Source organism: Doryrhamphus excisus, linkage group LG10, assembly GCF_037039965.1.
Source record: "Doryrhamphus excisus strain RoL-2023G ecotype Guam linkage group LG10, RoL_Dexc_Guam_v1.1, whole genome shotgun sequence".
Lineage (NCBI taxonomy): Eukaryota > Metazoa > Chordata > Actinopteri > Syngnathiformes > Syngnathidae > Doryrhamphus > Doryrhamphus excisus.
In genome coordinates this window covers 13847585-13984182 of record NC_136366.1, presented here as the reverse complement: position 1 = coordinate 13984182, position 136598 = coordinate 13847585, and the positions used below count along the sequence as shown (strand labels likewise).

General features: G+C 39.8%; 7 protein-coding genes across 25 annotated transcripts; 2 read left to right on the top strand and 5 right to left on the bottom strand.

Moving 5' to 3' along the window:
• Positions 1–2013: 2013 nt before the first annotated feature.
• LOC131116343 (phospholipase A2, minor isoenzyme-like) lies at positions 2014–4545 on the bottom strand. Its single transcript, XM_058064468.2, has 4 exons — positions 3610–4545; positions 3394–3541; positions 3180–3313; positions 2014–3108 (listed from the first exon to the last, which is right to left on the bottom strand). Exons 1-4 carry the CDS (start codon positions 3656–3658, stop codon positions 2990–2992), a joined length of 450 nt encoding a protein of 149 aa, XP_057920451.2. The 5' UTR covers positions 3659–4545; the 3' UTR covers positions 2014–2989.
• A 406-nt stretch (positions 4546–4951) lies between these two features.
• On the bottom strand, positions 4952–12454 carry prkab1a (protein kinase, AMP-activated, beta 1 non-catalytic subunit, a). The gene is made up of 8 exons (XM_058064467.2): positions 12333–12454; positions 11520–11708; positions 11078–11244; positions 10909–11002; positions 10708–10822; positions 10360–10493; positions 9581–9649; positions 4952–7771 (listed from the first exon to the last, which is right to left on the bottom strand). The coding sequence occupies exons 2-8, from the start codon at positions 11667–11669 to the stop codon at positions 7694–7696; spliced, it is 807 nt and encodes a 268-aa protein (XP_057920450.2). The 5' UTR covers positions 11670–11708; positions 12333–12454; the 3' UTR covers positions 4952–7693.
• Positions 12455–15846: 3392 nt separating this feature from the next.
• Positions 15847–44499, bottom strand: phf24 (PHD finger protein 24). Of its 2 annotated transcripts, XM_078794173.1 has the most exons (9): positions 44125–44499; positions 32109–32518; positions 29881–30066; positions 24005–24083; positions 23592–23794; positions 22078–22244; positions 19544–19576; positions 18596–18673; positions 15847–17058 (listed from the first exon to the last, which is right to left on the bottom strand). In XM_078794173.1, the coding sequence occupies exons 2-9, from the start codon at positions 32514–32516 to the stop codon at positions 16962–16964; spliced, it is 1251 nt and encodes a 416-aa protein (XP_078650299.1). In that variant the 5' UTR covers positions 32517–32518; positions 44125–44499; the 3' UTR covers positions 15847–16961. The 2 variants fall into 2 exon arrangements, with proteins under 2 accessions (XP_078650299.1, XP_057920582.2); XM_058064599.2 differs by lacking the exon at positions 19544–19576.
• Positions 44500–66922: 22423 nt separating this feature from the next.
• Positions 66923–74401, bottom strand: pigo (phosphatidylinositol glycan anchor biosynthesis, class O). 2 transcript variants are annotated; one of them, XM_058057940.2, is made up of 12 exons: positions 74232–74401; positions 73557–74035; positions 73307–73450; positions 73066–73189; positions 72684–72843; positions 71935–72117; positions 71602–71826; positions 70230–71112; positions 69920–70123; positions 69220–69404; positions 68944–69014; positions 66923–68667 (listed from the first exon to the last, which is right to left on the bottom strand). In XM_058057940.2, the coding sequence occupies exons 2-12, from the start codon at positions 74032–74034 to the stop codon at positions 68538–68540; spliced, it is 2787 nt and encodes a 928-aa protein (XP_057913923.2). In that variant the 5' UTR covers position 74035; positions 74232–74401; the 3' UTR covers positions 66923–68537. The 2 variants fall into 2 exon arrangements, with proteins under 2 accessions (XP_057913923.2, XP_057913920.2); XM_058057937.2 differs by having other exon boundaries at positions 70230–71826.
• Positions 74402–75038: 637 nt separating this feature from the next.
• stoml2 (stomatin (EPB72)-like 2) lies at positions 75039–78276 on the bottom strand. 2 transcript variants are annotated; one of them, XM_058063792.2, is made up of 10 exons: positions 78113–78276; positions 77711–77863; positions 77106–77205; positions 76978–77036; positions 76783–76884; positions 76573–76707; positions 76154–76298; positions 75939–76018; positions 75728–75856; positions 75039–75657 (listed from the first exon to the last, which is right to left on the bottom strand). In XM_058063792.2, the coding sequence occupies exons 1-10, from the start codon at positions 78155–78157 to the stop codon at positions 75553–75555; spliced, it is 1053 nt and encodes a 350-aa protein (XP_057919775.2). In that variant the 5' UTR covers positions 78158–78276; the 3' UTR covers positions 75039–75552. The 2 variants fall into 2 exon arrangements, with proteins under 2 accessions (XP_057919775.2, XP_078650510.1); XM_078794384.1 differs by having other exon boundaries at positions 77711–77877; positions 78113–78263.
• Positions 78277–78947: 671 nt separating this feature from the next.
• LOC131106493 (protein unc-13 homolog B-like) lies at positions 78948–135908 on the top strand. 16 transcript variants are annotated; one of them, XM_058055631.2, is made up of 46 exons: positions 78948–79204; positions 85117–85146; positions 89845–89944; positions 91352–91469; positions 92510–92633; positions 94546–94619; positions 94735–94792; positions 95166–95195; positions 95727–95937; positions 97388–107089; positions 110135–110410; positions 110505–110595; positions 117023–117069; positions 117223–117301; positions 118577–118651; positions 118751–118970; positions 119104–119331; positions 119419–119560; positions 119658–119827; positions 121763–121878; positions 122687–122850; positions 123204–123354; positions 123492–123560; positions 123642–123731; positions 124158–124295; positions 124370–124500; positions 124677–124762; positions 125541–125667; positions 125756–125852; positions 125952–126095; positions 126555–126632; positions 126726–126803; positions 127127–127174; positions 127975–128007; positions 130144–130158; positions 130259–130279; positions 130645–130733; positions 130830–130976; positions 131370–131493; positions 131569–131622; positions 131703–131780; positions 131964–132111; positions 132253–132309; positions 132462–132554; positions 133461–133620; positions 134177–135908. In XM_058055631.2, exons 1-46 carry the CDS (start codon positions 79183–79185, stop codon positions 134460–134462), a joined length of 14619 nt encoding a protein of 4872 aa, XP_057911614.2. In that variant the 5' UTR covers positions 78948–79182; the 3' UTR covers positions 134463–135908. The 16 variants fall into 16 exon arrangements, 14 of the variants coding, with proteins under 14 accessions (XP_057911614.2, XP_057911605.2, XP_057911685.2 ...); XM_058055622.2 differs by having other exon boundaries at positions 127972–128007; XM_058055702.2 differs by lacking the exon at positions 127975–128007.
• Positions 113366–116857, top strand: LOC144901152 (uncharacterized). The gene is made up of 2 exons (XM_078794315.1): positions 113366–115481; positions 116620–116857. The coding sequence occupies exons 1-2, from the start codon at positions 113366–113368 to the stop codon at positions 116736–116738; spliced, it is 2235 nt and encodes a 744-aa protein (XP_078650441.1). The 3' UTR covers positions 116739–116857.
• Positions 135909–136598: the final 690 nt, after the last annotated feature.

The window sequence follows — 136598 nt, the reverse complement described above, 5'->3', positions numbered from 1 at the left end:
TGATAGATGTTGCCACCAAATTATGTGATGATTATTGCAACTGTTGGGGGCTAATTAAAAGGAGCGCTACTGAGTGAGTTTTGGGGGTTTGTGTTCAGAATCCCAAAAATATGAATTTTTCAGTGGGCCTTAAGGCCCAAAAATGAGAGAAAAGTCATTGCATAATCATAATAATAAGCAGTTTCAAGAGGGCCTTTGCACTATTACGTGTCTAGTTGTTTACCTGGTTGGGGTTACTCCACGGGGATCTATTTTAGTCCACATTATTGACCTTTAAATGTAGTTAGAATGTTTGATTCTCATGTTAAACTATGCCAAAGTTTCAGATAATGAGGTTTACGCATTTGGAAATGAGTCCTGAAAGAAGTTTGGGATGGCTCAAAACTCTGTTTCAGAAGGTGTGGTAAAACCGCCCCTTTGTGATGTCACAGAGGAGCGAATTTCCTTTATGGGCGTGGCTGTCTGCCAGACACACTCTGTCCTCCCCCAAGCTCTGCTTCTTTGTTTACGAAACAAGCTCAGGCAGAATTTATTGTAGTTAGTTATTGCAGCAATAGATAAATATCTGTCAACAGCATTTCACACCGGACTGTCATGAACGCAAATGTGAAATATCCGCAAAACTGTTGCTGAAGTCAGAAAGAGCGTGCACTCACCGGGAAAGGTAAATTAATGTCTGACACGCTGTGGGTCCACAGAGGTGGAGAGAACAGCTCTATACCCACTACATTAAAAAGTATTATTTGCAGTAGTAGTTTGGGAGTGTGACTAATCACAGCGGAGTGGGTGTTCCCCGCAATTGTTTTGTTGGGAAATACAGCTGGAATAGGTCCTGATTCTGGAAAATCGATAATTTTTTTTGAGCAGGTTATTGTGTGTAGCTGCTCTATAGGAGTCCACAAGCATAATGGGTCCCCTTTAAGGTGGATATTTGAGTGAACACACACACACACAGGCCCTGCAGGGGTCTTCTTGGGAAAATGACATCAACATGAGTAATAAAGCCGATGTACAATATCAGTAAACAGAGTATATTTTAAAAGAAACACACACTGGCTTCTTTTCTCCTTGCACATGCTCCTCTTCACAAACATACTTTGTTTGGCTTGAAGGCTCGGTGTCCCGGTGTCTGTTTCATCTGTTGCATCATGCATTCCTGACAGGAAAAGTCATGGAACTGGAGCAAGCCCTGGGCGATGTGGCACACACACTTTACACTCTCCCTGATGGCAGTGTATGCTTAGGAAGGTTTATCTGAGAGATTGCCAGTACGGGGCAGTTTATTAATGTCCTTCACTGTAAAGTGTATATAAGTATCCAACAGAAGTAATGATGGGACACTAAGGTACTCATTTATAACTTGTCTATAATGATTTATGCTTTGGCTGAGTGCGTTTGTCGTTTTGCGGGAATTGGGGTCGCTGTGTTCTCAGTAAAAATGTGCAGGCCTGTTCACGCATGTAAAGGTGGAGTTATCACGAGGCAGCGTCAGTCCCTACACGAGTGTATAGAAAGCTCCTTTTTATCCTATGAGCTTAGCTGAGCTGTTACAGTGGTAAGTATTTTTCCAAACCAAAATCCCAAAGAAAGTCAGCTCATTAGGAGTGGGCGGATCTATTTAAAAAAATCAAGTATCAAAATCAAGGGTAGTTTCAGTAGAACAAGCACCTGACTTGATTGCCAGAACAACAGGTTTTTATTGCAGCTTTGAATTATATCAATTAACAGGCACAATAATCCATCTCACAAGCAGCAAGCTCAAACACAACTCTGAACCCCCGACGCCATTTCCAAAATTCGCAGTACAACCCAAACTCAATGATCATTGCTAGTGTAAGGAATTTGTAGTAACCTGGTGTCTTATCCACACTCTGAGCCTGCAATCCAACTTCCTTAGGCAGCATTTGGCCTCAATGTGGAACATTCCCGCACACGTCAGGGCCCAGTGCAGGTATTTCTGACAAATGTCTCAGGGTACTGAAAGTTCAAAATATGAGTCTCAGCAGCAGCAAAATAAAACTAGCAGAAGAAGCATTGTTACAACAAAGAAACCACATATTTTCACACATTTGTGGAACATTTGTTTCATGTTGAGTTTGTTTGATGCCAACTGGCCACACATCAGGTACAAGACCTCAGTTTTTAGAAACGTACAGGTGTGACAAACCTTTTTATGTAGTACATTTTTTAAACCATGTTTCCTTGTTTGTGCTTTGAGTTTGTTCTCTCTGTTTGAGGGCGTAATGCTGCTCCCCAACTGCGGTTGACGGAACTGCGGGGCACAGCAGTTTAATTTTTAATCATACCAATCAAAAATTTGCCAGAAAATAAGGGAAATCCTTCCAGTCTTTTGTTGATTTGTACTTCCCTTGTTTCTGTGTTATTTTGTATTTTAATGAGGTCACCAAATCATAACTAAACATGACACAATTACTGTATGGCTTTTTTTATGGCTGTGTTGTTATGGTGTTTTAATAAATATATACCGCCTTCCCATCTCCACTTCAAGAAGGACCAGACACAAAAATAGATCATGTGCAAGTGTATCTAATGAGATGCAATATTGTTTTTGCCAATGTTATTTAAGGGTTGACTTTACAGTGAGTGTTCTATTCAATAGAAAGACAGATGGGGAAAAAAAACACCTTTTTTAGTTTTGCAACTGCAACTTTATTATCTGGCTAATGATACACACCGTCAAATGTTGTCTTAAATAAATAGTCTTCATGTTGAGCTTCAACGAAGATGGCCAGATTTGTGCACAGTGAAAATAATATAGGTTAGTGCTTTAAATACATTATTAAATAAGTTAGTCCATTATGAGCATGTGTGACATTAGTTTTAATAAAACCAGATTCGGTGAGGGGCAAAAGCTTGTGTGTAAACTACACAGAACAACAAAATGCACCATAAAGAAGTGACAGTAATCTACTACTACCTCCAATCATTTGTGTTTCTAGATGGTTGAGGAATCAGTTTGCAGAGGTCCTCAATTGCACAGGTGACCTGGCAGATGCTCATGTTCGGGGTTCCATGGCGACCGGGCAAAGCACTCTGCAGCCTTCCTGTCACACTCGCAGATGAACATCTCGCATTCGTCGTTTTTATCTGCAAATTCCAACATTATAAATGTAAAGAACCCATTCAACAGACAGATCTCTTTGTTTTGCTCCACTTACTGCCACAGGTGACTTTCTTGTTGTCCTTATCACAGCTGTAGTGATAGTACTCAGTGTATGGGTTGTCAAAAATGGGCCAGCAGTCTGGGTGCTGCATGGCTTCACTGTAACACCGGTCGTGCACGTAGCAGCACCTGTAAAGGTAAAAGATAATGTAATACAGGCGTCTAAGTTTCTTGTTATCTGACAATGTTTTGCAACATTGGAGCCCGACCTATCCAGCTCATCCACAGGTGTGCCCGAGCCACCCTTTCCACAGTAGCAGCCGTAGTCGGCGTAGTCAAGGACGGGCCAGCTATCAGGCATCACACACAGGATCATCTTCCTGAACTGGCTGAGAGCCTTGTAATTCAGAGACTGAGCTGAAAGGCACAACATGAACGTGGTCATGTTTACACAAACAGTCACATGTAGTGAAGCAGCTACTTACCAACAGAGAGGCTTAAAGCCAAGAGAAGCAGAGCATGGAGGGCGTTCATCCTGACGGCCTAAAGGTTAGTCACAGAGTTGCACCGACTCTCACATCAGACCACCTTTATATAGTCAAGGACTTTGGTATCTGCAATGTCAGCTGTTCATACGGCACAGGGTCGCACGCCTCACAATGCACAATGAGTTCAACCTATAGACCTGATCAAAATCTTAGGACCAGTTGAAAATAGCTAGAATTCACCTTTTACATATTTGGATCTTAATGAACTTTTAAGTAGAGCAACATTAAGCAAAACAAGAAGGGATAGTGTGACAAAAGTATGTATGTATTGAAATAGGCTGATCAAAGGTTTAAGACCATCGCTCAAAAAATTACAAAAAACTCTCCATACCAGAAGAAAAAAATTCTCAGAAGGACAGTAATGAGTAACTCCACCATTCTTGTTAACCACTTAAAAAATTGCTTTGGCAGTGCTTGATGCGAGTGTTTCCAGATGGCTACACTGCTCCAAGTGGTGAAGATGGCTTCATGAAGGGCATCAACTATCTGGAACTAATGGCCATTTTTATAAAGTTCCCTTGCCATCCGTCCCAAATGTTCACTATATGTGATTTAAATCAAGGGAACATGCGGGATGGTCCAAAAGAATGATGTTGTTCTCCCTGAGGAAGTCCTTGGTCAAGCGAGCATTGTGAACTGCAGCATTGAAAAACCCACACAGAGAGCCCTCAGTCATGAGGGCATGCCTGCTGCAACATCTGCATGAACCCAGATGCCGTTTGATGACCCTGCACCACCTGAAACTCCAGTGTCAGCACCCCAGTTCATTGCAGTCGGCACCAGTAATAAAGGTCTTTATTGGGGTCGAGGACCACCCTGTGTCCTGACGAACAGCTAATCGGAGCTAATCCCAGTTACGAATCACTGTTATTTTTTTTTATGAATATCTGTGCTTAACTTTTTTTATATATATAAAATTGACTAACATGATATAATAACTGGCTCCATGTGCTGTTTGTGTGTTTAAACGTTTTGATGGATGAAGTCAATACTGTCCTGACGTGTGAAGTAAAGTGAGACTTTCCATTTTGACCGTCACCAAAGCCTCACAAGAAAACCTATTAAACACCTGCAGGATGAAGAGGACACTGGAGGTCAGGTCCCATCAGTGAGCAAGACTGGCCTTTTATTTTGGCCACCCTCATTTGACATATCACCCCCACAGAGATTTAGACAGACTTGTGCACAATATTGGAGAGAAATGGACTTTATGTGCTGAGTTGAGCTCACGAAAGACAAGAGCAAATACAAGTGTTTTGTTTCATTTTTTGAGTGTAAATACTTTATTGAACCTGAGGGAAATTCAAGCATCCAGTAGCTGATGTAGATTTACAGGTAAGCAGAGGAAATATGAGATAAAAAAAACGAAGATAAGGTAAAAATAAGTAGTGTAGAAACGGTACATCAGTCATCGGCCCCTGAGTGTAGAGTCATTAAATCCTGGGTTCAGGCTGTTAAAACACACGGAGGTTAGACTGTTTTTATTTGTGGTGTGTCTGTCTCTGGCTTTATATCAAAAGAGATTCACACTGGAAGAAGGAGTGTATGTTGATTTTAATAAAATGCCTTTGTAAGAAAGAATGTTTTGCACTGAATAGACAGTATATGAAAACAATCAGGGGAAAAATCTTTTAGATGAGTGTATGTTTGTTTAACACCAAACAAAGCGCATTTTAGAATGTGATCTTTAATAAAATTAGTGAACATGGCAGCATAATGTATGCAAGATTTTGAGTGTCATTTGCTTAGTGGCCAGGTTACAATATAACAGGTTACTAATAAATAACAGCAATATTAATATCTAACAGTAGCATATAACCCCGACTAACATTGATTAAAACTCACAAAATAAGGAACTGATCATACTGACCGGGTATCGGGTGCTCCTTCATACATGGAAATATTCTGTGCGTGTATTCATGAATAATGAATTGGCCAAGAAAGGTCGTTTTTATTTATTTCTCCAGAAACATTCATCAAGCATACTGGATATAGTATAGCAGCTTATTTATTACTTCATGGCGTTCCTTTCAAAATCCTGGAATGTATTTGTACCTTCATTCATTCATTCATTTTCTACCGCTTATCCTCATGAGGGTTGCGGGGGTACTGGAGCCTATGCCAGCTGTACATCCTAGACTGGTCACCAGCCAATCACAGGTATTTGTACCTGTATATTATTATTACTTTTATTATGCAATGATATATCAGTGTCATGACGATGAATTCCATGAAGCTTTGTCTCTCCACGTGCCGCAGGGTAAAAATGTTTTTGCAAGACTATAAAGATTTTGGAAGGAAAGTTCTGCTGCAGCATACAACCTCCAAAAAATATCTATGTTTCTACTCTACATTTTGTCCAAAATCCTAACGAGTTCCAGTGAATTTACTGTGCAGACACTCTACATTAATGATGATTGTCGTGCAAAATACAAGTCCTAAAATGTGGCTCTAAAAATAAGAATGTGCAGCTTATCACATCACCAACCTAAGTAAATAAAATATATATGCTTAAATATGCTTCACAATGAGTGTTGTGCCATTCTTACAAACAATATGTGAAAAAGGCAATGGAATAATAACAGTGTCAAGCTACTGCAGTCCAACATTTCCCTTGTTTAACATGACTTTCTTTGTCTGACATTATCATGCTAATGGAGACGAAAGAGGTTACATCTGAGGTGCCTTGAGTTTTGAATGCCTTATATGGTTACAGAGCAGATAAGGTTGCAAAGAAAGGTAAATTATGGAGTTACTAGACCCTTTACACTTCCTTTTCAGGTATTACTATGTGTAAATGGTAATGCAGGGGTGTGAAGTTTCATACTCCACACCAAGTACCACATTTTCCGGACTATAAGTCGCATAAGTAAAAAAAAAAAAAAAAAAAAGAAACTGGTCTGTAAGTCACATTTACAAGTATCTATGATCATCTATGATGATTTTTTTAGGGGCTGCTCATATTTTCTCTTTCAGCGAATGATCCTGTAGGAATTTCCTGCTTCAAATGTGTGATGAGTTTGGTTGTATTAAACTTCCCCGGTTCCCCAACACAGGAAATTCGTGCATGACAAGATTTGCACTCAACTGCAACATCTTTTTTGGCCATTAACAAAAAAAATTGTTACCTCACGTGTTAAACAGAGTTAGCACACGCTGTTGTGATCACGTGGGCTGTATCTAGATCAATATGTGTGTAGACACATATTGAACAGCTGAATTTTAACAGCAAAACATAATTTTTGAATTAAAATACAATATACAACTTTCAGTGGCTGACCTAGTAGCTACAATTTCCAAGCGGGACATACTGCAATTAGTGTTCCAATGAATTAGACAACACTGCTGTCTAAAAATACCACATTTGTCAATCCACACAGCTATCCTATAAATATAATTCAACATTCATGACAAAAAGCGTCTGATGTGCGCCATATCATTCAATATACATACTGTATATATTTCTATACATACAAGTCGCACCTAACTTTATGTACCAGAATCAGCCACACTATGAAAAAAGTGTGACTTATAGTCAGAAAAAATACATATCTGTACTTTACACATCTCATGTGCATACATCAAATTACTGAGTTAATTGTAACGTGTTAAAGTACCAATGTTAAGGCTCTGATGGGCTATTTAGTGGGATCTCTTTATGAGATAAGCCGATGAGTGATCAGCCTAAACAAATAGAAGAATTTCATAAGTGCTTTCAACAATAATCATTTTTGAACAAGTATAATATAATACGATTAGTGACTTTGCCATTTTTATCCCATGGAGGTCTTTTCTGAATCATGTTTTAACAAGCGCTCCTACACATCCCATTCACAACATTTTACTATAGTACTTGCCGAATTGTAAATACTTTTTGTGAGCTGATGTCCAACTCTCTCTCCTGAGGAAGGCCATTCAAATGAGTTGACTAACAGTCAATTAAAGGTGGTGAGGTGAATCTGTCTTTAGGTAGACTGGTATTGCTTGAGCTAATTTGTCAATACAGCGGCATGGTCTGCGGTCAGATGGGTTTATATAGCAAGGTGGTGACATACTTCTTCTTGTAGCGATGTGTGGCGCTGAGTACCATTACTCCATCCTACAATAGAAAGAAAAACAAAAGCTATTACTCATTCTGTAGCTGGGATAATATCTGAGATATTAGTAAAGAATAGTGTTAGTCTTGCACTGTATATAAAATATTATTCATTACAGATCAGTGGATTGTGAGAATTAAGAGTAAAAAATGCTTGGAATTATTTTGCCAAAACAAATGATAGAATCATGCTTTTGCTAATGAAAACTTTATAACTCCTACTAATGTACAATTAGAACAATTTATTTTGGCCTCTCTCATGCTAGTTCATAAGATGGCTTTTTACTGGGTTTCATGTGAACAGCAGTCGCACAAAATGAGAGGACAACCTCATAAAAGATATGTCGTCATAGATCATTGTCATTTCAAGGACACATGTATAATAATATTTTGTTGCATCTGGCTAAGAGATAGCAGTTAAAAAAATACTATTTGTCGTCATAACAGTGTGATAAAAATGCTATAATTAAAGTGGATCTATTTTTGGGTGTTTGTATTGAGTTCTGGACTCCTACAGAGCAGCTACACACTATAATCTGCGCAGAAAGCTTTCAAGATCTTCCAGACTCCTTTTCCTGCCTCCACTCCTGTGTCTCTTCCAGGCACGCCTCCGGCTGAGCCCCCTCCGCTGTAATTGGTCACACTCCAAAGTGCTCCCGAGGAATTATGGATGGCTGCCGAACCCCTTTTGTCCAATTACTTGTGAAGTGCCGTTGACAGATGAGCATATTTTTCTCTTGGCTGGCTGGGAATTAGAAACTCCAAACAATTCCGCCCAATGCTTGCCTATGCTAAATAAAATTAGCTTTGCCTCACACCGGAAAAAAAATATTTCCTGGCAGCCATTACTCAACTTAAATGCCATGCCCATATAAGAAAGTCCAGGTTGCAGTGACGTTAGTAGAACTTGGTGTTACAAAAGCGTACAGAGCCATCCAAACCTGCTTTTAGGGCTCAGTAGCTGACACGTTGGCATCGTTTCACATGAGAATACAACATTAATGGGTCAGAAAAAGGGAAAAGCATAATCGTGTAATCCTTTAAACCAGTGCTTCTCATATTGTAGGACGAGATGTCCGAGGCATGAGAGGCGAGGTATTCTATTCTATACCCTACTGAATATATGGTATTATACTTAAATTTCTTCAAGGTTAGCAAGTCTGTTAATGTATTTAATCATGCTTGAATAATGCTAGTGCCAGCAACTCATTCAGTTGTTTGTATAAGTAAAAGAAAAGTGTACAGTGTCGATTGTGTGTCTATTTCCACAGAATGTGTAGGTCAACATGTAGCTGTTGAGATGCAATTCAGACCTAAAGTTACACCAGAAACCATAAAAAAAATGTTAAAAAGACATCATAGAGCTTGAGGATAAACAGCATGTTGAGGTTGTTTGATTTAGCTCACATTTTATCTTCTTTTTATTTTATAATTCATCGTTTTACCAAGCTCACGCTCAACTGTTTGATCATAGTTACATACTGTATGTGCGATCAAACACCTGTTTCGCTTTGAAGAAAAAACACACGTTACTGGCACTGACGAAGCCAAGTGGAAAAGTGTCTGTCTGAGCAGCTGGCTACTGATAGGGAAGAATGACTCAGCTGGGAATGTGGGAACATGGAACAAGTGTGTCTGTGTTTATTTAGTTTTGCTTTCCTTCCTTATTTCCTGTAATCAACTGTGTTCTATTTTTATCTTGGCGTGTATGTCTACTTTATTTTTCTGGTGACTATATAAAAAAGGACCATTGTCTCTCCGTCTGCTTCAAAACAACAACAAAAACAATTCCCCGCAGGAATTAGACCGTACCTTAATGGAAAGTGCGTAGAGATGGTTGAGCATGACATGGTTTGGTTCTGGCAGGAGTGCAGGATCACACTGGGCACAAAACAATGTAAACAGTAAATCACTGAGCATTTTCTACTTGTAACAAATCTTTAATTACATGTGCACATTTAGTAAGACATTATTGTGGTTGTAGTTTGCAAAGGTGACCAGTAAAGCTGGTCACTTTAATATTAGTAGTTGGTTCATATGATTTAATTGAATTATATTTGAATTAAATGTATTAATGCTCTCTGAGCATTATTAAAGAACCTCTTTTGCTATAGCTATATCTCATTAGATTGTGCAGGTGTACGTACATAATGAGGTGGCTGATGAGTCAGTATTGCTTGTGCATTGCTAACTGATCAATGTGCCTCAAAGCTGCTTGTCACGTGACACTCGCAAGAAGAAGAAAACGTAACACTGCCATGCAGACATGTCTGCGGTGTACCGTGGTGAAAATACTTTCACAGTGGACGCTGGATATTCAGCTCTGCAGCCACAGTGAAAGTTCCCCCTCACTGTGCCTGGACTGCTGTGTCATGGTGAAGTGAGCTTGCTTTATACTAGGGACTGTCAATAAATTACCATTATGTTGAAGAAAGGTTGTGGGGAAAAATCCTTTCTAAATCATACCTCCAATTGATCTACAACCCATACATCTATCCATTAACTCCCATCCACATTAGGGTCGCGGGGGTATGCTGGAGCCTATCCCAGCTTCAACAACACATTGATGTGCTGCTGCTTTTGCAACTTACTGATATTCCGGTGTCTTTATTGAGGATGACCTGGAGCAGGTGTGGTGGAAGTATCGGTGGAGACTTAAACTTTTCCTCTTGTTTTGGAATATAAGCATCCTGGTGATACGGCCCGGGAGGAGAGCTGGACAGGTCTAATGACGGAGGAGAGGCAGCATGTGTCGAGTAGTTAAACACTCCATGGCATCCCAGATACTACTAAGGTATAGTTGTATCTGATCAGAATACTGAAATGTTTTAAGTGCAGAACATTTTGACTCATAAAACAACAAGGGTTATCAGCTTCCTCATACTCTTAGTTGTGATTTTTGTCTACATGCATATTGGAATGGAGGGGAATAAACACACCTGACATGTCGGAGCACTTCTGCGAGTCCACCATAAGAGCATCAAATACCTCAAAGTCAGTTTTCTTCACCTGGATGATATTATTGACTGTGCCCAGCTGACTGGTGATAACGGGCTGTCAGGGAAAATTAGAACAAACAAAAACAAAACAATAAAAAAGGAATGGGAAGAAATTGCTTTTTACTGCTTTTCATCACAGACCTCTGCTGGGTCGTGAGTCCACTGGCCGTCCACGTAAAACTTGTATTGGTGTTCCCCTTCAGGTAGTCCCACAATGGTCACAAAGGTGTTCTGACTTTAACAGATAACGAGGGAAAGAGAGAAGGTAAGCACTTGAAATTCTCACTGTGAGCTCGGGACATCTGGTTACCTTCTAATCAGAGGAATCTTATTAGCCCAGTTGTTGAAGGATCCAGACAGGTAGACCTCCTTGCCATCACCAGTCCAGCGAAAAACAGTTGGACGGTTTAAAGTTGGCCCTTTGTCTTCCGCTTCTAAGTCTTGCCATGCAAGGAACTCTTCTTTCTCTAAGGGAGCCTGCAGTGACCATATAGTCAGTTAGCTATATAGTTTCATACCTTCTTGAGCAAATACAAAATTTTAATTGCTACAAATAACAGAAAATACACTGCAGGTGGTCCTTTGTTTATGACACTTCAGTTCAATTTTGTTCATAAATATGATACTTGCTCCAGAACTAGTCACGTGGACATAGCGGAAGCGTACATAGTCGGGCATAGCTACACTGGTCCTCACTAAGGGTCCGTATTTGTCCACATAGTGTGTGCCCCCGATGTAAAGACTTGTCCTACTTTTATGTCCTCCCCATGGAAAATATCCGCATCCTCTGGGCTGTCCATCAGGATTTTGGGCCTCTCGCCATCCTTTGTGCCCCTGCTGTCCCGTCGCAGGGCCTTCTCCCCGTGGCCCATCGCGGCCCTCTCGCTGCTTGTGTTCCCCATGCCGTCACCTCTGTGCTGATTGCTTCAAGGTCACTGACGCTGCAGAGTTTAAAGGAAAATAATCATCTCAAGAATGGGGCGTGCAACACCTGCGGCTTAAACAGAACAATCATGGGAATAATGCTGCAATTCAGTCAATTGCCCAAATGGAAAAAAAAAAACATTTGGTAAAAATCTATAATACACATGAACTAATACTTTAGTAATGACAATATTATTGATGTGATTCTAGAGTGTACTAGTGCTTTTGGTTATATTCCCTGCAGCTAACACAACACCCACCCTGCTGTGATGACCTCAAAAATGATCCTGACATAACAATCGGGTTTGCAGATTCGGGTTTAACATTATTGCAATACTTGCACGAACCATGTTCATTCTCCACTACTGCATTGTCAAACAATACGGTAATGACCGCATCCGCAGTCGATGAATTAAGTACATTAATTTTCATAATATAATAGTCTTAACTTAAACACGTGTTGCAAAACAAATGACATTACTGTAGTTACATGAACAATGCAATGTACCGTTAGAAGTGTAGCAGCAAGCTAGCGTCTTAACGCTGAGCATCAGCGTATGGTACCAGTTTGTGTCATTACCTAGAAGCTGTTCTACAAAAAATAGCACATGTACAATCAGACGGTAAATATATTAATTTACCTGTGTATGTTTAGTAATGATAGAATCCCGCGTCTTAGCTGTTTAGACGCATTTCAGCCGAAAGCAAACATAAACATTTGACGTCCACTTCCGACCTACATCTTGCGCATGCGCACTTTTATGTCCAAGCAATAACTATCGCAGTATTCAACAAGCTTTATTATTATTATTGCTGCTATTATTCTAATAATTATTATTATGTTAACTCTTTGAATTTTTGTGTTGTGTTAGTGCGTTTTCGTGAACTTAAAACAAATACTACGGTTGAAATGTAAATGACTTGTAATGTGTTTGTTTGACACTAGATGGCAGCATAGGTAAACTTGCACCCCATGAGCTCCGCAGTACTTATTCTGTATTTCAAAATAGACAGATATCTAAGTTTAACAAAAATATGAACACAAAGCAACAAAAGTCGAAGGTGTCAATAACGGCCATCATATCAGTAGCCGAATTACATCGATGTTTTTCAGTTATCGTCTTTTTCTGGTTTTGTTGGGTAGAGAACCAAATGATTTCAATTATTTATTTATTGTGTAGTATTCACTTCATTTCTGCTCATACGACTGCACTGTATTTAATAAAAAGAAATTAAATAATAATTGTATTTGTTGATGTTTGTTTGTCTTATATATCAGAAATAAAATTAATTAAATAAATAAAATTAAATAAATCACTAATAATAATAATAACTATTAAGTGATCTGAAGAAATGTCAAATTAAAAATATTGGTATCAGCAATACTTCTATTCACTCTGTATTTACTTGGTATCTGATGGATACCAACATTTGCAGGACTATCCAACACTAGATGTGACACAAAACCAACCCCCATTAATTAAAAAAAGCCCCATCGCTGTAAGGATATGCAACACATCTAATTAGACACATAATGTTACACTGGAACTACTCTGTATTTAATATAAAACCCATCTTCTGCAACTAAACTTGTGAAAATGCCTTGCAGAACATGTTCTATAGCAGCTATTATGGATATAATCCAGGTGGAACAATTAAATGTGTGCCTGTTGTTTGTTCTCAGTCGGGGTGCAGGCCATTACAGTCGGTTCCATTCCCTCACAGTCGGCAGAAGAAAGTTGCACCAGCTCTGAAAGAAATCATTCTGTCATCTTTGTTTTGCTCCGTGCCCACGTACCATTACCTAACGATACCAGTTTTTCCTCAACACTATCATGTAATGACGACTCCCTGGACGGCCCTCTAACATCTTCGGGACGCAAAGGGAGCGTGTAAGCTGCGAGCTTTGGCACATAATGAGGAGCTCAATTAAAAGAAGTGTCCAGCAGGGAAGGGTGGACATGAAGGTTAGCTTACACTGGACCATTTAAAAAGCAAACCCCCTGTTATCCAGAATGTCAAAACAGACCCAATTTACAGGCAGAGATGCTGCTGTTAATAAAGGTTTATTTTTCTCTTCCCTTCACAGTTTTATTCTCTTTTTAAAGTCATGTTATATTGCTTGTTTTCACCAAGACATAATGACGCCCAAATGAGAATGGTAATTCCAAGTTTATTGTGCATGATTTTTTCCAAGTATGAGAGATACAAAGCTTTTCGTCACCCAAAGAATATGTGTCAGCTTGTTCGAAAGCTGCCTGCTCCAAGCAAGTAGATGCTGGAGGTGGGTGTGATGTTGTTTTTTTGTTTGTGGAGGCGGTTCTAAAAATATAGTGCTGCTTTGGTTGGTGTCAATTATGATATGTCGGGGGCTAGTATAGTAGCTCTGTGCCCTTAAATCATGTTAAAAGATGTTGATATCTTACAATAATCAAATTTCTATTGGATAAAAGCCTACATATGAATGTTGTTTTGAAGGTCTCAATCAACCAGAAGATCATACAAAAGTCATTTGTGTTTATGGGTTCAGACTAAGAGGCCAATTAAAAGGCATTAGTGTAATCATTTAGAAATGCTGTACATTTGTTGAAATATATATCTACAGCAAGGGTGTCAAACTCATTTTAACCGTGGGCTGCATCGCAGTTCCACCTGTAACTGTGAAACCATACAGGATCGTGTATAATCACCTCATGATATTATTCCACATTTGATTATGTACTTACATTATTTACATTAAAAGCAGACATGTAAGGATACAACTGTTGTATAATCCATTTTACAAATACATTTAGCAAGAACAATTGACCATAATTTGGTCAATTATATACATTATATACATCAATATGTAACAATCTATATATATATATAAATGGAATATTTTCATAGTCAGAGCATTGAAAAGCTGTTTATGACTTTCTCAATACAATTGTTAGCATTATTAGAGCCCTCCAGACATGAAATTACACCCCTATAGGCACCTTTAGACTGCTATTATTCTTTCTTTACAACACGCACTTGTTTTGATCTGCTGCCCCCTGTTGTCTCTGTTCTGTCCTGCAGCAGACTCCTGCCTTGCTCTCCTGGTCTGCACACCTGTTGTCCATCAGCCATTAGGCCTTCTTATACCACTCCACTCCCGTTGCTCCCCTGTCAGATCGCTTCATTTTTGCTCCTGACCTTTTGTGTCTCTGCCTTGTACTCTTATTTTTGCTGCCTACTGTCTTTAAGTAGTTGAGCAACTTTGTAAATCCTTATTTGCTACTTTGTACTCTTTTGTTTGTACTTTTAGCTTCCCGGTGACCTCCGTCACTGGCGTCCTTTGTTGTACTTTGTTTTTCCTCCTCTGTGAGCGCCCTTTGTTTATTATTAAATACTTTTTTTATACATTTGTTTTGGTCTCTGCTCTGTGGTCCTCAACACCTGGCATATGCGCCACCAAGCGTAGCAACAGGATCACTACAGGGGCACAAGAGATAAGCCAGCAGCATAGCACCCTACCAAGCTAACTAGTTAGCCTCTCCAACTTCTAAATGTAAGAAAGTGTATCAAATAAAATGGGGAAGAATGACAAAAAAAAGCCAAAACGTAACCACTTCCACACGGAATGGTAGGAGAACGTATTTCACTGCCATGTCAGGGCCAACTACACATGCAGTGTTACGTTACTCTCACGTCATGTCTCATCAATGTAACATTACTGACACCTAGTGGCCATAATACTACATGTTATACACTACAAAGTTGAAATATTTTTATTTCAAATTTTATTATTTTGGACAACGTTGTAAAAAGGGAAACAAACGGAAAAAATATAGCCGTTTTTGCAAAATTAAGTTGGGGAATAAGTTATAATATTATGGTAATAAAGTCCTAATATTACATGAAGACAATTTATGAAAATATCAAATATCAAAGTGGCCTTTGCATCCTTTCACTGGTGGGAAAAAGTATGGACACCCCTGATCTGGACAATCCCAATTCTTTGCCATTCATGTAGAAATGTCACTTATTGACATATGATGCATTCAGTTAATCTGATTCGTTATGAGATTTTTTTTTTAATTTATTTGTTGTAAACACTGCTGATAATTCCCCAAGTTGCCTGTGTTTTGTGAAAATGGTGGAAAAAATAGAAATACAAACAGCCTCCGGGAGAGTTAATGCCATGCATTTATTTTAGCACTGTGACACACCCCTCGCATGATCAGGTTTCATGTATTTCATAATTTATTCACAAAAAGACATAATTACATGGCATACACACATACATGAAGCTCTAGTTATGCTATTATTTCAGTGATTGTAGTAGCAGTCTGGTGTGTGTGTGTCTAAACCTGTGTAGAAACACTGTAGAATCGTTCATTGTCCATTTCCAACAGTGCCTGTGTCACAGTAGTCCAACACGGCATTGCATTCTAGCAGCAAATTATTATGGCTAATGTTTTCATCGTGTCAAACAGAAACAAATGTAATATAGGGAAAAATCTACATGTCACAAACTGGGTCACATTCTTATTCATACTACATCTGGAAAAAAAAAAACAAGATTTATGGATTAGAGTGGGGAAACAAACACAGGATATATCACAAGATACAGGAATAAATACAGATTTGTAATGGTTTATAATAAATTAGACTAGTTTGTATAGCAGCTCTATTATATATATTTCTGTTTGATATATGCTGTCTTGCCTGCAAGGTTCTTATCCTCCCAGGCAACTTTTCCATATGAAAGTGTGCCCAAACTGAATTTGCATGTGCCTCTGTGTGCTGTCATTAGCAACTGGATAGCAAATAAAGACAACGCCATTGCAGTAGCGAGGAGCTCTCATATAGACGTAATGAAGCTCAAAGGGATGAATGTTTGAAAGAATAACAGCCTGTCAAAGTAACACACCCGCACGGAGAGGTTAGTTCTAGCCGGGGGCCCCGTCGAGTCTAGCGTCATTTAAAAAGTGCCAGCAGCCAAACAACTTGTGTACGCTTATTCCTCCATCTCTAGATTTCTGAAATATCTTTGCCTTCCCTCCTCGTTCTTACGCGCCACCTTTTGTGGCAGCTGCTGTCACTTGTTCCACGTCAGTCAGCGAGTGTCTGTGTTAGCTTCAAGGTCACGCACAGGAGGCTAGATTTTTGAGCTGTGTGGTCTCTGCTTGATTCATTCGGTCCAGCCTCGCTCACGGTGTCATCACGTTTTGCTCGTCATCTCCTAGACTCGAAGGTGCATTCTCCTCCCCCCACTTTTCTTGGCAGCGCAGGGTCCTGAATTATAGGGGAAGGCGGATGTGCATGGCAGAACTGTTGGGACGGGCGGCCAGGATGTAGATGGAACTTTCCCTGAGAAAGTCCGCCCATGTGGTAGGCCTATTGAAAATAGAGTATATTAATTTCCTGGTGCTACCTAATAATACCAAGAATACAACAGTTTCTTACTGATATTCAATATACTGATATTTCCAGTATTACCTAAATCAATATCAACCGATACCGATACTGGCATGATACTGGCACCTATTCATGCTGTAAAGATGTTTTTGTCTTGAATTCTGCAATCGGCCACTTTAGCTGTCATCCGTTAAAAGCAACTCAGGAAAAGCAAAAACAATGTCATATTTTTCATATTCACGGACTACTAACATGATTAAAGTAGCCATTGATAGTCACACTGAAAGCCTCAGACACATAAATCACGTTTATTTCAAATCCGTTAATAATGGAAAAAATACTTCTAGATTATACAATATACTTTTGGTGTATGGTTACATTTAAGTCCAACAGCTTCAATAAACCAGATTCCTTTTTTTATTCTAAGATGACATTGATGCTGAGGAAGAATAAACCCGTTCATAAAACATTTTGAGGTAGTTATTTTTGGAGGTAGTCTTTTTATAGAAAATGTTTTTTTTTTTGTTTTTTTTCATCATCATGACATATCTGCCCTCTTTCTCATTTTGATTTGTCACACGCTGGTACTATAAAGTCAGATTTTGTCAGAGTGTGTAAACATTTTCCGATTAATATACGACTTGACGTGTCTGCATATTTCCGTTAGGCTTGTTTATCTCCCAGCATTCCTACAACCATAAAAATACATAATCTTTCTTCCATCAATTTGTCCTAACCAGTGTCAATCAAATGGGAATGTCGCTTTCTTGGAATGGATGATTCAAGTGTACCCAAAACAGTGGAAGCCACTTATATCGATAGCTGGCTAGGTTCTTCTGTTTTCATATGATATTGTAGTGATGGGAGTATTATGTGTAATTCGGTGGTTGGGCTACAGGGGACAGTGGAGTTTCCATAATAGTTAAACTGAGCCCAAGAGAGAAAAAGAGTTGCCGAGCATTGTTGGCTGCATTGAAGTGTGGAGTGCATCATGCTGTAAGATTTGCAGTGCTGTTTTGTGGACGCCAATAAGTCTGATTTGTGCACAGTCCTCCCGCATCGTTGTTATTCTGCCAACATTACAATATTTTATACTCTTTTTCTGGCGGTAAACAATCTAAAACAAGCAGGTGTAAAATCCAGGTTAACGCCGCCACAGTTTCATTTTGATATTTATTACACTCCAGTGGCCACCCCGATGGCGGGGAGGACAATTTTTACAAACGAGGCTCTGTGGTGAAGAACATTAGTTCACCCTAACTGCCGTTTCCGCTGAGATGCATTTCACTGCAGCACACAACTTTCCGTGGGAGGGCAGAAGAGAGCTGCCTATTTTGCGGAGGAGCTGTCAATAAAATATGAATAGCAAGCGATGTTTTTTTATGATTTGTTTGGTCGGTTCTGGTCAAGTTTGAGTGGGTATGGAAACCAAGGAATACTACTCCTGCAAGCGGTGTTTATTTATTACAGCTGTATATGAGTTCTTTTTAAAAGATCCACACAAAAGAAAACAAACCTGTTGTCATCAGTCTTGCTTCTTTCACTGCCGGAGCTGGCTGGACTGCTCTCACAAATGGGGCCAACATGACTTATACTTGTACCAAGGGATAAAAAAAAACCAACACACAGAGAAAAGTAATTATTCACTGGCACAATCAATCAATAAGCAGAACATCACTTTGCACTGAAACATTGTCTCAACATTAAAATTGGAATCCATTTTTAATGTGGCTGCCAGTTTTCATTTGTGAGAGAAAACGATTGAATGTTGATGAGCTCACAAATGAAATAAGGATTAGTGTTACTGTACTTCAGAATAAATGACGATTTCATAAGATTGTTGAATTATCAAAGTGAAGCCACCTTTTGCAGTTTGACATCCTTTGTTTGCTCCTTCACTGTTATGTTTCCATGGAGGGATCTTTTTTTTCCACTATGTCAAAGCAGGTTACATAAACTCAACAAGACCTCACTTTGTTTGGGTACTCGGTGAAAAGTAGTCTCCCACATCTCTGAGTCATCACTGTTTTGGTATTTTGCAGGCTGAACCGTCTGACCTTTAAAAAGAACTCAATTTCATTATCAAACGGTGTCTCTGCATTGCAGCCATCAAAGCCATATAAAGTCATATTTTCAGTTTTTGTTAATTTTATTAGCTTTGATTAGATTGCACTTGTCACATGGTGTTATGTGCAGATCTGTTATGTGTGCTCACCCTGGCTATGAGTGTCTACTTAAATGAATGGATATTGAGAATCCAGCCGCAGATTTAATAGCATATAAGAAGAGCTGATAATGTGAAGGGTTCACACTTGTCACGTTCAATTGCATTTCACGGCTGCTTGTGTCTCTGATTGCAGCATGCTGGTCAAGAGTATCAACGAGGATGTCGTCTGAGCATACTTGAGCATTGCAAAGTGGAGGGAAAGGAGACGAACCATGCTTAGTGCTGAGTCACACTCACCCACAGTTTATTGGAGCGCAGAATCCCATGAGTCTGGTGGAATACGGTGGCATGGCAAACGAGTGAGAGGGGTGGAATGGGATATGCATGTTATGAGGATGAATGAAGCACAGGAAGTTGAAAGGACTCATGCACAGCTACATGAGCAAAGAGTGAAATGGACCTCCACAAGTGACACACTGCAAACCGTGCTCATGGCATCAACACAAAGGGCTCTACTACTTCTACGCCTAAAATTGGGCCAGCGCACTTTGCAGAGACGCTGCAGGATTCTGGAGCGGAATGTAATCTAATAATTGCAACAGTCACTCTAATTGCATATGTTAATCCCAAATTAGAGAACGTCACCATGGAGGGTTTGGAGGAGTTAGGGAGCATTGCATCAAAAATAGACATTTTTATGGGCACCTCAATTCATCACGTATTTTCACCATTCGCTGGGGGTTCCATAAACACCACAAATAAATCATTAAGGGCTAAAAATTGCTAAGGCATTCATTCCTGTGATGACCGTGTGTCAACGTCTGACCAGAACTGTTTGAGGAACACGCCTATATCCCTGTGATCATAATTTCTTATTGCATTATAGTGTTTCCTGAAACCATTCAAACCCAAATGAATAATTAATAAACTTGTAATATCTGCTCAAAAGTGCTTTTTGGATAATGTGTTTGTAGAGATTTGCTCAAATACATGCTTATTAATGTTTTTCCCCCCAGCAACTGTCTGTGTGACTGTGTGGCTTACGTTGTAGCGTGCTATGTATTGAATGATGCTTCTTCTTAAAAAGGTTTTACAGTACTGTATTATCTGCAGGTTGTTGAATTATTTATTTGTGTTCAGTCTTAGTAGTCTTAGTACTTCTCATCGGCATCTCATTTCAATTTCTGAAGTTATTCTGCATGTTAATGTGCATGCTTTTGTGTGAAGTGACACACAACTAATTAGAGATGCTTGATATTGACTTCCTTACAGATTCCTCAATACTGCCCAATACTTTTTTACTAATGCGAATATCAATCAATGTTGTGTAATGAACACATTATGCTTTTTCTATGACATGCATTTCGCAAATAAGTACTGTGAAAAATAGATAAATAGCATCGTAAGATGAATTAATCAATATTAGTCATAATAACTTATTAAAATACAAGTAATACAAAGTATTCTGGTCACTTGCAAAGAGTAATTACATCACCTTAAAACTGCATGAAGTCATGAAGTCAGCCTGACATGTCTGAAAAAGTTATTCTCCCATTCTGTGTGGAAGTGGTACGTTTTTGGCTTCTTGAGTTTAGAAGAAGGCCGAGTGGTTAATGCGCACGTCACACAGCTAGGAGACCCGAGTTCGATTCCACCCTCGGCCATCTCTGTGTGGAGTTTGCATGTTCTCCCCGTGCATGCGTGGGTTTTCTCCGGGTACTCCGGTTTCCTCCCACATTCCAAAATCATGCTAGGTTAATTGGCGACTCCAAATTGTCCATAGGTATGAATGTGAGTGTGAATGGTTGTTTGTCTATATGTGCCCTGTGATTGGCTGCCGACCAGTCCAGGGTGTACCCCACCTCTCACCCGAAGACAGCTGGGATAGGCTCCAGCACGCCCGCAACCCTTGTGAGGATAAGCGGTAGAAAATGAATGAATGAAACGTTGTCACTCCCCATTTGTTGATTTTTTTTTTCACTTTTAGATTGTATTTGCCTAGAAATTTGGAATTTGTGATATGTTCAACTACTAAAACCAAGGTCCACTTTCTCAAAATAGACAGATTTCAGTTGCAGTTTTATCACTGCAGCAAGATAATATGCAGACCTCCATATAAAGAGAGAAAATGACATAGGCTGTGGATTTAAGGCTAGCATGCAACTGTGACTCTTTGGCAGGAACCCACAAGCCTAATAGTCGAGGTAAATTCTGTAGTAAATGAATGTCCACCTGAAAGTTAAACAGTGTCAGCTGATGTATGCAAAAAGATGAAACGCTATTTCTGTTCAATCACATGGGATCTCAGTTTAAGTACAAAGACCTTTTAAATAGTTTCAGGTAAAAATGATTAATGACTATTTATAGCAGGAAGTGTCACACTCTACATCAGACTGACAATCACCATGTTTCAATAACATCAGTGCATATCTTTTTAAAGTGGAAATGTTTTATTTAACCTGCTTTTAGAAGTGATACACAGTCTGGTTTATTTTAAAAAGAACTATAAAGCTTTTCCAAGCCTGTTTATTGTTGTCAAAAAGCAAGGCTAGAATGTCTTCTTGTCACCATGACATTTTCTCTTCACTTCTCATTTCAAAGCAAGTTATCCATCAATTTGGTTGCAAATATAATAATCAAAATGCATGGACAATTGTCTGATAATACCATGCGGTTATATTCATATTTCTAGTTTCCAGTTGCCTTTGTGGATTACCATGATCTGAATGACTGATAATCCACACATACGCCAACAAGTATTCAACATTTGCATCTATTATGAATGAGAACATGCTGATTTGTTTGTGCTGCCTATAAAATGATACACTCACCTCACATTGCAGGACTGCGAGTCTTTGTTGAGCTTGTTAAACCATGACTGCTGGGCCTGGCGACATTCTGCCTTTGTGATTAATCCATCCTCATCCAAGTCCAGGCCCAGGAACACTGACCGAGCTGTGTCTCTTTCCTTGGCAGTCAACAAGCGCACCAGCGAGTTCTAAAGACATCAAAACATTTCTGTAAATAGTTGGCTATAGACTGAAAAGCTGAATAAAACATTAATTTTGAATTCAGAATGCCTCCAAATACAATAATAATAACCTGCTTGTGTTACCAAAGATGCTCTAATACAGGGGTCTCAAACACACGGCCCGTGGGCCAAATGTGGCCCGCAGGACACTAGTTTGAGGCCCCCGCCTTGATATGAAAGTTTAATGTTAGTGCGGCCCGCGCAACTTTGATATGGATGCTGTACGTTATCATGTACCCAGGAAAAATTATTACATTTGATTAATGTTCATGTTAAAGGTTAAATAACTGTTAATAGTTATCCTCCCTATCCGTGTGGAAGTGGTAAGTCTTTGGCTATTTAAGTTTAAAGGAAATAACTTGAAGGCTACCGTTTAGGTCGCTAGCTCTCTAGTTTGCGAGTTAGCATGTGTCTCAAGACCCTGCAGTTGTGCAATATGTTGTAAATAAAAAGAGTATAAATGTGACTATAGTCGTGTTTTGTCATGTCAACAGGGCTCTAATAATGCTTTGTTCATTTTAATCTGAAAAAAGATATTTGTCTACCCACCAACTATATGTGGTTTCTTAAGTTTTTATTATTTGCCGTTTTATTATTATTATTATATTTATTTATTACTGATTGATTGATTTTCTTTATTCTTGATTTGTTTATTTATTTTTCATCTTATATTGTGCAGAAAAATAAGATATTTGAGAACAGTGGAATGTTTTATCAGAGCTTTTATTGTAGAAAATCCGAACCAAAGCACTGAAAAAGTGTGTATATTTTTCTGTTTTTAATAAATGCGTTTTTGTTTTTTTTTTGGAAAACCTGATGCGGCCCAGCCTTGCCCAGACCCTAGCTCCAGTGGACCCCAGGTAAATTGAGTTTGAGACCCCTGCTCTAATAGTAGACTTACTTTCACCCACAAATAAGACTAATACAGTTAAGACATTTGGCATAAATGTAACAACAAATTTAGGACTGTCCGATGTTCTGTTGTGCTGATGATGTGGGATCTTCTGTATCCTTCGATTCCCGTTTACGAGCTTCCTCTTTTCAACCAAACATGAAAGCTGTCGCCGGCAATAGGATTTGCAATGCTATTTTTAAATAAGTCTTCAACTATCAAAATAATTCCAATGATTTGTGAAGCGTGAGACATTCTAATGATAAACACGTCATTCAGTAATCATAAAGGCGCCAACTGAAGTTCTGCTTAGCTTTTCTGCAAAATATTTGAATTCAATGTGGCTTATTGAGTCAGAAAACTTTGTCTGTTGAAGATAAACTCTTACTGGGGGGAAGATTGCCCTACATTTGATCCTTTACCTCGGTGCGAAACTTTCTCAGAACTGCCAGGGACTCAAAGTAGAGAAAGTCCGGCCACTCGATGTGACCCTTCTTGTCAGGATCCAGGGCTGCAAACTGGGAGAGGACCTCCTCCTCTTGCTCGTCCGTCAGATCCTTATCAAACTGCTGCTTGGATACAAAGTGGTGGTACTGCAGCAACTCGTCTGACACCAGGCATGACTCTACAGCGACAAGGAACAATTCATCACATCCAACCTCATTAGTCACACAAAGCATTTCTCCCGTTATAAATAACTTCCGGGGACATGTTTCAAATAAGGAAAGACCACCTTCCACTGGTCAGTGGAATAATACCACAGGTCGTTAAAGATAATGACCTTGGGGCCAATTAATCTTGCTTTTACCTGCAGTGAAAGTTGTTTCTCTCTTACCTGGGATGATTTTACACTGCTTAAAGGTCTCCATAAGGCTATACATTTCTTCTTCTGTCAGAAGGAGGTTCAAATTATCCTGCAAGAAAAACAGAGTTGGGATTATATTGCAGTTAATTGTGTCACCTCCTTTAGAACTCAGAGCAATTTAAAGCGCTTTACACATCACTGACAAAAGGATTATTATAATAAGACAGGCTTTATTCAAAGAAAAAAGAGGTGTAAGTTATATTTAGAGATATCAGAGCCTTCACTGTTTTATACATAGTAAGCATGTCAGGGTCGAAGAGCTTGGGGAGAAAAAAAAAGTCTCCAAATCAATTTGGAAACTGACGGAGCCAGTGTAAGGACACGGAAAGAGGGTGTAACATATTCTCGCCTTCTGATTTAAGTCTGAACTTGAGCTCTAAATCAACCGTACGTATCGTTTCTGGAAGCCCGGACAAGAAAATCTCAAGCAGCAGAGTATAAAAATGTCAAAGAGAGTAATGCACTTCTTCAGCGATATCTTCAAGCTGACGAAAAGGAGATTCAGAGACGTAACCCCCATTAACCATGAATTGTAGTTTGGCCTCAACGGCATTTCTAACCATCTCCACACACCAGCTCAGAATAAAACATGGATACATTACAGTCGTTGAGTTCTTTAGGTCGGGCGTACGGAATTAGTCTTTCACCACAAAGATAAGAAGAAAGACAATATTGATTAGACGGCAGAAGCCCTGGAACTTACCCTTGTAGAACCTTGGAATTTATTGGTGTGTTCAAAGAAACCCCCACTGATTTGTAACAATGACATTTCAACAAGAAACTTCTGGATAAATATGTTCAGTTCATAATGCCTTTTTCAGCAGACTGCTTAACAGTGCCAGATGTTTACATTTTTTACAGGTAATCACAGGAAAAAAAGACTACTGGATGATGCTCATGTTTAAATTTATTTGATTCCCTTTAGACAAATGACGTTAATTCTAATAACAAACATTAAATTGCAAAGCTATGTTACCCTATTATGGTTTTCATGCTCCTACAGTTAAAGCTACGGCATATGCATCGTGCTAACAGTGGTTCTCCATGGGTTTGTCTGCAAGACCCACCATCACCCCTTTATGACAAGCAGTGACCCATTTTTTTTTCAAATATTTTATACTTAATGACACGGTAAAGTTACCCAACATGCCTTGCGAGTATTGTTTTGCATGCATATTATTGTGTACATATTTTGATATCAGCATAGTCCATGTGGTGCAATTGCATTCTCTGTGTGTAGGCGCTTGTTTTTGACCATTTCTGCGCATATGCGTACGTGCCTGTTGCATGTGTGCATAGCTATTCTGCATACATTCTATGATAGCTAATACTAGGCAGGATACAAGAGAGTCTAAGAGTCCATTCATAATAAATTATTAAATGGTGCATTATGCTTTCCAAAACGTGGTCCATGTATGATCAAAACTATGATTTTTTTTTTTTTACCAGAAGTGAAATGGTGTTTGCAAAACACTATTATAGTAAACATCAGTTTTCCATAATAATTTTTATATGTCAAATACTTCTCTCCATCCATTCATTTTTTAATCTGACTTTGAAAAGTATGAAGACAATTTGGAGTTGACAAATGTGGGGGGAAACCGGAAAACCCACACATGCATGGGGAAAACATGCAAACTCCACACGGAGATTTGAACATCACAATTATGTTGAAAATATATTTATAAGATTGCATTTACATGATCCTGTTGACATTTTGCAACCTTCCACATTAAATTGACTGATTTAATGCGTTCTCATGAGACATTAGAAAAAAATCATATGAAAGTAAAAAGCCTCATACTGAATACCAAATTGAAACACTGGCCTCATACTGTATACCAAATAGAAGCGGAGCATGAACCCTCAAAATTGGGGCGCATCACAGCTTTCACATAAAATAACAACCCCCCTAACACGCCTCCACAGCTGCCTTGCTGAGGAAACCGAACGTGATGGAGTGGAAATGTTTCTCCAAGCTAATTAACAATGGTCATCATACAAATATTGACATTTTGGCCACAATTTGGACGTGTTCATCATGAATAGTACTGCTTTAAGCTATACGCTAATTAGTCTATGTGGAATAGAATTTTCATTTTTTTATTTTTTTCATTTTTATATCATAAAATAGTGTCAGAAATGTGACGGGTGTACTCACTTTTGTGAGGTACTCTATAATACATCAGTAATAGTAAAGTGTAGCCATCTATTCATCTATTTTCTATGCTGCTTATCCTCACTAGGGTTGCGGTGGTATGCTGGAGCCTATCCCAGCTGACTTTGGGTAAGAGGCGGGGTATGCTCTGGACTGGTCACCAGCCAAATTCATGCTCACTCACAAACGTATTTATGGACAAATTGGAGACACCAATTAACCTAACGTGCATGTTTTGGGAATGTGGGAGGAAATGTGGGAGTATCTGGGGAAAACTCACGCATGCACAGGGAGAATAAAACCCAGGCTGTGTAGCCAACATGCTAACCACTCTTTCCACCGAGCGAGGTGGGAACATGTGATGCCAAATTGACACCATCACAGATAATAAGGGTTGACATAGCTTTGGAAGGTGTCTTTGAATGTGTCACCTCTGTAGATCAGTCCCTTAATTAGGACCGAGCCTATGACAGCGCTTTACCCGCATCCTCAGGAGCAACACATACAGACGCAGAGACATATGCCATATGATGGGATACACAAATAGCCCTCCACTTGTCTGGCTGGCTTCCATTTGAGCCAAACATGCTGTCATCTACTTTGTAAATCCACGTTTAACAAAATCCAGGACTTGCATGCTACACAAGCAATGTGTTTGTATAACAGCTGACAATCATGAGCGTTCTCATTCCGTCTGGTCCACATTCCTCTCCCAGTGGAGGATCCAACCAAAGGCAGAGGTCATTTCTCAGAGTGATTGAAAGCCACCCAAACCCCACCTCCCCTGCCGCCCCCCAACCCGCCTCTCTGAGTGTGTTTGGCATTTGGTTTAATTTCCCAGTGCTGATGAAGCACAGTGAAGCCATTACTTCACAGTGAAGGGTTCTCCAGCAAAAGCACTCTTGATGCAGGAATTAAAACAGACTGTTACACTCCTAGCGGGGGGGGGGGGGGGGGGGGGGGCATAGTCAGAAACGGCATCAGGGTGACTATTTGTTTTACAGTTTAAAAATACACTGGGAAGTCCTATAAACTTTTACTTCAGACGTTTTGGGTCTTTTATGTTGTAGGTTTTTGATGTAAACATTCCAAGGTGTGACTAACTAAGTGATAGTTTAAATTTTTTCAATAGACACAATACATCCGTTTAGTCCGTCACAAAAGCTGAGGTGCAACTATAAGCCATAAAACTGATGGGCTTATGGCAATGAGATCAGCAAGTCTTTGTTGCCGTCCTAAGCTGTGTTACTAAGCCCCTTCGCTGATCAGCTCTGCAAGCATGTCTGCTATTGTGTGGGACTTCCTGTCTTTGTGAGAGTGATGTATGTGCCTCAAAAAATGTCTCACCGGGGTGGCGCTTTGAAAAGCTTTAGTTAGGGGGTGAGCACTTGGCAGGGTGTGGTGAGTTAGTGCAGGAGGAACTTTTGTTGTGTGCAGGGCTGTGTTGGGTTCGGTGTGTTGTGGTGTGACGCTCATGCCCTCTGCAATGTCTTCTGACTCCGTGGTGGGTGCACGTCAGTCTCGCACTTCCCCAGTTCAGCTATGAACAATATTTGAGAGGACTAGGCCTTTTGTGAATAAAAAATGTTTAAGTTTCATTTTAACTTGGGAGCACAACGGCAGCAAAAACAAGAGTGCTTCATTATATTTTCTGAAGCATTACATCACAAACTCCAACCTCGGCCATCTCTGTGTGGAGTTTGCATGTTCTCCCCGTGCATGTGTGGGTTTTCTCCGGGTTCTCCGGTTTCCTCCCACATTCCAAAAACATGCTAGGTTAATTGGCAACTCCAAATTGTCCATAGGTATGAATGTGAGTGTGAATGGTTGTTTGTCTATATGTGCCCTGTGATTGGCTGGCGACCAGTCCAGTTGTGTACCCCGCGTCTCGCCCGAAGGCAGCTGGGATAGGCTCCAGCATTCCTGCGACCCTCGTGAGGATAAGTGGTAGAAAATGAATGAATGAAGACATTACAAACTCAGTTCCGGGACTTGGCTGATTAATCGAGATGGCTTTGACAATAGAGTCTTAATTGCTGTCATTGTGGTGTTTTTAATCAACCATTCAGCCACTGTTGTATTATAATGAGCACTCCTATTATCAGGGACTGTTAAGAATACATTTCCATTACATAGCATTTTTGTAGAGGTATATTTTTTTAGAACATTCATCCTTGGGGTTTGTGCATGTAAACAGATTTTTGAAGTACCCATTCATGAGAGCACTTTGGCTGATGTTGGTTGGCATTATCAATCACATTTTTTTCATTAAACCACAAGGTCATTTCACAGCACAAAGTCCTCATGTTTGTATCGTAGCAAAGGTCAACAGGACTACACCATCAGGTACAGTTAACTCCATCAATATTTACACAGGGAGAAAAATGTTCCAATTTTGCTTCTGCACATATAGCACAAGGAAATCTTAATTAAACACTTCAGATGGGATTGAAGTGCAGAGTTTCAGTTTTAATTCAGTTGGTTGAATAAGAAGATTGCATAAAAATGTGAGGAACTTAAGTATTTTCTAATATAATTCCTTCATTTCAGGGGCTCAGAAGGAATTGGACGCATTAAATAACTGAAAGTGAAATGGTCATTTCTAATAGTTAGTTAAAAAGCCTTTTGCTGAGAATGGACTGTCTGAAGTCTTGGACTCATAGCCATCACCAAACGCTGGATTTCCTCTTTTTTCAGTCTTTTATGCTCAATTGGGTTGAGATCAGGTGACTGACTTGGTTGCTTTCGCTGTTGGTTTAGGGTCATTGTCCATCTGTAATCTCAGTTTGGCCGCATTCGTCTGGATTTGAGACACCTCGGAATTAATCTGTATGGTTCTGTCTTGCGTCACATCATCAATAAAGACCACTGACCCCGTGTCACTGGCAGCCATGCATGCCCAAGTCATCACACTGCCTCAGCCATGTTTAGATGACACTCTGTACTTTTTTTGGTCTTGATTCTGGTAGAGGTCCGCACCCAAAAAATGTTCAATCAGAACCGTGCTGGCTTTTTTGACGTTTTTTTTCTTTTAGCAAGGTTCAATCTCGCCTTTCTGTCCTTGAGGCTGATGAGTGTTGGACACCATGTGGTGAACCTTTTGTATTTACTCTCATGCAGTATTCTCTTTATGGGAGACTTGGACGAGGACACACCTACTTCCTGGAAATTATCCTGTGATCATCCACCACCAATCGTTACTTATATTTGGATTTTGCCATTTCGTAGATGGGTTTTTCAAACTGACCTCCAGGCCCTTCTCTTATGGTGATGAAGGAATTGTCCACATCTGCCAAGAAATGGCCTCTCAGTCAATTGTCCCAATTGTCCCACTGATTTTCCCACTTGGTCCCTTTTAAAATGGGGTTAATCCACTTTGAATGTGAAAGCACATTATGATAGTACAACTATAAATCTAATTGGAATATGTTTCATTAAAACTTGTCAGTGTCCAAATGCAATTGGCATGTATTGGCATGGTGTATTTGTCAGATAAATAACAGCAACACATCAGTTGTGTGCAACGGTTCAGGAGTAGGTGTGTTATTTAACACTAACGAATGCAGTCATGGTCAAAAACAAAGGCATGATCGGCATGTCATTATGTATACATGGACCTAACTGTACATGGTGTACCGGTATCTTGCAGTAACAATTGATTTTTAGACCAACAAGTGACGGTGCTTACACAGTAGTAGCAGCTCCAGCCAGTAACGGTGTGAGCTGTGTCTCTCATCTCCTGCAAAGCCTCAGCACGCAAGTATCCCAACTCACTCAGACAGCCATCATGGAACACTCGAGTGCAGATCCTGCATGGGTACAAGTCGTCGGCCGTCCACACCTCACATACGTCACACATTTCATCACTTGGAGGCTGAGGTGAAGAAAACAATAATACAATTTTCAGTGATGTTGTGATACTATTGGTTCATATTTTCATATTTTATTTATTATGGGAGATGTCAGCTGAGTCAAACAATAATAGCTGGTGCCGACTCTGGGTGACCTTACTCTAGAGAATACCAATGCTGACCTCATTAAAATGACAACTTGGTCCTATAATTGTGCAGAATGCAAATATCATTTGGTAACCATGGGAACGCACATGCCTATCAATATGTGAGCACTGGGATTTCCGAGAAGTGATGAGATCGTCAGGCTGTATTTTTTGAACCCTGTTGGGTGGATATTGGCTGTTGGATGACTTTCTCAGTAGGTCAGCTGCAAATAAGCCTCATTTACAACCTTTGCATGAGGTTGATTTGCAGCCCAATAGTACAAATATGTGAACTGGACTGGCAATAGCTCATACTGTCACGACTTGGCTGGAAATACTTGATCTGAGTAATGGAAGGAGGCCAATTCAAGACCCACTACGGGCCAGACACTTTTTGGATATTGGAATTCAATTGCAGTAGAGATCCATTCCAAGTGACACATTTGATGCAGCTGCATCATTTTGTAAGACTGACTTGATGATAGAGGCGTGTAAACTAGAGATGCTGCTTGATATTGGAGGGAAAGCCAATATTTGATACACCAGCACTTCATTACCGATGCTGATATCAACCAATACCAATATAGCAGCAGCTCTTTACTCAAAGTAATGTCAGGCCACACACTGGATGCATTTCACAATCAAATGCAAAAGAAGACAGATATTGCAGTATGTAATGTAAGTTATAGTAAAGTGATGTGTTTTAACAATTTTGTCCAAACAAAATTTTAAAAAATATGACCAATAGTCAACTAAAATAATGTTCCATTATCAATAAGTAAGACAGGTTAGTCTTATAAATTCACAAATAATAATCCTTATAAAATAATGATGGCAATGATACAACTTGGAAAGTTGCACATTTGTATGTGGCACAAACATCCATTTAAAAACAATAAAAAATTATTTTACTCTGGACTAATACAGGTATTCACACCGTCACAATCTTTTGATGGCAAAGGCAAAAACGCTTTCTCTCAGATTTTTGAGCCACATAAGATGCAGTAAGACATCATTTGAAATTGAGCGAGAACAAAAAGACACAAAAAATGTCCCCGGCCCTGAGCAGGAGGATCCAATTGGCTGTCCAGCATGATTTTCAGCCCAAATGAAGGTCCAATTGATGGTTAGTTCAGGGCATACAGAACAGAAAAAAAATGTCTTCAAATGCCTCAGCTCCTTCAATGCCACAGAATTACCAGTTTGGAATTTGCAAACATGGCACATAGAAAGGTGGAAGAAATTTTTGTTCTCTGATGAGAAAAAAATGTAACCTTGGCGGTCTGTTTGGCTTCCAACGTTACCAGCATGACAAGGAGATCCCACCTGGGATGTTTTCCACATTATTTATTAATTCCAAGTAACAAATGTTTTTCACTTGTGTTTTTAGCATAAAGCATTGTTTTTTATCGTCCGGAAAATACAGTAGTTATTAGTAAGTGGATGCATCTTCTGTTAACGTGTCATGTTGAAGCAAGTGTCAACACAGCGCTAAGTCTTCAAACATAATACACAATGACGTTAGTCCTCTTGTGAACGCCACCCCCCGTCTGTGCCATCCTGCATTCAAGTCACCTTCCAGAGAGGAACAAAGGATCCCACCCCCACTACGTGGTAATCTCGAAGGTCTCACAGCTCGTTTCAATTTAATGATCTTTGGGAACTTTGAAACTTTCACCAAGAATGTTAAGAGAAAGGATGAGAATTTCCTTGCTGAATGGCTTGGAACTTAGAAGAGGAAAGCAGATCATTTGCTGCTGTTGCCATGGAGACTGACATCTTGCAAATACCTCTTTAATCCTACGCCCTGGGGATTTATTATGTGTGTAAACGGAGTGATTTTATATGTGCCTTCACTCACGCTTTGCCAATGATTGTCAATGGCATATTGATTTTCATGTGTTACAATCAAGTCTGACCTGTTCTTTCTTTGCCAGCTCCACCTCCGACGGCTGATCGTCATCTGCTTCTCTTTTGGGTCGCACAAAAGCAGGCGGTGTGAGCTGATGGCTCTTCTCGAGGTCTTCAGGCTCCACACCTTTTCCATCCCGTAACCTGGACCATGCCTCCTGATTGACCTTGCACTCGTCCCGAGGAGCCTGCTGGGAAGTGGACGGGCTTTCTGTTTGCCCTCCCTCCTCCTCCTCTGCATTCTTCTCCTCAGGACCAGTTGAGGTTTTTGCTGGCAGTTCACCATCCTCTGCTTCTCCGTCTGCCGGCTTCACAACGGCGGCGCGATCTTTGAGGCCTGCCTGGAAGGCTGAGACAACGGCAGTGCACCTTTGCACCTTGTCCACTGGCTGCTTCTTTGACATGAGCACACCCATGGCTGCACACAGAGAGAGAGATAACCATTACAATTGCATGAGTAAATCTATGCCGCTTATCCTCACTAGGGTCATGGGTATGCTGGAGCCTATCCCAGCTGTCTTTGGGCGAGAGGCAACGTACACCCTGGACTGGTCGCCAGCCAATCACAGGGCACATATAGACAAACAACCATTCACACTCACATTCATACCTAAGGAAATTTGGGAGGAAACCGGATTACCCGGAGAAAACCCACGCATGCACCAGGAGAACATGCAAACATCACACAGAGATGGCCAAGGGTGGAATTGAACCCTGGGCTCCTAGCTGTGAGGTCTGTACGCTAACCACTCAACCGCCGTGCCAACCCATATGACACTTTGTCCGGCAAAAAAAAAATTGCCCCTAATATTTATCTGCCTTTCCATAGACTGTGTGATGTGTCATTCATCTTCCCTACATTTTCAATCAGGTCAAGCCCCTCTCGGGCCATGCCGCCTTCACAGGAATCAGACCAGTGGAATATGTGTCCCTCAGTGTAAACAAATCCTGAAACAAAACATGAGTTAGTAGTAGTTAATAGTGGTAGTGGTGTCAGGGTACACATCACAGGCAATTCATACTGTCTGTCAAACATTTGCAGCATTTCCAGAAATGCTGTACAACAGCACACTCACATTCATACCTATGGACAAGTTTTGGGATAAGTTCCAACTTCAGCAACTGACATTTCAGTCTGGAACTCGTTTCTTAAGAGCACACATCTATCCCTTCCTCTCTGAGAACAAATGTTGGTATTCTATTTGATAATGTTTCCTAGATATAGTCTTTGAAATTACTGCCTATGGCAAAATAAAATGCGGAAGAAATGAAGTGTAAGTATCATTTGCAGTGCTTGCTGTTTCACAAATGATCCCTTCAACAACTGCAACAGTGAGCTTTGATGATTATGCCTCCTTATTTTCCAACTAACTTCAATGATGTATAAAACCAACTCTGTTTTTAATTCGCACATGCTTTCAAAGGTGCAACAAAGCGATGCCTGCAAATCGTCAAGGGGACCTTAATTTAATTGCAATTGATGTGTTCCCTCCCTGAGCTCATTTTCAATTGGCAAGGGAGGGACTTTCTTCCCAGATGCTTCCATCTTTAACCTGTAGGTCAGAACTAGTAAATTACCAACCCTGATGAAGTCGGCTATTTAATCAGTGCAGAGTACAGCAAATACAAGGATGGAGGAGAGAAACATTTTGGACCTTGCAGAATGCTCCAGTTAATGGTTACATTTACATCTCACAAAGATATTCACACCAAATCATAGTCAAAGTAGTTTGGCTCAATTAAAGTTTTGCATTTTTACAAAATGTGTCAATTATGTATCCATAAATATTCACCCCTTTTCAAATGACTGACCTAATTCAGCATCCAGCTGGCTGATGTCTGCAGTGTCACAGTTAGTGGAATGGAGTAAAGTGCCAAGTGATTGTATAATGTAATGTCATTGGCGACTCCAAATTGTCTATAGGTATGAATATGAGTGTGAATGGTTGTTTGACTATACATATGTGCCCTGTGATTGGCTGGCGACCAGTCCAGGGTGTACCCCACCTCTCACCCCAAGACAGCTGGGATAGGCTCCAGCATGCCGTGACCCTCGTGAGGATAAGCGGTCCAGAAAATGAATGGATTACCAAAATAGTTGTTGATTAATTAGTTAATCGATTAATTGATTGTTGCAGCTGTAATAATGACAACAAGAAAAAGCTGTTCAGTTAATGTGTACCCCCATGAACACCTGTGGTTTCACCGTGTGACAAAAATGAGCTCCAAACTAACAACACAGCTTGTTTTGTTTGCTTGCCCGAAGACAGCTGGGATAGGCTCCAGCATACCGCGACCCTTGTGAGAGGATCAGCGGTCCAGAAAATGGATGGATTACCAAAATAGTTGTTGATTATTTAGTTAATCGATTAATTGATTGTTGCAGCTGTAATAATGACAACAAGAAAAAGCTGTTCAGTTAATGCGTACCCCCATGAACACCTGTGGCTTCACCGTGTGACAAAAATGAGCTCCAAACTAACAACACAGCTTGTTTTGTTTGCTTGCCCAAAGACAGCTGGGATAGGCTCCAGCACGGCCGCAACCCTAGTGAGGATAAGCGGTATAGAAAATGAATGAATGAATGTTATATTCACACCAGTGTCGAACCTGAGCGTTATTGTCCGTGGCACCATCTTGATTGGCTCTCATTAGATTGAACATGCTGTGAGGGTCAAGGGCCATCTGATTATATTGCATTTATTCTTTCCGGGGTTGCTGGATGTCTGTAATTTGCATATTAATTTAGAGTGTGCGGCATCATATTGGAGCCAAATGCAGCCTGCCCTTGCAAGTGGGAGCTTACGAATTGTAACTGCGTGATTAAAACCATGGTGTCTGGATCTTGTTGACCCTGACCCGGTCACATGGAAATGGATGTCTTTTCAGGTAGATGTAATTATATAATTGTATTATATAAGTGTTTCTAGTTCTACTTCTGCGAGACTAAATTCCCTGATCGAACAAAAAGGCACCATCATGGATTCAAGTTGATTACATGTACTTACGGGACATGTTGAAATTCAATCTCATCCATCCTCACTCCACATAAGTGCTTGTATGAAACTCTAGCTCATCTATCAGGAGTGAAATGGGAGTCATTCTCGCTCCCTTCTTCCCAGGCTGCTCTAATAGCCTGCAAGCCCCCTTGCTTCGTAGACAAGAGAGACAACACTCATTTGTTTCAAAAACATACTGTAACTGTAAGGGTGTCCGTCCCTCGGGTTTCATCCAAAGATGGCCACACGAAACTACTTCATATATGTCAAAGAAAAATATTTGTGTTCTATGTGGTGTTTCCTGCATGATATCACAACTAACGACCACTGGACGGCTTATGTATTTAGTTTCATTAGAGCCAACGTTGTAACAGGACAATGACAGCCTAACCAAAGAGTTTATTATTTGTAACTATTTTAATTGTAACTATATTATTTGTAATAGTGACGATAACATTTTCCATATTCATCTGGATTGGCACAAAAATGGTACATGTTCTTCATTGGGCCACGCGTTTCCACAGTGTGATTGTGATGTTTTGTTTTTTCAGATCGGCCAACCAATGCATAATCCTGCTGACAAATGAACAAGAGGAACAAACAACTCACCCCTAATCCTGCTGCAGAATGAACTAATGAACAAAACAATGGTCCTACCCATAATCCTGCAAACCACAAACCAAACAGACCCTTCTAACCAGTGGATGGATGGAAAGGTCAATGATCTGATTCAGATTTTGAAGTCTAGTGACATTGCTGTCTTTGATAAGATTACATGTAGTAGCCATAAACATGGCAATATTTGCTATGAAAATAGCAGTTAAAAGACAATTAGAAATGAAAACGATCAAAGGTATCAGAGCTTAATATACCAGTGAATTCTTAAACAGAGGCTATTTAGTTGTAAACAAATGTGGCTTTCCCTTGCGAGCCATTGCTATCAATATAAAACCACGCCCATAAGGAGCCCGCTCCTCTGTGACATCACAAAGGAACAGCTTTACGACGCCCTCTGGAACCGAACTGTTTGAGCCATCCCAAAACTCCTTCCAAAATGCGCAAACCTCATTATCTGAAACTTTGTCATCATTTAACACGAGAATACAACATTAGAACTATATTTATAGGTGAGGAAAAAGCATAATAGGATCCCCTTTTAACCAACCAACATCTCGGTTTAATCATTTTCAAAATGACGAAAACTTAATCGACTATTCTCTCCAACCTAAGGTCATGGTGCCTTCCTTTGCTTGAGCCTGCACTTCCTGCCAAGTCACACATAATTATGTGCAACACTCAAGGACAGTCAGTCCTTAAAGAGGTGAGTCTTTACAGTTACGATGCACTCCTGTAAACTAATAAATGACAACACATATCAAAACACAGATTGGAACAGGAACAGTCAGTCATGAGATGTGACACGTTCAGGAATTCTAGAGCTTAACATCAAACACAAATACATAATGTTTTTGTCAAGTAATATGCTGTAATATTCAAATGCTGTACATCTTTCTGCATATTCTGCCATAACAATGGGGAAAAATGAAATTACTCAAAAGTAGGGATGTCTTGATTGATTGGCATTTGGATGATAAATGCCTTTCAATGCCAATTACACAAAAGGGATCAGACAATTGAGAACCCTGTAGAGAACCCAGTGTGCAGTGTAGTATCCTGCTGTAATGTCTTAGGTAGTGTCCCTCCCACACGCGTGTGGCGGCAAGCCCAAACAAACATGTCTGCCGTGTGGAACTTGATGCCATTTGCGAGTGATGTAAAGCTTGCATCCTGACACGTGAAATTAAAACTATTTTGAGGGGATTGCACATTAAATAGCTTTAATTTTCGACTGCATTTGAAGAACAGAGTATGAGAGTTTTCTGCAGCCAACACTGGGCAACACACGGCCATATGTTCCGATAATTACCTGTTCTTTGGGGGGCCCTGTCAGTCAGGGATGTTTCGTACCATATTGGCACTCATTACGAATACATTGAAAAATGTACAGTTAATCAATTTGATTGGTTTTGGAATCAGCAGCATAAAACCCTGATCGGAGCACAGCTACTTAAAACAGATCTAATGTAATGTTGATTAGCACCACACATGGACTAATGTCTAGTTGCTTTCAATCGGTTCCTGAAAGGTGATTGAACTAAACTGACTTGTGTATCTTGGATCGGATGTCATCCAATCAATAGGGTTCTTGTTCTGACAAAGCCAAACAATCCCTTCAAGTCAATAAGTTGCTGTGACAGCAATATTTTAATTTGACTTTCAACCTCAAACACCTTGACTACAATTCCCAAATGTTTGATAGAGATGCTCGATATTGACTTTCTTACCGATATACGATATTATCGAGCACTTGAGGTGTGAGATTAGATTCAAAGCATTGAAGAGAGATGACAAATATTCAATCATTCATGTCAATTTCAGCAAGATTCTGTGTTTAAGAGTAGATTCTGTTTTTATTAGCCAATTACGCAATTCTAGTGCCCTAATCAATGGATCCAGTATCACACATCCTTTATAATCAGTATAGTTCCCGCTTTGAATCCCAATCTCTGAAAGGTCTGAAAGACTGATTGCTGTTGACTGCTTCAAAAGAACATGTACCGATTTAAATGTTGCCCTCGGCTATAGTGGCCATCTTGTTTTTTTATCATTAAAAACCATTATGGTTCCTGCTCAGTCACTGGGAACTGAACATTTTCTATTAAGAATTGATAGTGACTCTATGGAAGGACTACACATATACTGCACATACAGTTGTAGGAAGAGGTTGTTAGTCAAAGCATATCAGACCCCTGAAAGGATATCAGGTTTTATGACTTCTTGTGTGTAAGGCAATGTACTATGCAACCTGAGCCGAGCAAAGGATCACTGTGCTCCAAAAGGCCTAAGGCCAAAATTTGGTCAGCGGTTATATAACGTAATCCATTGAGAATAAGTCAAGTTACACTCAATTCCGACGTAGAAAAAATACATTCACAATAAACACACAATATTTATTGCCACAGTTATAATTATAAGAACTTCCATTCAAGGCATCTTGACAATAGCGATGCTTGCAAGGAGCAGCTTGTCCACAACCTCCTCTTCCTCCAGAGAAAAAGAAAAATACACATTTAAACACATCATGTAACACTTAAGAAAGTGTTTTGGTTGCAATATTGGTTTTATACCTCAGACTGCCAAAACTTTGCAAATAAACAAGTTTGAGGTATTATAAAACAAAATTAACTGCATTATAAAAGCAAGCTAGGGAAACACGTTTGCTATATTTAGTGGGTGTAAATGGCACAATAACAATAAACTGAAATGAAAAATAAGAAAAGCAAGCAAGACAATTTCTTGTTAGGGAAAGAAACACTAAAGCCAAATGAATGGTTCCCTTCATAACTCCATCTTTCCTTAAAAGAAAAAACATGGTCATTTTGATTTTGTGTCGTTTTTGTCCAAGGAATGATGTGATGCCAAAAAGAAGATAAAGACATGAGCGAGATAGATTTGTATTCTCCACACCACAGGAAGGAGAGCTGATGATGGAAATATCTGCTGAACAAACAAAGGACCTTGTCATTTCCAGGTTAAATTCGGAATATTAAACAGGACTTTATTTTTGGTTCTGTTTTTGTTTTATATTCTACCTCCATGCAATAAGTCAAAGCATGCTCAATCTCATATTTACTGCACATATATTTTCATTTGCATGTAAATGTGTTCAGTATAACTATCAGTATCAAGATTAAAACCACTTTAATACTTCATCAAAGTACAGTTATCCCTTGTTTATCACTGTTAATTGGTTACAAATCTCACCGTGATAAGCAAATTTACACAATAAATAGGATATATTTACATTTAGAGCATAGAAAACCTCTTTACTAACTTCTAAATATTTTTTATAGTATTACAGCTACTCTCTTCTAAAGACTTTATACTGTATTTGAGTTCATTTAGTAATAATGATTTCCAACAGATTCCTCCAGTTCCGTTCCCACAGTGAACGCTACTGGACATTCATTCCTTCCACACGCCACCCAGCTCCACAATATCTCACCTGTCTGTAAAGGATCATTCACAACACTACTGCGCTGTACTTTCTGCCCTCCCTTGTATAAAGTGTACATTTATTTCTATTTATTTATGTTTTTACACAGCATTCAGGAAATATGTAAATTTTGTATTCTTTTGATTTGATAATATTTTATTCATATTGCGCTGCATTGTTTTTTAGTCCCAATGAAATAAGTATTTTTGCTTAATGTATGTATCTAGATTTTTTTGACTACCACAAAACCGCATGGTTTTTAATGAAACTATTTTTGAAAAAGCGTGATAAAGTGAAGCTGTGAAATTCTAAGTGCAAAGTGGCGAGGGATTACTGCACAGCCTCAGCTGGTCTCCACTCTGTTGAGTGCTAGTATTCTTGTTTATTGTTGCTCAAAATGAACACTAATTATCAACACCTCATTAAGACTGAGTAGCTCATAGACTGGATTTACGCATTTGTGCAGCTTGGAAGTGAGATTATTTCTAAGACCCGTGGACACCAAAATGTAACCCCAGCGTGGTGCCATAATTAATTAGAATACTTTTCTCTAGTGACATGGGTAGTAAGGTTAAGAGCCTTCTAAACTATCTTTAAAAGGTATCTCAGGAAGAAGGCATATGTCTGTTAAACTTGACATTGACTGCACTCCTCCAGTGTTCTCCTCTACATCCCAAATGCCTCTGAATGATTTACATGCCCCAGGTTAAAAAAAGGTCTAGACTGAGGGAAGTAAAGACGCTCCTTAAAGCAGATAGGTCCTGACATTCACAGCCTGAGGGGTATTATTTTCAAAACTCCATTCGGAATATTGATTTACTGTGACAGTGGATCAACACTCCTTGAAAATAAGAAAAGAGTGAAATTGTGTTCTCTGTTTTCTCTGAGAAATCTCTAAAAAGTCAGACTGAAAAGTACAAGAGTGAAGGTGGTGGTTCAATACCTTCATGCACTTGAGTTATGTCAGGGGCGTCTTGGTTGAATTAAATATTAACAATTCAGAAAGGAGGTGAGACCAAAGTAGTCTCCAAATCCTTTTCATTTATTTTTCTTCCCCTATGAGAAATCTTTTTGTGGTCTCGCCACTCTCTAATTTATTAGAGTATTACAGCTTGTTGAAGGGTTTGCATATTAGGATTCAACAGGAAATGAAATTTGAAGCTAAGTTAGATTTTTTTCATTAAGTAGCTGTGTGGTGCACACCCGCAAGGCACATTAAGGTCCATGTCACTGCCAACCTCCTGTCAATCATACACGGGGAGGTTACTGGAATCAGCTCCTCTAATAGACAACTATATGACTAGGGAAACAATCATACAGAGGAAATGTTCATTGAAATGAATTAGAAAGAAGACACACGCCAATCATAATAAACCAATCAAAGTAGTTGCCACTTTTCCAGTCAGAGCATGTCTGGCCACACTATTTGGGTTAAGTTTTGTATTTTATCTGAAAAACAAACATAATTTGAAAAGCAATGCAACATATAGATGAGGCTTGCTTACCGATGTCCAACAAACCGATATATACCAGCTCTTCAGTATTCGTACTGACAGCAGCTCTATCCTCACAATAATGGGGTGTAATGAGCTTCTTTTACTGTGTGCAAAATAAGACGCTGCAATGTGCAATACAACTTGCAACAAAAGTGCCATTTTTATAGCCAACATTTTGTCTCATTAAAAAATAATGACCAATTGTCCGCTACATGTCATCCTACTATATACTTGTTATAAACTAGTATTCTTTACAGATGTGCATTTTTGCTGGATACAAGTATGAAACTATTAAATTTTGTCATTTGTGTTTTAAAGAAATGGTCATTATGTATTCACTGTTCACGTTCTGTGATTGGCAGTCACAGAGCAGCTGAGCGGTGCCTCATTTACATACACGGTGCAATTGGCAAGCCGCATTGGTCACACCGCCTCCATGTTATTAGGTTTTCTTCAGCTCGTCTCTATTTCGGTGTGTATCTAAAGTTACTTGGTAAAGTTGTTTTGTGACGTACGCGGTGCATTTGACAAGACAGCGCTGTGGATGCTTGTTTTACGTCAGCTTGACCACTTTTTTCCTTGAAATGTGTTTTTGTCTTAAAAACAGCGTGCTACCTCCAACATAAGAATTTTCAGTTGGCAGTACACAGACAGTGGTAACTGTAACCAATTGACTGGCCACAAAATTAGGTACACCTGCACAGTCGCTGCATCAAACACTGCCTGTTGAAGTATGCATGTTGCAATCTTAAACTTGTTTTGTACGCGGTGAATTTCACATGACAGCTGTATAATTTATAAATAATAAAGTCTTTCATAATAATATACCAATAAAATAATATACCAATGTAAGCCCCACCCATCCTATCTACTTTCTGTTGTAGTGCACTGCTGCTTGTCCTGCCGGGTGCGGAGTCACCTGAGCCGCACACCTGAAGGAAATCGTCATCAGGCTTTCATTAGCCATGCTGGGAGACTCAGCTGTTGCCAGATTGTTACTTTGGCCTAACTCATTCTCTGCTTCATGTTGTGTAGCTACTTTTTGGACACTTCATTTTCTCGCATTTTGACTACTAGTTCTGCTTGACTTACTCCAGCAGAACCTTTTGTTGTCTTGTATTTTCACTTAGCCTTTATATTTTTATATTTATTTTATATTATATTTTTCCTTTGTTACCATCTTTTTGTCGTTTCTGTTCCTACTCAGCATTTTTTGTTAACTTGGTTTACTTTCAGTTTTGTATTTATTCTTCCACTCTGGTGGAGCACGCCTTGTGTGTTAAAACTTTTTATGTGCAAGCACTGGGGTCCAATTCTAACAAAAGTAAGACACAAACAACAAAATAAGTTAGGTTGCCTTTTTTATACCATAATAGATTACCACCCATTAGAGTCTACAAAAGCCGATCAGCTCAGTTCAATCTACTGAATAGTCCAAAACCCAGACTGTTTTGCATGAAAGCATTTTTGCTATAAAGGCATGAAAAACCTACAACAACCAACTTTATTCATTGTATGTACTGGTGCCCTGACTTCCTGGTACTTCCTGGACCCCTTTCCCAAAGTTGTTGGATGTCACTGGTATGTCCTGATTAGAATCCTAACCAGCGCTCCCTTTCATTGCTTGCCTCAAGAGAGGGGGGTGATTTTTTTCAATAGAATCCCCACAAAGCGTAGTTCTTCATGGGAAAGAATCCGCCCCCTTTAGCCACAGGACTGACCGACGGACCAGGGAAGCAGAGCCCTGGAACTAATTACTCTAATGAGTTTAGCCACAGTGTGAGTGAGTGAGCGGCATCACTCGCAAACATTTAAAACATGCAGATGTACGTGCATTCGGACATGCAGCACCTAATGAATCAAATTAAAGATGCTAACAGATGGTTTTGGTGAACATGAAATGCATTCCATATCACCAACAGGTTGGTGAAAACATTAAAAAAAAGCTGTGGCTTACAGATAAACATGCATGAATGATGGAGGAATTTCATTCTTAATGCATGCGTAGACTAAGAGACATCGCATTGGCATGCAGGCGCTGCCAGAGCAAAGAAATGTGTGTGCCAGCTCGCAGTGAGTCGAACAATACGCAACGGAGAGGCGGCTTAGACTGCAGGGATCTGTCACACACTGAGGAGCCGGATTCAGTCCAATATTTGTGGCAAAATTGGCTGTTTTTCTGCACCAATGTGGGCAAAAAGATAACAAACGAACAAAGACTGCTGAAAAAGTAAACAAGGCAGTTTGAGTCACAACCCAACTGTTTCAACAACTCAACTACACAGCAGTGATATAAGTTAAAACTTCCATTTGTAGAACTTATACAACACCAAAAAACATGAAAATCAGAAATGCAGATACTAAAATCATGCATCTTTGACGCATCCTTTTAATTTCCAGTATAATTTTGACACCCTTGACTTAGAAGGTCAAGCCACCTAAAAATAAATCCGCACTGACTCTATAACTCCCAGGTGTGCCATGTGATTTCTACTTACGTGAGTGCAAAGCCAAACAATCCACACCCAAGTGCATGCTGACCTAAATATGCTTCACAGCATCTCAAAAGAGGCTTTATGCACTCGAAGAAATAATAATGCTTTTGCACCCTTGACTTTGAACAGCTTGCTATAACACGCCTGCACTATATTTGCGCACACAAATCCACCTTGCAGCGCAATTATGATAATATCTCACAAAACTGCCATGTGGCCCAGTTTCACATGGGAGGGGATCAGGCTCTGCTTCACAACGTCACCATTCATTCATTCATTGATTTTCTACCGCTTTTTCCTCACAAGGGTCGTGGGGGTGCTGGAGCCTATCCCAGCTGTCTTCGGGCGAGAGTCGGGGTACACCCTGCACTGGTCGCCAGCCAATCACAGGGCACATATAGACAAACAACCATTCACACTCACATTCATACCTATGGACAATTTGGAGTCGCCAATTAACCTAGCATGTTTTTGGAATGTGGGAGGAAACCGGAGTTCCCGGAGAAAACCCACGCATGCACAGGGAGAACATGCAAACTGCACACAGAGATGGCCGAGGGTGGAATTGAACCCTGGTCTCCTAGCTGTGAGGTCTGCGCGCTAACCACTCGACCGCCGTCACCATCTATGTTGTAATTCATGTTTCCCTGAATGAACCGCAGCTTCCCAGCACTCATGCAGACACTTGACAAGACTATTTAAACAATAATGACAATAATGTGGAGTCATTAATAAAAAATATTGTACTTCTGTACAAGCTATACATTGACTCCTCTAAAGTATATTGAAGTTTCATTTTGATAGTATTGTTCCTTGAGAAGAAAACTGTGTTTGTTAGTGTAGATTCGACCTTCATGGACTAGCTTGTTTTATGTATAACATCTCCAGACTGCAACTATCACCCTGTATTGGAGTGTGTTATGTAACGTGTGTAAAAATGTGTGTGGGAGAGCTTGAGGAATCCCGTCTGGACTCACCGTTAAAGGGGAAAAGGTTGACGTTCAATTTGGACTTAATCTCCTCGGTGTCCTCAAACTGGGCTGTCCAGCATGGCAGGACTTTGGCTTGGATGAAGTCAGCTCGCCTCAACGGCAGACTTTGCTACTCCTTTCTTTCTTTCTTTCTTTCCCTCCCTCCCCGAGAGAATAATTTACCGTCACAAGCGGCGTGGACAGCTCCGGTGCTGAAATATAGTTGGCTTCCTTTCGTGGGCTGCTTCGTCCTGTGTGCCTGTGAGCGGCCACGCAGCGCGGCGCCACACGCGTCAAGAGGAGAGACCTTGGCGCTGCTGACTCACACGCAGCCAATCAACTTCCACCGCCGATTTATGAGCGTCAGCATCCTCACCCTCCCTTTCCTCTTCCCAGTCGAATGACCACTGAGGTTCATAAACTTGGGGGAGCCCCGCCCCTCCAGAGCTGTGACACCGACAAAGTAATGACTAGGGGTGGGCAGATCAATCCAATATTGATACCAAAATCGTATCAGAATCATACTTGAGTGATGAGATTCACATTTCTTAGTTGTTTCTACTGTATGTTGATGATCACAAATATCTACATTGCTTATGTTGTATGTACATAATGTTAATGGTAATGGTAATGGTTGTATTTCATTTGAACATGCATCAGATTACAATTGAGTGCATCCCATAATCAGTTCCCAGTTCCACATGTCCAAAAGGAGTAGGAAGAAGCAAAACATATTAAATCGTACCCCTCCATCTGGTACTTTTACAGTCAGTAACTGTTACATTTGTTCACTTCCTGCTTTCAATAATACAGTTTAATTTTTTTTTAATAATGCACCTCGTACCGAAGTATGAGGTGATATGACCATCCAATGACATTATGTGTACCATAGTAAGTGTCAATATAGTGATATATATAGCACATCATGACTGGTTCAAGACTCTTCATCCTTGTATTTAGCAAACATCAACTGCTTGTATTGTTTCTTGAATTGGCTCATCGTTGTGCATTGTTTGAGGGTCTTACTCAATCCATTCCATAGTTTGATTCCACATACTGAAATGCTATGGCTTTTTAACGTAGTCCTAGCATATAAGTGTTTCAAATTTAGTTCTTCCCTCAGATCATATTTCTCCTCCATAAAGGCTACATAAGAGGTGTATAAAATATCCCACAGAATGCATTATATATTATATATATATATACGTATGGTGTGGGTGTGACAAGTAGTCACACATTTAGGCTATAATGTATAAAAACTGCTATCAACATAGTGTTCAACTGGCTATCATATATGACCAGTTATGTTAGTTATCAATACATTACTTTCCTGAGGATTTAGGTCAGCAATACCCTCTCAAAAATTATTATAATATTCAGTAATTGTTATTATTATGATGTAACAAGTACAGCACTTTCAGTATAACATGTAAATATGTCACTTAGCGTTGCATGACATCTTTCCCCGAGCTGGATTCTCCAATATGGCTGAAATGAAACCATTGCCAACCAATTATTTCCTGAAGGACCAGGAAATGTCGAGTCTATTGAATTATCTGAGTAAGATATACCAATGAAGTGCCTTTTGGCTGAGTATTTATAATCAATATTAATGCTAATGGTGGCTACTTTATATTTAGCTTAACCATCATTTCATGCAGCCGCTGTAACATTAGACGGGATGTTGGAATTCAGAATTTGACTGGAATATTGTTTGTTAAAGTTACTATAGATTGTAATTCATTTTTGCTATGTTTGTCACACATTGGTACAGACGTCAGCTTCTCCATTGCCTCATCGCCGACCCACCCACTGCTATTTCCATGGATTATGTATGAACAGCTGCATGAATGCGCCCTACCGTGTCATTCCTAAGCCCGCTGGTTCAAATGGAGGGGCCATGCATTATTAATAGCGTCGTAAGTGCACGCTGACCCACCGGTCTTGAGGTTCTTGTCCCCCTTTGACTGTGGGATAGGGAAAAAGGAAATAACTGCATGTTATGTTATGTTACATAGAAAATGTGACAAGTGAACTATAGTCGTATCCAAAACAGACTCAGAATAATCTTTATTGGCCAAGTATGTTAAAAATACTCTCTGAAAATCCTCTGGGGACGACTTATGGTAGAGAAATGAACGTGCAATTCAACAACAGCTCTGGCAGAAAATCCTACAGTCAGCATGCCAATTGCACGCTCCCTCAACACTTGTGATATCTGTTGCATTGTGGCGTGCGATATGAACTGCACATTTCAGAGTGTCCTTTTATTGTAACCAGCCTCGGGCATAAAAATGATGCTGTCTAATAAGAATTTCCGTCACACTTGTGAGGTGGCTGAATTATGTTGGGAAAGTAAAAGTGTTCACTCAGATTTATAAACACTATGTGATAGAAGTATGCATTTTGTGTATATTGAAAATGTTTAAATATTGAGGTACAGTAGTGATAAAAGTAATATTAGATTGGTGATTTAATATTTTGAACCAGCTGGCTCTGTATCTGCGATCTCAAACCTTACTTAGCTGGGGGCTGTTTGAGGTAAAATCTGGATGAGGCTGGGAGCGCTTCCAGCTTTCCAGACTGTTTCAAGGTCCCCTTGTTTACTAAACTCATATATTTCCCATTGAAGTAGTGGTCGCCCTACATGCGCTTGAAATGCCTTGAAATGCCTTGAAATGTCAAGTAAGGCACCACAAAATAGGATTCTGATTGTGACGGATGAGAAATGCACAGCTGGGCTTGGAACATTTCGAAAACAATGAAGGTCTTCTTTCAGAGATTTTAACAACCTCAGTTGAGCAGTCCGTCACCATTAACAGGCTGTCCACAGTCCAGCTGCACGCTGAAAAGCATTCCCATCGGGTCGGAGTTAGATTTTGGAGCACTGCAATCATTACCCTTTTAGCTGAGAATGGGGCTAATGGCGCCTAGTTGTTATGTCCAATTAGACTGCAATTGTACTTTTCACTTTGTATTCTCTCTTGCTTGGTTTTTTTATTTTGGGGCGGGGGGTCTTAACGAACTCTCACTCATTTCCCCATCAATCACACTACGCTTCAATGTACTGAAACAAGAGTGTTTAAACGAGATTGAGCAAGATGTCGATGGGTGTGCGTCACCGGGACTGCACATTAGTTATAATTGTTGACTTTCAAGGACTAAGAATCGCAATAAATATAAAAAAAAACCTGTTTGTGCTCATGAAAACACACATTCAGACAAAGCATGTAGTTACGAAAGGCGACATAATATGCGGTAATAGGCTGGAAATTGAAAGGAGGAAAAAAACTAACCTATAATCAGCTGCGCCAGTGCTCAGTGATTAAAGTATGACAGCGTCCCATTAAATTTGAACACTACAGATGGCCATTTCACAATATTCAAAATACCATGTTTTATTCGATTTTGCTTCATTACCCTCATATGCCCACCTCACCAAGCAGAACAGGTGACACGCAGCCAAGGACAAGGAGCTCTGCAGTGTTTTTTTTTTTTCTTATTTTGATAAATACATATTAGCTCCATAATGTGTGCATGTCGAATGCAACCTTGAGTGAGAAGCGTTCACATGGCACCAGGTTTGTACACGTGTACGCTATGTATTGTGAGAGTATTCCTTTACAGCCTTGGGAACTCACACGTCATCACACAAGCTTACTGCTGTCGTAACCATGACCACTAACGCTACATCACCAAAGAAATGTGCTCTTTAATACAGTTCAAAAGCCAGCATTTCTGGAAATGCTGCAAATGTTTGAGAGACAGTATGAATTGCCTGTGATGTGTACCCTGACACCACTACCACTGTTGACTACAACTAACTCATCTTTTGTTTCAGGATTTGTTTACACTGAGGGACACATATTCCACTGGTCGTCTAGTAGTTGATTCTCCTGATTCCTGTGAAGGCAGCATGGCCCGAGAGGGGCTTGACCTGATTGAAAATGTAGGGAAGATGAATGACACATCACACAGTCTATGGAAAGGCAGATAAATATTAGGGGCAATTTATTTTTATTTTTTTCCGGACAAAATGTCATATAAGTGGTGGTTAGCGCGCAGACCTCACAGCTAGGAGACCAGGGTTCAATTCCACCCTCGGCCATCTCTGTGTGGAGTTTGCATGTTCTCCCCGTGCATGCGTGGGTTTCCTCCCACATTCCAAAAACATATTCAATTAGCCACTCCAAATTGTCCATAGGTATGAATGTGAGTGTGAATGGTTGTTTGTCTATATGTGCCTTGTGATTGGCTGGTGACCATTCCAGGGTGTACCCCGCCTCTCACCCCAAGACAGCTGGGATAGGCTCCAGCACCCCCGCGACCCTAGTGAGGAAAAAGCGGTAGAAAATGAATGAATGAATGAATGAATGAATGAAAATGCCATATTCATGCATATTTGCTTGAATATTGCATCATATGTCATTCAACATACCTGCTCTTTACCTCCATCTATGTTCACATTGTGGTTCACTGTAGGTTTAAGGACGCAATGATCATACTTCATCCCAAAACTACCTTTTCATTTCATTGTTTCCTCATAAATGATTCATTTCATGTTGTAGGCTAACATGCAGAGATGCATGCTGTAATATAAACCCATTTCTTTGCAGCACTTTCAGCAGACTACAATACTACAACATCCAGAATATGTCTGTCTCATTTCAAATCACTGCATTACAATAACGCTTAGCCCTGACCCAAGGACCTCAGCCATTGCAGCAAATGAGATGGATCAAACATTGAGTTTCCCACTGCTCAAATGTACCTCCGGAGCCTGTACTCTTACATGAAAGGTAGCTGAATGAGCTACTGGGAAAGGACCAAAGGGAACAAGATTATTTTTATGCCTTTGAGTTGGCCACTTAAAGAGAATAATGCACCTTTTCATGTGCTACCCAGACACATTGTACCTACTGAAAAGAAAATAGATTGCATTGATCTTGGCCAAACGCTGAAGAAGTTTGCATTAATCAGTGCATATTAAAATGTACGGTTAAAAGTCTTACCGATAACAGGAAAGGGATTAAAAACACAACGTAAATGAGGCAAGGTTTCACAATCAGATTGTTCAGATATCGTATATAAGTATACTGTATCTTGAAGGATGGGCCAATATACTGCCAAATGTGGGTGTGGGGGACTATCAGTGCAAGATGTGTGCTGCAATAGTAACTAGGGATTAACTAGCGATTGTGACAGGGGTGAGCCCCTCACATGCTTTTTTTTTGGCCGATACTGATTGAAAAACATGCATGTTAGGTTAAATGGCGACTCCAAATTGTCCAAAGGTATGAATGTGAGTGGGAATCGTTGTTTTTGTATATGTGCCCTGTGATTGGCTGGCAACCAGTCCAGAATTTACCTCGCCACTCCCTGTGGACAGCAGGGATAGGCTCCAGCATGCCCTTGTGATACCCTTTTGAGGATAAGCGGTATAGAAAATGTATGGATGATTGGTGGTCGGAGAAGAATCCCAATTTGGGAATAATGCAAACAGTCTTAATCTCTTTTAATTAGTGTTCCTTTTGCTGGACTAATTCATCCACTTGGAAGTGAAATTACACATCAACGTGATGATTAGAAAGCATGATTATTACACAGGTGTGCCTTGCATGGGCCAAGAAATAATACTAAATACCAGTCTGAAAAATGCTACATCCACACCTGCAGTGCTTTGTTATGAACATTTTATATTAGGAGTACATATTTGCACATGATACAGGGGGGGTGGGGGGAGGGAAGGCTTGTAGGCATAGCAACTGTGAGAAGCAATTATTTATCCAAGGCTGAATTCTTTCTCCTCCTCTTCATTTTGTTTTAATCATCATTTATTTGTGCCAAGATTGCATTTCAAAATGCAATCACAACGTTCTTTTTTTGGGTTACTGTGGCCTTCACACTTTGTCATGAAGTGTTCACTGACTGAACATATTTTTTGTAAAAATCTATGAAGTCATTATTTAAATATGCCAATATTTTTAACCAATTCGGTGCCATATCAGCATTGAACCGTTAAAAAAAATGTTTCACTTGACAAGAATTGCTCATATTATCTGAACGAGGGATTAAAAAGATAGCTCATGATATTAATTTCTAATCATCTTGACCACCCTGTTATGACACATTAAATTTCAACGTCTTTATCAAAATGCCGGAACTTGAAACTGGCTGCATTTTGGGTTATCAAGGTGAGAATCACTATCGAATTCAAGAAATGCCAAAACAGGAAAGGGGAGTCCTAGTGGTGTCTCACTACTACACTGTGTCTTTGGGAACATTCACATCAAGAATTGCATCTTCAATGAAGGTAAAAGTAACTTTATTTTTGCCCATCATCCACAATCCTTACTGAAACATGAATATTTTCTTCCCTTTTCTGTGCAATATAACAACAGAAAACAAGTTAATATGAGCTAGCTAACAAAACACGTCATTGGGATCTATTATTTTTTGGCCTGATTAATGAAATATCATGAGTGTTGGCTTGGTTTTGATATTTGCTCATTTAAGCGTTTGTAGTTTGAATTTACCTAAACCTGATTTTGCTGAGCTCTTAGCTGGCATTCATTTTGTGGCACCATTGCTCCTCAAGGGTTCAGAGAGTCAATCCCTTCAAACAATGTTTATATACAATGATTGCTTGTTTTAGCTTCACTGTGTTTGAGACCATGTTTTCGACACCATTTTTATTTTGACGCCCCTTCATATGAATCATTTGTTTAGGATATTGGCATACAGAAACGTTTCAAAACAAAACACTTGGCACCTGCCAAACACAAAGTCACAACAGTCAATACCGGGTCAATGCACAGTGGGGCTGTTGATCCGGGTGTTGTTGCTTCCGGGTGATTCTCGACTGGCACGATGAAACCGGTTCCAAAAGTGTTGTAGTCAAATTTATTTTCAAATGTTATTTTCTCTCATCCTGGATGCGGTTTATCGTCAACAGAGCCTGTCATGTTGTGGCGTTCCTGCAGGTTTCTGATTGTGGGTTGGGAACAGCCCAGATGCCTGGATGTATCACCGTAGCTCAAACCGGCCACCGCCATGCCCAGTGCACAAAAATGTTGATCGACCTGGCATGATGTCGTTCGCCGGACTAACAATACCGACCTTTTTTGGGCCTCCAAAACCAATCCTCAAATTATGCAGAGACCCACTATTGGTATTGGTCCACTTTTGCACACAGACCAACCCATGACAAAATGACAACTCATCATTATCTCAACAATAAATCCACAAGGAAAAAATGACGACCCCCCCCACAAGTAGAAATACATACAAAATACATTTCTACCTCAAAGTTTCTATGACCTGTCAGTATAGATTTGTCCCCTTTATGACACCTCTGAATGCCAGTGAACGTTGTGGAAAAGCTAAGCCGACACTTCCTCGAGTCCCAGTGCAATATGAGGTGGAAATTGGATTTCTCTTCTCGAAATCCGGTAGACTGCCGCCAAAGGCTAATCTCCTATCTACCTGTCCATCGCTGCTGAGCAAAGTGACACAGCAAAGAAGCAGTGTACTCGGTAATCATTCTTGCATTCTAAACACAGATGCGCTTTGTCACGGTGTGGCGCTCTGTCAGCGACATGTGACATGACAAAGCACAGATGGATCCATGTTTTCCAGATGCCGAAGTCTTGGTGATGCTGATATTTATTTATTATTACCCTTATAAAGCACAACAATGTGAGTGGTATTGTTTTATGGTTAGTTAACGGGAATATGCACAGCTAATTTTTTCAAAAACCTTGTGGCGGCATGGCAGATGTACAGATTATATTTTTGTGATGATCTGCATGGAGAATAACATTTATTCTGGGGGTTGATGTCATCAATACAATGAGTACTATTGTTGGAGATGAAATCTACTGCAACCTAACAAAGACCTCCCCTTACATGTTTGTTAATCCCCAAATATGCATCAGAATAGGATTTACACACCAATGAAAGGTTTACAAAATGTACTGAAAATAAGTCAGACAGAATAGAATCGCAAACGTCTGCACCAGAAGAAGAGAGACATCTTGCAACACATAGTTCCTTCTGCCTTTTGTAAATTTCTTCTCAGACCATTGGCACCAAGACATTCCAAAATATCTCATCCATCAAATTCCTCAGTGATGTGTGTGATGACAAGAGCTGAGAAGTGCGTCTTTTGCTGACGTGGCAGACATAGATCAGCACCATTCTCTGTACAAAATAGAACATTCATATCCAGCACAGCACATCCTATGCACAGCCTTGTTTCTTCATTCTGTAACCATATTCGACTTCTGATTAGGTGGACGTTTTTAACTTAAACAAATGTCCATCTATTCATCTCAGAAATTAATAAAACAGGTATTCTATAACCTATTTTGAATGACTCACTCAGATAACAGAATTTATCGTACAATACTCAGTAGAGTGTGGACTTCATACCGAAGACAATTTAATTAATTAATGTTCTACCCGCAGAGGGGGGGCTGCATGTATAGAAGATTAGTAATTAATGTTAGCAAATGGAAATGTCACAGGAGTCCTTGCGTGAGTACTCAGTACTCTTCTTACATTATGACATTTGCAGGTGGAATAAACATTCTCAGGCATCAATCAACTGCATTAAAACACTTAGTATAAAAACATAACGTGGGTCAATCACATGGCATTAAAAAAAAAGATCACCATCAGCTTATCATCCATCCATGATATGACATTTGTCACATGATTGATACACAGTATTCATGGCAGTCTGACATGCATATGCCATACAAAGACGTAGTATAGTAGTAGTATACCGTATAGTGAACTAACTAGTTAGCCTCCAGTTTCATTTATTCATTTTCTGCCACTTATCCTCACAAAGGTCGCTGGGGGTGCTGGAGCCTATTCCAGCTGTCTTCGGGCGAGAGGCGGGGTACACACTGGACTGGTGGCCAGCCAATCACAGAGCACACATAGACAAACAACCATTCACACTCACATTCGTACCTATGGACAATTTGGAATTAACCATGTTTTTGGAATGTGGGAGGAAACCGGAGTACCCGGAGAAAACCCAGCATGCACGGGGAGAACATGCAAACTCCACACAGAGATGGCCGAGGGTGGGCTTGAACTCGGGTCTCCTAGCTGAGAGATCTGCGCGCTAGCCACTCGACCGCCGTGCAGCCCCGAAGACAATTTTTTTTTAATTGTATGTTTGTTTGTCCACATTGCTAAGCAACACATAATCAATACATCACTCTCAGCTTACATCGAGGTAAAAATCATGTAGCAGTATGCGACCTTTGTCCCCAGCTTCTTCAATTATCTTAGGTTATAAGATATGAAATGGGTGTTGAACAAGCTCTGTTTTGATATTTGACCATATTAACCTTTTGCGCCATATTGATTTTTAGAGCAAAACAAATAAAGATGCCACGTTCCAACCGGCTACACATTATATATTTAACAATCTTCCAGATACACTCATAATTGGATGCCATTACATTGATCTGATTGTTGTGTCGCTACATTCAGTACATGTGTGGTCCAATTGATTTGTGAGTTGGCAACCATTCCAACAGAGATTCGAACCCCGTACCACCTGACTGTAAGGCAGACATGCTAACCATAATGCAACCGTGCTGACTTTATTCAATACATGGTAAATTTGGTCTGTGTAAATTTTCCTCCTAATTCCTAAGGGTGTTTATGATCCACTTTGAACCTGTTCACGACCCCATACTAACCCACTACCTGGGGTTTGGGAACCATTACACACAATATCTTAATCTCCCAAGAAAGAAGTTGATGTTCAGTGATATCAAAAGTATAGCATATCGAACATTCCCCACTTTATTCTTCTATTTTTTACCCCCGAAGGCTGCAAAGATTGAGATTTATGCCTAATCACTATCCTTTTACGCTCTAATTCTGTCCCGACTTAATTCATACAGATAGCAGTATATTGAAATGGGTTGAAATATGTCTCAATTTGCCAAAAAAATCAAAGCCTTGCCAACACATTTATGATAACAATCAGATATATGAGCAGAGGCGGTTGCTGTAAGTGGAAAGTTAAAATGTGAAAATAAATTGATGCTACTTTGTGCAGTACAGTGCCTAAATATCTTTGTTGTTGTAATGACCAATATGCCTTTTAGGTCATTTGACGAATTAAAACCATACAGTTGATTTACAAATGATAGAGATATAAAAAGAACAATAAAAAAATAATAAATAAGAATAAAAAAGAACCTATTAAAATGTAGTGAGCGTGCATTAATTCATATATATATATAAATAAGTATATAATTAATTGGGTGGAGGTCTGCTGTCTGCTGAGGTAGTTATAAAAGAATGTTAAGAATATTATTATCATTATATAATTCCAAAAACATGCTAGGTTAATTGGCGACTCCAAATTGTCAATAGGTATGAATGTGAGTGTGAATGGTTGTTTGTCTATATGTGCCCTGTGATTGGCTGGCGACCAGTCCAGGGTGTACCCCGCCCAAAGACAGCTGGGATAGGCTCCAGCACCCCCCGCAACCCCCGTGAGGGAAAAGCGGTAGGAAATGAATGAATGAAACATTTTGCACTTTGTTCGGCGGCCCTTGAACGCACCATACTTGTGTACTTTGGCTACATCGTGCCTCCGGTTCCATCTGTTGACAACGGCAATTGAAAGGAGAAGTGAAGGGTTCTGGAGCTGAATCAAATAGACATTTCTATTGCAAATGTTCAAAATCGGAGGAGAACATCAATATTAAGCTAGCAGGATGGATTGAAAAGGGAAACCATGTGTCAAAAATCGACATTTTTATTACCATTCTGTTAACATTTTGACTAGAGAAGAGAATTGCCACTGAGGACTGGCGAGGTTAATTAATAAGACACAAGGTGACAGAAACAGAAGAGATTAGGCTAATCCTCTTAATTAAAACCACAAAAAAAAATCCTCAAACTTTCTGTTCTGTTTCTCTCGTTCATTTTTAAAAAGCGACTTACCTCCGCACCTGACATGCACTTCCTGTATATAAAGTCGAAGTTAATTTCAGTGCACTCAGGAAGACGCTAATGAAAGGAAAAGCTATTAGCTGTGAATATCATAACCACCTCCCGGCTTCATTACCAGCAGTCATCCAAAGATTACAAGTAATTTGTCGTAATGTTTAGAGTACAAACGGTGGTCCATATTTCCATGGCAGTAGCCCAACCTGGCATATTAGAGCAATTAAATATTTGATAGGACCCTATCCTGTAATGGAAACCCTCCATTTGACATAATCATGATGGGAGAGCATCTCAGGATGTGGTCAGCAGCCTGCAGATTTTGCTGGAAGTGCTCATTTTTGCTCAATGAATTCTGCACGATGCAGCAGCTCTTCACAAAAGGGAACCCCGGCGATAAATTGTCGCATGACGTTTATTGTCTGACTCAAATATTAACAGAATAAAAACATTTCCTAATTAGTATCACATATGCAAACACAACAATGCAGATACATGAGAACTAACAAAATGGCTTTTATCAACAACTCAAATGCTGATGATGTGGGAAAGCATAATGGAAATATCTGATGACCTTATCGAGTTCTAACCCGCATATTTGTGCACCTTTCTGAACAGAAAACTCCAGGCTGGTACTGGTGGATGGTGGTCCTGTATTCATTTTGTGTTTTTAATTGGGTTTCTGTCGTAGTTTTACACAATGCATAATAAGATCAATATCAATTAGATTGCTATAATGTACTTGGTAATGGTTTTATTTCATTTGAACATGCATCAGATGAATTGAGTGCATCCCATAATCAGTTCACAGTTCCACTCCCTAAAGGAGTAGGAAGAAGAAAAGCTTATTAAATCCTACCCCTCCATGTGGTACTCTTACAATCAGTAACTGTTACATTTGTTCACTTCCTGCTTTCCATAATACAGTTTAACGTTTTTTTGTTTTTTAATAATGCACCTCATACCAAAGTACGAGGTGATATGACCATACAATGACATAATGGGTACCATAGTAAGTGTCAATATAGTGATATATATAGCACATCATGACTGGTTCAAGACTCTTCATCCTTGTATTTAGCAAACATCAACTGCTTGTATTGTTTCTTGAATTGGCTCATCGTTGTGCATTGTTTGAGGTCCTTACTCAATCCATTCCATAGTTTGATTCCACATACTGAAATGCTATGGCTTTTTAACGTAGTCCTAGCATATAAGTGTTTCAAATGTACTTCTTCCCTGAGATCATATTTCTCCTCTCTTGTAGAGAAATATTGGATGACATTTTTAGCTAATTGGTTGTTTTTAGCTTTACGCAATATTTTTGCTGTTTGAAGATTAACTATATCAGCAAGTTTAGAGTACTTACACTGTCTATTATGATGGTTGCAACATTCACAGTATTATTCTGCAACATTTTGTGAGGATTGTGAAGAGGTTTGATTCATTTTGCTGCATGCATTAGCTATGTCATGGGTGAAATTTTGACCCCCAATTTGAATTTTAATTGAGAGCAGAACTTAATAATTTATATTTGTTTATCTGTACAAACCACTGTATGAGTTGCTGGTACAAAAAAAAAGGAGCTGTCAGCCTTGAAGAAATGTTATGAAAAACAAACAGAGGAGCACTTATGATGGCATTTTCAATGGTGGTGCCGAGCAGCTAGGAAAATTCTAATTCGCTAATATGAAAAAATGTGAAAACCAAGTAATGAAAAAGACTCATATTCTGTGACAACACATTGAAACACTGTAATGAAGCAGATGAACAAGAACAGACAATCATGATCCTTTTTTAATCGTACTGTGGGAAATTAACCTTGATAACCATATTCAGATAGCATATTGCATATATAGCATACATATATAGCATATTCAATAGCAAACAGGTAGTGATGGTGTACCGGTAATATTTCCTTTGCCCCATCCCAGGAAGTGTCTGTGGGCATCCATTCCTCTAAAGAATGGGTCAGCTCTGTGAATGATCACGTACAATTACAAATTAGATTGGACTCTGGTTTGGACAAACATAGAGCGCTCTGACAATTTTTAAAAACTGATTAAAAACAGACAGCTGGCAGCTGAATGCAGCTTGGCAATGATCAAATTAATTTCTTCTGCACATCCTCCACTCACTGTAATTGTAGAGGATGTGACTCTCCACATGATAGGATATGTTAATAAGTCAAATATTGCATGTGGCAACCCTGCGGGGATTCATAACCAGAACTGTATTTTACGTCATTCGGTTCAGGACGTTTTGAGATAAAATGAACACAGTTAGACTCATGCTGTGTGTAGAAATTGATTTAAGGTTAGCCACTGATGAGGAAAATGGGCTTTGGAGGCCATGGCATCATCAATAAGCATTTAGTATGCCATGATGTTCAGCAATCAAGTTACTCTTTCGTGTCACATTCTGCATTTTCAACCAGTAGAACTGTCAGGGTGCGCTGCTCGATATCAAAACATGATGTGAGCAGGAAAGGCACGCTTCGCCTGCATGCATAATTCATTAAGTCACTGGTGTAAATGAAAGATGGATACACTGTTGGGCACAACGAGTAGCAGAAAAAAAACATTTCCCTACGGCCAGGCCTTAATGTGAAAGGAAATGGACCGCCACTTATCGCCAATGCATCGTTATGGATGTCTTGTTTTGTTGGCCAAAAGCCTCTCTGACATGTGATGGTGAAACCGATCAGAGGGAGCATTTATAAATATGAATTCACACGAGGTGGGTAATTTAATTATATCCATACTGTCTGTACATGCAGAATATCTTGAATGAAATCACCCCATCATTGAGAAGACAAGACAATATACATACGTATACGTATATAAGTAATTCTAATGTAATTCTAACAGTGAGGAATGGAGGTAGTTATGCGCTTATTGTCTGTGTAACAGAAATGCAGACTATTTTCATGACAACCAGTAAAGTCACCCAACATCATTGTGGTGCCTATCACTTAAAAAGCCCATCATTTGTCATTTAAAGGCAATTAATTACTTTTATTCTCTGCTATTGCAAAGTTTTTTTTGCCATGGAAGACAGCAGATGATAATCTCTTTGTCCTTCCATTGTTTCCAGAGACGTTTGTCACTTATACATCCCTTGACTATTACATTAGACCCAGTGATGAATGAATATGGATTGGTAATGCTTTTGCTTTAAAATGGTTGCAGGCATGAAGCGGATGGGGCTTTCCTCCGACTGGGGTCCATACAGCAGTGCAGATGAATGCATCTTTCTTGTGCAATCTGTCACTCTGTATGTGGAGCTGCTCTGAGAAATATGTGTGTGTAGTAAGCCAAATAACATGCTCCCTCTAATGTGGATAACAGAAAGCATTATCCAATTATAACAACTCAAAGATGAAATATTTGGCGTGTTTCTTTTCAGTTGTTGTTGGGTTATATTAAAAGCATGAAGCAAATACTAATAACTAATAACTTCCCTACAGCCATACTGGGTTTGCTGAAAGGTGTTTGTGTGTGTTTTCCGTGTCGGTCTTGTAGTGCTCATTTTCTATTCTTCCACCGCACAATCTAAATAGTGTCCCCAATTTACACTGCATGTAGACTAGCCAAACCTCCCCAAATAATGTAAATTGTAAATTAAATGCAAATCTAGACATAGACATAGACATAGACATTTCTTTATTGTCATTGCACAATAACACAGCAGTGAAATTGCCAATGAAATGTCTTTGCTTGGCTCCTGTGTAATAATAAATAATAAATAATAAATAATAAATAATAAATAATAAATAATAAATAATAAATAATAAATAATAAATAATAAATAATAAATAATAAATAATACAAATGTGAAGAATAAATAGATCACATCAAATATGAACAACAATGTACAGCGTAAACAGTAATTTGTACAAATAATTTAAATAATCTAGAATAAATAATAATAATTTAAAGTTTTGGTTGTGCGTGTGGGCTTATTTGGCATTCAGCAGTCTGATGGTCAGGGGGAAATCTACATTAAAACAGACCGTTTTCATGGTAAACATGAAATCCAAAGAAATACATCTGGAATAGGTGCATATTCTGGAAGGTCTAGAAAGCTTTCAGTGCTGGTTATTGTGTGTAGCTGCTCTATAGAAGTCCACAACTCAATACAAAATGTGAGCATAATAGGTCCCCTTTAACAATAATATGTTTCATGTAAAAACTGCATTTTGTGTTCAGTTGTGTTGTATATCCTTGTGTTGTATATGACCCCCTCGGTGTCTGCCTAATAACAATAAAGTAACTCTAGTGCCTTCACTGTTTGGAAATGTCACAAGTCTTGTTCACCTTTGCGAGATGAAGATTGTCTCAGCTAATCCACTCTCTCCCTGGTCTTAAATATTTCCATCCAGCTGTGAATGATCTTGTAACTGGTTTGATGCAGTGTGAGGCATGTCACAGTCTTGCTTATGGTCCATTTAGTTTGTGTGCCTGTTCTGTTTTGGTAATGTATTTTGGGTTATGCTCGTACCCCTGGCTGCCTTCCTGCATTAGGTGCACCTGCTGACATCCTGCAATCCCATTAGTCAGAGTCACTGCACGCTTATCATGCTTTCATCCACTTTGACCACATTTTTGAAACTTCCAGACAGAAAAACACAGTATGTATGGTGCTGGTTTAGGTCCAAGTGTGCCATTTTTTCCATATATGATCAGTTGAAAGATACAAATCCAGTGCGTTGAGGCAAAAGTCATATCTCTTTTGCAAATACAAAAGTAAACCACTCCACTATTCCTCTTTTGGTTCTTTTAAAACTCACTAACCGTATTGATCATGCTTCCATCTGGAGTGAGTGGCTGAGGTGAGAGAGCCCGCCAGCGTGTTGTTTTGCTCTCTCATCCTCCCGTGTTGTCTCTCAGCAGCAAACAGCTGCAGCAACAACAACATAAATGTGATGGACTGCTCTTGGCCGTGTCGGTTCCTTCCCCGCACTACGCATGGTTGCGTGTCTCTCGAGTGCATTTGAGACAATCACACCAATTCCACAATGCTGTGACTTCTAAAGGAAATTTCACATGGGCTTCTCAAGATAATCCTGATAAAGCAGCAGGTTAAGGAATATACTGTCACGATCGGGCTTCACCTCCTCGTGACAGCTCTCTTAGTTTTCCTCTTTTCCTCAGTTCTTAGTCCACGCCCTTATTTTGTATTAACTTCCTGTTGTACTACCTTTCTCTGTTCTGTTTTATGTTGCTTTCAATTATCTTCTGCACCTGTTTTCCATTATTTGTGTTTGCGATTGAGTTCAGGTGCAACCTCCTTTCTTTGTTGGGTCATTGTTGTTTTTTCTGTTGTATAGAATATAGTATATACTATCAATAATAAATACCTTTTTACCTGCTATTGGGCCCTCATCGCTGCATCCTGGGGTCATATGCAAAGCATATATACAACCCTGTCACCAGCCTGACTACTAATAAGATGCAGCTGGAAGAAAAAGGTGCTTCTGCAGCCTTCATTCTAATCCATATGACGTACAAAGTCCTACAGCAGTGGCCACACAGCAAGGGGTTGGATTCCCCGCTCGGGCATCTCTGTGTAGAGTTTGTTCTCCCCGTACATGTGTGGGTTTTCTCCGGGTACTCCGGTTTCCTCCCACATTCCAAAACATGCTAGGTTAATTGGAGACTCCAAATTGTCCATCGGTATGAATGTGAGTGTGAATGGTTGTTTGTCTATATGTGCCCTATGATTGGCTGGCGACCAGTCCCGGGTGTATCTTTCCCGAAGTTAGCTGGGATAGACTCCAGCATGCCGGTGACCCTCATGAGGATAAGCGGTACAGAAAAGGGATGGATGTTCTGCAATTTGCCATGGCAATACATGTCTTTGATTTATTTATAGTACACCTGGAAAGCATAAGACTGGTTTGCGTACTGTTTGCACACCGTTTATGCAGAAATTACACACTTTTTACATTATTACATTACATTACCACTTCCTGCATCTTTGAAGCAGTCTTGGTATTATTTGGTCCTGTGATGACCCACAGAGAGCAGGTGTGACAGACACAAAATAAAGGAGAAAGAAGGCCTCGACTGCTTTGCCCCCATTGCACTCATGCCTGCCACACAAGACTCAGACTGTACAACCATCAGCAGGCCCAAAGCAGGTTTAGTTTCTCTTTAGATGTTTTTATTTTTGTAATCACTTCCTGCTTTGCCATTATCACCCGCACCTGTTCCTAATTTCAGTGAGGTCTATTTAAGTCAGGTGTGTGCTCCCTCCTTGTTTGGATCATTGTCCTTTGTTTGTCGTTTGGTTTGCTCAGTTGCCATTTTCCTGCTGCTGTACAGTGAAATCATTATTAAAAAATATTTTTTTTACCTGCACTTGGTTGCATCGCAACGCCACCATGGCGTACAATGACAGTTATGACACAAGCAGGTTGTTACACTAACTTAATATTGCAACTTTTGCATGGAGGATTAACTAGCAAACACCATTGTCACAGTAGTTGACAATGTGTATTAATGTGTCAAGGCACCCAACCCTAGTCCATTTTTTAGTGTCATCAGTTGGTTAATTAGAAAGCACTATCAAAGCGCTTTGAGTACCTTGAAGGTAAACAAAGTACTACAGCAGTGAAAGCCCATTAATATCAGATGGCGACAGCACCGATGTATGATGTTGTATGATGTATGATGCTATACTGTGAGGGAAAATGATGCTAATGATAATGGTAACCCTTAGTGCATTCTGTATCAAACAATAGGAGTATGTCTCATGAGGTACATATTATTTTCATAAATTAAAAATACTATATATAATGCAATACAATGCAATGACTGCAAAATCCTATGAATGTATTTTGAGATTCTGGGGCTTTCAAAGATTGAAGAAGTCAGTTGTACCTTCTGCATGCGCTGTCTTTCCATGTTGATTTTCCAGGTTTGCATTTACTGCTCCTGCTTTTATTAAATCAGATGTCTCATACAGCTGTCTTATAAAGAATTTATTGACATTATGTCTGACTGCCTGAGTCCTTTACCGCATAAATCCTGTGCCTTGGCTTTGGAAAAACAGGTAAAATAAAATTAGTGTATTGTCAGGAATCAACTGTAAGTTGGAGGAATGGACCATTCAGGGGGGTCACGGGCATGCCAGCTCTGTTCGGGCTAGAGGCGGGGTACACCCTGGACTGTCCACCAGTCATATTAACCATTCAGAACACATTGAGTGAGTGAAGTGAAGTACAATCACTGCTATTAAATGAAATGTCCAAAGTTTCTCGCTGATGTTCAAAGCTAATGTGAACAACTCTCAAATACGAGCTCCTTGGGGAGAGTGAATCCAAATATCAGCTATAAAAAACAATATAATTGTACAGGAAGCCTTGGATGATACATTAGCGAGTAGAGGTTGACGATAGGAAGACCTGGAAGGGTGTGTGTGTTATTGTTGAGCAGCCAGCCAGATTGCACATTGATCCATTAGTTTAATGTGTTCTTCTCCAACGCTGAGGCCAATCCACCCAATGCCCCGATGCCTGCCTTGCTTCATGCATGTCTCAGTTTTTCTCTCGGTTGCGTTTCAAAACAGACAAGATCACAGAGTATTCAGCAGCTGAGCCTCGCTTATATATAGTGGTTCGTGTATTTCATTATCACATTCTCTCTGCCTCACGATACTCACAGTTCATAAAAGATTCAATATCAGCCTGAGATGCTATAACTGTCTGGCTGTAATGACAAAGTAGACATGAGGTTGAAGTGTATCCTCATACGCTCTTATTCTCACCAACAGTTGTTGACAGCGAGGAGAAGCACATCTGCTGCAACATCAAGCAGCATATGCCTCACAGCTGTCAATGGTGCCGAGAGGTCCGGAGCTCACTGCTTTTCACTGTAAATATGTAAACATAGAACATGAGAGAGAGAAATCACACTTTTCTAGACATGACTGATGATATCCTGTTTGCAGTTCTGCTGGAAAATAGCCATTAAATATGTACATGTGTATGTATTTCACACGGTATCCCATTTTATCTTCTGAAGCCCTGATTAGACGTACTATAAATACTATAAATGCTATAAATGCTTCCATTAATATATCTGTTAAATGAACTGAAGTATTATGAGCTGTGGCTGTAGGAAACCTCCTGATCTATCAGTATTAGTATTGGTGTCAGCCGATTTAACTTTTGACGCCCAACTCTGAAGGTTCAGGGAATAACGTTTACCAATGTGCTCAACCACAATTCTAAATCAAACTGCACTTTTATTTGATTAGATTCCATTGTAGTGTCTGCTGTGTTTGTATGCACCCATTCCAAGCAATATGTTTAGGCATGGAATATAATACAATACAAATGCCATGAAAATCACTTGTATGTTTCTGCCTTTTCCTTATTTAAAACACATCTGGACTGTGTGTGTGCATGTGTACTCCTTGGCATCACTGAAGATTCCAAGCAGAAAAGTGTTCCCTGAGAGAAGATGCAGGAACAGCTGAGGCTGATTTGGAGGATTAACTGCCAAACAAGCCAAAATATTTTTATTTATTTATTTATTTTTATTTCAGGTTTGCCAGCATGTCTTTCATGGAAGAATTATGTACCACTTGTAGTTGAACAAGAAAATGTCAACACTATCCTAGTATGAAATTAGTACATTTCATCATTATCTGTATTGGCGTTTAAAGAAAATGCTCTTTATGTATTCACTCTTTATGCTCTTTGATTGGCCAGTCACACACAACGACTCCTCTCTCGAGACTTGACTTTGCAAGTGGCAGACACAGAGGACCTCAGACGTGCCTCACTCATGTACAGGTTATTGTGTGTAGCTGCTCTACAGGAGTCCACAAAGGGTCAAATAATGAGAAAAAAGTAGTGGCTTATACACCGGAATTTACTGTAAAAACAAATCCTAAAAGCCTGAAATTTTTTAAAATGTAAGGACAGTGTGTGGACAGACTGGGAGCAAAATTGTCTCATGGGATTAAATCAATACAGTCAGACAAGCTGAGGTCTCCCACACGTTTGCAAAGCTCAAACAACTATGAAAAGTAACACTGAAATCCTCTTTGATTCACACCAACATGTCAGCGTTAATAATTCTACTTCACGCTCTAAAAGCTCACAAACAATCTTCACTTGGAAGACTTCAACTTATCGCCTGTTGTGTGTCTGTTTCTGTTCGGCGCAAGATAATACAGTAGGTCTGTTTTATAACAAGGTGATGTTTACCTCATACTTGCTATCATCACAATAATAAAAACAGAAAAACATGAGACAAAAATACCCAATTCTTGCCAGTGAAGTCTCAGGAGAGAACTTGCAGTGACCATAAGAGTGTGAGTTGGGTGGTGGATGAGCATGCAAAGACCGGGTGCTACAGTCCATCTGTGTTTACCCTCTGCATCATCATCATCATCATCATCATCATCATCATCACACAGCCAAAGCATCCAGCTTTGGTCTTGGCATTGGTTTAATGTCTTTTGAGATCAGGTATCAGCTTTGTTTCACATGTTTACTTCCAAAGGCCTCACACATTCAGTTTTGGAAAATAGGTCACAAATGAAGGTCACAAAAAAATCCAAAGCCAAAATTGCTGTCATGCTTCAGTTTTGATCATTAAGATTAATATGACATTCTGTATGTGATTTATAAGCACCAGTGTACTGATGCGTCATGATTTGCTGAGCACAAGTTCAAACTCTTTGAACAGAAGCATCCTTCACAACTTGAATGCCCATCGATAAGAATAAAGGCGGAGGTCTGTACTCTATTGATGGCCAAATGTCTGAGAGCTGCACCCTTGCCCTAAGCTCTACAAGAACAGACAGAAATAATTTATGGGCCCATCGATGATTCAGAGCCACTTCAAAATGGGGTGTTTTTCATCCTCAAGGTTTCAGCACTAAGCCCCTTCCTAAAAGCTCTCTTTTTCCTGTGTTGCTGTTCTGTGGGAATGGAGGTAGCATTAGTGTATCACTATTGTCATTATTCAACACACATTATTCATCGTACTGTACACTCCAGGGGAGGTGGGCTTCCCTGGGATATACCAGAAGACGTCAGCAATTTGAAAAACAATAAATACCACCATCTTTTTCAAACCTGCCAAGCTAGGGTCGATTTTAATGATTGATTTTGACAAATAAACATTATCACACTAACTTGCTAGAAGAATAAACTATGCCTTACTATGATTATGTGCTCAAGGTTAGACACTCCCGTGATACTCCCGTGTCTAAAAAAAAAACGGGTTTTGATGAACCAAAAAGATGTTCTTGCACCTGACGATTCTTTTGTTCTGTCCTTTAGGGGGATACATGTGGCAGACTGCTTTGGGTTTGTATCAACTGTCTTTTTCTGTACACAATAAATATGAAAAGTTGTTTTTTTTTCTTTCTACTGGTGCTAAAAAACATTTTCCACAACAATTTGGTATCAGAAGTGGGATTTCTCATGTTTGTTTTAATTCGTTATTTGGGTTTTATTGGATTGTGGGCTTCTGACACCGATTTTAATGGTTCAACACAGATTCTAAAAGTATGTTTTTAATGTGAAAATTAATTGGGAAACGGGTCACAGTTCCACATAATGCTATTAAAGATGGAGATCTGGAAGACTGGATGAAAGCGCACACAATTTAAACTACTAGGGAGCATAATATCCTGATTAAGTGGGTGGTTCTGTTTGAAAGCAGTAGAAACAAAAACAACCAGAATAACTTTTTGGTCCCAGAACTACTAAGAATCCTGATTTGGATCAGCACCAAATTGTACATCTTCATAGATAGATGCCTGCCTCCTTGAGACAATTGAGACAACAGCTGCAACTAGTCTCAAGAAAAATCATGTATCATTTTTTATGTATGAACATATGCATATGTTAACTGTGGTGTGTTTTATTTGATTTTTAAAAAAGGTCTTGCAAAATTGCAACTATACGAGTAAAGCTGTCTGTGACCATTTGTGCTATAATAACTTCAGACCAGAATAGTGACATCAATCAAGTGTGCTCCTCTAATGCAATTGTGGAAAGTAGATTGAGATAAATATTTATGCGCCACATCCACAGATCAATTGTGTGATTTGTTTAGGACGCAAATGTGTCTGCACAGCCTCAGTAGAATGGTGATGCGTGCGAGTCGGAAACAATTTAACATTATTTCCCTAGAATAACATGGCAGTTAACCTTGCATTATCATTTTTTTGGGGTTGCGTTCCCGTCTAGAAATGGCCACTTTGGCTTTTAACTCGCTTTATGTGCTTGCTGTTAACAATGGCCAGACAGAATAGTGAAGCCCTTTGAGTTTGGCTGCTGATTTATTGACATTAGTGGCATGGCAGGCAGGGATGTATGAATTTGTTGTACTCTTGTATGCTTCACTGCTTTCCATTTATTGTATTTTGTTGCATTTCACTGGTTTCAGTTTCAAGTTTAGTCTGTATAGTACAGGTAAATAAATATTAGTTTATAGTTTTCCAGGAATATTTACTTAGATTCCATTATTAGGGTATTTATTGCCTTACTCGATGGTACAGACAGACATGGGTAATTTCACACTAGTAGTCACTGAAGATTTCCAGCAGATTTTCACTGTTGCTAATGTGTATAAGTGCAACGTTACGAAGCTTAGTGTTATGGGAATTGGAAATGTGGAAATCACTTGTGAATAATGAATGAAGCACATTGACTGATGGGCTGTAAAACACCCATCTCCTCCATCATCTACTTTGATCAATAAACATGATGTACTTTTTTTTAAGCACCTTAAATATAAATAGTGAAAGTAAATAAAGCTGAATTTGAAACACGGAACACCGTAAAGTCCTTAAAGTACTTTATTTGCATGAAGAAGACGTGTTAAAAAAACATTTTAGTTATTTATATATTCATTATTTCCCCCCAAAACAAACAAAATTAGTTGAATCATCAGTTGGGCTGAAGCCACCACGGCACACATTCATCAGGTTGCAGTGTCGTTCCAACCTGAGCTCCACATCCCTTCAATATTGTGCATTAGCTTAATGAACTTCAGCAGCAAACTAACACATGGTGCCCTGGACACCGATTCACATCCTGTAGAAAATACATTAAGTGGACTCAATGACCCATAATGACATAATTACAAAAAAAACGACTTTCATTAAGACATATGTTTAACCATTTGTGTTTAATTAAATACTAAATCATAAATAGACAGATAAAGATCAATCAAATACCCCTATTAAAAACAGTAGATTAATTGTCCACACACAATCAAAAACACCATAATACCTGTTAAGTATCAACTGGCAGTGATCAGATCATCATCTTGAAAATACAAAAAAAATACAAATATGTGCACTTTCTCCAAGATGACCACAAATAAGGATGGCCTATAGAAGCTTCAGACACTTGTGGCTCATAAATGACACACTCCATGTACTGTCTATATGCTGTATAACGGCTCAATAATTGCAAATCACTTCATTTACAGTCAAACCTCATTTATGGATGCTATAGTTTTCGAATGATTCAGCTTTGGAAAATCTGTTGTCTCGGTTTCCGTACAGTATTGTAGGTAAGAAACTGATCTGTCTACCCTGTACTGTGTTGTTCCATGAAATCAGGTGCCCACTGCTTGCTTACTGCATTTATTTTTTAGCTGTCTTTGTGCAAGAGGCAGGGTACACCCTGGACTGGTCGCCAGCCAACCACAGGGCACATATAGACAAACAACCATTCACACTCACATTCATACCTACGGACAATTTGGAGTCGGCAATTCATTGGAATGTGGGAGGAAATCGGAGTACCTGGAGAATCCCCCCCAACACACACAAGGAGAACATGCAAACTCCACACAGAGATGCCCATATCCCGATATATATATATATATATATATATATATATATATATATATATATATATATATATATATATATTCCCGATATCCTGACTGTGACCTAAAGGCTGACCTAAAGGCTAACCACTCGTCCACCGTGCAGCCCATTCAAATGCTCCAAACACTAAAATGATCCCAAATCAAAAACACACAAATAGCACAAAACATATGCAACTGTAAAATACTGCACTCATATATTTTTTTTTATTTTTGCAGAAATGGTTTTGTGTTTTTGAGTTTTGAGTATTTCTGTGTTGTGAGCGTTTGGACATTTGTCCCTGTCAGCCATCATGAAAGAAACATTCAGAATGTGATAACTGTGGTTTGCAAGATAATTGCCCCAACCCTCCCAAAAATGACCAAAAAGCTCAAGATGTGACATGTCTGGTAGAAAACGAAGCAGGCTTAGCCCACTATTGAGGCTTTAGTGTCAATGCTCGATATGAAAAAAAGTGAGGTGTCCTTGAAGGATGCCTAACCAGAATGGGTCCTTTCCCCTTGGGGCAGTGTGCTCTAGTGGGTTGCACTGGTAGAGCAACTACGTGGTTGTCGCTACCTGGATGTGTCAGAGATGAGTCTTTTGAACCAACGTCCAACTGCCAGGTCGACTCTCAGCACTAATAAGACTCCGAGCAACAAAAACATGCAGCTCATCAGGAACCCTGAAGCCTCAAACATCAACCTGGAAGAAGAGAAAACCAACATAAGATCAGCACATCAGTAATGTCACTCTCTAGAAAGTGTATTAAGTGGTAATTTTCTCATTTCAGATACATGTAAGTACCAACATATCTATTGCAGGAGGCCATTAGTGCAAAGCACAGGTCCACACGCTAATGTGTGCACAGTGGAAACCTGTGTACTGTAAGTGCCGGGCATTTTCCACCAATTCCATATCCTGAAAAGCCTTTACAACTAGTGAGTCTGTGTGAGCGGGAAATTGTAGTCGGCCACTTACTTGGGTGCAAAAACCTTCCACACCATTAGGTGTCTCCTGAGGATAGCAGCTCCACACACTGAAGCAAAGACCTGCAAAGAAAACACATTTACTGACAGTAATGCAAATGACAAAAACAGATACATTTGAACACCACCAAACAATCCTACTGAAAAATCAGCCCATTTTCCAACGTGTTCCTTAACTGTCACTGAGTGTGGGGAAATCTAGTCATGAAGATTCATGTTTGATTATTTCTAAATCTTTCTATGTCCATTGATGATAATATAGTGGTACCTGTGCTCCTTGAATAAGGATGTAGCGCACTGAGAGTTGCAGAAGAGCTGAGGTGAAAAGCTGAGGACTCTCCCTAAGTCTCATCTCCATCACAGCATCTTCTCCTCCGTCCTGACTTGCTTTTCCTCCCCTATTTCCACGGACCTCGCACACCAACGGCCAGAACAGCAGCAACGGACACCCCACTATGGCACAAAGTGAGGTGTCAACAGTTTGCACATTTTTTACAATGTGGAAATTTGTCTTATGTTAATGTTTTTTATGCTTGTGTTTGGAATTTTGTTATACGTATACGTTCACAACCTAATCAGATGCATTGATAATCATTTTCTACACCATTGAAAGCTATAATAAAGCAGATACTCTAAGTCTGTGAGGCATATTTCAGGCTTAAGCATGCATTGTGTCACGAGTAACAATGGCAATTGAAGAGAGAAGGGGAGGGTTCTGGACATCAAACATTGATCCAAAATGGGAGAAGAATGTCAAAATCATGCAAGCAAGAAGGTTTTATGGTGAGGTGAAAAAGACATTTTTATCGGCGTATCAATTACTTTATTGTTTTATTATCGTCCCTGCATAAAAGTGGGGACCTTGGGTATATAGAAAAACAATGTCATGTATCTTAAAGCGAGTAAATCTATTTGTTCTCTCTATGATAAACCTAAACTAGTCTACAAAAGTCCGCACTAGAGTGTACCTGCAAAGAGAATGTGAGAGGCAAACGTGTTGAGTGTAACCAGTGAGGCAGGCAGTATGGTGCCTGTGTGACCATCAGGGAATCCCACAAAGGCTGCCCCCCACTGGATGGAGGAGAATGTGGGCAGGTGACCTGTTGCATGGAAAAACTGGTTGGCTGCCAAAGACCACAGCACAATGGGAGTCCAGGCCACATTGAACCCACCTGAGGGAAACATTGAAAGGAAGTGTCATATTTACTTTATCTCCGCCAGTGATACACAAAGAGGTGGCTGGCAAGCCAGCAAACTAAATTATTTTGAGGATCTCACCAGAATATACTCCCTGCAGGCCACACAGCGTTGTGGAGGAGGCGTGAATGTTCAGCAGAGCCCCCATTTCCAACAGCAGCAGGAGAAAAGACAGAGCCATGCCCTCTGGGTGTAGCTGCAGCAGACCCAATCCCAGCAGCCCACAGAACAGAATCAGTGGAGCAGAGTAGACCGTTCCTAGGCCATAAGCCTCCACAGCAGGTCTGTTGTCCTCCTCACCGCTTCCACTTGCCTCACCGTCATCCAGGGAGCGCCGCATACGCTGATATATTTGTGGGATGAGGTGGTGCAGCTCAGCTTGGGGGCTGATACCGGTGCTAGCACGGTAGCGTGGAGGTGGTAAAGACAAACTCTTAGCCAAACTTGCAGCCCTGGTTTTTACAAACACAGTGAGTGGATCCAGCCAAATTAGTGCCAGTCCCAGTCCAAGGAGACAGAAGGCAGCTCTGGGGAGAGCTAGCTGGGCTAGTCTGATGAGCTCTGCCAGATTCCTGAAGCTGTCCTCCGAGGAGGCACTGACTGCCCAATGGAGCCCCAGACACACAGACAGCAGGGGTAAGATCCAGTGAGCTGTGAATACCGTTCCACCTGAAGAGTTAAGGTTTCCGTAGTGGCGAAGGCACCGTCTCAGTAGATGCGTCCACACAACCAGGGAGAGGACTGACAGGACGTAGTAAATGTTCTTCAGTTGATTGTCCTGCACCCGGGAGAGAGAAGAAAGGAAGGGTGATGGCTGACAAGCACCCTGCTCCTCCCGACAGCCATGGAAGAAGAGGGAGAGGTAGAGGCTCCCAACTAGGAGCGCTAAGGAGGCGAACAGTGTGATGGTTTCTTTTCTCACAGTGGATGTGGAAGAAGCAGGTGATGGCAGCAGCCCTACAGGCTTCAAAGGTTCATGGTTGGGGGGCAGGAGGAGGCCATCCCAGTTGAGACGGAGGGGAACATATAGAGCCAGAGAGAAGACCAAGAAAGTTACTACCCGGCCTTCGGCAATAACGTAGCTGTCAGAAAGCAGGGAGGCACAGCGAAGGAATGTGATCAATAGAGGGGGAGTTAGGAGGTAACGTGCGGTACACCAGATTGCACTTTTTGCGTATTTTGTTCCATTCTTAACTACGACAGCTGTCTTGGACTGATGAGCCTTCCACAGGAAGAGGAGCTCAGAGGTGAAGGCGGTAGCAGCCAGGCACCACGTTAACTCCATGTAGCCCGATGACAGCAGCTGACCAGCAGCCACGCAAACCCCAACAGCCAACGCCGTGACAACCGTGGCCTTTAGTCTAAAATTATTCTCCCTGATCAGGACAAGCGATTGCTCAGACACCGTGAAACACATCAGACAGGCAAGTGCCAAGATGATTAAACCGGCCACCATTTTAAGCGGGTTGAAGCGGGCCCAGGTGGCTCGGCACGTGTCTCTGACGGAGGTGAGGTAGGCCTGCAGGGCGACTGCCAGCTCAGACGAGGATGCGTGACCCTCTCTGACCAGTGTGAGGTACTTTGAAGAGAGGCTTGCAAACTGATTCTTAAGGCGAGTTAGACTCTCTGGTGCGATGTCTTTGGCCATAACAGAGTAGGTCTCCAAGAAGCGGTTCACCTTTAGATGAAAAATATCACATCACTAAAACATACAATATTAAGTACACACACACACACACAAAAACATGAATGAATACACTTTATTAATCCTTGCAGTGCAACAAACCTGTTTTGTATTGATCCACAGTGCCTCCAGCTGGTTGAGACCTCCAACTGCATCTTGTACATGACCATGCAAGGGAAACAAAGGTAGGAGAACCTGTCCCACACTACTGTATGGGATAGGCACTCCCAGCAACAAGGCCAGGGTAGGAACCAAGTCCGTCTGGGGAACAACATCTGGTTCTCTCTGCAGATAGAGACATAACACAGGTGAAACTTTATGAGCAAATGTGCTGTTTTTTGCAATTCTGCTCATAATTTAAATACCTTGATGTAAATATTTCTACAAAAATGAAAAATGTCAGTTTGTTTTTGTGTTTAACACAGCAGATGCCTGATATTTTCCCCCCTTACTTGTCTTTGGGGCAAACAATGTGCACTAATGAAGCAAGCAGCTTTGCATTGTGTATCCTGTGATGCTCTGTTGAAAAAGCAATTCATTACGGAAATTAGTGACGGATTTGAGGGAGGTTTTTTTTAATTTCTGAAAATGGAAGGACAACCTACCAATATCCTTCTATTGTGCATAACAGAAATGTGCACACTGTGTTGTTACTTCATAAAAGAGATTTTTTTGGATCTGAACAAACAAAATAGCTACTCTGACACACGTTTCAAGTTCAAGACGTTTTTGAGGGCTGCATAATCCTTGATACAGGTCTTGTACTGTAATCAATTATCTAAGAGTACCTAATTTTTTAGCCAGCAAATGAATATATATACTGTATGACTACACCAAACATTTCTACAGACCTGTGATGGGGGTCCAGGAAAGATGGGAAAAGGACTATATAGGAAGATAGCGGCATCAGTCTCCTTCTGACTTTCTCCTCCATGATCACCAGTGTCTGTCATCCCATGATCTCCCATCACCACCAAGAGTGTGTCATTCTGTAGACGGTCGATCACAGACCTCAAAGACAAAGATGACCATGTTGATTGTTACGGGTTTTAATAGGGGGGTTGAAAAACATTACAAAAACCCTGATGACTTTATGATGTGCACCCATGGAACACCCGCCACCCCTCCAGTACTTGTAGGATATACTTAATTCTGCCGAATGAAAGTATACATGTAGCATTTTCTTTAAAATACAAACGTGCATACTAACAATACTAGTGCACTGTAGCATACCTGATTACTCCATCCATTTGGGTGAGTTTTTCAGCCATCGCAGGGTGGTCAGGGCCAAACCTGTGACCACAGTGGTCCACCCCAAGAAAATGAGCAATTAGGACATCCCAGTCATCACCCACCACTGTTAAAGTCCACAAAGTGACAAATGGAAGCAACACATATACACAAAACAACAGATTACTATTTTTTGTTAGGACTCTCTTCGGCTGTGAATGTTTCCAGTCAAAAATATACATACTGGTTGTGTAGAGGTGCTGGAGAATCCCATTGTCCACAGTGTGTAGGTCTTTGACGTTAAAAGAAGGGAAGGGCAAAGAACGGTGGAATTTTCGGGGGAAAAGACTATCCCAAGTGTCATCACCCATGAACACCACTCGTTTGCCTGTGGAAGAAGATGCACAAAACTTTTTACCGTTTACAAAACTAAATGTATACCATTTAATGCAGGATGTACATTTTAACTTGTTCCGCATTATGTGAGGACTTACCGACTTGACCAAGTTGGTGAATGAGGTTGTCCTCCAAGATGGCACTGGAAGCAAAGTTATTACCAATATCCACAAAAGTGGGTAATGATCCAGTGGTAAAGCCCTTGATCCTCTGCATGGTGGTGGTAGGTGGGTCAGCACGAAAGGGGTAAAGGCGGCACTGGGACGGCCTGGATGAGGCTGTCTCCTCAAACACAGGCAGTTTGTTCTCAAACGGCCGGGGCTGAGTATTGTTATGGTCAAATCGGGCAAAGTCTATCTTCAGAGCATCCACGATGAGGAGGACAACCCTGCGGAACCTTGGTTGTACCCCACAAAAGTCTCTCGACTCTCCCTGAGGTTCCAGTACATCTCCACAAGTGCTGGTCCGGTTCACCTCCAGGCGAACCAACAGGAAGCCACTGACGAACACGTAAAGTCCCACAAAATACACTGCACACACCCAGAGGAGCAGGGACAGTAGTGGGAGCCCATTCATCCTAAAAAATGACAACTGGGAATTAAGTGAGCAGTAAATAAACTAGTAGAAAGTAAATGATTCTTATAAGACTCCAAAGTTTTTAATAGCCAAAGTTGCGGGCTATTACTAGTTATTATTATTTCATTACATCATGTCTATTTTCTCATATGCATCAGTTAGCCACGGCTAGCTAGCCTCGGTCTTCCCACACTGACCTTGTAGGAGTCCTTCTCCCCTCCTCGCTCGGCCGGGGGCGGACTTAATTGTGGTTATGTTAACACAGGGGGCTCCAGTTGTCTCAGGTAAACGCACTACGACGAAACGGCACCCTTTGCTTCATTGGGACACCAGTCAGGACGGACTGGACTACAGTTGACAGTATGTAGGAACCTTAATGCGCATAGAACCAATAGCGGAAGTTCTCTCCGGACATTTTTACATGTGGCACTAGAAATGCTGTAAATTCGCCCTTTCTTTTTTCTCGCAGGTCACTATTTTTTTCTCGTAAATGTTGTTTTAATTATAAAAATCCAGAAAGCAACTAAAACTGTTTTTCTTTTCAATATTAATGGCATTATATGTCTTTGAATGGCTGAAGCGAACAGCGCTTATTTTGTGCCTGTGGGGTAAAATAAAGGGATCATCTACAAATCTTCACTGACAAGTTCATTCATTTTCTCTATGGAGCGTTTTGTTGATTTTCGCGTCACCAGGTTTGCTCCACCCTTCTCGTTTAAATGTAAAAAATATGGCTCAGTTAAACCGTTTAACAATTTTTTACACTACACGTTTGCATAATTTCCCCATTATAAAATAGTAATGTCAACATTATAAAAAAAACACAGGAAATTAACAAAAGATCAATAGACATGCAGAAGCGGTAGGAGTGTCCGGTCATGATGAATTGTGCAAATTCAAATAATATAAAAGCTAGGCCACCTAGGCTTATTGGTATTCAGGATTTACAGTCTAGCATAACACCATTTCAATTATTTACTCTGCACGTGTTCAGAGGAAACATAATTTGACCACAAAGCACAGATTTCTTTCAAATTTAATAAATACAACTCATGATACTAAGTAAGCACTGAATACAAATTTGAGGGAGAGGTACAGAGATCTCATGTTTCAACTACAAAGGAAGAAAAATATTTCTGACTGAAAGTGTTCAACTCTTCCACACTTTTAAAGACAGTATTCTTTTTAATACAATTACTACACTTTGAATTCTCCCAAATTCATCGAGAAATGTGGCAACTCAAAGCTGCTACAGTTGAATTGCCTCTTGCTGTACTTTTATTTCTACAATTACGTGAATAGAAAGGCAAAGATCCTGTTTGAGTAAACTAAATTACATTTTTACACTGATAAACGCAATAGTATATCAATCAACCTGCAATAAGTGATAGTTATGACCTGCCAAACAAGAGTCAGAGAAATCTCACTCCAGAAGCACGGAACAAGACAAAGAGTTTCTGATTTACTCCTCTTGTGCTGCATCATGTTGTGGTTTGACTTTATTCATTGTGCCCTCTTCTACTGAGATGATTCTGGTTGATTGACATCTTCGCTTTCCTCTTCTACCTCTCTTGGTTGGACCTTCGGGCTTGTCTTAGACAATCTACTGTAAATGGTCATGGCCTGTAGGCAGGAACACATGGAATTTATATGAAGTTGCATACAAGAGTCTCTTCCATGTACATGCACGTACCTGTGTGACCATGCTGCTAATGTCCCCAGTATTCGACGGGAGAAGAACAGTGTTGGATTCTTTGGCAAGGTTGGAAAATGCAGACACGTACTGTTCAGCCACGCTTAGTGATGCAGCAGCATTTCCATTCTGCACAGTAAAGTTTCAAATTGAATTGCTCCCATTCAAAATATGCTGTGGTGTTGTGATAGCAAATACATATATTCTTAACCTGCTCAGTCAGAGCGTCAGACAGCAGGCGGATGGCCTTGGATTTGGCTTCAGCTTTGGCTAAGACTGCTTGGGCTTCACCTGGAGATATAACAGTGGTCAGTAACTGACTGGCTTGTGTCCACCCTTGGGTAGATGTGGGTGATGTTGCAATGTGTCACTTTTGCTGTAACAGTACAAACACTACCACAATTAAATTGGATGTAATGTACCTACCAGCCGCTTTATTGATCTGTTCTGCCTTTTCACCCTCAGAAGCAAGAATTTGAGCTTGTTTACGGCCCTCTGCGACATTAATGGCTGCTTCCCTCGTCCCTTCAGACTCCAGCACAGTGGCCCTTTTCTTACGTTCAGCCTCCACCTATGTGTGTGTATGTGGATGTGAAAGAAAGAAACATTTATAGATAGAGTCACTAAGACACAAGGGAAACTAGAAATGCTTTTAATAGCTAATCAACTAGTTGTGGTTGCTCACGTTCAGAAAAACACTGTCCCTTGCGTTTTGGTAGAGAACTGCAAGTCATGAGATCAGCCTAACTCTTACCTCAAGAAACTCACATCACCACAAAGCTAAAACCAAATTCTTTTGCAAGTAAAACAGAAATTATTTTCCTTCGTAATTCGCGACACCTCACCTGCATTTGCATAGATTCCTTCACCCGAGGTGGAACGTGTATATCTTTAATTTCATATCGCAAGCACCGGATGCCCCATTCATCTGAAGCTTGGTTAATGGAGTGCACAATGTTGGAATTCAGGGACTCTCTTTCCTTTGAAGGAAACAAGAAAATATTGTTTATATTGTACTGTTTATTGAAGGAAAATGGAAAAAAGTATGTCATTACCCTGAAAACTTTGTCTAGTGTGAGTTTTCCCAATTCAGAACGCATGGTCGTCTGTGCCAGCTGTGTAACAGCATATTCAGGATCCTCCACACCATAACTGGCCTGGCAACAATCATAGCGGAGAGTGGGAAATACATATAAAACATACATACAATGCATCATAATGTAACAGGAAAATTAAATATGACATCTTACCTTGAAAGGGTCCAAGATTCGTAAATACAACACTCCATCAATCTGTAGAGTTACATTATCTGCAAAAACACATTCATTTTAATGAAGTGCAATAAAATGATATAGAAGATCAAAGTTATTTACCCTACCTAAAGATACTGCAGACTGCTCAGGGACATCGATGACAATCTCTTTGAGACTTTGCACATAGCGGATCCGGTCAAGTAATGGTATGAGGAAATTTAACCCCTAGAAAAAGAAAATCAAAAGAAAATACATACAATTTGTAGTATGTTTTGATTTCATGTACCAGTAATCCTGGATATGGCTGAGCTGAGGATGTTCCACAAGTGGCAGTAGCATAAGAGGTTTGGCAATTTAAAAAGCAATTCTACTGTATTGTCAGTATTATTATAATAGAAATATTACAGTCATAATGATGACAATATGTCAACATAAAGTCAGATTTTCATAGATGTCAACAGGCACTTCTTAATAATAAGAAGAGATGGAGGACAACATAAGCGGGACCGACTTAAACTAGTATTGCTTCATTAAAATTCTACTATGCACACTTACAATATCCATCCATCTTTAATGTTGCTTATCCTCACTGGGGTCGTGAGGGTATGCTGGAGCCTATCCCAGCTTACATTATTGCCATTGATGTCAGTCAAACCACACCAAACAACATCTTGGTTCTGTCCCAAGTTTCTTCCCCCAAGTAAATGAACACAAATGATGTGAATAGTACCGGTTCTAAGATGCGATGAAAGCGACCCATCCTCTCCACCACCCATGCTTCCTGCTGGGGTACGAACAGGACCACAGTGTTCATGGGCAGACTGGACGCCCATCGCTGCTGGACTGGGGTCACCCACAACCTCGGCGCTGTTCGTTGTGTTTGCTAGAGAACATACACTGTACATTATTTATATTTAATCAATATCACACACAATACAGCGACACGATCCAACTAACTACACAAGTGCCCATTAAATAAGTACATTTTTAAACATAAATACTCAAACTGTACTTCACAATTTGGAAGTGAGTAAGCGAAGGAAGGAAGATAAGTCTCCTAGATATCAATCAATGAGCCCACATGATTGAGCACGTTTTCACTGAGTAAGGAATTATTATGATTCAAATGTACCTGAAGAAGCGCCCCACCGGTGCGAAAGAGTGTTCGAAACATCATAAAAACTAAGGAGGAATGATTGTAATGAAAAAATCCGTTCCTTAAATTAAACTACACTGCCATCAATGGAAACTCCGAACTGCACTGTGACCCTTACCTACCAGGAAATGAAAGTTACATCAGTGGTGCACCGGCGAGAAAAATCCGCCACTACAGGCAACAAGGTGATGACAGTTTTTGTTCCGTTACGCCACTAACAAAAATAGTAAAACTACATTTGCGAAAACGTATGATTCGAAACGAATCATAATTGAATATGGTAATGGATTAGTTTATATGGGGCATAATAAAGTTACATTAATAAACTGTGGTTGTACAAATTAAATATTAACTTGTATGTTATGTATTTGTATATGTATTTGTTTGTAAAATGTAAAACCGGAGATTAACATTAATCAGAAATGTATTTATATGCAATGACAGTAAAAAGTCAGTTATTTGATGGTATGGTAGATTATTTAGGTTCAAAGTAGTATCCTATAAAATACACCGAGTGGCGCCATTGGGTTTGTTTTTACTCCTCTGACTTGCCATACTTACTTAATTTTTTTTATCGTTCTGGGTAATATTGAAAGTGATATCAAAAGTGAGGGTTGAATAGGGCATGTCAACATAAATACAGATTTATTTTTACTTCACCTGTTTCTTTCCCCAAGCCATCCCTTCCAATGATTGGTCAGATTTATTTGTTCGACCACGCCTTTTTTTGTAAATCCTATGTTGTTATTGACTAAATCAGATGTCAATCACAGAGGTTTATTCCTTAGTCCCCTCCCTCCGTGCACTCAGGTTGACAGCAGGCTGAAAAGCTTTTATGGGAGTTCAATCATGGCGTGTCCGTGTCCGGAGGTTCTTTACCCCAGTCCAGCATCAGGAAACTAGCTTTAATTTTCCAATAGGAAATGCGTCATCGATTATTATAGTGGTTATTTAGAGCAAACCATGTTACCACACTTGTTCAAGTCAGGTCAATACGCTTTCCAAAGTGATTGAAACTACTGGGTTGTTGCTGGAAGCGCCTTGCCATGTCTTTACTGTGTGTCAGAGGTACGTTTGTGTTCATTTTATTTCTTTAACTGGTTTAAGTGTAGCATTATGTTATAGTTTGGCAATCAATGTACATACGCTTGTTGGTTGAAATTAGTCTTACTGCAAAACATGTTTTGTAGAAATATTTACTCAACATTGTTGTGTTTTGTTTGCTCAAAGTTACCGTCGTTATTATTATTACGTGTTTGTTGATTTAAAAAAAAAAAAAGCCCGTATTGACAAAGAGAAATTGGATGTGTACATAACATTCTGAGCTCATCAAATCAGATTTTATAGGGCAGCGTCTCAAATATTTTCTCAAAAAGTTCTTGTCAGCCTTGCCAGAAGGAGATGCATTAATTTTGAGTGTGGTTGTAGTTTGTCATTAAATATGTTCATTCATTCATTCATTTTCGACCGCTTATCCTCACGAGGGTTGCGGGGATGCTGGAGCCTATCCCAGCTGTCTTCGGGCGATTGTGATTGACTGGTTGCCAGCCAATCACAGGTCACATATAGACAAACAACCATTCATACCTATGGACAATTTGGAGTCGCCAATTAACCTAGCATGTTTTTGGAATGTGGGAGGAAACCGGAGTCCCCGGAGAAAACCCATGCATGCACAGGGAAAACATACTAACTCCACACAGAGGGTGGAATTGAACTCGGGTCTCCTAGCTGTGTGACCTGCGCACTAACCACATTAAATATGTATCACATACAATCCCAATATTCTACTTATTTTTATAGATGGGTTGTTATTTGTAAAAGTCAATGTGGTTCAGACTATAATGTAAATTAAAAGCAACAATTATTCACAGGTTTTAAATTGGCTGTTCTACCTGTAACAAAGGTGTGGATTTGGGTCAGGCAACTTGGGTTCAAGTCAGACTCGCTTCACAATTTTGATGACTTTCGACTTGACTTGACAGCATCATCTGAGACTTGCAACTTGACTTGAACTTTGATGTCAATGATTAGGAAGTTGACACGGACTTGATGACTTGAAAATACTTGACATTTTCAGTGAACATGTTGAGTAAAAGGTGTCCGCTTTCAAAGCATTCAACTAACATGATTGTTATCATGTGATGACAACATAGTTTCCCTTTCTATTTGGGTCATGGAATGCGTCTATTACATTCCTGTGCACTGACTAAATCCTAATTGCTGTGTCATCACTCTTTTTTTGTGACAACGTCATATCAAAAAAGTAAAGTAAAGACTTTTACGTCTTTACTTTACTTTTACTTGATTAAAGACTTGAGTTAACTTAACTTGCAAAACACTGACTTTAGTAATGCATGTGATGGCAGAGGACGATCGTAGGGATTACGATTGGATTTCCACAGTTCCTCTACTTATCTGTGTAGCAGGACCCGTGTGCATATTTTGTAAACAGGACATCAATAATGACCCACTTAACTTTCCAGTTAATATCACAGCCACTCCATTAACCCATCCTATTCATGTCAGGCTCATGTGTCTTATTTCCCCCCCCCCAATATACAACATTATATCATCAATCAAGTAAACACCAAAGATTTTTCATATTCATTTATTATTCATTTTCTCATCACTATACCTCAATAATGTACCACAATATACCTTTCACTTTCAACTGACAATATCAAAACATACATAGAATAGAAGATCCTTGGAAAGATTTTAGCAGACTCGTGTCCCACACACACACGCACAAAATCCGAATGTAGCCTTTGCAAAGCACATTATGCAATACTCCATTTTATGACAGCAAGCCCACTGCTCTGAGATTTGATCCACTTCGGCCAGAAAGGCGAACAAAATAACTTTTTTTTTGTCAAAACGTAGATAATTTCAGGAGTTTGGAATTAATTTAACTTTTATATTAGTTGTTTTTCCAACTTTTATTACATGTACATGTAACAACATGTAGGGATGAAAATCCATTCCTGATAGGAGTCGGCTTAACTGTTTTTTTCCTTGCAAAATTAATAGGATCGGAGGCTTTCATTTGTTTGGGGGATTTTGTTTCTAAAATATAAGCAAGGTTTGATTTTTGTATTCCACCATCATCCAGAAATGTATTTATTGTCTCAGCAGAAGGTGTTATGCAGCCCGAGATTACAGGAAAAGGGTTGCTTGAGCCGGGGCAGTGTGATTAGCTGATGTTGTGACTCATCCCCTGATAACACAGCTTGACAATGTTGCTTATTTATTGCTAGTTGAGATCCTCCATCTCCATGGCAATGGTGTCTTTACTTAACAGACAAGTGGTTTCCCCCAACAAGTGGACATGTGGGTGAGACCATGTATCGTCTATTAGGGCAGAGCTGAGGGGACACACATTGCTGTTGGTTGGATCCGGATGCTGGTTCAGTCATACAGTATGTCAACAGTACCTTAATAAATAGAAGTGATAGAACTGCATGTACTGTAGAGTGGTTTAGTGTGTCGGGCAGCAGAGTAGTGGAATTATGCGAGAATGAGGCAGTGACACAGGGAGAGCGCTTAGAGATTGAGGGTGTAATCCCTTTGCCATCTGTTGATCTCTCTTTCTCTCTCTCTCTCTCTCTCTCTCTCTCACTGATCACATCCAGCAAGCAGGACAAAGCGGAAGTGCACTGCTGTCGGCAGCATTCGGGGAGTCTGGTGTCACTTCCTGTTGTACTTGTCCTGCAAAAACAGGCAAATGTAATGTGGCTTTCCTGGTATTTGGGAAGAGCTGCCTGAAACATTTTTTGACAAGATCCCACAATGCCTTTTGGGCACTAGGAGTTGAAAATGGAGGTGATCATTTTGCCGGCCTCAATACGTATATCGCCATGTGCATGCGAATGGAAAGACACAGATCATTCAGTAAATTTGTCAATATTATGCAGAATTTTAAGTAGGACTATGTGTTGTCATATGTGTCACTATTTTTTCATGTAGTTTAAGGCACAAAATTGTGTTTATAATAGTTTATTACATTTATTATCAGGATGAAGTGGTTGACCAATAAGCTAATAGTTAATCCATGTGGATCTCGCTCATCGACATGTCAGTATAACTGGAGCATCCCTAGAATAATGTATTTAAAAAAAAAAAAATTGTGCAACTGGAGGTTGACAGGAAAATTAGCTCAATTAATTTTAGGTGCTGCACAGACCTTGATAATTATCAGTTTCCATCATTAAAGCCAAATGGGTTATTGCCTTCAGGGCTGTGTACAACTGACGTCTAACGTCATGCAAATGAGGACCATTGTGCCATGTCATGTGTGACTGAGAGGAAGAACTGTGGTGGAACACTTTTCTCTCTCTACCTCTCCACTGCTCATTTTCCTCTTCACTCAGAGAAACTGACAAAACAGGAAATGCATTGGAAGTAGGGGTCACAGATTTGCACATTAAAAAAAATGTAACTCTCCTCCCCCCTTCAGTTATCTTAAGGACTTGGCGCTATTAATCATACATCAGGATATCAACCAATTGTTTATTTAGGTTGGTATGATTGGGAATAGGTATGGACCAGTAACAATATCAGAGTTACTGCTCTAAAGTGCGTTATTTTGAAATATCTTTATTAAAAAGCCATATAACAGAACACAATGAAAGTATATACAGTATAAGAATATACAGTATGTATTTAAAATAAATACATACTTTTCTAGACGGCACGGTGATCGAGTGGTTAGCACGCAGACCTCACAGCTAGGAGACTAGGGTTCAATTCCACCCTTAGCCATCTCTGTGTGGAGTTTGCATGTTCTCCCCATGCATGCGTGGTACTCCGGTTTCCTCTCACATTCCAAAAACATGCTAGGTGCAAAATGTCCATAGGTATGAATGGTTGTTTGTCTATATGTGCCCTGTGATTGGCTGGCGACCAGTCCAGGGTGTACCCCGCCTCTCGCCCGAAGACAGCTGGGATAGGCTCCAGCATCCCCTGCAACCCTCGTGAGGAAAAAGCAGTAGAAAATGAATGAAGATACTTTTCTACAAATGTCAGTTTCCAGGTGATGTGATTGTTCGTGGCAACTGAGATGTTAAGTGTTTTTTTGCTTATTGTTCAGTGGAAAGTAAGTTTATACCACAATCACATCCACACATTCGGTGACCCAACCGACAACAGTGTGGCCGTACCTGTGCCACTCAATGGTAATGAGGCAGTAAACACCAGTGCTATCTAAGGCAGACTTTTTGAAACACAGCACACTCCCATGGTTTCAACACATCGAAGACCAGTTCCGACTGCGAGGAATAATACAGGGCGTGACAGAGTATTTCCATATAGTGGCAGCACTGGTCCTCCACTTTCTCTCATCTCACAGAGACGTTCTAACAGAACATTCATACCTTGAAATCGGTAACCGGCCCATACCTAGTTGGGACCTGAAACAGGCTTATATTTCCCCCTCTTGGTATCTGGGTCAGTTCTGTACATAGAGAAAGTGTGACATCACGGCATACCAGTGCAACAATGTATAATTGGCCAATTAGTGAAACGGATATAATCAACACAACACGGTGCAATGTCGTAACAGTACCTTCAGCCAAGAAATATGACTTTGAATCCTCCCGTTGTCAGGACCCTGTGTATTTTTTTGAAAAGGCACATTTTGTGTTTTATTTTTTAAATCAATTCATTGTAACATGGCAGAACCACTGTACTGTAATTGTACATGAAAGTGGGGCAGTTGTACCACTTTGTTGAAAAGACGCACAAGAAATAGAAGTCGTCACAGTTAGTGTGCTCTGAGACAGCTGGAAATGTTAGATGGAAATATGTAAGTGACGTTTGTGGCCTCATCATCCCATTTTGGCCCATCTGCCATCTAAGGCTGCAGAGGTTTAGTAGGTTGAACACAGTCGTAGCAATCACTATTAATCCCCTCTAAAGCACATCACAATCCCACAAACATTGTTGTATGGCTGCATCCAGTGTATAAAGACAAAATGTCTTCCCCCTTTTAAGCATGTATTTTTTTCATTATTGTTGTATTGTTTCTTTTCATAATACTCCTTCAGCGTCATTGTTTGTTTAATGTGCTGTTTTTAGTTGTCTTTGTTTACAAGCTGCTGGTTTTGTGACAGAACTGCTCAAACCAATGTTGTCATAATCAAACATATAGTATGTATATATGCGAGTGTTTGTGTGTGTACACACACATATATAGTGTGTAAACTGCACTTTTTGGGGAATTTCGCCCATCATTCACAATCCTTATGTGAAACATGAACACATAATTATTTCATTTTCTGTGCAGTATAACACGAGCAAATGAGTTAATTTGAGATAGCTAACAATGCTGTCATTGGATACACCTATTTAGACTATGAAAACAAGTTTCTGTAGTTTTTAAATAATGAAAATAGGGCTAGATACTGCAACTATTACATGTTGTCATCGTCATATATATGTGTTGATGATATATGTGTTGATATGAGTGCATGATCACAGCGTGTATATCAAATGATGCAGCGTTGTTAGAGGTTATTTCTTACAGGGCTTCATAGTTGAAGTAGGTATATCCCAATTACCCTTTAAAATATGCACGTTGGTGATGTAAGCGATTCCTCCAAAGCAGAAAAAAAGCACAAATGACTTCATGGTGATTCTGTGATTTCTACACCAGAGGGTTACATTAGTTGATGATAATTTGGTATTCCAATGTAGTTACACTTGAGATGTCCTGCTACTGAAGTTGACGTCATGAGCCTGGTTTGTGTGTGCACGTGCCATTGTTTTTTGTGTAATATTCATGTCATGAGTCATGGCTGCATTTGTTTACGTCAATTAAATGGCAAAGCTTCAATAACTAGCTCCTAATGCTATTCCATTTTTTATGCCAAGATGTCCTGTTTTTACCAGTATTTGTCTTCAGATGGAATATTTTCATCCATATTATGCAGTAAAGTTTAATATGTTTTTAACCAAACTGTTTTATGTTGTTTTTGCAGTAAAAAAAGCCAAGCTCCAGGGACCTGCAGGTGAGCACCTTTTTTACCTCTCCTTTTCTGCTTAAACACAAATATTCCATGTTTACATTCAGCTGAAAGGCTCGTATGCTGCTTCCTGATTGAGATTAAATGTGCCACACATTGGGTGAATTACTCTTAGCTGGATTAGCACTCGCTGGGAAGCTTTTAACACACTAACAGTTCCATGAAGTGCTGTAGTTTGAACAAATAATTAAAAAAATAATCCACACATCAACGTTTTTGGTAAATAAAAAGTTTGAAACTGTTTCAACCTTGCATCTCCACAGCAAGGGCAGATGTACGTAAGTCCCTGTCTCTTTCCACAGTTGACAACACTACAGGCTTGAGTTCATGCTACTTAAATGAAAGATTGTATTGGTATCTGCATCACAGACTCGTCAAAACGAACAATTCACTTACTCAGCTAACAGGTTTAACTGACTCATGGGTGCTTGATTGAAACTCAATTTTTACTGACTCACAGGTTCTCAATGGCGACTCAGCGACTCAATGAAGACTTAAGTGTCACTGACTCACAGTAGTCTACGAAGATTTGCTTTTTCCTGACTTACAATTCCTTTTTGAGCATGCACTATGCAATGAATGATTCGAGTACCTGATTCACTTCAGTCAGTGAAAGGAATCGAGTTTCCAATCATTTTATTGCATACAGCATATGCTTTGTGTCTACATAAAGACTAACATGGACCCTTCCCATGCACATATAGATCATATGAAGCAATTTTTTAACATGTTTAATGAAATATTCTACTATTGGCATGCCAATACAGTGACCGTTACCGTCTATGATGTCATAGACATACATTTTACTTCATCGTTCACAGCATATTTTTCTATTTTGCTGTTTGTGTGCTAATTAATGTAAATGTTTTTTATCCTCTGTCAGAATGTGACATTCAAGGTGGTAACTTTGTGTCCTTCCATGCAGAATGTGCAGTTGACTTAAGATTGTTGGCTGCTCAGTGCAAATCCTCATGCTCTCCACCTATGCAAATCCCTACAGTTTAACCTCATACCTATCTTTAAGCTTTGTGACGTGTCCGCCCAGAGCTGCCAACAGTGACGACAGAGTGTCACAGCAGCTGACTGCAGACTGTGACATTTTACCTCTGTGTTAAGGACAAGTTCATTATCCTGAAGTTCTCTGCTTTGTTTTATTGTGATCGTCTATTGTCTTATGTCTGCTTGGTTGTCATGATTGGCCTTTGTCAGCCTTGCCTGTCTTACGACCACACCACGTGGAACACCTGGCCCAAAGCAAACATAGATAATTCACTTAATGATCTTGTCTTTCATAGGTAAAATGCAAACATGAGTGACCTCACTGTCAGTAGCAATATTTGGCAAGTTTTAAACACCAGAGTTTCAAACGCCACCTTTGTATTCTACTCGAAGCTCACCATTGATACGAGCCTGGAGTTTGTTTCCCACAGAGATATTATCATATCCTTGTTCGATGTGTGGGTGACACAGTGTCCGAGTAAACTGAACAAAATACAAACACTAGTCATCAACATACACACACAATAATGTCATCAACGCCCACAGTTATGCATTCACACACAGCATCAGCATTTGGGAACAACGACGAATGGGGACAACAGTTTATTTGTGGCAGCATCTGAGAAACTCGTAAGTAAATTTCACTTGTGTGTTGGAGCACACAACTATGGTGCATTCAAGGAATGCTGGGAATAAATACTCTGCAAAACATAATTAAATAAAATAACAAACATGACAAGGTGTTGTAAAAATGTAATTTATGACTGCTTTCATTTTAATGTTAAAATCAGCTGAAAAAAAAACACAAGAAACAATAGTAAAGCCATAGTAAGCAACATTTCATCTACAGGTAATAGGTTCTGTTCGGTTCTATTAATTAATTGTTATTAATAATTTGGGCATAGGTAAAGCTAACTTGTGACCTTTTCCCCTAACATTGTACACAGAGCTTATCTGTATATTTGCATTGTGCTCTCACCACACCTCCAGTTAAGCCTTACTTTGGAACATTAAGACCTTGTCCACACAGAAACGTTTTCGGTAAATCCTCCAATTTTTCTTTAACCATTTCAGCCTTGCGTCCATAGCCGGCCAAAAACATTTATTACATTCTAAACAGTTTTGATACCTGACAGTCCTCTTCAGAATGGTGACATGGACAAAATGATGGACCAAATGAACTTCATTGAACTGAAAAACCTTTGTTATGTGTATACCAGGGTTACATTTCTAGGGAATGGGTCGAACTTAAACACCAGATGTCATCAGTGTTGCCAACTTGGTGATTAATTCAATTATTTGGGGGGGGAAATAACTGCTAACTATACTATTACATTTTTTTTAACTAATTCTGCCATTGCTGATGTCTGTACTGTAACATCACTGGACACAGCATCTAATATCTGTCCAGTGAGATACTTTCATGTCATCAATAATAAATTCATTCCACACACTCAACACAATTCTGTACGATCAATTAATGACTTTATTGTTAAAATAAAGTCAACATTCTGCTCATGTAAACCAGAACTGGCCAATTGAGTTAACAAGTCTATGAGGTCATGATCTGGCCATTCTCCATTGTGCCGGATCACGTTTTGCTACTTCCAACGAGGAGCAGCACCTGCCGCATAGACCCCCTAGCTACTGACTAAGTGGTGCTTATCTAATCCATACATTCTCTTTCATTATCTAATCTCCTGTATTCATGGGAGCTCGTCCAAGTGTGGCACAAGGCATAGATTATCAAATTAGAGAAAGGTCCGAGCATCCCTCGGGCTCCTTTTTTTGTTTTTTGGCTACTGTCCCTTGAGACAATGATTGGGTCTGTGCTGTGTCACTTATAGTCCATGTAGACTGGATAGAGCTTTTAGACTCTGTCATCAGATTTCTGTTGGTGCTGTTTCTTTTGGTGTGCTTTTGTTTTGAGCTATACAAAAACATCTCTGTTATGTTTCTCTGGTGTGTTTACTGAGCTGGCTGACAAGTGTTTTATATGTTTCTGTGGTAACCTGGAAAACCGTCCTTGTGGTGTGGCCAGGCCACAAAAGGGCAGCTGACACCTTGCTTATTTTTCCCATAGTTTTCATGTGTGTGTGTGTGTGCATATCTTTTAGAATTTTTAGTTAGAACGGTGACAGACAACTACTGGCATTCAAAGTGCCATTTATTAGGCATAAATTATTTATAATGGTAAACAATTTACAGTACATGGCTCTGGAAGGTGCCCTGACTGTGGTTATTTAATCCTACCCACCCAGCACTGACAGCTGGTGAAGACATTTGATGCTTGTCTTTATTAGTGCCAGAATCTGACTGTAATCGTTGGGGTGTGAAAGTTGCCTGTTCACCGTTGACAGTCGGTTTCCTCCCTCAATATCCAGAAGAGTCCCAGCAATGTTGATTTACTGGAAAAGGGCCAGCTGTCACACAGTATTGAGGCCTTGTCTGTGGATGCACCCTGTTTGCAGTGGCTACCTTGAACAAAGAAATGTAATTTACGTCACATGGTCACCTCTGACCTAACTACATTTTATTTTTTGGTCTTGATGATACGAGGGCTGACAGTGACCTTTTGTGGAGAAATAACAAGTCAGGAGTGCCAAGCATTTTTTTTTGTCCTGTCTAACCATTGGGGCAGATAATATTGTCGATGTAGATACTATGTGTGCTATGCATTTGTTATACACTCATAACATCCACACATTTATATTTAAGTCTATAGAACCTGGATTTAAGGTGCAGGACACTTTTGTTTTCCCAAATCTTGTGCTCTTGACTTGATCAGGATTACTATTGTAACAACACATCACACTGGTCAATCTGTCAAGATTTTATCAAGCTTTAAAATCATGTTTTCCAATAGGAAATACTGGAAATTGAATGAATCTGCTCCAGGGTCAAACTGTCTCCACATTGTTTGTACAGCACATATATTGTGAATAACATAACATTGTAACATAGCTAATTATCTGACATTAATTTTATCAGGGTTGATTGGGGTTGAACAAAGACTAATTTGGGCGAGAGCCGAGCCACAGCCTGAGTGAGTCACAGGGCTCATATAGACAAACAACCAGTCATGCTCACATTTACACCTGCACTCGGATTCAAACTCAGAACCACCTGGCTTGGAGGCAGAAGGGCTAACCTAATGTTCCAGTCAACTGCTTGTCCATAAGATTTGCTCGTGATTATTTGAGAACCTTTAATATATGTGGTGATCCTGCTGTTGGTGTCATTAATCCATTTCAGAAGGACATTCCCATAAGAAACCATGACGTACGGCAAACCAAATCTCTCTTTTATCTCTATTTTAGAGACTCCTATATGTGCAAATAATGTTATATGATTACTGAACAAGGTTTTATTATCTCTGACTTGACAATTTTAGTGTTGTATAGCACCAGTTATAATGTATTTGCAATTTATACCATTTAATCCACGTTTTAAACGTTTTAATTTTTCAGCTTTGGATCATACTACACACAATAAAGTGATTCAACATTCAGCGGTAATACAACAATAATAATAATACAATCGATCCATTTACAAGGGTATGGACGTTCACTGCTGACACTGACTGCACCAAAGCCCATCATTTCTACCCTTAAGTTACCATCCTGTGTGTTCTGATTGGTGCTCTAACAATTTAACTCTATGTTTTTCTTATTCTTGTTTCAGACAAATTCAATGCTTATGTGACACTGAAGGTACAGAATGTCAAAAGTACAACTATCACCGTGCGAGGGGGTCAGCCTTCCTGGGAACAGGATTTCATGTTGTAAGTAACTGAACAGGAAAAATGTTGGGGGATACACAATTTTTTTTTTCCTAAAATGCCCTATAATAGTATTGCTTAGGGCTTGAATACTATGTTTGAATCTCTATTTGTATATGTAACTGAATTGGATCTGTTTGTTTCCTGCTTGTTATTCAGTAGTTTCATTTCCTCATCATACATCATGAAAGGTAGCCATGGTGATCAGAGTGTTTGTCTTTTGTGAACACCTTCATTGCGCCTGTGTTTGTTTTTCCACACATTCATCCCTCTACCGTCCATTAAAGATATGTCCGCTTAACTTGATTCAGCAAAAATCATTCAGTTACTTTTTTTTTTTCTTGGAAAATACCCTGAAAGACCTTGTACAGGTATATTAGCTGCCAGCAAGTGATTAATAAATACAAGACCATGATTATTATCTGCAAACTGAATGTTTTTTTTCTGCATGTAAAACTATAATGGTAAAGATATAAAAATGTCCATGCAGCCATCCATTTTCTATGCTGTTTATTCTCACCAGTGTATGCTGGAGCCTACCACAGCTGACTTTGAGCGAGAGGCGAAGTAAAAACTGGACTGGTCGCAGGCCAATCACAGGACACATACAGTATAGACAACTCTAAAAATGTTTTTTCTGTTAATATTTTTGGCTTTCTTTTTGGGAAAAATTGATTTGATTAGAGTCGGATCTTCAGGAATGGATTAATAATGCTAACCTGACTGAGTAATAAGGTTCACGATAATTATATAACCTTCATTTCAAACGCTGCATGTAATAATTTTTTCCAGTTCAGCAGCTTGAAGTGATGTATTACATAAGTGGATTAAGGGGCGGTTTTATTTGTATTTTAGTTTAAAGGGCCGCACAATACAGATGGCTTCAGATTGGCTTAGCAAATCAAAATGATGCCTTAAAAGGCCCCAATCTGCCAGTACAAATTAGCCTCCTTGAATGACTGATTTATTCTGCTATCTTGTTTGAGCACATGATACAGAAAGCCTTTATCTCTGCACCTGTACACCATGGTTACACTGCGCCCTCCCCCTGCTTTTTGTCAATTAGCTGTTCACTTTGATTATGCTCTTTTTGATTGTCGCAGAGATAGCGCTGAACTGCCACAAATGACAATATGCAAATGCCCGAGTCGTGCGGCTCCTTTCAAAATTAATGTCCAATTTTATTACCTCCGACAAGCTATTTTTGAGCCCTTTGAATGGCGTGTTGAATGACAAAACACGGCTGGAATGGATTATAGCCGCTTATACTGAACAAAAAGAGGGGCACTCTTTTGTTTGTGGCAGTATTTTGGCTGTTGTAATGGTTATCACAACATTAAACTCCATATTTATAGTGAGATTTTGAGTGATTTATAGTGTCCTTGACTATAAAATGGTCTTTTCTGACAGTGAGATCAACCGACTGGACCTCGGACTCATTGTTGAGGTGTGGAATAAGGGCCTCATCTGGGACACCATGGTGGGGACAGCCTGGATCCCTCTGAAGAGTATTCGACAATCAGAAGAGGTTAATATGAAGTATACACTCTCCACAATGTTACATATGCTTTCATAGTCTAATGAGATCCACTGAACCATATGAAGTGTTTCTGTTATTATACCTTTCTCGGTCAGGATATAATGCAGGAATACATTATTGCAGACCTCTCTGACAGTGTCAACACTCAGCATTTGTGTTTTTGTTATGACATAATTTAGAATATACTGCAGTAATCACTCGTTTATTGTGGTTAATGTGGTTGCAGACCCAACCTTGATAAGTGACTTTCTGAGAAGTAGGATTCCTGATTTATAAATGAAATATTTTTGTGGAAACTAACTTCAAATAAGTTTTTTTTTAATTATTATTATTAGAGCCCTGTACACATGAAATAACACACCTGTAGCCCCCTTTACACTCGTATTACCCAATATCGTAGACATACATTAATTGCTTTAAGTGTGTTCCAGTGCTAGGGGAGTGAGTGGTGGACAGGAAGTGACTTCAGACTTGAGTTTTATCCTGACATATTGTGTCTGTTGTGAGATAATTCAAACTTGCAAAAAAAGCCTGTTGTTCCGGTGATCAAATCTGGCCCTGATAACATTACTGACACGTAGTGACCAGTGTAGAATACTACATATCATCTCACCGTGAAGTGTCTTCTGAATGCCTTGTATGTAGTAGACCTGTCAAATTTAGCTGGTTCATAATTGTGCTACAAAATATTGTCAATATTCAATATTATCGCAACATTTTTTAGACATTGACATTTAGACACATGTTTTAGTCATGAGAGGTGTCATTCCCACTTGCATCACTAGTGTACGGTGTACCTGGTTGAGACATTAGCTCGACACAGAAGTTGTTTGTATGCGTGAATGTTTTTGTAATGTAGCCAGCGACAATGTCTACTTTATGGGCACGCGCCATTTTGCATGGTTTTGTTTATATTAGTCAACCAAACGCCTCAGCAATCGTTGACTGTTGGCTATGTCATGATTAATAATACAACCAAATTGTATGCCAACCTTAGATAAATGTCTGTCTAAATCCCCAAACTACAGGAAGGCTCAGGTGAATGGCTTATCCTCGATGCAGAGGTCCTGATGAAGGCGAATGAGATATACGGCACCAAGAACCCGACCCCTCATCGACTCTTGTTGGATACGCGCTTTGAGCTGCCCTTTGGTGAGAAAATTTGTTTGGATGTCAACTGACAGCAAACCTTTACCAATACCGTTTTCCTCATCTTGAGCTTGAATAAAATAACGAGTGAGTATATTGGTAAAATAGGTCAAACCTAAGGCTATTCATCCATGATCCACAGAGTCACAGTGGACATAAATGTCAGCTCTTTGTTTTGGGGCTGCCAGGGGTATGACTCACAGGTTTAGACCGTCATCATGCAACCTGTTGTCTTGTAGTCTTTTGTATAACTGGTAGTAAGATTTTCTTCATTTAGAACATGAATATGCATGTCTTGTTTTTATTTTTTTTATCTTATATTTACAGTTTTATTACTGGTTTGTTATGTCCAACATGTGTTCTGTGTACAGTGTGAACGACTTAGTCATTTTGTGAATGCTCGAAGCCATGTGCCTAACACTCGCCCGTATATGAGTGACAGTGAGACGGGCTAAGCGAATTAACCCGAAAAAATAATTGAGATTAAGATGAGCAGCCTTTTTCAGCAGTGGAATAAAAAAAAAAAAGTTCGCCAAAGTCTCCTCAAAGAAGGTGTCTCCTCATCCTCTTGGAAGTTTCAGGGGGATATGTGTTGTCTTCAATAAGTGTTTAAAGTGTTTTTGTCAAGTTAAGGTGATTTTTTTATGGTATGATAAATCAGTTAGCAGGGGTGCAGCTAGGAAAAAAATCACGTTGCACCCCTCCTCTATTAGTTAATTGCTATTTTTATAAGGGCTGCACAGTGGATGAGTGGTTAGTGTGCAGGTCTCACAGCCAGGAGACCCAAGTTTGATTCCACCCTCGGAAATCTCTGTGTGGAGTTTGTGCATGTGTGGGTTTTTTCCGGGTACCACATTCCAAAAAACATTCTAGGTTAATTAGCGACTCCAAATTGTCCATAGGTATGAATGTGAGTGTGAATGGTTGTTTGTCTATATGTGCTCTGTGATTGGCTGGCGACTAGTCCAGGGTGTACCCCGCCTCTCGCCCGAAGACAGCTGAGATAGGCTCCAGCATCCCTAATATAGGATAAGCGTTATAAAATGAATGAATGAATGAATAATTTTATGAGTAGTTAGATAAATTTTGGGCCCCCTGGCCGTCATCGTTATCTGTATCGAAATCAGCAGCTTAAAACCTTAATCAGAGCATCTCTGGCTTGACATGATCAGAATATGTGTTCATGTGGAAGCAATTTCATTCAAAATCATCAGTGGGGTGATTGTGTTTGGCTTGGGAACAGATTTTTGTACAGTGTCCACTTCACTACACTATAATTTAAAGGTAAGAAGGTCCCCCCCGGTCACTTATCTTTGTAGAGCTGTCTCGTTGGCCAACCCTGCTTGTTGGGCTGAAACTCAGAATGCATCAAAGTTGAAACAGCAGGTATTTGTAGTGACAGAGATGAGAGCTTTTAAGTTAGCAGGAGGCTCCACAGGCTCTGTGTGCCAACAGAGATTCATTAGAGCGGTGCACTGGTGTGTCTTTGAAAGCCTGGCCTTTGTCTGTGTGGCTTTTTAAGAGCACCTGTTTTCTGAACAGGACACGTCCTTCTAAAAAGAGAGACAGGAGAATTATCTGGTGATGAGAGAAATTTACATTACTGTCAGTATTTTGCATTTACTCTACATTTCTCTCGAAATTTTGTTGTCCATTAGAATAAATTGGTCATTTCTGTGTAGTGTATGCTCTATGTCCTAATAAATGTATTTTGCGTGCTATTGCCATATTTTGCTGCTAGTCCTAACATCCGTAATCTCTTAGCGGCTTGTGGCCTTCACAGACAGACTTTTTTTTTATTTTCTCACACGTAAGCTACTCATGCAAAATTGAAATAACTATGATAATGATGCTGGAATAAAAAGGTCCAGGATGACATCTTCTTCTTTACTTCTTTTGTGTCTGTTTCCTTTAGACATCCCAGACAATGAGGCACAATACTGGACAGACAAGCTGGAACGCATCAATTCCATGGGAATCCATGATGAGGTGAAGGGATTTTTTATTAAACATTCCAAATTCACTATCGGAAAACAGCTGAATGTATTTTTAGATATTTTAATTTCTCACAAATGTGCCTCCTGTTTTTGTCTCTAACGTGTAGTACCCTCTTCAAGACGACATTGACAGTCGTCCGTTGGCTCCCACAGCGTCCCAGTGCTGTGAGTGCTTCTTCCTTTCAGCCTCTAGATGGCATCACTTCTCTCACTTTCTATTTACCAGTCTTGGACCAGTCTTCTTTTCCTTCACTTCCTTGGGCCTGTTTTACTGCCTATGTAATGTTTATTACCATATTGTATCGCTTGTCAAACTACCAATGTAAATGTAAGTTCATTAATTGTGCCACTTGATATCAAGTCAATGTTAAAGCTGTACTTTACATGCCATTATGGCTGCATGTTTTCACTCTTAAGAGGTACTGATAAGATTCACGATTGTTCCATTTTATTTATTTTTTTCAATACAGAGACACTAATTTGTTTTTAATTACCTCTTTGACTTTACCTCTTACGTGTTATATTTGCATTTCACCAGGCAACTATTTTGGATGGGCTGACTCACTCAGTATGTAAAAACAACAGTGAATCCCCTTGCCAATCCTCAGTGCCCTCTGCATGCATTACTGTCCATATTTACCAAGAAAATGTTGTCCTTGAACATAAATTATGTTTTTAATTGTCAGTATTTTCCTTTTACAACTGCTTTCCCTCATTACTTTCTTCATTACCTTTATACCACATGTCCCATCCTTGCTATTTCCATTTTTTTTCCTACCTTGTGCTGAATAGACTCTGACAGTTCTTGTACTCGTATGCAATTACTGCTTGGGAATACTTAGTTGAAGTTAATGCATATAATCTTACATTGACATGTGCCAAGCAACACATTAACATTTACATACTATGTACATTACAGGCTCATTGCTCTGCACTTGCATATTAAGCTTAACCATCTCTAGAGTGTATTCTTAGCTTTAAGATAAATCTAGTTGTTAGCTACAGTATCTAAATGCTCACAATTTGAAGAAACATGTTTTAATTCTGTTCAGTGAAAAAAAAGTTCTGTTGATTTTCCTACTTTGATTTTCTCCTACAGCTTTGGATGACCACGACAGTGCTGTTGATGACAGAGACAGCGACTACCGCAGTGAAACCAGTAGTAGTTTGCCTCCACGTTACCATACCACGGCTCAACCCAACTCGTCTGTACACCAGTATCCCATTGGGCCTCGGCCAAATCGCCACCCAGACTCCTGCGCAGAGTCCATCCTCAGTTTTGACCTTGAGTACCGGGACCAGAGAAGCAGGTACGCTTACATCATTCAAACATGTACACCTTCATATTACTATATTATAAGTGTAGACGTTTATCTATCTCCCCTTATGTTTATCGAGATTAATTTGAAAGTCAATTGTAATAAAAAATATATAAAGTATATTACCACATCTGTCTCTTTAGTACAATATGTTCATGTTCATTTTACCGTTTAGTGTGTTTTGTTAACTGGCCCTGATGTTATAGCTAGGACTGTCTACGTTAATGCAATAACAAGTTAACAACTAAAATCCCTCTATTTTTTTTAATGCAAGATCAACATGTGCATGTCATGTTGAGCCACAAGTGGGAACAAATATTGAGCAGAAATGGACAAAGAAAAGAGTATTTTGACTGACAAGTTTAGCTTCAGAGCCCTGGCTGATGATTCTCTGGACAAAACCAAAGTTATTTGAGTTGAATTTGAGTCTCAAATGCCGCTTACTCGACTCAGCCAAAGAAACAGAAGAAGCTAGAAAATGTGCTGTAGCAGTGCAGGTATTTTTTATTGTCATTTATATGCGGTACTATGACATAGTGTCCCCACTTATGAGTTTTTTTTTGGTTAGGGCTGTCTTTCGGATGATTTTTTTTGCTTTGAACTGCGAGCTAAACTTTGGGTTACAAGCTGCTATTTCTTTAATTATGAGTTAATGATAGACAAAATGTGATTAAATATTTTACTCGATTGACAGCCCTATCCATCCATCCATTTTCCACGCTATTTATCCTCACTAGAGTCGCGGGTGCATGCTGGAGCCTACCCAGCTGACTTTGGGCAAGAGGCCGGGTACACCCTGGACTGGTCATTGACAGCCCGAGTTAAAACATATTAAAGCTACATTGATACATATATACATCCATATGGATACAATGAAAACTAACCTGTTTACCTGTATTAATGCGTTCTCAAAGAAGACTTTTAATACATGAAATCACGCACAGGACACATCCCGGCATACAGAAAACCATCAAACAGACATATTTTGACACAAACTATTTAAACACAAAATATTGTTGTATTCACAAATGAATTTATATACTGTATATTATTTGACATAACAAGTCGCAGGACCAGACAAGTTATAAAAAGCTTAATACTCTGGAAAATGCGGTATTTATTTTTAAAACATTTTTGGTTTAGCATATTTTATTATTATCATTTAAAAATCTGCTACATCAGTGGACACAATGTAATAAATCTCTACTGAAAAGGTTACTGATAAAGTTGTATTGACTATAATACAGCATGGGTGCACTTGAAGAACATAATACTGTCTTCACTTTTGCATGATATGTCTTAACATTCCATGTTTCAAGCTGTTAAACATGTTATGTTTGCTTGCTTTGTTTCTTGTTTTGCTTCTTTTCTGTTCTTGTCTCTTTTCCCATCCTCCCCCATAAATTCATCCTTAAAATACAATCACTTCAAACTTTGTTAGATCTCCAAATGATAAAAGAAGAGTCAGAATTATACCTGTAGATTCTGGCATGGGTTGTGACGATTGGGAAAGCAAATACAAAAAGCGGGGAAAGCCTCAGCTGAGTGATTTTTTTGATGAAGAAGAAAATACCAATCAAATGGCAAAGCCTTACCCTGAACAATCACAGATCTCAGTCCTTCAAAACACTAAACAAAGTGGCTGCATCCCTGCAATCTATCCTGAGGGCTATGACACAATTGATCGCCGAAGAAAGAAAAAAATCAGGGACCCAGGAGGGTTTCTCAATCGAGAGACAGAGAAAATGAGAGAAGATGCTTTTTCCTCAGACCTTGGAGTGCTCTGTGAGAAAAGAGGGGACATGTTTATGCTGCAGGTAGCAGAGATGCGGGAAGAGGAGGTGCGAAGAGTGTCATGTTCTGGGCCATACAAAAATGGTCTACTCTACAAGACAAGAATGTGGGCCAAAAATGAACTAGATACCACTTTAGAAAATTACGTGGCTTACAAAAAGGAACAAGATGCAAGAATGCAATCACAGTATGATTCTGAAGTGTATTCTGGAAACTATCGCTGTTCTTTTGGAGTAGATGAGGCTATCGATGACGCTGATTTTCCAGCAGAAGACATACCCAGAGGAATTACAAGACACATTAGAGATCAAAGTTCTTTGTCCCATGAGAGCCGTATAGACAATTCTCAGGGATTTCAGGAAAAGTGCAGGCGACCTAAAACTGTGGGATGGGTACCTGAAGCAATGCTTTCACCTGTAGAAGAACCAAGTGATGAATATGTAGACCCGATGGATGAGCTACAGTGTTTAGTTGAAACAGTTTCGGAATACCTTGCTGAAAAAGAGGAGGAAATTAGCAAATATGGGTCTCTTCCTAAATCAAGCAAATCAAGGCTATCATCTCAAGGAAGCAACAGAACAGATTCGGCTGGAGATGATCAGAATAATTCAAGTGATCCTAAGGGGGAAAGTCAATCACAAGCTCCTGCTGGAATTTCAGGAGTCAAAAATGCCATGAGCTCCTTATTCAGTAATCTCACTGACAGAGTTGGAGGAAGCCCCAAACAGCCCGCCACAAATACAAAGTCATCATCTGCACAGCCGTCACAATCTGGGATAACAAAACTTTTGTCATTTATTCCTAAATCCAATAGCTCTGCTCCTGTAGCTATTGTGTCTCCAGTGGAAACCTGCCCTGAAAATGTGTTCACTTTGCCTTCACAACCATCCTGCCAGGCCAACATAAAAGGGCAAAATGAAACAAAGGCTTGTACAATGAATCCTTCAAGTACAAAGGTGCACACATTGGAGTTTGGAGCCAAACCTCAGGCTAAAGGAAACTCTGTATTGGGGAAATTCAATCCTTTAAAGCTGTTTTCCTCTGAAGATATTATCAACTCAGATGAACACAATGAGGAAACAAAGCCAAATTATTCACAGTTCGATCAGAGTACTTGTCATCAAGGTAAACCGATGATGGTAGGAAAGACAACAAAAGAGAGCGTGTCTTTAACTTCTCAACCTAATGGTGCAACTGATTCTGGAAGCACTTATTTTTGTAGTCCTTTAAAGAAGTCATTTAGCTCACTGATAACACCTTCACACATACCATCTCAGAGAGCTCCACCTTTGGCAGTATATCCGGTATTTAGATCAGCCGAGGATCCAGGACTTCAGAAACCATTAGTAAATACTGAGCCTAAACCGCCTTCACTATCCTCTGAAAATGTCTCAACTCAACAACAACCAAAAACAGAAGGTGGGATGCTTTCTGGATTTTTGAAGTTTGCATCCATCGAAGATGTTCATTCCTCTGGAAACACAAAAAATCCACAGCAATCACAACACGGATCAACTTCAGAAACCTCCACTGCCTTTAAACAAAACACATCCACACAACAGAAAACCACTGAAAAGGGATGGTTCGCCAACATATTCAACAATACTTCTGCACCCTCTGGCTCAAACCAAAATTCTATCAACAATCCTCAATCTCAGAATAGCAAAGTTCTTTCCAGCTCACATTCACAACATGCATTAAATCAAAATGCAACAGGTCAAATGGAACCTCAAAAGTTTTTGTCTGGATTTTTTAAAGGGAGCTCCACTGACAATGCAGCTGTGGGGTATACTGAGTCCAAACAAGTAGGGATCCTATCTGGATTTCTTAAATTGGGTTCAAGTGGTGAGCTGTCTGACAATATGCCACAGCAGGGTCCTTTAAACAATCAACCAGCCACAAGAAATCCATCCCCAGATATGACTGCCCATGTTCCACCGCAGTCCAAATCGACAGCTTCACAGAGAGGAGGACTTCTCTCTAGTATACTGAGGTTTTCATCAACTGAAAATGAAGCACATAATTCCCAACCTTCCGAGGAGCCACGTCACAGAGACATTCCTGACACGGACCATTCTCGGCACCAGATTTCTAATGAAACTGAGCAAAATCAGCAACCACAGCAAAGAAAGTTATTATCTGGTTTACTTAAATTTGCATCAACTGAGAATACATCAAGCTGCGAAGTTCACCAGAGTCAGCAGCAAAGCAGTGTCCAACAACACCAGACAGTTTTGTCTCATCCTCATCTACCAGGACCAGACATCAGGAATCAAACATCAAGGCATCAGTTTGACCAACAGGATATAAATAAAGTAGCGTTTTCCCGGCAACAAACTGTTCCAGTCAAGCAACCACCATCCAAGCCAGGTGGTCTAATTTCTGGTCTTTTTAAATTTGCCTCTGCAGACAGTATAAACACGCAACAGTCCTCATCAACTGAACATCACAGAATTGTCCCAAGCTCATCAAGCCATGAACAAGCTTCAGAAAGAAACAAAAGTTCTGAACAAAATCAACCACAAATTAACTCAAAAGAAAATGCTCAAGCAAACGATTCTCCTAAACCAATCACTCCACAACAATCCAAAATAATCTATGAGACACAGCAACTGATTAAAGTACAAAATAGTCAGTTTAATCCAAAAGAGAAAGAAACCTCAAATCAGTCTGGTGTGCTCTCTGGTTTGTTTAACAAGTTAACAAGATCTGAAAACCAAGGCACAAACTGTCAGACGTCAACAGAACAATTGTCTCAAAGGGTTGATAAATATGCACTCTCAAATAATACGACACTACAAACACAGGCTCATTTTAATAGTACCCAGAAATCTTCACAAAACCACACAGAGAAAGAGAAGAGGACATCACCACTTGCCCGACAAGGGTTTTTTTCTGGATTTGTTAATAAAAATGTTCCTGTGGAATCTGTTGCCCACAGACCTCTGGAAAAGCCAGGCCAAAGTACTGAAGAAATCAACTCACCTAGATTGACAAAATGTGTTGCTAGTGATGTTAATCAAACCAATAGACCATATTATTTAAATCCAAGACCAAGTAGGCATGATTTCAGAAGTACGCCTGTGTCGATTGACACCGAGAGTCTCGACTTAAGGACATCGTCTACTTTTGCCAGATCTCTTCAGAATCATACAACTTACTCATCATTCAGTGCTGGTAATTTGCCTCAATTATATTGCTCTAGCTCTTTTCTACCAATACGCTCAATGGCATATAGTACAGGAAATATTAATTCCAATTTCCAAAGTCTTACCAACTCTTCGGTAATGATCGGCAATGAGCCATATACAGGTATGTGTGGAAGTATGCCATCATTGTATGGCTCAACAAGCCAAAACCCTTATGTTTGTCAAGTTTCTCCTTATCATTCAAGCCCCTCCTATGATGAAAACCAGTGGATCCGTGGAAGTACTATATGGCAGCAGTTTCAGGATGAATCCCTGGATTCTCAGATCCACAGACAGGATTCAGGATGTGTACAAAGTTATGAAAACACATCCTTGCAAGCTTTTCCTTCAGACCACGGTTCTCCAGTGATCAACCAGCCACTTACTTCCTCTACCACATGGCAGGGTGCTATTTGTCATGATGAGCAAATTAAGTCATATATGTCTGATGCAGATGGCACTGGTGATTCTTACCCCAGAAAAACATTTTGGAATAGCCATGAAGACCTGGGAAACTTACAGTATTCATGCAGTGAACAGGGAATTTTGAACTTGACAACTAAAACTAAACCGTGCATGGCAACACAGGGAACATGGAATGTATGTAATGACAGCAGCACTTACAGCTTGAATGGAATTACATATCATGAAGGCTATTACGAGGAGAATGCACCAAGCTTGTCTTATTCCGCGAATTGGCAGCATGGAAAAGATAATGGCACAATCCAGCAAAGTCAGTGTAATTTCAATAACTATATGAATTTTCCCTCGGTTGTCAATTATGACATGGAAGACTCTATGTACCTTGAAGACACAGAATGGTATCAACAGTGGCTTTTGCTGTTGGAGCAAGGAATGTGGTGGCCAGCTGAAGATGGAGACTGTGGCTACTTTGTTTATACTGATCATGAGTACGTTTACGCCTTGCTCACTGATTCAGCGGGTGAATATGTCTATGTGTGTGCCCCTGAAGATAATTCGTTGGGAAATGCACAGACATTTGATGGCTTTCCCAGTGCTATGCTATCCAGTGAAATGGTTCTAGTGTGTGGCTTTAAGATTCCACTTTATAACGAGGATGAGCTTCTCTGGTTGCCTGGGGAAGATCTCAATGAGTCTCAGCTCCTCAATGCCCCATTAGATTTGTCTGCTGCCTATAGAAAAGGAAATCAAATCATGAACCTAAATCTTGAGCAGTTTGCTCAAATGTTTGAAAATTCTTTCATTTCACCAGGGCAACAAGGTGTAGATTTCACATCTTATACATTAAACAAAGTTCGTATGGATCCGAGCCACATACCCGAAGACCCCAGCATGCATGTTATTGACCTTTCCTCTCGAAGTAACTATATCGGCCCTCAGTGGAACAGCCAGGAAAATAGGACATTTCTTGCACAAAAGGTTGCTGTTTCCTTGAATTCTACTGATGCCCAGAGAACGAATCAGCAGGTACTACACAACTGTTACCAGCCAAGACAGCAGCGTCGTTCATCTACTGGTGTTATTGTGAAACATGTGGATGATATATCAGAAGAGGATTGGAGAAAGAGAGTGACTCCGGGAGAACAACAACCAAATCGACAAGTCAAGAAGATTTCTTCCCTGATGTCATCTTTTGTGGGAAGAACCACAACAGTGGAATCCATTAAAACTAGCATATCTTCATCTAATCAAAAAGAACCAGATAATGCTGCAGATAAAAAGTCTAAAAATGTACTATCGTGTAGTTTACAAAGTGTAAAGTCAATGATCATCAAAGAAGAAAGTACCTCTGTAAAGCCAAAAGAAAATTCAATTAATCAAATCCAAAGACCAATCACCACACAAGGAAGAAGTTTGCCGACATTACCAACGATAACTCAAGTGAGCCATCCCTCAACACAATCACATTCCATTTCACAGAAACCTAGATTGTCGCGACAGACCACAACAGAGATCAATGTTACAGTGCCATTGAAAGACGAATCTCTAGTAAGAGATGGTCCTCCTCACCAATTTGCAGCTAATAAGCCAGGGAATATAACAGTAGAAAAAACATCTGAGCAATCACACCCTGGGTTAATGAACTTCCTTAAATCTGCGGTGGGAATTGAGGAACCCAAGCAAGAGTTACAGAAATGTTCACAGACATCTCCCAATCAACATATCAAGACTGGAAATAGCTCTGGCATATCATCAAGTGCTTCTACAGATAAAGAGACTACAGGGGTATCAAACATATTTGGGTCCATTAGCAGCTTATTTAATATCGAGCCGTCTACACCACAGAGACAGGACACACTTCGATCTGCAGCAGCTCGACCTAAGGGTATACAAAGACAACAAACAATGAACCAGAGTGGTGCACCTGAGCCAGGACAAGTGCACCACGCCCCAAAATCTGAAGAATTATATTCCACTTCTGCAAGGGGTGCTGACGGAACCAAATCACAACCTGCATCACATGCCGAACAGTTAAAACAAGAAAACAAGACTAAACCTTCCGGTGGCCTATTCGGGTTTTCATTTGGCGAAATTTTGACAGGATCAACAGCAGCTCCGCAGCCTGGACCTTCAACTCAACCAACCACATCAGCTACAGCTCCACAAGAAGAGTCACTCAGCAAAAGTATACTATCAGTGTTAAGTGGGACAAGTCTTTCACAATCGGCACCAAAAACTGGACCTTCCCAAGCAAATCCCCCAAATGCCATGCCACATCAAGAATTGCCTCGTACAAATTTATTGTCAATGTTTGGAGAATCACATCCTCAACCCGCTCCCCCTGAAACTAAGGCTAAAGCTGAAGTACCACAAAAGGAAAATAGTCTTCCAAAGGACCAGCAGACAACAGGGTTTTTCTCAATGTTTGGTGGTACAAACACTCAACAGTCTCAAGCCCAAGCAGGATCTCTTCTTGGAGGGATATTTTCAGGGACATCGAGTTTAACCGAAAGCCCAGTCAAGGGTCTGTTATCAAAGTTTAGTGATCCTAGTCCCCCTCAAACTGAACCACCAGCAACATCCTCTCCACAACAAAGAGTACAATCACAATCTCAACAACAAGGAGGGGCTCAGCCACAATCAAAACACCAGACTCAATCACAAGGTCAGCAACCCACCTCTGTTCTAGGAGGGATTTTGGGTGGGTTGTCTAACTCTACTGACGGTCCAAAAAGAACATTGTTCTCCATATTTAGCAGCCCCAGTGCCACTCAAACACCAGGGTCTGGAGGAAGTACAGCTGCACCACATAAAGAACCCATTAAAACTGTACCATCCATTGTATCAGATGTTGAAGCACCTACGCTGTCAACTAAATTGTCACCTACTGTTAATGTCACTAGCAAAGAGACACCACAGTCCTCCCAAAATCAATGTCCCCTTTCTAACAGCTCGGTACCAGAATGTATTAATAATAATACAAACTCAAAAGAAAGCCATGTGAGTACATTTCCTGCTATGACGCTGAATATTGGCACTGATGTGGGTTCTGTAGTTACATGCAAGGACATTTCATCCACAGAACCCAATTCTAACTGTACAGCTGTGCCTGTGAAAACAAACACTAATAGTGCAGCTGTAGGTACCTCTTCCATTAAAGAACCATCAGCTACTGGCCAGACATCTTCAAAAACAGAATTAATTTCAGACAGTCCAGCAAAAGGCTTACTTTCATTATTTTCCGGGCCTAGTACAGAGCCCAGTGTAAGCCAAAAAGACCCATCACCAACAGAGAATACATCTGGTTCGTCAGGGCCCAAGGATACACAAGCTAAAAGTATATTTTCTGTTTTTGGAACCGCTTCCCCTCAGCCGAGTTCTCAGTCTGGAAGTTCTATATTAGGGACCATGTTTGGAGGTTCTTCACCCCAAACAGCTACGTCTCAAACTGGAGGATCATTACTTGGTGGTTTATTTGGCTCTCCAAGTCCGCAGTCTACACCACAAACTGCCGGAGGCTCTGTTCCTCCAACAGCAACTCAAACAGGGACATCCTTACTTGGAGGATTATTTAGTGGATCTGCTCCTCAAGCAGCAGGGTCTCATACTGGAGGGTCAATTTTAGGTGGCATTTTTGGCACACCTGCAGCTTCCTCAGCACCACAGGCTATTGGCACGTTGGGTGGATTATTTGGTGGGGCTACCACTCAAACGCCAGTACCTCAAAATAGTAACTCTATATTGGGAGGTATTTTGGGGAGATCTGCTAATGCACAGAAGGGTGACAATCTGGCCAAAGCCTCTGTCCCAGTTGAGTCGTCTGGTACAAGTTTGGCTTCATCAGTCAAAGAATCAGTTTCACCTGCAACGTCCACTCCAACACCTTCATCAAATTTAAATGATGGCGAGAAAACCACTTCTTTTTCTGAACCTACTTCAAGTGTAACTACTACATGTGAACCACTTAATAACAGTATCACAGTTGCAGCTTCTATTGGTCAAGAATCATCTGCGATTGACATTGTCCCTAAAAACCAAGAACACCCAGAAACATTAGATCAAACCAACAGTACAACTCGGTGTCCTGAAGAAAACCTACTTCAAGCACATGGTAACAAAGATGATGATTACAATAAGACCAACAAATCAGTTCGAGCAGATAATGACACTGAATCAGAAACATGTACTTTAGCAGGGGCAAATATTATAGGAGATCAGTCTACTCAAGATAAAACACCACCTAGCAATGAAAAGGAAACACCGCCAACACCTGTAGTAGAGGCACAGCATAAGACACAAGAGGCAGAAAAATCCTTTGGTCATGAAACAACAGATACAGTTACAGGCTTTATGTCCTCCCTTTTTAAGCCAACAGCATCTTTGGATCAAAGTACTCAACCTCAACAGCGAAGTTCACTTTTTGGACTGGGAGGATTGGCACCCCAAGCTGCTACTAGCCAACCAGGAACCTCAATACTGGGCAGCATTTTTGGAGGTTCTAACACTCAGCCATCACCTTGCCATTCAGGTGATTCCCAGTCTGAAACTCCTTGTGCTGCGCCTGCTCCTGGAGTGTCAATTTTAGGTGGAATGTTTGGAGGACGAAGCACTGTAAAGCCAGATGTTCCCAAGACTGGTGGGCCATTACTGGGTGGGCTATTTGGAGGATCTGCTGCAGCAGCACAACCTGGCAGTTCTTTACTTGGAGGAATGTTTGGCGGAGTCACTGCTCAGACTGCAGGATCACAAACTGGAACATCTGTACTCGGCGGTATTGGTGGGGCTATATTTAAGGGAATGGGGCAGCCACCTAAGCCATCTGAACAATTGCCATGTGAACCAAAGTCAAAAACTAGTACTACTTCACATCCACAAGTTACGCATGAAAATGTGACACCATCTGGTATTCAGAAAGATTCAAATAAACTGTTGGCGTCCAGCGAAGAGGATCACAGTCACAGCACGGCTGTTGTGTCATCTGAGGCTTCTTGTGTAGACGCCACGGCGATCACAAGTGCATCTGACCCTACGTATCAAATAGATGGCACCAAAAAAGAAATGTCAACTGCTGAGCAAGAAGTGACTGTTGAGAAACCTGTTGTCATTGAGGAAGCGCCTAGAAGTGATGACAAATCTTCTCAACTTAATGTCCGAACTGATTTAAATACAACCCATCCAGCTGATCAGTTGCCAAAAGAGCCATCTCAAGCAAAGTCTTTGTTTGGTTTCATATCCCCACAGAGTGATGCAGGAAAATCTCTTGGATCTCTTTTTTCACCAACAGTGCCATCTGTTATTCCATCAGTTCCCCAAACGGAAGCAGGTAGCTCTCTTTTTTCAGGACTAAAAACACTATCTGGAGGACTATTTCAAGAGGAAAGAACAACTACGTCATTATTTGGGACAAAGATAGGATTTCCTTGGCAGACAGAGCCACCAAAACAAGATGGTGCCCCAGTTGTAACGTCTCAACCAAAACTCAATAACAAGCCAACAAGTGGTGAAACAAGTGAAGTACAAAATGTTTCCACATCTGATGCCCCCAAAGCTCAATTGGTAGGTTCCACAGATGATGTAGCCAACATCCAGATATGCATTTCCACCCCTGAAGTAGATTCCTCAACATCCTTGACCGTAAAAGATACCGAAACACTTGTAGAAACAAATCCCTCTGCAGGTACAACCAATGGATTGCCGCTGGACAACCAGTCTAAGAGGAATCTTTTGAATACAAAAAGGCTAGTAAAAGCATTATAAATGGCATCCTTTACCATTTATGATGCAGTTACATTAAAAAAAGATTTCTCTATGTCTCAACTTTGTAACCCTCAACCCATTTATAATTTAAATTAAACTAACATCAGTTTAATTTAAATTAAATTGTAGCATCCATTCATACCATTGCAAAACGGGATTCCATGGTCACACACATTTTACTATATTTCGTATTCATAAGCAGTATATATACAGTGAAGAAAATAAGTATTTGAACACCCTGCTATTTTGCTATTTCTCCCACTTAGAAATCATGGAGGGGTCTGAAATTTTCATCGTAGGTGCATGTCCACTGTGAGAGAGATAAACTAAAAAGAAAAATCCAGAAATCACAATGCATGATTTTTTAACAATTTATTTGTGTGATACAGCTGCAAATAAGTATTTGAACACCTGTGTATCATCTAGAATTCTGACCCTGAAAGACCTGTTAGTCTGCCCATTAGAAGTCCACCTGCACTCCATGTATCATCCTGAATCAGATGCACCTGTTTGAGGTCGTTAGCTGCATAAAGACACCTGTCCACCCCATACAATCAGTAAGACTTTAACTTGTAACATGGCGAAGACCAAAGAGCTGTCCAAAGACACCAGAGACAAAATTGTACACCTCCACAAGGCTGGAAAGGGCTACGGAGCAATTACCAAGCAGCTTGGTGAAAAAAGGTCCACTGTTGGAGCTATCATTAGAAAATGGAAGAAGCTAAACATGACGGTCAATCTCAATCGGAGTGGAGCCCCATGCAAGATATCACCTCGTGGGGTCTCAATGATTCTAAGAAAGGTGAGGAATCAGCCCAGAACTACACGACAGGACTTGGTCAATGACCTGAAAAGAGCTGGGACCACCGTTTCCAAGGTTACTGTAGGTAATACACTAAGACGTCATGATGTGAAATCATGCATGGCACGAAAGGTTCCCCTGCTTAAACCAGCACATGTCAAGGCCCGTCTTAAGTTTGCATATGACCATTTGGATGATACAGAGGAGTCATGGGAGAAAGTTTTATGGTCAGATGAGACCAAAATAGAACTTTTTGGTCATAATTCCAATAAGCGTGTTTGGAGGAAGAAGAATGAAGAGTACAATCCGAAGAACACCATCCCTACTGTGAAGCATGGGGGTGGTAGCATCATGCTTTGGGGGTGTTTTTCTGCACATGGGACAGGACGAGTGCACTGCATTAAAGAGAGGATGACTGGGGCCGTGTATTGTGAGATTTTGGGGAACAACCTCCTTCCCTCTGTCAGAGCATTGAAGATGGGTCGTGGCTGGGTCTTCCAACACGACAACGACCCGAAGCACACAGCCAGGAAAACCAAGGAGTGGCTCCGTAAGAAGCATATCAAGGTTCTAGCATGGCCCAGCCAGTCTCCAGACCTGAACCCAATCGAAAATCTTTGGAGGGAGCTCAAACTCCGTGTTTCTCAGCGACAGCCCAGAAACCTGACTGATCTAGAGAAGATCTGTGTGGAGGAGTGGGCCAAGATCCCTCCTGCAGTGTGTGCAAACCTGGTGAAAAACTACAGGAAACGTTTGACCTCTGTAATAGCAAACAAAGGCTACTGTACCAAATATTAACATTCATTTTCTCAGGTGTTCAAATACTTATTAGCAGCTGTATCACACAAATAAATTGTTAAAAAATCATGCATTGTGATTTCTGGATTTTTCTTTTTAGTTTATCTCTCTCACAGTGGACATGCACCTACGATGAAAATTTCAGACCCCTCCATGATTTCTAAGTGGGAGAAATAGCAAAATAGCAGGGTGTTCAAATACTTATTTTCTTCACTGTATGTTCAGTAAATTATTTGTAATACACCACTATACATGTCACTGTTAAGTGTCACCAGGAAAACAGGCATTCAATATTCTCAAGTTCACATCACTTTAGAGTGTGTGCATCATTTATAGACTCATCCGGAAAACCCGGAGTGAACCCACACAAAGAAGGCAGACCACGCAAACACCACACTGAGGTCAAAACAGATCCCAACCTACAACATCATTGCTATGAGGCACAAGTGCTGCCCATAGTATATACTAATGTTTCAACAATGGCATATACTGCTTAAAAATGCTAATTAGATGAACCGAAAGTGTCAGTCATGCTCAAAATTAATAATTGCTGAGCTTTTCAAGTAATAGTACAAATACAAGTACTTGATCTAATATGTGTTTGAGCATGGAATTCTGGTTCTGAAATGGAAGTATGTGTTTAACTTGTGCATTAATAGCACCTTTGCATATTTCATTGTCTACAATTAAATTCTGCTATAATTAATCGCGTATTACAGTTCCACAATGAAGTCAAAGAAATATCTGTGCTTAGTTTCCATCCATATTTCCTCATTGATTGACTGACTGACGTATCTAAAATATTTATTATTTGGGATGTCACACCTTTATGACATTGGTGCAACATTATAAACAAACAATGGCAGATGCCCAAAGGGCAAGTCAAAAGCAATGAAATATGCATTGTAACTGTGGTCAGGGATATACCCTTTATTGCTATAGGTTGCAGTTTAAGACATTTATAGACTTAACAAAACTGTATAGCCTATTACTATACTTAAAAGTAGATGCATTTGCAGTAAATTATGCACACGCTAACAGATTTGAAATTGTCATATGTCAATATTTTTCAACATGCCACAATCGCCCTTCAAGGTTTGGTATCTTTTTAGGTCATTATGTGCTGTGTATACACATTTGTTGTTCATGTAGAAAGGTTACTAATTTAACAAACTAGAGCTTTATAAAATAAGATCTCAAATAATAGTAGATCAGTGGGGCTTACAGCTTTTGTTTCAGCCTTTTCAAACGAAACTGATAAATGTCAAATATGTTTAATCATACTGAACAAGACAATCCCCACTTATCTAACCAAGCTAAAAAGATATATAATATTCCAAAAAACATAGCAATTGTTATTGGCGTAGCTGAAATGAAACAAAAAAACAAAATCTGACATTGAATATTTTCTCTCTTACCAATGTAGTCCAGCAGAAAGTAGTCGTTTTGGGTCATCAGGAAACCTGAGTCAGACCAGCTCCCAGCTCAGTGAGACTGGTCACGAGAGCACTGGCGGCTCAGAACTGGAGGAGTCTGTCCACTCCTACCACAGCACTGGCTTTTATCCCTCCAAAAATGAACCTCTGACTACAAACGTACAGTCTGTTATTGGAGGGAAGGATACACCTAGGCTGTCCTTGGAAGCACAACGAGGCTTGAAAAATGACACTCCAACGGAGAAAGGGTTTTCTAAACTCCAAAGGTACAATTTTTTCATCATTGAGCTTTTTTTTTTATGAATACACTCCATTGCAATTTGTCTGATCTGTTCTTATATACATATTTCTGTGACCCAGGTTCCACGATGAGGGGCCACCTTTACCCTTTTCTCCCTCCAGAGTCCGTTGGCTGAAGGCCATCAATAAAGTCAGGGTTCAGCTCCGGGAGGTATGCAATGTTTTTTCTTATGTTTCTAATCGTGTTGGAAACTTTTCCTTCTTTCCCCATCATATACACTTTATATAGACTACACGCATGCATACACACAGACACGACACATTTGGAGTCTTATACACTGGTTGAGTTTACCCATTCTGATGTTCATTTTGGGTTGTTATCTCTCTGCCATGTCTGAGTGACAAGCCTAGGCCATGTTAGTAGGCCATGCCCATGGGAAGCTGGCAGTGTTGTCCCTCAGTAATGGACGCACCGCTTTGGCTTTTCCAAACAAATGTACTTAAATGATGTAGACAGTTGCCTTAGTCTATAGTGATTTAATAAAGAAATGCTCATTTAAATAGGATGTACTAGGAAACAATCACTTGCAGTTTAACATTATCCTTTACTCTGAGCTTTACTCTGAGATTTTTTATTCTAATTGTATCCGTCTTCAACCTGAGTTTACAGCTAAATTGAGAGTTGCTCTATCTTGGCGGAATGACTGATTTGTTTTCCCCCTTCTCACAAAAGTTGGTACACCATTCACATTTCAGCAACTGTTTTATTATATTTACTCAAGAGACACTATAAACCTTGCGATTCTACCCAATTCACCATTCCCAGCAAGGCTCTTTTTCTAGCGGAGTTGAACACCTTCCACTGTGTCAATGTCCAAGCAGAAACTGTAGTAAGTCTCAATTTGATCAAAGTTCAATGCAAGATTTTTCAGATCAAAACACAATTGCTTGTTTTAGCATAAAGGTTTTTTTTTAATGCAGTCTTTTTTTACATGTGTTTTCATAACTACACATCAACTTAAATGATCAGTAGTAGCGGCTACAACTGCCGTCATTATTAGTCATTGTAGTTTCCTTAAAGTTAATGTTAAAATATTTTGAACCCAGCGTTTTGTATCATCTCGTCTTGTGAGCTGAGTGAATATTGTCACTTCAAGTAGTCTGTGTGCACCTTGTATAGCAGTATAGAATTACTATCTACTGAAAATGGCTCAATATACGTCCTTATTGTCTAACTTGCTGACAACACAGGTGAGTACCAAGATAATTGTGTCTTACTCAAGCAAGATGTTGGCAGTGTGATGGGCTGTGCACTGGGTTTCACTCTGTACTATGACATTATGAAGCACAGCGTCACACACACACACACCTGTCCGAAACTGGACCATTGGACACTAATCTAACATGATAATAATCCCAAGTACACCTCAGAGAGGAAGATGGCCATGGAGTGGACAAGTATGTCTCCAGTGGAAATGAAGGTGCACAAGGTGTCTAACATCCAATTCTGTGATGTTATCATGGAGTAGTGGAAGAGGATTCCAGCAACAACGCTCTGGTGAATTCCATATCCAAGTTGCAGGATAGTAAATGCATACTTATGTACACGCTGTACACTGACTACTATATAAAATTTCATATCAATATTGAAACTTGAGAAAAAGGGGTTGCTGAAATGTTAGGGGTGTACTCAGGTTTTGTACGACATTGTAAATAGATTATAAATGGTCAATACAATATTGGCTATAAAAAGCACAGAAGCGTTGACAATAAAAATGTGGCATAAGCATACAAGAGGGAAAAGCCTCAAATCATCTTTGTGGTAAATTACGCTGCCAGAGGGGAGTGAGAAAGCAGCCAGCATGCAAAAGGGCGGGAGAGAAGTAGAGATAGCCACATTATCATGTGTAAACTGCCGTGTTTGGTCTCCCACTCTCTGACTGCAAATGACAAAATTCCATCCTCCTCTGCAAGTTTAAAACGATGCCTTAACTCAGGAAGAACACCGAAGTCAATAGACGCCCGTGGAGGCATTTACATGGATTAAACTCATCTTCCCAGATATCGACAGGTTGTTCTTTTTAATGAAGGTAAGAAATTTGGATCTATTCTTGTATGTGAATAGTATTTGCAGTTGCATTAAGTACTGATTAAACATGCTTTATAATCTATAAGGAATTATATTGTGTAATACAAGTTTTGACTTTTTGGTGATCAGAGACAAACCAATGACCAGCACTCAGTCAGTTTAGACAAACAACATACAGAAAATAGTTGTTCAACGAATTACAATACAAGTTCCCAGTTTAGTCTCACAATTGATGTAATTTCCTTGCATAAATTCTGACTTTTTTTGTAATAATTAATGTTCCTGTGGTATCTACACGGCATAACAATCAGGCATAGCAGCTGGTATAGTAGAAAAAGAATGGCGTGACAACAGCAACAGCGATTCGACCTGCTGGTGATCTACAGTAATTGCTGTGTTCCAAAAGCATTGTAATTAGAGAGATCAAACCAGCTGCATTCCAGTTGCAACCATGATGCATAGTTCCTGTACACTGTAGGCAAGTCAACGTATGAATAGTGAAATAGAAAATAGACCAAAATATCGGTGGTCAGAAAATTGTCATATGATGGCCAAATTAATTACAGATAACTAAGTGGATTGTTATTCTAATGTATTCCAAAAGGATTAAATGCTATTTAGCGTATGCCATTTATGGTTTGTCAGCATGTGTGTTTTTGTTTCAGTTGTGATATTTTTTTTACTTACAGTAAACAAAGTCTAAACTTGTACTTTGTGATTTCACTATTTTGGGATTAAGTAATGTTTACACAATTCTCTTTTGTTGGTTGTTGCCAGGTACAGTTATTGGTTACAGTGATTGCTTACACCAAGCCGAGGATGTGTTGCAGGAGGTACTACAGTATTGTTTCCTCAAGTGGAAAAAGCTAATCAAGAGTGTTACTTCATTGAGATGTTCGCCAAAGGACACCTCAGTGGACAAGATGAGCCCCGCACCAAAGAAGTACCTCCACTTCCCTCCATGAGTCCCAAATGGGGGCTAAACCAGGACAACACAGAAGGAAAGGACAGACTTGAGTGCCATCTTGACACGAAAGTTGCTCTTATACAATCAAGAAAAAACACCGTCACTGATTATGCGTCTGGGATTGAAGCTGTGACTGATAATATACCACAGCTAATTAAAAGGATCAATAATGAAGACAATAAAGAAGATGAGGATGAGTGCTCCAGTAATGTAGTTGATCATATACTGAAAGAACTGAAAGGCATAAACAAGATCCAAGAGGAAATATCAGACCTAAGGCAGTATCTAACGTCTGTGCGAGGTTCAGTGGATGAGGTGTCCTGTTGTGTTGATGCAGTGCTAAGTGAAATTGAAGAGCTATACTCTGGCGCTTCAGCCCCACCTATTCCCAGTCCAGTTTCTCAAACTGGCAGTATCAGACGAGGAAGCCTGGGAAGGCAGAATGCTATAACGTCGCCTCTAAAGAGAGATAGAACTACACTGACAGATTGGAAGGAATGTGGACATATTTCTGGAGGTATACTGTCCCACAGAACAACTCATCAAAGGACTCTAAGTCACATCAGCTTCCAATCAAATGATCAAACAAAGAAAGAGAATGCATTGCAGAGCTCAATTATGCAAATTCTTTGTTCTGCAAAACAAGAACAAGGACTTCATCAAAGACGGGTTAACGAAAATAACACTTTTTTGTCATCCCATCACTGCCCGGATACAGAATTTCTCTCTGTTGACCCAGTTAATGACAAATGGCCTACGGAATATCAGCAGTTCATTATGTGTGGAGCAGGAGATTGTAGTGAGGAGGACATCTCCTCCTGTGCAAACAGTGGAGAAGAACTTCATATGTGGGACTGTTGTGCCACAGAGGAAACACAAAGCAGCACACCAGGTCATTCGTCACACACCAGTTCTGAACACCTCTCATTACTTTTTGGAATTCATTACAATTCCCCTTCGTGTTCTCCTGCTTTGGTGGACAGGGACAAAGGATCGCAAAATGATGGCAAACATTTGGCATGTGTCTGTTCTGTTAATTATCCCTACTCACGGAGTTCAGGTTACCAAACTGTGAATACTTGTGCAAATGCAGAGGACCAGGGTTCCTCCATGAGTGGAAGTTGCTCCACTGTACTGTTGACAGACTGTGATGATGGCTACTTAGAGACTCAGTCCTTGTGTGAGGATTGTCCATCATCTGGTGATACACTCGAACTGGGATCTGCTGCGAGTTTGGACAGGGATTGGACTGATCACAGTATCTCAAGAGATGAAGCAGAAGAATCACCAAATTCTTCAGAAATAGATTCTGAGAGCACAGACAAGTCCCCCACTGTAGGTTTTGATGTTACAACCTTTAGCAAGGCTGTACTCAGTTTCAGGTCAGCTTTAAAGGGGGCTTTGAAAAAGTTTGAAGGAGCCAACCCTGATGATCTGGAAGATGATAGTATCTCTGAAGCATCTCTATCCCTCAATAGACACACAGATGAAGCCACAGAGGGTCTAAGGACTATGGGTTATACAGATGGAGAAGTTAGTCTGACTGACAGTCACACTCAGTTTGTCCCAACAAAGGAGGGCAGTGAGGCCTCAACCTGTGTGGATTATGGAGAGACAAATGAGAAACTGTCACGTTCAGCTCAAGCATTCCCCCAAGAGCCTGATCCCTCTCCATCTATCCCTACTCTGGTTCACAATGGAGATATTTTACAAAGCAAAGAAGAATGTGAAACTGATTTAGAAATGTCTGGCCTTGAAGTTCAATCACCTCATTGCCCATCCATGCAGATTGAGAGTCTTTTGGATCCATTACCCAGTTCAGATGAAGTGTGTTTGAATTCTACGGATGAAAACAGCATTGCTGAGGAGACAGGAAAGCCCATTGATGCGAATCACAAAGCACGTATCGCTAATTTCCAGCGCATTCTGAAGGAAAAGAGACAAACTCATTACAGATTGTCCCAGTCTACTCAAGGTTCTCTGGGGTCTTATGGCTCTCAAGGGTCTCAAGGGTCTCGGTCTCAGGAAAAGTATATTCAAGGTAATTTGCATATTACCATAATTACAGAAAAGATGTATACAGTGGAATCTCAGTTTTCATCATTAATCTGTTCCACAAGGTTCTAAAAGGTCCGACAAGAAATAATATAAATCCAGTAAATCTGCTCCAGACACCCAAAAGTATTAACATAAAAGACATTTTACAGAGAGGATGATGCAACTATACAATAGAAGAGAGCACATTTTAAAGAAGTGCATTTTAAAAGAGCTGAGCCTGCATCTTTCCCAATGAAATGCTTACTGCGCAGCAACCAGATAGTGAAAAAGTATCTAGGCGTGTTGCACGAAGGAGGTTATGCATTGAAGGGAAATTTTATTGCATTTTTGCGTGTGTGCACACAGTTCAGTTGCAAACGTGAAAATTGTACAATTAAATACAAACACAATATTCGGTGTGCCTTGAGAAATCGGTCAAATTCATTGATCCATCCATCCATCCATCCATTTTTCCTCCGCTTATCAGGGTCCGGGTTGCGGGGGCAGCAGTCTTAGTAGGTAAGCCCAGACTTCCCGGTCCCCGGCCACCTCCTCCAGCTCCACCAGGAGGACACCAAGGCGTTCCCAGGCCAGCTGTGAGACATAATCCCTCCAGCGTGTCCTATGTCTGCCCCGGGGCCTTTTCCCAGCTGGGCATGCCCGGAACACCTCACCAGGGAGGTGTCCGGGAGGCATCCGGACTAGATGCCCGAGCCACTTCAACTCAACTCTAATTCATTGAATGTACTAATAATAATAAGTATTGTAATATAAGAGGACGAAGGAGACAGATAGAGAGTTGTTCATCATTTTGTGTGCATTCTATGACAAATAAACCACCCATTCACACATAATAAGGATGATGAAAAGATTCCCTTACCGGAATATGTCTATAGTGTCCCAACTCCAAAAGAACCACTATCCATTCTTCACAGAAGCACCAGTGTGTGGTTGCTTTGAGTACTCAAATCCACAGAGTAGTTTGTGAGAGCACTGTTTGTACTTACAGTAACTGAGACAGTGTATGAAAACCGGGTCGTACGAAAATCGAGGTTCCACTGTATACTCATCCTACATTTTATAAACGTACCTACTCTACATAAGTAATTAACCTTATGGTGTTTGCTTTACTTTCTTTGCAGAGACAGTGCAAGAAGAACAGGTTGATTATATTCTAATAGATTGTATCCTATTGAAGTTGTATTTTGTTTTGGTGTACTGTTTTTGTTTTTTATTTGTACCTTCAATTTTTGTCATCTGAGACATGATTATTATTATAGTTTGGTGACTAAAAAAAACATTGTTTTGTTGTCTTGGACTGTTTTTCTGCCCTTGTTTCACACCAAGAACAGTACGTTTGTGCCTGTGCTCAAAGGGTATTACCAAACATATACATAGTTTGTGTTTTATTTTCATTTTATTTAGTATTTATTCCATGTGACATCAGAAAGGTGAAGCTCAACCAAACGCACATTTCTCATATAACTGATTATCTGTCTTAACTGTTATAAGTGATTAATTTGACTAACATTTTAAATCTTGTAGGTTGGACATGATGAGCCCAATGCAAGACAGGCCTGGGTCAAACCAGGGTAAGTCATACTTACGAGAGGACATTGCGGTTCATTTTAAGTAGAATTTCCATGAAACTGCAAAACATATGTCTGTATTGATTAATGCAGTATGACAATAGTTATACAAAGTTATGACAAATAATAAATTGTGACATTTTTGTGTGTAAACAGCGATGGACCGGGACTTTATGGAATTGACAGCATGCCAGACCTTCGTAAAAAGAAGCCTATCGCTTTGGTTAGCGATGTGGTCAGTACCAGATTTATATTTCTGTTTTATGTGTATTGTGTATGTGACACTTTCTCCAAATCTGCAGGGATTTTTACAAGGATCTTTTATTCTAAATATATTTTGAGTCATGGGTCATGGGTGAAATGGAAAATCCATGGTTATAATTGTTGCAGTATTGAGGTATTGGGATGATCAAATAAATCTTGGTATCTTGATTGATGATTTAATCCCGGTTATTGAGGGGAAAAAAGGACCCAAAAACAAATATCATTAGTTGAATTAGAGTAGCTCTGATAATAACTGTAATTGCATTCTGTAAAATTATTTGCAGTGGAAGTCCTGATTGATGTACTGTTTGCAAAATAAATATGCACAAACTATTTGCGACACAGATAATATTGACGAAGTACAGGAACAACAAGTGTTATCTTTTGTGTCTGCTGCCATCATGCTTGTTAATTCATATGGCAAGTGCCTTGAACGCCTTCTGTTTTGCTTCTGACACAAACTAACTGCAAAGCAAGAAGCCAGAGTATAGTTATCATGCCAAATTACACCATGTAAATAAATATATAAAAACTAAACAGCAGGTTGGGAGAACCTGTCATATCTTTATCTGTTCCAATTATTGTTGTTCATGTGTTTCTGTTTGGGAGACTGTCACATGAGTCAGCTCTATTATTGACTTTGCTTTTTGGTTATTATTAGATTGTTATCAACAATTGGAGACATATATGAAATCAAGCTGCTAATTGTTCTCTCCCTCCTTTCTTATAAACCCCAAACTATTCTCCACAACTCTCTTGAATGCGTTCTCTCTGCCTGGTCAGGCTATGGTAAGTTATTGGAATCCAGTGAAATATCAAGTTGGATAAACAAAACACGACTTGCCTCAAGCTATAATATCTGCAGCATTTTTTTCTCTTTAATTAGAGTAGACAGTAAAACATTTGCATGCCCCCTCTTGGTCATAAGCATCCCTCCTTCTTGATTGTTATTATTTAAAGATATCAACCAATCCTCTCATATTGGCATTTTTGTTTTATATATCCAACTTAACCCATTATCATAATCCTTTCCTTAATAGTTGCTTGAAACTAATAATCCTCATATTGGTTTTCCGACTATCCCCTTGGGAAAATGACAGCCCTATTAACCTTCCTCCTAACTCACCACACTGGCCTCCATTTTAGTAAGATCACAGAGTTTCGCTTGGCTGTGGGTTATTTATATATTTATGAATGTAATCAAGCCTTAAGTATCATAACCTTTTTCCTGTTGCCTGTCCTTCAGTCCCTTGTGCAAGCCAGGAAAGCAGGTATCACATCTGCCATGGCTGCACGATCTTCTATCAGGGATGAGGAGCTGGTGAGTTGCTTGTTGTTATAATAACCTATAGAACCTCAGGTTTACTAAATGTTGAAGTTAATAATATTGTACTTTCACACCCTAACTTGATCCAAACAGAAAAACCATGTGTACAAGAAGACGCTTCAAGCTCTGATCTACCCTATATCGTGCACCACACCACACAACTTTGAGGTGTGGACTGCCACAACACCCACATACTGTTACGAGTGTGAAGGATTGTTGTGGGGCATTGCACGACAAGGCGTCCGATGTTCAGAGTGTGGTGTTAAGTGTCATGAGAAGTGTCAAGAATTACTGAATGCTGACTGTCTGCAACGTGAGTACACAGTTTGCTTTTTGATCTTTCTACGTCAATATGAACAGCATGGACATATCCATACTAAAATGGCGCTCGGGGATGATTTTTAGTAGTAAGAACTTGAAAGAGTCACTAATTATTTCATGATTAGGTGCTGCGGAGAAGAGTTCAAAACATGGAGCTGAAGACCGAACACAGAATATCATCATGGCAATGAAGGACAGGATGAAGATCAGGGAAAGGAACAAACCAGAAATCTTTGACCTGATCAGGGAAGTCTTCATCATTAGCAAAACTGTCCATTCGCAGCAGATGAAGGCCATCAAACAAAGTGTGCTGGATGGTACCTCTAAGTGGTCTGCCAAGATCACCATCACAGGTATCCTCTTTGTTTAAGGTTAAAAGCATTCACAGGAACTTAATTATCATCTTCACTCCTTATGTATTTTTTCCTTCAATGTTGTAGTTGTTTGTGCCCAAGGACTTCAGGCAAAGGACAAGACCGGTTCAAGTGATCCGTATGTCACGGTGCAGGTCGGCAAGACAAAGAAGAGAACCAAAACTATTTATGGCAACCTCAATCCAGTATGGGAGGAAAAGTATCACTTGTAAGTCACCATTATTATTTGTAATTCAGATGAAATTTGAATTATCTAAGCTTTTTTTGAAATATACTTTACATTTATTTTGTGTTTTTTTTGTCAGCGAATGCCACAATTCGTCAGACAGAATTAAAGTGCGTGTGTGGGATGAAGATGATGACATCAAGTCAAGGGTGAAGCAGCGCCTTAAGAGGGAATCTGATGATTTCCTTGGCCAGAGTATTATTGAAGTGCGAACCCTGAGCGGAGAGATGGATGTTTGGTACAACCTGGGTCAGTATGTTTACATGCGCATTAGAAGAAAGATGTAGTATTGTTTTATTTATTGGTGCATTTTAGCTGGCAAGTACTTGTAACCAAATGAACAGAGAGCAATTTGGTCAATGCCAGACCAGTTTTGCATGACTCAGCGCCACATATGGAAAGCTGTAATTAACTATGTTTTCACCATAGGGTTACAGTATACTGGAGTCATACCTTTGCAGTACGGTACTAGTGCCAAAACAATTACCAACACGATACTGTAGCAAGGTTTCCCATTCACGGTGGCAGCCTACAATGGCATTTTGACCACCATAGAAATAATTTAGTAACATGTGTAACATATAACACATATGTATATTGGGACTGTTTGTATAACTCATCGTATTGTAGTTTACATTGTAATCCTGCTTCTTAACACAACTCCTACACGGCCGCCCCTGCACCCTGCCTATTAAGTCAAGCAAAGTGCATCAGCGGCTGTGTTGCTCCATGATCACATTATATCATTACACACGTATACAGCTGACTTGGTTGTGCATTGTAACACATCTGTGATATATTCAATGTACAAAGATGTGTTCATTAGCTTTAAAATCAGAGCACAATTACATGGAGCGGAGTCATCACCAAGAATGTTTTTTTTTAATCCTGTGCATGTCATAAGGTGCACGCACACGGCACACTCATTGACACACAAACACTGATATTTCCGTAACGGTCAATTATGCAAATGAGAAAATCATGTGATCTGCAGGCTCCTCCACAACATTTAGTTAGACTGCATAGTTCCTCCAAATACTCAATACTATACCTATTTTTTTCCAGACTTTTGCCTCAATTTTATTACATCAGTATGGGCCACCACTCCGCCAGGGTGCTACTTTTCCATAAGTCAGTTGTTTGAACCTCATTGCACATGTCTCAGTTGCCCCGAGGGACCTTTTTATTCACCCAGGGTAGGATTGTCCCTCCAGGTCCACATTTATCTGCATTAAAAATGCTGCCCTAAGCTTATTTTATAAAATTTCAAGTCATTCCTGTTGTGCTCGCGGACAGTTTTGCTCATTTCAGAAAACCTCACTTCTAATCTGCTGTGTGATCCCTCTAGGAGTTGAAATGTTTTGCTAGGATGCGGCTCAAATTTTGTTGTTATTATAAAGGCAGGGCATTCTGGATCTGTCCCTTGTGCTGTTTTTGTAAGAAACATGATGTCTTTGGAAAAGTGATTGACTCCCTGTCTTTTGACCTACATCTTCAACTGTCTTTTGTGCTTTAATTTTACTTTATTTCCCACTAAGAATTGGAGTTAGACTCCAGTGCTGTTAATTGTTTACCATAGTTTATGTACGAAATCATGGTTAATTGAACAGTTTAAGCAAATAAGGTCTCCAAGTGAGAATGAAATGCACAGACCCTGAACCTGTCGGAATTGGATTATTTAGTGCTAATTTCTCCACTGTGAATTTAAAAATAGGGAGAAATTGGTTAATACACTGGTACATTTAAAAAATTGTCTTTTCCTTTTCTTCATCATGTGCTACAACGTGCCCTGTTCCCCATTCCTCCATCTGCCCTCTCCTCATGTGTGATTATCAAGCAGCTCCAGTTAGAAAACGACTCTTCCACCGACATGTATGAATTACCCTTAATGGTGAGCCTGTCAGAGCAAATAGCAAGGGAGAATCGCCAGGCGCTCCGCCTCCAGAAAAGCTCCCACTCAAGTGTCTTCAGTGAACAGACACAGATCCATACAGCCCAGTGACACAGGCTTGTGCACTTTAGTTTGAGGGCTTCTATTAGTGCAGCCGACTCAACCCCTCCATCACAGTGGGTGCAATGCTGAAAGACATCAGAGTGATAACCAGTGTTGCCCTGGAGCCTGGACTCAATACTGACTTTAGTCTGTCATAACAATTGTGTCACTGAGTTTGTGTTGAATTACAGAGAAGAGGACAGACAAGTCAGCAGTGTCAGGCGCCATCCGCCTCCAAATCAACGTGGAGATCAAGGGAGAGGAGAAAGTGGCTCCGTATCATGTGCAGTATACCTGTTTGCATGAGGTAATTTCCTCTTCTAGGCATCATTAGTTCAAACAAAATTTCCTGGAGCTATAATTCATGGGAATTATAGGAGTTAATTTTATTCCAATGGCGGCATGGCGGTCTAGTGGTTAGCGTGCAGACCTCACAGCTAGGAGACCAGGGTTCACTTCCACCCTCGGCCATCTCTGTGTGGAGTTTGCATGTTCTCCCCGTGCATGCGTGTGTTTTCTCCGGGTACTCCGGTTTCCTCCCACATTCCAAAAACATGCTAGGTTAATTGCCGACTCCAAATTGTCCATAGGTATGAATGTGAGTGTGAATGGTTGTTTGTCTATATGTGCCCTGTGATTGGCTGGCGACCACTCCAGGGTGTACCCCGCCTCTCACCCAAAGACAGCTGCTGGGATAGGCTCCAGCACCCCCCGCGACCCTCGTGAGGAAAAAGCGGTAGAAAATGAATGAATGAATTTTATTCCACATTTAATCAAAATAAGCAGGTTGTTCAGTGTAGTTGACCATATGGTACTATATAAAATATGAATAAATAGGGTTTTTGCGAATAATCCAATTTGTCACTGATGGTGCAAATATTTATATCAACAAAGTTATTTTGTATTTTGTCCTTTCTTAAAGCAATAAGTTGAGTATAATTTGCATTGTCTCAACATGGCAACAACCATTCAGAGTACAATGACTTTAGACAAGTTTATCATCATCATCATTAATAAGAACATATCTCGGAATGCCCATCCCTAAAATGATGCATCACAAGTATCAGTAACCTTGGTGACTTTTAATTGATATTAATACATTTATTCCATTCCAGAACCTGTTCCACCACACCACAGATATCCAAGGACGAGGTGTGGTCAAAATCCCAGAGGCTCGTGGGGACGATGCGTGGAAAGTGTACTTTGACGACGTGCCACAAGACATAGTGGATGAGTTTGCCATGCGCTATGGAATTGAATCAATCTACCAGGCCATGACGTATGTTGGAGTTATTATTCTACTTTGTTGCACCTTACTAAATCATGTACTATGCTTTGTTTTCAGACCCTATTTTTATGTGTTTATTTATTTGAATATTTGGAATAATTCCAATTATTTTCAGGCAGAGGATGGTTTGTCTTCATGACATACCGTATCATGGCTCATGTATGTATCTGTTAGAAAAAACAACCGCCAGGTTGCTGATGGCTATGCTATGCACTATATCTTATGGATATAGTTTGGTTCAAACATGCTTCTTGAGAAGCTAACCTTGGAAGCATTTTATCTATTTATGTATATTATTAGTCAAAAAACATATGTTCTAAGTTTCCTGTGTGTGCTTTTTACAGGCACTTTGCCTGTCTGTCGTCTAAGTACATGTATCCTGGGGTTCCTGCTGTGATGAGCACGTTGCTCGCCAACATCAATGCCTTCTACGCCCACACAACCGCCTCCACCAATGTGTCCGCCTCTGACCGCTTTGCTGCCTCCAATTTTGGGGTTTGTAATAACACTAACACAGAAACCCTAACTCACTCTTCTTTTTCCTTTGTGTTTGCACACATAATTGGTTTTAGTACATATCTTTTTACAAAAACTGTCGCTGTCTCCTGTTCTCTACGACCTCTCCTCTACAGAAAGAACGATTTGTCAAGCTTTTAGACCAACTGCACAACTCTCTGCGCATTGACCTCTCTACGTACAGAGTAAGACCATTTATATTTTCTGCAATAACCCTCATAATCAAAAACAAACCAACCAAAATCAAAAAAACTTTTCTTCTCTAGAACCACTTTCCTGCCAGTAACAAGGACCGCCTGCAGGATTTAAAATCCACTGTGGATCTTCTAACCAGCATTACATTCTTCAGGATGAAGGTAGTGAATAACACAATTGTCCCTTGTTGTCTCGACCGTGACAATTAATGTCCCCAATATAAGATGCAATGTTAATAAATTCTATATTTGGGTAGTGAGAGCACAGAAAACTTATACATTACAATAGTTCAACATTATGAGAGCCCTGTAGAAATGATATAACACCTCCATAGTCATCTTTTCACGCAATTGTTTACACCAGCAAATTGAGAGGCCCGCTAACTCGTAAGCTAGCGAGCTAACTAGTTGACCTCAAATTTATTTCTTCTAAACTTCATGTCAGACTTGACATCATGAAAATGTGATATAGTGAGGGAGCAATAATTGAACTGCATTAATGCGAGGGACGATTGTATTTCATCTGACCTTGTTGACTAGAACATGGTAATGGTGCAAATAGTGCTGATAATTCCATCTGGTGTTCAGGTCCAGGAGTTACAGTCTCCGCCCAGAGCCAGTCAGGTTGTGAGGGACTGTGTCAAGGCCTGTCTCAACTCCACATATGACTACATCTTCAACAACTGTAATGAACTCTACAGCCGACAGTACCAGCCTGTGGACACCGTGAGTTGCTCATAGTATTACTACTCTATGCGATACACTCTTGTAGTTGCACTCAAATGGAATTTCTAATACAGAACAAGGAAGAACTACCTCTGGAGGACCAGGGTCCAAGCATCAAGAACTTGGATTTCTGGCCCAAACTCATTATGCTCATCGTCTCCATCATTGACGAGGACAGGAACTCCTATACACCTGTGTTGAACCAGTTAGTTTGTTTGCCTTTACTTATTATACAATGGGGGTAATTGATGAAAAGCTATCTATCTATCTTCAAGACTTTTAATGACTTATGATACAGTATTGATGTGTTAAAATTGGGACGTCCATTTGAGCGTATTTCTTTTTATAGATTATAATAATTTCTTATTACTTTGCTTGCAGGTTTCCTCAAGAATTGAATGTAGGGAAGGTGTCGGCAGAGGTCATGTGGACGTTATTTGCACAAGACACAAAGTATGCTATGGACGGTAAGTGATGCTGGAGTTGGTCATCCAAATTAACCTGTCTGGTTTATTATATCATGACACACATTTGCTTTCCTTCCGGATAAATGGGATTTTCCATCACCTCATCTGAGGTACTACAAATCTCCCTGTGTTAGGACATTATGACTAATAAGATGACAGAAAGGAAGCAAGGGGAAGGAAAAGTTCACTTCTAGAAAAGATTTTACAACAATAAAGAATGGAGGAAAGATTAATTCTGCAGGCATTTAAAGGCTTATTATGTTTCCCAGGAGTGTCCTTGCACTTTTCTGTTACATAGTAATGCAGCACTGCTCCCCATAGGGTGCCAACCATTATCCTGAGATAAATTCCCATTTGGACCATCACAGGAAAACATGTTTCAAATTAAAGCAACTTGAAATGGCTCTTCACAACTGATCATCTTTGTACATTCAAGTATATTTCACTTGCAGGCAGTCCTTGTTTCACGACATTCCATGTTATGACATTATGTGGTTACGACGCACTTCCATATACTGTTATTCATATGTACAAATAGAACGAGAACTACTGTACTCGCGTGTCGCACATTACCATCGCCATTAATTGAATGCTGACCAACATTGATTCCATGTTTGGAATCTTAAACTTGACTTACAATGCCGTTTCAGCAATGGAACCCATACATATACAAAAGACCATCTGGATATATTTTTATTTGCATACTTTAAACTCTATATTTGTGTCCTCGCCAGTACAAACAACAAATAAAACCACGTTGTGTGTCTTCTCCCTCCAGATCATGAGAAACACAGACTGTGTAAGAGCACTGACTACATGAACTTGCACTTTAAAGTGAAGTGGCTTTATAACGAATATGTCAAGGAGCTACCGAGCTTTAAGGATGTTGTTCCAGACTACCCATCGTAAGTAACCAAAAAGCTGATGGATTCATATCCATCCAAGGTTTTGGTGAGAGTCGGGGGAGGTAAAACATTTGTTTATTTGCTACAGATGGTTCCTACAGTTTGTGCTGCAGTGGTTGGATGAAAATGACGATGTATCCATGGAATTCATGCATGGAGCACTCGAAAGAGACAAAAAAGACGGGGTAAGCGTGACGTCATTTTCACACATGGAACATCCAAAAACATTCATGAAAACTTACAGATGCACTTTATTAAAATCACTCCAAATATTTGTGTTTCAGTTCCAGCAAACATCTGAGCACGCTCTGTTCTCATGCTCTGTGGTGGATATCTTTACCCAGCTTAACCAGAGCTTTGAGATCATCAAGAAACTGGAATGCCCTGACCCAAATGTCATGGCACAGTACAGTCGCCGCTTCTCCAAGGTAGCCCCTGTGTAACTACACCACGGTATATTGAGGCCAACCTAAGGCACACCTATGAAGCCTATATAATATATAATCGTGCTGTCTAATCAGGATCTTGATATGCCACATCTGTGAGGTGGATGTATTATGAATCACAAATACTCATTAACAGATGTAGACGGATTAGTGAACAATATTTGAGAGAGAGACACTGTTGGGAACATATAAAAAGCTAATGAAAAATGGGAGCAAAAAAGTGTGTTGTGATTATAAAAATGTAAAAATATGTTTTTCATACTGAAAAAGTTAAGGAGAAATATCCAGTTGTCTAATATCCCTGCAGGGTAAATATCAAACAGCAGTAGTTTGTGTTTTGGGATTCCTTTCTTGCATGAAGGAGAATATGAAGTGAATATGTGGGAATTATTTGTATTGTATGTCCTTGTAATGCTCCTTTTTTCCCCCTTATCTTTCTAGACCATTGCCAAAGTACTTTTAGAGTACAGTGCCATTCTTACCAAGAGTTTTCCTTCTTACATTGACAAGGAGAAGATTGTAAGTGGCCATCTTCGGGAATTTTTGATATCTTCACAATCACGCATTAACTGTAATCTCAACACATCATCACTTGTGTATTCTTGCATACAGCCCTGTGTCCTCATGAATAATGTGCAGCAGTTGCGGATTCTCCTGGAGAAGATGTTTGAGTGCATGGGTGCCCAACAGGTAATTTTGAACAGCCTGGATATAAAATGTAGATATTCAAATGTGTTTTTTTGTATGTATCAGATTGCCACAGTGGAAGCATCGGCATGTATAGTACTGGTGAGGTAGCAATCAATGTGATAGTGTCACTGATTGATAGCATTGCTGCTTATCTATACTGACCCTGTTCTTATCAGACTAGAAGATTTTGAGACTTAGTGACATCATATTCTCCGTATTATCGCACCTCCCCTTTATCCCACTTAGATGTTTTAGTAAGTGCAATAACTAGTCGCCTTTGTTGAGCTTAGTTTAAATTTCAAGACGTGTGTTCACATTTAAAGCAACATGAGTTGGTGGAGGAGGAAGAGGAGGAAGCAGAAGAGGAGGAGGTAGGGTTCCATCACTATCAGACCTGAATTCATGCTGAATTAATATGCAGTGGATCCCCGCATATTTGAGGCTCAGCTTTCACCAGCCTGCCTATGTGCAGATTTTTATAATCAGATTTTTTTTATTCATGGGAAAACGCCACCATTTTTGTTCCCCCTCCATAATTAGGCACTTTATTAGTAGAAAAGCCATCTCATTTGTCCTACGTTGGTAAAGCTTGAGCTGGGTCAGAGGTAAACTTCAACTTGCTTCATATGCAGTGAATCAACTTGATATTTACACCCGTACATGCACGTCACAAACCACCAGGAGCTTATTAATCCAAATGCCTACTTCACATAGCTGTACCACATGTACTACGCGAGGATTGAAAAAGATGCTTACCCACTATTATGCAGGTACATGCAAAATAATACTATTTTATAGAAATTATTAACCCACAAGGCATGCTGGGAAGCATAGCCGCACATTTCAACAACAGAAAGTTACCCACCATGGTTTTTGGGTAATAAAATAATATTAAATAATATTAGTTTGCATTTACAGTATGTATATATTTTGATACCATCATATATTTAGTGCTACACTTAGTTACTTAGTTTAGTGACCTCCTGTTTGTTTTTGTTTGAGTGTCGATATAGACATTTTTATCGGCATCTCAATTGTTTTATTAATTTGTTTTTTATTATTATTCATGTGTGAGAATGCAACAGTAACAAATAGCTGGGATCTACTGTACAAATATCACATAGAGGTTTAATTAGCTCTGTATCCATACTTTGCGTGGCTTGGACAGCAGGTGGCAACTGGGAATGAGGAAGCAGTGAGTCTGGTGGGTACTGTGGGTTGTAGAAGAGTATTTTTTAGTGCTGATTAGACTAAACAGTAGCCAATTTAGATCAGTTTGTTACTAGTATAGCCATCTCCCATTATTAGATTATGTCCACACTGAACCTATGTGCAGTACAAGTCACAAGACCTTTAATGTAATCCCTTCATCCATCACAAGAAGTTGTATGAGAGAAATTATTGTTTTGTAGGATTTAGCTGTTTTTTGTAGTTTATGTCAAGATGAACTCATACAATTCCTGCTTTACAAAGATAAGGATTAGTTTTGGTGGTGGTGTGAAAAAGTGTTTTTCTTTTCCTGATTTCTTTTTTTATATATACAGTTAAATACTTCAGATCATCAATGAGCAGATTTCGTGGTTCAATTTATCATATAAAGTCTTCCAGGTCCTGAAACATCAAAACTGCCCCAGACCATCACACTACCACCACCGTATATATTACTGTTGGTTACTTTTACACCACAGGAAGGGGGCGAACACTTTTTCACATTAGTGTAGATGGTATGGTCAGTGTTGTGGAGTGGTATATAATTGAGATAATATTTTGCCCCTTATAAATGTCTTTCTGTTCGGAGTTCATATTTTGTTGTTTAGGTTTATGTTGTGCAATTTCTAGACTTGTCTCTAACTAAAAGGGACTTAATGTCATTAATGTTATTTATTTTCCTCATTATTCAGGCTTTCACCATTTAATTTTTTTTTTTATTTATTACTTTTAGACAAGACATAATGTTTTGCTTTGTTTTTCCCTCCCATAGTGCAACAGTACAATGCTAGCATGTCAGGCAAGTTTATGTACTGGAAATGCAAACATGTTTGATACATGTCTGTATTTACTCACACAACAACGCATATTAGTATTTATTTCAACTCAGTACATGGCAATGAGACTGAAACATGATTTATACAATTTTTCCATCGCCTCTGTTAGTTTGAGGAGAGTGAGGAAGAGGAAGAGGAAATCGGGGAGGACGGGGACAAAATTCAGGTTGAGGTTTGTTGCAGTTTGAAATGGAGCCGCATTTTTCCACTGAATTGCTCCCCCCCTGCAGTTGCACTCGAAATTATTCAACCCGCTGTGTAAATTGTATTTATTTGCAAAGTTGTAAAACTTGTAAGCCAACAAAACAAGCACTTTTTAAGTTGTTCAAGTAATTCAATCCCAGCCATTTTTTAAAAGACAACCCTTTTAGTGCTTCCTATTTTAGATGATTTTGACTGATCTTTCAAGGCACATAGAATATTGTGTTGTCTGACTATATAAACTTGGTCCTACCAAAATAAAGGTTAGCCTCCGGTCTTTCATGAGAAAAAAAAGTTTCTACCTTTGTTAGTTCTTTAGTAATCAGCAGTACAACATAGGTAAGTTTCGGGGAAATATCAGTTCAGGGAGAAAAAACAGCTTTTTGTAAAATCATACTTTGACGCAAATAGTTTTTGCTTTGATGACAGCTCAAATATCTAATACCACAGCATAAACAATACAAAAAGGGATTGTTTTACAATGTTTACATTTAGAACTGAACTATACGTGTGTGGACGCATGTGTATATGTTAAAATATCCCTACTATGTGTAACCTTCTGCACGCTACACTCCTCCTTGCTCTCTCACTTCTTCCTTCCTGTAGTGTGATTTTTCATTCACATGAACACCGTTTTTACGACTTAAAAGTGCTTTGACGTGACATGCCTTTGTGGAGAGTTGCGTCATCACGTCTTTTTGCCTCTCGCTCAAAAATATATTAAAAAAAAAAATATATATATATATATAAACATAATATATACGTATAATATGTAATTGAGATCAGGCGTTCAGGTTTATAAAAACTACATATTTGGTACTGAATGAGTTAATTGGACATTTATGTGTTTTATATTTTGAAAATAAATTGTTTACAATGAGGGTTGAATTGTGCAACCGTGTTCCGTATCCTTCCTGCAACATCACAGCCATTATCAATACATCAACAACTAATCCACCATGCAGTTTTGACAAGGAACTCAGTACAATCATCTAAGCCATCAGTCATTCCCCTCTCCTTTCTCTCTTTTCCTTTTATAAGCTATTTTTGTCTTGTCTTAATTTGTGTTTTTTTCTCAACTATCCTTGCAATAGACTGACAGGGAGCAGGTGGGTGTCAATATTATCTACACATATTTATATTCCAACATGATTATTCTTTATTTACTTGCTGATTGTATTTCTATTCATAAATTCCCACCACGTTAAGATGGATATTCCAGTAGAAAAGGTAAGAATCTCAACATAAACCACAGCCTTTCTGTCCCTGAATCAACCTGCAAAAAAACACACAAAAAACATTCCAATTACCCTTCAACAAGGCGCCATAAGGGATTGTAATGGCCAATTCCTTTGGCATTTTCTCAGTTCTCATTCTCAATGAGTCATTGAATTAAAAAAATAAAATTATGCCTGGGTATCAATGTTAGCACTCCTTTATGTAATATATAATTAAAGTATAATTATTATTATTGCAAAATGTACTTTACTTACGTGTGTTGTGGAAACTGGAAGAGTATGTCTTTGCAGTGTCTCCTTGAATTAATTTAAGACTACGCTGGCCTTTTCTCATGTATTCCTCTTGTTGTTCTAAAGATGGACACTGAGGCCAGTGACCTGCTGAACAACCTGCAGGTGAAACTGAACAGCGTGCTGGATGAGCTCAGCAGTACATTTGGCAACAGGTACACTTACCACCTCACCCCAGCCCATACGCACAGTACATAGGCTACACGGTTGATTCCATGTGCATTTGCGCTGACTTCCGTGTGAACTGTCAGCTTCCAGAGCCGCATCAATGACTGCATGCGACAGATGGCATCTCTGCTATACCAGATAAAAGGACCACTCAATGCTAACACCAAAAACCAAGTGGACGCTGACTCTGATAACATGCTACGGCCACTCATGGATTTTCTGGATGGGAAGTAAGTGCATACATGCATCCTTTTACAATATGGTTTAACATTGGTTATTGTCATGAATACGTTCTGAAAGATCACATTAGAAATTATGTCAATTAAATTATCCTTTCCGTCACCCAAAAATAATAACAAAAATACATGCACTTTTTAATATAGTGTATAAGAACATTCTGCAGCACACTGAGCTTATGAGTACATCTGCAGGTTACATCAGGTATTACAGTCTAACAATTGAACTGCATAACATAACAACACGCAGGTAAACGTACTAGTTTGACGAACTCTTTGATCGTATGATAGCTAAGACATATTTTTGTTAAAAACCGTGATGTATGAAAACTGAGTTTCCACTGTATCAGTGTCGACACACTCCAGAACATGTTCTTGATTCTGCAGGTTGACGCTGTTTGCCACCATATGTGAGAAAACTGTTTTGAAGCGTGTGCTCAAGGAGCTATGGAGGATTGTGATGACCAGCTTGGAGAAGACTATAGTCCTGCCCCAGGGCAATGACACCTTTGTAAGTCGAAACTTTGTTATCTCTTTCTAGATGGTATGACAAGGATAATTTTGATAGAAGTTGTTTTCCATTCAGGGAGCACACATACTCTCTGCTGCAAAAGAACTAGGTCAACTCTCCAAACTCAAGGTATTATAAATCCGTGATACACAAACTCGCTGCGAGGGGATTTTTCTGTATTAATGGCTCAAACGTTTCTGTTTGTTTAGGATCACATGGCAGGGGAGGCAAAGAGCTTGTCTCCCAGACAGTGTGCCGTTATGGATGTGGCATTGGACACGATCAAGGTCAGGTGATTTTTACATAACTGCATTAAGAAAAAAACTTTTATAGTTTAATTTGGCTCAAAATTAAGATTTTTTTTTTAACTTTGTTAAATGTTAAATGTTAGTAACTTCTTTTAAATGTTAATACATGTAAGTTAAGTGAGCTCTATATGAATACCAATGTTGTGATTTTATTCTCTGCAGCAATATTTCCACGCAGGTGGTAATGGTCTGAAGAAGGCTTTTCTGGAGAAAAGTGCTGAACTGTCCTCCCTCCGCCACGCCCTCTCCCTCTACACTCAGACCACTGACACACTCATCAAGACTTTTGTGACAACCCAACACGCACAAGGTAAGCAACAGGGCATTAAAGGCCAGCTTTACCACAATACACCAGCAGAGGGCACTGTGAAGTGTTCTGCATATTTTGTGCTGGAATGTGTGACGAGATATTGCTGTCTTCTCTTTATCTCCTGTGCTGCGTTTGTGCCAGTGCACAATGGAAAGGGTTTTAAATTAACTCCCAATGAAAAAATACAGCCCAGCAGGGGTAGGTGTCATTTTACTATGTACTTGTTGTTTGCATGCTGCTAAAGTGGGTAAACAACAACTAACAGAGCCTCATCATGCATCCTTCCCATTCTTACGTAGCAGTTTGAATTAAGTAATGAATGTGCTAATTGTAGTTTTGCATCCAAATAGGCATAAATGTGTCCAACCCGATTGGTGAGGTGTCTGTCCAGGTTGAGCTCCACACTCATCCAAAAAGTGGGGAACACAAAGTTTCTGCCAAAGGTCAGAGAACTCACCAAGTGCCAACATGTGGTATTAAAACATTGGGACCTATTCTGCTTTCTCCACTCTTCTGCCTTGTGTTAAATAAACGGTGCCAAAGTTTCATATGCGCATTTGGAAGTGAGCCCTGAAAGAAGCTTGATATTATGGCTCAAAACACTTGGTTTTAGAGGATGTTAGAACACTGGCGGTTTGTGATGTCACAGATTTAGGGGCTTCCTTATATGGGCGTACATTGTAGGCCTGATACACTCTCTGCCTTCCCCCAATCGCTGCTTCTTTGTTTACGGTGTCCGCACTGTCTCCCAGGAAGTGTTACTTCAGGTGTAAGGGACACATTTGTTTACAATTCCTAACGAGGAAAACATCAGGCAGCAAAAGAAAAATATTTTCATCTGTCAACTGCATTTCCAATGTTACTTGGTCATGTGGAAGACTCAGAAGCACTAAGCACTAAGTAACAGTTTATCAGTGTCTTAACTGTGTTTATTTTGTGTAAGTCATGGAACAAAAGTGCTTGTCTGTGTAGCATTATAGAGTATGCATACAGAGAGAGAGGTTTCAAAGCTCACCGAGTCTAGAGTTGCTAATAGCCATTTCCCACTACAATCAGTGGGTCTACCAGAGCGGAGGGCATGCCTGGAGGTGGGGCGTGGGCGGAATACATTGAAAAACACAATTTCTGCAGGAAACATGAAATCCAAAGAAATACAGCTGGAATAGTTGCAGATTCAGGAAGATCTAGAAAGTGCTGGTTATTGTGTGTAGCTGCTCTATAGGAGTCCACAACTCAATACAAAGGGCAGAAAGATGAGCATAATAGGTCCCATTTACAACATTCATCTGCGTGCCCTCAAGCTATGCTCCTCCCTGTGTTCACGTGTTGCTCTCTGTTTACACATGCAGTTGTTGCAGCCACTGATTTGAAATGGCAGACATCTGGCATGTTCCGACCCTTTGTGGAGATCACCATGATCGGACCTCACCTCAGCGACAAGAAGCGTCGATTTCAGACCAAATCCAAAAACAACAGCTGGTCTCCCAAGTTCAATGAGACCTTCCACTTGTGAGTATTGTTATCGCTTTTTAAATAAGTCGGGATGGTGATGGCTTTCCTTTTCATTGGTGTCGTTTAGGAGACATAATGTAGTTTCAAAAGTTCACTAATAAGTGAATAATAAGCACACACTGTATTCATCCAATTAGCATAAATTGTGGTGTAAATCCGTCACCTAAAACCAGATTTAGAATCAATACTGTTCATCAATTGTATCATCATGCATATGGGTAATTTGTATGCATGTGCTTTGTTTAATTGTCAATCAATTAAATCCTTGGAGGCTGTTTGGTTGCAGAGGGAATGGGAGCGGTGGGTAAGCCAACACTGCCACCTGATGCAGAGACGCACATCGTGTGTCATTGACACTACACAATATTTCTGATATTGAATGAGTGTCACTTTTTGTTATTGTCAAAAAACAACTAAGGCAAGATATTCAGCGAAATATAAAAGTAAAGACACAAATATACATAAAACAGCCAAAATCTGCTCTGGACTGCTACGGTTAAATGTTTTTATGTTTAAATGTTTGCATAATCCTACATCTTGCATCTGTCCACAGCGTCCTGGGCAACCAAGACGGCTTTGAGTGCTACGAGCTGCAAGTGTGTGTCAAAGATTACTGCTTTGGACGAGCGGACCGTGTGGTGGGATTGACTGTGATCCAGTTAAGGGACATCGTGGAGAAGAGCAACTGTGCCTGCTGGTGTGCACTTGCTCAATGCATCCACATGGATGACACCGGCCTCACCGCCATGCGGATCTTGTCACAGCGTTCCAGTGACGACGTGGCCAAGGAATTTGTGCGGCTTAAGTCGGAAACACGATCGTCTGAGGAGGGCAGATGAGGGGATTGTTTCCATAACCATTTGGTGGAACCTTACAAAGTTCACATACACACTTTGTTCCTCGACTCCATCAGTTTCAAGTTGCCCTTAATCATACCCCGCCTGTGGCCATTGTGTTTGATGCCTTCCACAGTCCTTAAACTGTGACTGACTCCAATCAAGTCGTGTAAATGTGATGAAAATACAATCTAGTTCGTCCCATACATAGTAACTGACGGGCTTGGTTGTAACTGTATGGAACGCAAGTGGAGCTAATGCATCAAGTATTACCAGATTAGGTACTTGATACTTGATATCTATACCACTTACTTTAAATAACAGATGAGCTATATGTGTGCCTTGTTGCCATATGGATGCACTCAGTTCCCATTAAGAATGTTGAATGATGTCAACCATATGACAGTATAGCCCATCCATTTTATTTATTTTTTATACAAATATTTATTTTGGTTGTGTCTAGGACCTGAAGACACATGAGTGAATTTACACAGTTGTTGCTGCTGCAGTGTTACAAGTGGTTACAAGTCTTTAAAGATTGAACATCCACTCTCACAATTACCTGACAGGTTAGTGTTTGCTGTTAAATGGATGCTTAACTATTTATTTATATATATAAAAAAGAATATACACATCTAGTATCAAGTTTTCTTCCAAAAAAAAACTCTAAACATTTTGGACTTGTGCAAAACTTATGGTTTACATAAAGACGGGTGGCAAATTCAAAGCATCCATGCCTGACTGTCATTAAATGAATGGGAAAACAACGACAAATCTGATGATTTCCAGAATCTTTATGAATGTTCCAGCTTGAATTTGTTACTCGTCTTCTTTTCTCTCCATTCTCTGTGGCCTTATTGTGACGGAAAACTTTTAAACCTTATAAAAATCCTACTTTTGCCTGTGTTCTGAGGGTCGCTACCTCATTGCCCATTCTTATATTCCTTATTTTTCCCAAGTGATATTACATTTTCATTTTATGGTTATCTTTGCTTGTAGTACAAATGGGATTTTTCTTTCTTTATCTTAAAAATCATATGTTCCCTTGAATTTTTAACATGTTTAATGACTTGCAAACGATGTAGTTGAGAGCTGTATTTTAAAGTGATGAATACGACTATCCACTTGTGTGCCATCAAGAAGAAGGCTGTGTTTGCAATATGAGAACCACACTGTTGGAGGAGTTGTCTTTTTAACACCCTGTAGAAACCGAATAGAGTAGATTATGTAAGATACTGTACATGCTCCTTGTGCCATTTTTTTATGGAAATGTCTTCTGTATTTGTTAAGTCTTACAAACTTGGCTGTCATCACTTCAAGAGTTAACAAGTACACTATGTCAATAATTGTATTTTTGTGTTATTTTGTCACAATGTACATGTTGCTGTAATGTAAACATTCCAGTTCATTTTCTATAAAGTACCTGAGTATTAAAAAAAAGTGCAAATTGCCTCATTCAGTAAATCAGCTCAGCTGCTTTATGTGTACAGTATAAGTTGAGAAATGTATAGTTTTGTCGTTCACAGAGATCTTTTGTCTTTTCAGTTAATTTTGTTCTTGTTTTTTGTTCAATTGGGTTTGAATTGCAAAGAAGGATGCATTTATTTATGTATTTTGATGTGGCCTGCGGGACTCTTCAAACAGTACAGTAAATTAGCTTCAATGACAGTAATGCCTTGGTTAGCATCATTAATCCTTCCCAGAAGGTCCAACTCAAACCAAAATGGATTCTAACCAAGGCAAGTTTTCTCATAGAGAATAATGTTAATCCAAGTCCAGACACCCAATTTTAACATAAAATGTATAGACAGTAATTTTAGTTTTACATGCTGAAAATTATGCAAAAATAATTCCAAATGAATTTTGAATGAATGAATTAATATGGTTTCTGTAGGAGGACAAACATGACACAACAATTCCTAACGTTTTCCAATGCTGTAAAAATGTGTAGAGTAAATCTTACATTTCAACATTTCTGTCAACGAAGATTTACGTCATAGCCTGCGACACACGTTTGTATCAGCAGGGCGGGGTGTTAGGCAGGTGGCTGTTTGATGCGCCATGGATCCCAAAGGAAAAAAGAGAAAAGTAACTGAGGAGAAAAGAGGATTAAACGTTTCTTGGACCGAAACATTTGCA

Excerpts from the sequence above, each read along its gene's own strand:
- LOC144901152 (XM_078794315.1), top strand. The coding sequence starts at position 113,366 with ATGTTCGCCAAAGGACACCTCAGTGGACAAGATGAGCCCCGCACCAAA. Across the intron at positions 115,482-116,619 it reads TCAGGAAAAGTATATTCAAG|AGACAGTGCAAGAAGAACAG; the intron begins GTAATTTGCATA and ends CTTTCTTTGCAG.
- phf24 (XM_078794173.1), bottom strand. The coding sequence starts at position 32,516 with ATGGGTGTGCTCATGTCAAAGAAGCAGCCAGTGGACAAGGTGCAAAGG. Across the intron at positions 22,245-23,591 it reads TGAGAAAGTTTCGCACCGAG|AACTCGCTGGTGCGCTTGTT; the intron begins GTAAAGGATCAA and ends TGATGTCTTTAG. Across the intron at positions 17,059-18,595 it reads AGCAAGACTGATGACAACAG|GCCTACCACATGGGCGGACT; the intron begins GTTTGTTTTCTT and ends TATTTTCAATAG.
- LOC131116343 (XM_058064468.2), bottom strand. The coding sequence starts at position 3,658 with ATGAACGCCCTCCATGCTCTGCTTCTCTTGGCTTTAAGCCTCTCTGTT. Across the intron at positions 3,542-3,609 it reads GGCTTTAAGCCTCTCTGTTG|CTCAGTCTCTGAATTACAAG; the intron begins GTAAGTAGCTGC and ends TGTGCCTTTCAG. Across the intron at positions 3,109-3,179 it reads CAAGAAAGTCACCTGTGGCA|ATAAAAACGACGAATGCGAG; the intron begins GTAAGTGGAGCA and ends TGGAATTTGCAG.
- stoml2 (XM_058063792.2), bottom strand. The coding sequence starts at position 78,157 with ATGATGTTTCGAACACTCTTTCGCACCGGTGGGGCGCTTCTTCAG. Across the intron at positions 76,708-76,782 it reads CACTAGACAAAGTTTTCAGG|GAAAGAGAGTCCCTGAATTC; the intron begins GTAATGACATAC and ends TTTCCTTCAAAG. Across the intron at positions 75,658-75,727 it reads TTAGCAGCATGGTCACACAG|GCCATGACCATTTACAGTAG; the intron begins GTACGTGCATGT and ends TCCTGCCTACAG.
- LOC131106493 (XM_058055622.2), top strand. The coding sequence starts at position 79,183 with ATGTCTTTACTGTGTGTCAGAG. Across the intron at positions 119,332-119,418 it reads TGCCAAGATCACCATCACAG|TTGTTTGTGCCCAAGGACTT; the intron begins GTATCCTCTTTG and ends TCAATGTTGTAG. Across the intron at positions 125,668-125,755 it reads GTTGTTCCAGACTACCCATC|ATGGTTCCTACAGTTTGTGC; the intron begins GTAAGTAACCAA and ends TATTTGCTACAG.
- pigo (XM_058057937.2), bottom strand. The coding sequence starts at position 74,034 with ATGAATGGGCTCCCACTACTGTCCCTGCTCCTCTGGGTGTGTGCAGTG. Across the intron at positions 72,118-72,683 it reads TTCCTGGACCCCCATCACAG|AGAGAACCAGATGTTGTTCC; the intron begins GTCTGTAGAAAT and ends CTCTATCTGCAG. Across the intron at positions 69,015-69,219 it reads TCCTTATTCAAGGAGCACAG|GTCTTTGCTTCAGTGTGTGG; the intron begins GTACCACTATAT and ends TTTTCTTTGCAG.
- prkab1a (XM_058064467.2), bottom strand. The coding sequence starts at position 11,669 with ATGGGGAACACAAGCAGCGAGAGGGCCGCGATGGGCCACGGGGAGAAG. Across the intron at positions 10,823-10,908 it reads GGACTCACGACCCAGCAGAG|CCCGTTATCACCAGTCAGCT; the intron begins GTCTGTGATGAA and ends TTTCCCTGACAG. Across the intron at positions 9,650-10,359 it reads ATAAAGACACCGGAATATCA|TGTGATCCTGCACTCCTGCC; the intron begins GTAAGTTGCAAA and ends TTTTGTGCCCAG.